Below are 143,607 nucleotides of genomic sequence, written 5' to 3' on the forward strand. Positions count from 1 at the left end.
TCAAAGCAGTAAATCTTTTTAACACTCCCCCAGGAAAAAAAAAATCCCTTTGCCATAAGGAATGCAGCAAACAGAAAATGATGATATGATAATGATATAGTGAGAATTACCAAGGAGGCAAAGCAACCTGCAGACTGGGTTAATACTTTGTCTCTAATTGAAAAACTAAAGAATAAGAGATGGTCCCAAAGCCCTGCAATTTAAAGCAAGCTGCACTTTGTGAATGCTTTCTGATAGCAATAGTTGACAAAGGGGCAGCAGAGGTTCACAGAAGCAAAAACTTTCTATGCATTCAATGCCTTTCAGCATGGAAAATTAGGTGAGTCGATATATAATTTGGTATTTAATATACCATTTGAACATTGTAAATGTAAGGCAATGTTGGCATTTGGGGGATGATAGTGGCTAATGAAAGCAAAAATTACTCATAATAGAATGAAGCTAATTTGCACATCATTAATCTTCCTGCCCCATAATTTAAATGAATAATAACACTAGTTTCTCCCCATGTCTCAGCAGCAGCTGAATAACGGTGCTGTTCTGTAATCTCACATTATGTATTCAATTGTTTTGGAGGCAGGGCTGATAATATCAACAATTATTGAAATTGCTCAGTATTGCCTGCACAGAGCCCTGCTTGTGTTTGCTTTCAGAACCATGCCTCACTTTAGCTATCTGGATGGATGTTAGATGTCTTCCTTACGGGAGATTATGTTTTTCCAGATTAAAACCTTCAGACAGGATAATTTACTTGCTTCAGAAAATATGGGCTTGTGAATAGGAATGTGTTTTTCTCTACTAAACATTTTGAAAAGCTGCTACTTTCCATGTGAGGGTGGCAGCTTGAAGAGGGCAGTAGGTGCTTTTCATGATCCCATATTGTTTTTGCCATCAGCAGAGGAGTTACAACATGAGAACTGAAAAATCACCAAAGCCTCAGCCTCATTTTGTCTGGCAGAGTTGCCAGGGCTGAACTGCCAACAAACTCACCATCTGCTTGGTGCCACCAAGTGTGTTCCCACCTCGGGAAGGTTTCACACCTCTTGGCAGAGGACAGCCAGGCTGTACATCCCAAATCTCAAGTCTGGGATCTGGAGACTGGGTTGGGCTAGATAAGAATGAGACAGTCAGTGGGAAGGGGATTGTCCCACTCTGCTCTGCACTAGGGCACCCTCACCTCGAGTTTTGGGGCAGCTTTGGGCACCACGATGTAAAAGAGACATTAAACTGTTAGCATCCAAAAGAGGCCTCGGGCATGCTGAAAGGTCTGGAGAGGAGGCCATGTGAGGAGCAGCTGAGGGCACTTGGTCTGTTCAGCTGGAGAAGAGGAGACTGAGGCCAGAGCTCACAGCAGTTCTGCAGCTTCCTTACAGGGGAAGAGGAGGGGCAGCTCTGATCTCTGCTCTGTGTGACCAGGGACAGGACCCAGAGAATGGCTGGAGCTGTGTCAGGGGAGGGTTAGATTGGATATCAGGGAAAGGTTCTTCCCCCACAGGGTCATGGGGCACTGCCCAGGCTCTCCAGGAATGGTCACGGCCCCAAGGCTGCCAGAGCTCCAGGAGCATTTGGACAATGCTCTCAGGCACAAGGTGGGATTGTTGGGGGTTCCTGGGCAGTGCCAGGAGTACTCAATGATCCTTGTGGGTCCCTTCCTTCTCAGCATATTCTGTGATTCTACAGTTTGATTTTCTTTCTCTCAGCTTCAGGTAACACACACAAACATACTGAAAGAGCATATCAAAGGCAGAGCAGCAGGCAGCCAGCAGCTGGGATGTGTAAAATTGAAGGCATGGAGAGGGATCTGCATTAATTTCCCTTACATACATACATGAAGACACACTTTTTAAACATCTGATCACAGTCAGGTTTTCCACAGGGTGCCTCGGAAGGCCTCTGCACACCCCTCATAGACAGCCCTCCTCCTGCTTCCTCTGTTCCCATCTTTCTTTACTGCCTGCTGCTCACATTTCTTCTGAAACCAGAGCAATTAGCTTTTCACAATTTTCACAATGTCACCTTTATGACATTATTGCTAATGGTATTGCACCTATTTTTAAATAAATAGCCTCCACCCTGAGAACAAAACCAAAAATGAATGCACACAGAGCCTAGCTTGATTCCAGTTGTGCTCAGTGTGTCAGTGTTCTGACAGTTCTGTCACATGCAAGTCCAGATACCAAAACCTCAGGTGAGGATGTAATTAGTGATCACCACTGAAAAGCTGGTTTTACAGGACCAGGGATCAGATGGGAACACATGTGAGCAAGGAAAGCTGTTTCTGTATTGTTGTTAATATTACTATTATTGCAACTTAGTGATTAGAGCTATGTTTTCTATACACAGGTTTAAACAAAAAGAAAAGAGCTGTATAAAATTTTTAACAATAAAAAATGAATTTCCAGTCAACCTTCACTGTTTCTTTCACAAAGGAAAAAAAATGTTTAATTTTAAAACAGAATGACTAATTTAGAGATCTTTTAAATGTCTTTAAGACTAACTCAATTTTTAAATAAAAATATAATTTTGCACTAAGAAGTCATCAAGTTTAATTTCAAAACTCATGAAATCCATGGTCTTTCAGAGTTTTGCTATGGAAAAGGCCAGAATCCACACATATTACAAAAAGTGGAAAAATGCTGATGTGATGGTTATGACTTTCTGTAGTTTGCATGCAGAAGCCAGTGTGTTAGTTGAGCAAACTTTCTAAACAATAGCACTCCCTGACCTTGAAGATTTAGGAGGTTTTGGTTTAAAACCTACTTAGGTGTATACATTGTTCTCTCCAATTAGTTGCAGCTTCATGATGAACTCTGCTATTTCTAATAAAGGGTCTTGGCTAGTTTGATTTTGAAGCAATTGGTAATTTTTATGGGGAAAAGTTAAATGAGAAATTCTCAGGATGTTAAAAAAAATTATCAATTTTCAACAAAATTGCAAAAGAAGAAGGCATTATCTCTTGATTTCTCCATCAAAGCATCCTCCTCATCCTGCAGCACAGGTTTTTTGATACTCAGACTTTCTTCTGTGCCTCAGGCAACCACAGACTCGGTGTGAAGGCAGGCAGGGAAAGAACAGCTAGATACAACTCTAAAAGCTGAAGTTAAAAAACTCTTGCTTTCCTACCAAGTTGAATATCATTGCCTCTCTTTGAACTTCCATAGCTCAACATGCTTCATCTGTTCCAAAATTTCACTGCTTTCACAATTATTATTCAGGGGAAAAAACTGACCTTGATTTTAGATATAAAATATCAATCTGAAGTATTTGTACACACATATGTATGTGTTTGGCAAAGCACAAGCATAAATAAATAAATTATAAAGATCTATGTTTAGTCACACACAAATTGCATAAAGGGCATGCCATGGATTCAGGGTCCTGTTTACCCCAATTTCTAGATTAGGAATGGGGTCATCTGGATGGCTGTCAGGATTCACAGAGTGACTGCCACACTGACCACAAGTGCCTGAGATTTCTACCAGTCATTACAGCCCTGAGGAGATCCTGAGAATTTAGTGGGAAAAAGGCCTGGGGCTCACAGGTTGGAGCTTCTTGGATTGTAATGGTATTTGTCAGCATGCAAACATTTCATTCCTCCTTCCCAGCCATTTCAAAGCAGACATGAGTCAGAAAAGAGAGCCAAATTGAGATATTATTTCTGTGGCAAGTTTAGAAATACTAAGTTCCATAAGACAGCAGATTCACAGAGCATTCCAAAGGACTGTCCTTGTTAAGGCATAAGGCATCATCATGGAAATATGCCTTTGGCTGTTGAAGAGATTTCCCTGGATTACAACTGAGCAAACGCCAACAAGCTGGAAGGGTTCCATAGCATGGGAGTGAAGTGTTTAAGGCATCCAAAGCTGTGCTTTAGCACATATTCCTGCCTAAATCTACTCAGAAGGGAGTCCTTTTGGAGATGAATTGTCCTGCAGTGAGAGGAAGCAATCATATGTTGAACACCAACAATGCTCCTCAGTGTTATTCAAGTTACGTGGAAATTGGAAACCTACAAACCAACAAAAAGTGAACTGAATGTAAACCGTTTCTGATGTTACCTGGAAAATCTCAAAAAATTCAGAAGTAGCAACTCCAATTGCTAACACCTTTTGGAAGGCCTCTAAATTCATCTGTTTACAAGCTAAGGAAACAGATGTACTTGGATTTTTTTTTTTCACTATTTTATTGAAAATTAGGAAAGGAACTGGTGAGAACTCAGTGTCTAAGACCTTGAGAGTGAATAGGTTTTGAAAAAGACCTTTTCTTATACCTTTTTCCTTTCAGAGGCTGAGCACCAGAGAAAATAAGATCAAACAGGCAGAATTGGCTTTGGTTATGTCTGTGTCCCTTTTACCTTGGCCTCTGCTAATGCTGTGGTCAGTCACCACAGAAGCTTGTTTCAAACAGATATTGGAGAAAAAATTTATTTGCATGGGAAATTTGATAAAGTACCACTATTAGCTCAGCTACAGTAAGGGATTGTTATTCCAGGCACATTTCAGCCTTACTGTCAGGGTGATTTCTCTCTACAGAAGAGATTTAGCTTTCTGTTGCACTAACAAAAATAAAGAAATCCAGAATAGAAATTAGTAAAAGATTAATCCACTATAAAGCATTGTCTTATAGCAATTCATTTCAAAATCCCATTTCCAGATAAATTAGTTTTAATTTCTTAATTAGTCAATCACAAAATTTCATTAAAGAGAAACATGCCCTAGAATATTTTTTTCATTTGTTTTTAATACTCCCAGTGAGTCCACCTCCATTGGCTGGAAGGAGACAGTAACACAATAAGGATTTGAACTTCTTGGCCACATCTGTGTGCAGATCCCAGCCTCCCCACCAGCTCACTTCCCAAGTTGTGGGCAAACAACAACACATGTACCCCTCCCATGGGTGCACAAATACTCAGCATGGTGTTCCCTGGGGTCTGTGCTGCAACATGTCATTAATGAAAGTTCGGAGACATGTTCAGAGCAATTCTTGCCACCGTGGTGTAATTTAATATTTCCTCTTTGGTGAGCAGAGGTGTTATAGTTTCCCAGTTCTTAGACGACTCAACTGAGGTACAAAGTTGCCTGTGAAGTATCCAGGAAATCACAGAAACAAAGTTTTGAGGAAAGGGGCAGGTTGATGAAGAAAATTTAGGCTAGCCAAATGTGGTGGGCTTGGCCCAAGAAAAACTAAAGAGTATGTAAAAGTAAAGATAAACTGGAGAACTGCAAAGCAGGAACATTGGATGGAAGCGAGCAGAAGAAAATGCTGATAAAATATCCAATAAAAACATAGCACTGGTGCCGTTTGTCCCTTGGAATGGCTCTGCCCCCTCTGCTGCAAACCTCTAGCACAGAGCAACTCAGGAAACAATTCTGCCAGCGTAGGGTATAATACACAGAAAGATATGGTTGGGGAATGTGTGTTGTATCATTTTATTCTGTGGTGAAATCCTCTAAGCAGGCCCTGTTCAGAGGTGAAAAGCCCAGGAACAAGCTCAGTGAGAAGGAGGCAGGGCTCCTCATTGGGCTAGCTCAGAAATTCAGTGTAACTTGGATGAAAGGAAAAGGGGGAAGAGGGTACAACAAACCTTCTTCTTCAATTGGTTACCAAAACCTAAGATGGACATAACTTGCATGAGCTACTGTGAAGAAAACTACCTCAGCCCAAACGAGTGCGCACCTCCCTTAGAAAAAACTGTGCAGATCAGCTCACTGGCATCTCTGAAGCACTTCAGGGGACTCAGAAAAAAAATAAAATAAATGAAATGGATTTGTTCTGTAAAGTGCTTGTTCTTGGGAATCACCAAACAAATATAAATGACAATGGGGAGCTTGGCAGTGGTTAAACACTCCCGGGGAGTCCTCCATCCTTGCCATTTGCATCCTGAAAATAAAGCTTGTAGATAGGAGAATGAATGAACACACTTGCAACAGAAGAGGGGAGCAGTGATGTGAGGCTGGGTGGCTGCCACAGCATGGCTGGACAATTGGCCTCATGCTCTGCCAGGAGCTGCTGCGTGCCCCAGGAAAAGGAAAATATTGCTCAGTAATGAAGAGGTGGCTCTCATTCCACATGTAGGATTATTTTCCCTGTGTCCAACAAGGTGGGGAGCCCCATTCTACACCTTTTGTCATGCAAAAACCATGTGTTTACTGAGATCAACTCAGTTGTGCATTTGCTGCCTCTCTGCATCAGTCCTTCCATGAGCAGCAGCCTCTCAGCCCCTTCTCCAGACACCACTGATGTTTCTGCTCCTCCTCAATAGCTGTCATCTGCAAACCCATCCAGAGATGCTGAGAAATCCGATGTGTCCCCTCCAAATTGCCCTTTCACCACTGAAATTGGCCCAAAAATTCCTGTTTGCCCCTCAAAAATTCCCCTTGGGAAAGATTTTTGACCAGGCATTTAACTGCCTCTAAAAAAATAAAGATTTTAGTCTCCTCAGTCCTCCTTTCATGAAGGAGAGGGGGCTGAAAATGAAAACCTTCATTTCCCTGTACTAAACACCTTGCCCATGAAGGAAACAGGTAAGTAGAGGGTTTTTCTTCAGGGAAAGGAAGTGGAGAAGAAGAAAAAAAAGCAGAGGAAGTAGACAAATGTGCAAAGAGAAAGCTAAAGCTATTTTGCATGATTTTACATTAATTTTCCTTTAATAGGCAAACACAGCATTTTAAAATAAGTTTTCCTTTAGAATGTTTTAATGAAGAACAGTTCCATTTCTGCTTCTAATAGATTACATGTAAATAGAGGTTTGATCTTTTCCAGTGGTTTATGGGTAGTTTATTTATTTTTGATATAGCAGTTTAGTTTGCTATGCTTGATTAAACTGGCTTATGGCTTCATTCTTTTGTGCATTATAGCTCTGGCATTAACTGATCTAAAAAGCAAATTGCAACAGGAGAGCCAAAGAAGTAAGTTAACCTAGAAAGAATCTGAATAAACCATTTGATATGCATCCATAAATACAAGAATATCCTTCCACCCTTTCTCTAAAATGGCAGTATTGCCTACTACTGCCTATAAAAGGTGCACTTTGTTTTTCAGGCTTGCTGCTTTTCTGAAGGATGAGCATGAAAGTATCTTCTTGCTTTCCCACAACCACTGGCATACCAGGCCACTGGAACAGTGCTCATTTTTTTTCTGCTCCAGAAAGAGTTTCCCAGCACAATTACAAGATGTTCTGCATTAGAAAGATGTATTTTGTGTGACCAGTTCCAGATAGATTGGTCTGTCTTTCTGTGCATAAACAGGCACAGCTACACAGACTGCAGTGATGAACTGCCGTCTCAAAAGTCACAGGCGGTGTTGTTGGACTTCCCCCTGATTCCTACCCAAAAATGCTCAACCCCATCAGCACCATCATTAAGCTCTAGACAGTTGGAACCCCCCTACATAGATGGCAACCACAGCGCCTCTCCTTCCCTGCTTGTCCCTTCGGCAGGGTTATAAATACATAAATCAGAGGGAGCATATTGGAGGGGTATTGTGGTGGCCAATAGTTGGCCTGAAGGCCCCATAGTTTTATTTAATCCTAATTTAACAACTGAAACATAAGTAATTCTGTAAGTACTTTAATATATAACTTAACCAGAGTGGACTGTTGGGGAGCAAGCCTGGACCGTTGGGGACACGAGCAGCTATTGGCCTTTTGACCGAGTGGTGACTGGTTCAACCAATATGGATTGACCAGGAAGACCTTCAGATCTACATAAGAAAGAGAGCACTCAATAAAAGTTGGTTGTTGTACATGAACCTTGGTTGTGTATTGTCCCATTCCTACCTCCACAATCAAAGTGACAGAAGGATTACACAGTGTAGGCAATTTGGGAAGTCTGTCCCTTCAGAGTACCTCAGGCAGTGGGGGAAGGAAGAGGGTGATACATCTGGGAATTAGGATAAAAAAGGAGGCTGCACCCTTCTTCTGGGTTTCAACAATTTAGACACCCCATGGGAAATGTCCCTTGGCATCTCCCTTTATTCTAAGAACATTACAGGACTCATCTGTGTCTTTTCCAGACATAACCTCTGGTGTTGTGAAGTTTTTTTCCCCACAGGGAGACACCCTCATCCTTCAGTGCCCATTCTCCAGCTCTTCTCTGGTTTCTAACACATCAAGAACCCCGTGTCCCTGCTGCCGCTCGGATCTCCCACAGCTCTCTGCCAGCCCCATTCCAGAGCTCCCAGCTCCAGCTGGCAGGGCCTCAGCACCCACCCTGTGCCCTCCCACCCCGCTGGCCACAGCAGGCCCTGCTTGCTGCCCTCATGGTGGCACTCCTGGCCCCAGTGCTCTCCAAGGCCTTCTCCGCAGGCACCTTCCTGCGGCCTTTCAGTCCCTGCACGAGGCCCAGCAGAGACCTGAGAGGGGCTGTGGACGAGGGCCTGCAGGGACAGCACCAGGCCCAGTGGCTTCCCTCTGACAGCGGGTGGGCTTGGGCTGGAGATGTGCAAGAAATTCTTGCCTCTCAGGCTGCTGAGGCCCTGGCCCACACTGCCCACAGCCGCTGTGGCTGCCCCATTCCTGGCAGTGTTCCAGGCCAGGCTGGACTGGGCTTGGAGCAACCAGGCCTATGGAAGGTGTCCCTGCCCTTGGCAGCAGGCTTGCAACAAGACCATTTTTAAGCACTCTTCCAAGCCAAGCTCTTCTGTGATTCTGTGGTCACAAGGGCCAGGGGCAGCTGGGCTTAATTTCTGATTGGAACTAATGTAGCACTGCAAGTTTGGCTGAGTTCAAGGAGACTCTTCACAAGTCAAGATTCACGACTTGCGACATTTACCTATACTCTAGGTCGGGTTGAGAGCAATAATGTCTTGCACAATCCAGATTCTGGAATATTGTGGTTAGCTTGTCACTCATAACAGCACTATCTCATTCTTCCCTCTTTTCCCATCTACTGAGAGCTGGTTCTCTGCCACCAGGTGTGAGCCTCACAAGCACAGCTCTGTGCAGGAGAACTTCTCTCACTGTTCGTTGCTAAGGATCCGTTTCAACCACCGGTGCAGATCCACATACTGGCTCATCATCTGGGGGTGGGCAACCGGATCCATCACCAGGTCATGGAACAGATTGCATGACCTGGGCATTAGGACCTCTGGGGGCACACTGATCCCCTCAGGAAGCCTCTGGTTGCCCACAGTGAAGTGGTTGAGGTATCTCACTTCCACACACCTGCACAGGGTCTCGCTGATATCCATCAGCCGCCTCACAAAATGTCTCCCGCGCCACTGTGACATAGGTAAGATGCTCAGGTGGTGCATGACAATGGTCTTAATGGTATAGGTAGAAAAGCCTAAGCCCAGCTGAAGACGGGTAAAGAACTGCAGGCATTTCAGGTGCAAGCTGTCACGGGGAGCCCGCTTGGCAATGTACTTGAAGAACTTCATCTCGGCCACAGCGTAGCTCTCTGGCCAGATGGTGCCTGGGGTGTGGGCTTGCCTAGGCTGGCTGCTTACAAAGACGTCTGAGTTGCCTTGATGCACCCCAAACAGCATCTCAATCCGGTAGCTTTCACTGCCATTGGTCACCTTGAACTGGCAGGAGCGTCTGGAGGGCAGCAGCACTAAATGCCAATTGTGTGACTGAAGCAAAGCTGGACAGATTGCTCTCACTAGTTGGTAGAATCAGCGGCCAGTTTTCTCCACATCCAGGTAGCAGCCCGTCACAGGGTATGAAGGAGGCTGGGATCCTGATACGTCTTCAGCTGCTCCTTGGGATGGTGCAGGAAGCACAGCATGTTCTTAACCTGCTGCTCCCTTGTACAGGTGCACTCCAGCTGCATGTGGATGCGGAAGTTCCTCAAGTGCCTCTGCTCTGCAGTGCCTGGCTCTAAGTGGAAGCTGTGCCCTTGGGGAGGAGTCATGGGTATGAGCACCTGGTACACAACATCCTGCTCACACAGACTCCAACCTTCATAGGCACTGCCCACCCCGATGGCTTCTTGCAGCACTGGGTAGAAACTGTTGGACAAGACCTGTCGAAAGTAAATTGCAAGATGCTCCATCAGGGTCTTTGTCCACCTGCATCCTTTCTGCAGGTCCTGCACAGGCCACTGTATGCGCTCCATTATGATTCTTCCAAAGTTATCGGCATGCTCATGGTATTCTTCCACTTAATTTCCAACATGATTGGTGTTTGCTGCATTTGCAGCTTCATTGCCAACTTCATTTTCAACATCACCTTCTTCATTCGCAGCAGCATTGTCACCTTCCTGTGCATTGCCATTGTCATTGTTGTTTTCCTCCCCATCCACATCATTGTCTCCTTCTTCTTCATTTGCAACATCTTCCTCATTTGCATCCACATTTCCAACTTCCTCTTCATTTACACCATCATTTCCTTCTTCATGCTGCTCTCTCCTCCGGCTCCTTTTGTACCACAGGGCTAAGAGAAGGAGCAGGAGCCCAGCAAGAGCCCAGACCTGCCAGTGATGCCTGGCAGAGCTGAGGAGGTCTCCGCAGGCCCACACACCCTGCTTCAGGGCCAGCTGCTCCACCTCCCACTCCAGACGAATCTTCTCCTCCTTCTGGAGCTTGGCATGCGCCTCCATTCGCAGACGTGTCACCTAATCCCAGCCATCACCCACGGGCTGTGGGTACTGGACTACATTTTGCAAGAGCAAGAACCGCAATACCCAGGTATCCATGGTCTGCAGGAGCATGGAAAGAAGGCCTTGAGTGGTGCTGGGAGGGAGGCAGCTGGCAGTGGCGGCAGCAGGGATGGGAATCCCAAGGATCTGGGAGCAGGAAGGACAGGGCCCCCAACAGCTGGCAAGCAGCCAGGTCTGTCCCTTTGCCCGAGCAGCAGCAGCAGCACAGTGCTCTGCCTAAGGCTCTGCCATAAGGGGCTGTCCCTGCATGCAGGAGGAGAAGCCAGCCCCGGGTGCAGCGTTTCTGCCCCGCCCTTGTCCCCAGCCCAACCTCCCCGCTTGCCCAAGCAATACAGGGCCAGTGTTACCTGCTGGGGCCTTTTAGAGCTGCCCCCATTATGACATGGCCCCCATGATGTCACGGGTGTCACAGTACACCACAGCAAGCCCAGACTCGCCCTTTGTCCCCACCCCAGCTCAGCCTGTCAGAGTGGCCGTGGGGTACTGTCTAAGGCAGCCTTTGAGTGAATCTTCTTCAAAGAACTTCTCTTGGTCTTTCTCTTGTCTTTCTTATCAGCTGCCCTCCATTGGCAATCTCATAGATACTCATCTTGGAAGGCACCCTTGAGTCTAAGCCTTGACTCCACACTCAGGTACAGTTAAATCTCTGCATCGTCAAAGTTGGAAAAGACCCTGAAGATCACACAGTCCAACAGCAAATTTAACACTGCCTACTCCACCAATCAGCTTGGTTCCCAAATGCCACATCCACATGACTTTGAAATCTCTCTGAGGGTGGTGACTCAGCCATTTCCCTGGGCAGCCTGTTACCAAGCTTGATATCCAGTTGTTGAAAGAATCCAATCTAAAGTTCCCATGGTGCAACTTGAGGTAATTTCCTCTGGTCATATTGTTTGTTCCCTGGGTTAGTATAATGACCCCATCCTGGCTACAACCTCCCTTCAGGGACCTGTAGACAACTATATGGAGTCCCCGAGGCACTTTCTCTCTCTACTGGACACTTCCACTTCCCTCAGGCCTTCTTCATCAGACTTGTGCTCCAGACTGTTCCCCAGCTCAATTTTTCTTCTGTGCACACACTCAAGCACATCCATGCCTTTCTTGTCATGAGGGGACCAAAAGTGAATGCAGGATTTAAGGTACAGCCTCACCGGCACCCTGTGAGGGAGAACAATCACTGCTCTGCTCCTGCTGGCCACACTGGTTCTGACAGAACCTGGGATGCCATTGGCTTCTTACCAATTTCACAGACACTTGCCCTATGACTAGAGACAGGTCTAAAAAAAAGCCAGTTCTTGTCAAACCACCTTTTGCTGACCCAAAGCAGAAATTGATGGCAAAATCTTAGGGCAGGTAAAAGCATTTTAGGAGTTTTTCAGATTTGGAATGAACACGCAACCAGCCACTGTGGTACAGCCCTGTCCTACACTTGTGGTGACATACCCATCTGAAGCCGTGGGCTGTCCCCTCCCTCATGCCATGTCAGCAGTGGCACAGGCCAGGGTTCACCCACCAGGAGGATGAAGACCAGACAGGGACAGCTTGGGTTTCTGTGGTCTCACCAAGACCCTTCCATGTACAGCTGCAGGGTTTAATTCCAGCACCTGAGGTTCACCCTATGACCAATAAGGAGAACAACACAACTGAGTCCTTCCATCAAATTATTTTATGTAGCATTACACAAGGATTGTCACTTAAAATAAAGGCATAAACTCTTCTTTCATGTCCTTTCATGTCTTCTCATTGTGTTCTAGCACCTATATTGGCATGTTATCATCAGCCAGGATGAGAGCAGAGGGACAGAACCCCTCATTCCACTCACACCACAGCACTTGGGGTTAGAACACTTGGAGGGAGGGATAATTCCTCCTTAAAAATACTAACAGAGGCATGAAGAAGGCACCTGCCTCTCTTCAGACCCACAAAAGCTCCAGGAGAAGTTCACAAGAGCAGCAGTGTCAGAGATGCCTCTTACACATTTCTGTCTTCCCCTGCTTCAGCCTTCCCAGAGCACCAGAGTGGGAAGGAGAAGGCAAAGCCAGACAAAATATAAAGATCTGCAGCCAGATTCTGCATCTTAGTGTATTTATTGACATGGTGTAGGATTAAGTGCAAAGCTTAATTGGGGTGGGGGGAACAAAACCCAGAAGAAAGGAGAAAAATGGCATAAAAATAACTGATAATGGCATTAGAATCTGAGTGGAAAAGAAAGGTTGGCAGCTCCACACCACTTTTTTTTTTGCTGTTTCTTTGTTTAAATAGCAAGCCAGTGGAGTACCCTTTTGAAATCAGATAAGCCTCGATATTTCTGTTAGGATTTATACAGAGCATGCCCTTAATAGTATTATTTTTCTAGACCCATTATCTGAGATTTGCTCTCATGTACTTGAGGCAATCATTGAAGAATTAAAAAATACAACTCAGCTTTAAAGGCTGGTTTTTAGCTATGTTTTTTCCCCAAGGGAATACAAAGGTACCAGTATCACAATGGCTCTTCCCATGGTAATTATCAGGAATATACTTCAGACACTGGAATCTGGGAAACAGAAAAAAAGGCTGTAAGTGTGACCACTGTGCCTTAAAAAAAAATAACGTTCATAAAGTGTTCTCATGTCCTAGTGCACAGCCACTCCATCAGATCCAGGCAGGAGATTCTACCCAAGCAGAGCCATCCTCCAAGGTTCTAGCACAGAGCAGCTCTGTTAGAGGTGCTGGTTTACATCAGTGTTTTTTTCTTTCCCTTTGCAAATTAAAGGATATCTCTGCCTTGATTTGTAATCACAGAGAAATGCAGATTTGCATCTAACTATAGTCTTTCTGGCAAACCCCCCCCCCCCCCATGGAAAGTTATTTAATTTAGCATGTGTTTGTTCAGATTTTCAACTTCTCATATCATAAAATGATTCCTGAAATGTCTCATTTACTAGATTATTCACCATTTAGTTATTATATTCATTTGGGCACCTTGAAAGGGAATTTTATACAGATTTTCTAATGCAGGAAGGCAGATGAGTACACATACACACCCTTCATACACAGTCAGAAACTACAGAGAGCTGAGAAACAGCATTGTAGAATTGTTCAATTGCATTGAAAAGTAACCGGGCCTAAAAAAACCTGGAAAACAGGTTGTGCAGCAGCAGCATCTCCCCAGAGTCCCTTTCCCTTTGCAGGAGCATTGCCTGCCCCTGCCATTGTTAGGTAGTGGGATGTTTTCCTGTGGAGACCACCCTTGGCCGCCCCTGCTTCCAGCACATGATATGAGGAGCACCTCACCCTGGCTTTCCTATCAATCTAGTTTGCAAAGCACCCTCCTTATATCTTTTTAAAATAAATAATCTTCATTAGAAGGCAGCAAGCTAAAACAAGCATTAAAACACATCCTCACAGAAAGATAAATATGAAATTAAACTCACAGCAATTGGATTACTAGAGCCGTCAAATCACAGAAAGAATAATTTCAGAGAGGAGCATACCTCCAGCTATTAGTTAATTTTCCAGTACACTAATTCAGGCTATTTGCTGATGGATTTTGCCATGCCTGATTACCAATCAGTTAAAAAACAAACCCCTTGCTTGGAAACTACTGGTTATCTACAGCCATTTCTCCAAAGATAATGCAAGCAGGATTTCCATACACTTGCTTCAGCTCCCTGATAGACAATTAATTCTTAAACCACTCATGCTGGATTTGCTTCAGTGCTTGGATGAGAGCAAATCAGAGATTTTGGAAAGTAATAAGAAAATATCCTCATTTGTGGTCCAATACTCTTTGCTACATGCAAATATGGCTAAGTATGTAGAGAGGCTGCCACTGAACAGTCAGCACAATTATCTACAGCTAATCCAAAATAGTTTATGAGCGAAACCAGAGTGAGCATTTCATACTGCTACTAGGATTGCAAAGGAGGCTTTCTTGATTGCACTGGCTCCAAGCCAGCACCAAACGGATTTTCTGGAGCCGCCAAGTTTGTGCTAGATTTTGTTCCAGAGGAAAGTTGTGAGGAGGAGGAGGAGGAGGTGGGATCACCTCCCAGACGTGTGTCCATAGTTCTCCCCGTTACGGGTCAGCACCCAGGTGCCCACACTCCTCCCACCCTACCTTCCATTTGTGACCCATGGGTGGAGTCTGTCACTCTCACAAGCACTCTGTGACGATCCTGCTTGGTCTAGGAGCTGCTCTGGAAGGCATCCATGCAGCATCCCCACGACGGCAGACTATGTATTTTGAAAAGGATTTTCCAACATGCTCTAATTTGGTTTAACTCCCACTGAATTCACAGCTAAGTCAGTGGTGGGAGTCTTCAAAAAGGAACACCCACGGGCCAGAGAAAGCGCCATTTTTGGACAGTATCAATGCCTACTCTGGGTAGAGGAGGTAGGAGGGAAGGCACTACCTGCCTGGCACACATTCCACATCTCCTCACACACAGTCACCTCTGAGAGACCTTTATTCTTCTGCCCTCAGAGCTGTGTGGTCACTTCCACCTGAGTATTACCACCAGTGCTGGCAGCATTTCATACCCAGTTTTGTAGGAATAACCTCACAGGAACAAGGCAGTGAGAAGTCAGAGAGCAGAGAATTTTCCAGCATGCTCAGTGAGGTTGTTTGCTGATGGATTTTGATATACTTGATTACTGAGCCGTTAAACAATCTCTTTGGAAGTACTGTCTGCCCACCAGCATTTCCCCAGTGGGTACTGTCCTGAGCATTTATGTGACAGCTTACATGCAGCTGGGTTCCAGCAGAGACTCAGGCCACCTGTCTCAGGCTCTGCACTAGCAAAAGCAGCACAAGCTGGGACCTCAGAGCTGGCATTAAAGCACACCACGCTCAGCCTGCTGGTCACTGAGCCCTTTCGTCTAAGGGACACAGACCTGAAGGTCCCCAGGCATCCATCAGGATTGTGTTTTCTCACCTGTGTTACTCTGTCCTTCTGCTGTCAGCATCTTCTTGGAGGGTAAGACAAGGAGAACTGTGAGGCTGTTGGGAAAATATAAACCTTCCCTGTACACCCTCCAGCTGTCCCCCCAGTACTAGCCAAGTTTCTTCCTCCTCCAGGCTACCTGTGCTTACTTGCTCTCCTCCTCCAGGTAAAACTCAAATCCACTTCCTTCCTTGCCCTACCATGACTCACAACTGTCATGGGGTAGACAGCTGGTTGAACATGAGCCAGCAGTGTGCCCGGTGGCCAAGAAAGCCAACGGCATCCTGGCCTGTATCAGGAATGGTGTGGCCAGCAGGAGCAGGGAGGTCATTCTCTCCCTGTACTCGGCACTGGTGAGGCCACACCTGGAGTGCTGTGTCCAGTTCTGGGCCCTCAGTTTGGGAAGGACATCGAGACGCTTGAGCGTGTCCAGAGGAGGCAACGAGGCTGGTGAGGGGCTGGGAACACAAACCCTGTGAAGAACGGCTGAGGGAGCTGGGGGTGCTCAGCCTGGAGAAAAGGAGACTCAGGGGTGACCTTATCACTCTCTACAGCTCCCTGAAAGGTGGCTGTAGTCGGGTGGGGGTAGGTCTCTTTCTCCAGGCAGCAACTGACAGAACCAGAGAACAGTCTTAGGCTGTGCCAAGGGAAATATAGGCTGGATATTAGGAAAAAGTTTTTTACAGAAAAAGTGATAAAATACTGGAATTGTCTGCCTGGGGAGTTGGTTGAGTCACCATCCCTGGATGTGTTTAAAAAAGACTGGATGTGGCACCCGGTGTCATGGTTTACTTGAGGTGTTAGGGCATGGGTTGGACTTGATGATCTTGAAGGTCTCTTCCAACCTTGTGATTCTGTGAATTCTGTGAATTTGCTGCCACTCCTCACAGGTCACTTCCTCAGAGATACTGCCACATCCCCTCACCCATGGCACTGGAGGCTCTGGGCAGGATTTGCTCTCTCCAGGAGATAGCAAATGACTGTGGAAAAGAGCTACAGAAAATGATAGTCCCCTCACCCCACTGGGGGCTCTGGCAGCTCCACTGCTGAGAACGAGACAGGCTGAGCAGTAGAAAACTGACAAACCCTGATTAATAATAAAGTCATAATGAAACTGTGCCAGCTGGCAACAGTGTGGTCTGTCAGCAGGGCTGGATTTGTGCAGAGGGAGCCTGCTGTTGTCTGGGTCTGGAAAAATGCACAGGAATTGTGGAGAGTGAGGGCGTCCCCCCAACCCTCGTCCTGGTCAACGAAAGTCCCATGCTGTGCCTACAGACCAGTCACAGCACCTGACGCACTGCTGGACATGCTGGCCACCCATTTGGAGGCAGTCACTGGAGTATTGGTCTGCAGAAGGGAAAAGACTGGGTTTTCAGACTCACACTGAAGAACTCACTGATCTTACTGACTCCCAGCCTAAGCTGAGCACAGATGGGTTCACAGAAGATACACCTTGGCAAAGGGATTTCACCTGCAAGATGTGCCATGAGGCACTGACATGTAAAACACGGACAGTGATTCACTGCTACAGATATGATATTTATTAGAGAAAAAGGCCACTTTGAAGACATGGCCATCCCTTGGGATCACATACAAGCACAGTCTGCAGGACTTTATGCTCCTCAGGTATCACCTGTAAACACTGTCTCAGGCCAGGTCTTTGGGGTGCTCAATGTACTAGCTCAGCTAAATAGCAAGGAGGTAACTGGACAGTAGTTTCACACTTTCACACATCTGATAAAGCTAAAAGAGAATTGCCATAGAAAATCACTTGGGCATAAAGCCTTGCCCTGCCTGCTGAGCATGACAGACAAGTCCAGGTGAGACAGTTCAACAGGGTACTTTTGCCTGGATTACACTATAATGTTTTCAATAAACTGCTTCAAAGAAGAGAAAAATATGACTGTTACTTAAAGGGACCTGAACAATCCAGTTCTTCCATGGAACTTTTCACAAGATGATCATCCTTAATATGATCTAGCTGGTAGCTTTATCAGTACTTTTACATTCATGTTTGTGTATGCTTACTTCTCATTAAACACTACTTGGATTTATTGAACCTGGTGATAGCTGGTACTACACTTAATAGCCTACTCTGTGTAGATGTTAAAAGTTTGCACAATCTATTTTTGGATTTTTTGCAATAAAGCCTGAGACTTTTATATTTTCCTGATTCTAAAACAAAGGGAGGAATTATTTCAAAGGGCATATTAAAAGAGAATAAGAGAATAAAAAAAAATAATGTTGTACCAGCTGGAAGGAGATTGTGGCTTTGGAATATGAATCAGTTTTCTGGATTTCATTTTCTACTCACACACTGGAGCTGCCTTTTCCCACCTCCACTCAAGAGAACAAGTAGGGACACAACTTCTACTTTTTTTTTAATTATTTAAAAAAACTTTTGGTATAGCAGATGACACAAAATGTGTTAGCTGCCCACTTCTGCAGAGATGCACAGTGAACTTCAGTAACACGCTATGAGCCGAATTAAATTGTCTGCCAAACGCAAGCAAACTTTTCTAGACAATCTGTTATTTGACACACTCTAACCAGTAAGGCCTGTTGCACCATCTGCTCTGCATAAAGTCCAGGGTACATGTTTTATATGGTTCTAAACTTAGCAGTGAGCCAGAGTCAACATTTCCACAGTGGGGATCCCCTACAAGAAATTCTATCAACAGCTCTTGCCCTCTTGGCTTGGTGTCCAAGATCCAGAAAAATCCCTTTCCCCAGCCTATTTCCACCTGTTCACTGCCAACCTGACACACCCAGGAAAAGCTACACTGCTGCACACAAAATTCCTACCCATGGGCAGCCAGAAATCCCCTATACAACCACAAAAAACCCCCAGGATACAACAACTGCACCAGAGGAGGCTGACCTGTTGGAGTCCTCAAACACTCCTAAAATTTCAAACCCTCCCTATTCAACATTTTCCTGCCAAAAAAGGGAACACAGCCAGGAGAACTACACACAGACACACATATCCCAGCTGCCTTCCATCAAAAGGTAAAAGGGGGAAGGAAAATTAGCTCATTACTGGATCTGGCTGTACTTCTGCATCCCTAACAGAGTGGCTCAGTCAAAATGTTATCTGCTATCTTTGATATTTTTTTAATGTTGGAGGAAGGATATAGAAATTCTTCTTGCACCACTGCAAAACATTTTAAATTCTTATACACAGCAGCCAGCTGGTGTTTCCAGAGTTTTTATACAGCTTTTTTGCATTTCAAATACAGCTTCTCTACCAGATACCTTCCCGTGACATCCTGGCAGCTCAGAGTATGGAGAGGGGAAGGAGCTGTTGGACCACCTGTGTCAGCAGCACAAGGGGGGGCAAAAAAGGGAGGGAAATTGGGGTGGACAAGGAGTCAGAATGCCAAAATACTGAAATATGTAGGGGGAAGCACACAGAAAAATAGGATGCTAGAATGAAGCTGTAAATTGAAGTTTATTCATTTCTTTCATAATTTTAGTTGGTGTGTCTGCAGAATAGCTGACAAAATAGAAATGCCTGACTCCACTAGGAATCTTTATTTTACTATGACGCTAGTATAACTTAATGTGGCCCAAACTATCCAGACTTTTTCCTATTTTATAATAGAATTGTGCTTTTCAGTTGTGTTTAGGGTCAGACCACACGCTTGCAGTAGTATTTCTAGGAAAAAAAAATCCATGACAAGAACTACTTTGGTACTTGTGGCTTTTTTACATTGTGAATTTTGTTTTTCCTGGCTTTTGATCCTTGAAAGCCTGACTAGTGCTGTGTTTACAGACTTTAAAATATTTGTTATGTTCTCTTGGGGCTGGCAAATGGATTATGTGACAGGTGTTCTTGAAAGACATCTAACCCCAGAGATAAACCAAACCTCATCACCCCCAGGAAAAAATGAAAAAAAAAAAAAAAAACAAAAAAAAGAACATATTTTCATTACACCACTGTCATTTCAGATCATATATTTATATAATTCAGCTTCCCCAAAGGAAGCTGAAGCACCCCACTGCCACAGGGTGTGTGCTCCCTGCAGCCCTAGGATAAGCTTGGTGCAGGCTGCAGCTCCCTGGAGCAGGTAAATCAAAATGGCACCTGCAATAGAGTGCAGAGAACAGCATGAAGCACCCCAACTGCAATTTCCCAGCATTTCATGACAGCAGATTTGGGGAGCTCCCATTTGAGCATCCAGTTAGAGTTCTACAGATAAAACTAATCAATTTATGACTAAGCTACTCCATTCTCCTCTAATATTTAGCTGCTATTCTGTATTATTTTATTGGTTCCTTGCTGAGGGGTGTGAAATGAGTTACATGTAGGCTCAGAGAGGGTATCAATGGAAAAAATCCATAGTAACTTTAATTTTAGACAGTGGCTAGAGCAGAATGACTTAGAGGACTCTGGTTGTAAAGGAATGACACAGGGGAAAAGGCTTAGAAAACTAAGGGGTAAAGGGAATGGCAAAGGTACCCTGATGCACTTTGTTGAAAACAAAATGCAAAAAACCCAGAGGTGCTTTTTTGTGTTTGGGGGTTTGTTCCCTCATTTTTAAGTTCTAGAAAGTACAGTTGCTTGATGGAGAAGATGGAACAGCAGAGATGTGCAAATCCACAGTACTGCTGTCCTGATTTCATTATCACTTATTTCAAAACTCATCTCTCCATACCTTAGTCTTTACATCCTGTTCACAGTCTCACCATCCTAGAAAATTTTGAATGGCAGAGGAAACCCATCCATCTCCACAGTGAGCAGAAAGGCTCATATACACTAATTTGTTTCCTCCAATGCAACACTTTCGTCTAGTCTTCATTAAAATATTAATTGACTAGAAAAAAAAAAAAAAAAAAAAACACTTGTGAAAAGCTGACAATGGCTTTTACTCTTCGGGAAATTTTAGCAGCCTGTAAGAGAAAGAACAGCAAGATCTCTTCATACAGACACAAACACAGCTCATGGAGAGAAAGAATTTGAATGAGCTGCTTTCATGGTTTGCAAGCCTAATTGCCAAAGAGACTTACAGCAGCCACTGTGAGGATGGCTCCCTGCAAGAAACAACACAATAGAAACTACTGGAAAAGAATAAAGGAAGGGGGAAAAGGAAAGGACAGACACTAAGAATTAGCACTCCCACCCATCAAGCAGGTGGAGGCTGCCAGCATTTTCCATCTGGAATTCCCCTACCCCATTGCAAGGCAGCAAGGGCCTGGTGCCAGGGCTGCAGCCACATGAAGGGGGTGAAAAAAAAGTCTGTGTAATCCTGACAGGACCAGTTCCCAAGGAGGAGGAGGAGGTTTGACAGCAGGGACAGCTCTCCAATTCCCTGTCTCAGGCTTTACAGGTAGTACCAATCTCAGTCAGTGGCTTGATCCTGTTAATGAAAACAACTGTGTATCTGCATTCCCTTAAAGTCACCCTGGTAACTCTGCCTCTTCCACTTGCACTTCTCTCCACACTGCCACTGCCTGCCACTCCGCCTCCAGAAATGCATATTTTTATGGATGAACCTGGGTATTTTGGAAAGAGTGGATGATGGAAAGATGACAGCAAGCAGGAGTTGGGAACCCTTCAGATCTGTCCCACTTCCCAGCTCCTGCCATGACCCAAAGCCACCCCACCACTGGCCTGTGGGACAGGGAAAGCGACAGAAGCTCCTGTAGGGCTTTGGAAGGGACCTTAAAGACCATGCAGTTCCCACACCCCTTATGTGGGCAGGGACACCTTCCACTAAACCAGGTGTTGGAATATTCTTTTCAGCTCTGTCACTTTATATTTATTATGAAAACAGCGCCAAGGCTGTGGCTACATCTCAAATGTAAATAGTGCATTTGTATACTATACCAATTAATGGAGAGGTGTCTGTATGATGGATTAGTAAAATTCCACAGCATGTTTTAGGAATCAAACACAGTCTCTTTATCAAAGAGATCAGGCACATCAAGTGTATTATAAATTTGCTCTCTGCATAAAAAGCAGATTAAAACATTAATTTTTGGTCTCAGCATGTTTTTGATTCAAGCACATTTACCATCTTTTTTCCCCTGTATGTTTTCAAAAGAATGACTTGATTATAACAGGTTTAGGTAACCTGGTGTTGGAAAGGAAATATGATCCTTCCTTTTATTAAATATCAAGATCTAGACTTCCCCTGTTGGAAGTACAAGAACTAGATTTATTTATGTCAGAGGAGTGGAATAGAAAACTCAGAGCACACAGAGAAAAATCCAGCTGTTTCTTTGAGCAGTAATAACCATCTAACCAGGGCAGCACCAGCTAATCCTCCCAGCACTGGTGACTTTTTCCTAGCCCAGGTCATATATTGGAGTCACACACTGGAACTGAATTCTGATCACCAGCACAAGGCAAGAGGTTCAGAACAGCTTCCCAGGAGGAAAAGGCCACACACCAAATCACTGCCCAGGCCCTCCTGCCCCTTCACCCCTGCTCTCCACAAGCAGGAGACACAGATCCTGTAATAACGCACATCCTGGCGTTATCTGCTCAATAGAAATTCATTCTACAATGAATGCATGTTCTATGTGCAGTGTTACAGCAACCTAAAATTCTGCAAAGCAAGAATGAACTTCTCAGGTCTCCCAGTTGATTCTTGGAAGCCCATTAAGGAATCAAGCAAGGTGCCTATGGGCACTTGCAAATGAAAGAACCAAGTATTCTTTACTTAAGTCGCCCAGAGCAGCACACACAACTAACATTTGCTGGGGAATCAAGTGATCTTGGTAGCTCATTGGCACCAAAGATTGTATTTATCTCTGTAAAAATGTCACAAGCTAATTCTTGGTGCAGAAGGAATTGGTCTCAGGGCAGTTTGCACAGCTCTGTACCCCAGCAGCTGTGCAGTGTTATCATTTGCAAAAGCCTTATCAGCATTGCTATCTAAGGATCTTCCCTGGGCTGCATGATCCAGAGGTAGACACAACAAATTCTCATCTGTAAATGTCAGCAGTCACACCCGGTGAGCTCTGGTTTCCTCTTAACACACAGATGGAGAATCAGACTGGAGATCAAATGTCAGAGTTACCCATGGCAGGAAATGTATTCCATTTACATGGAAGCGAAAAAAAATACTGAAGCTTTTTTTTTTCTAATTATATTTCTAGTTTTATGCAACATGACATAATTTAAGGTCAAGAGAGGAGATGGAGTTTTTGAAAGGAGTTCTTATTTAAATCCTCCAAGGAAGACCAAGGGTGATCATTAAAAAATCATGGCTACCTTGATGCACCCAGAGGAAGCTGCTGGGAGGCTGGGAATGGAGGCTGGACAAATTCACCTAGGAGAGCCTGAGGAATTTGAGATGACTCAGCTGTCAGAGGTGGGAAGCTGAATTCACTGCTCCCACCCATAGTGGCCTCTACCTCCACCAGCTGCAGAGCTCAGCCAGCATCTGCCCACCTTTTACTGAAGACAAAATGCAGATGTGTGACTCCCTCTCACAACATGCTGGACAAGGATTGGCATCCCTACTAGCCAGAGTTGGTGTCAGGGCTTCAACTGGAGCTGGACATGGTTTGGCACTAGCTTGGCAAGGAAATAAGGGTATCCTTCTACAGCTGTGCAGGAGAACCCCCTGTTCCTGCACAGTCTCACACCAGCATATTGTGCTGAGTGCCTTTTCCATATTCAAGCAAATGAGCACTGAAACATTTATAAAACACTTGGTAAGTTCACAGTTCATTTTTGCTACCTATTCATTTGGCATCCAATTCATATCCTCTTGTCCGACAGCACTGGCCTCCTCTCTAAAGCAGGTTTTGAACTTCAGGTGTGTCTCAGCCCTCCCACTCTCGTGGGTCTTTCTCCTGTCTAGTTTCCCAAATGATTTCCCAAAGCAGGAAAATGAGGAGGATGCAACAACTTTCAAATTCACCTTCAGGAGCAAAGAATGCAGGGCCCAGAATAAACACACATTTAATTTCTTTGCAGCACTGAGGGGGGGCTCAGAGAATACAGAAGGCAGGATCTGGAACAAGAGCTGCAGCCCTAGAATTACTCCAGCTGTGGACACACATTTACAGTTGCTCAGGCTATGTATGTGAAACCTTGCATGAACAATATATTTGCTATACAGTGTTAACATAGCAAGTGTCAAACACCAGTGAATGCCCAGAAGCAGTGGCAAACAGAGCTGGGAATTCAAAAACCACACCATGGTCTGCTAGGGACAAAAAAAAAAAAAAAAAAAAAAAAAGGCATCTCAAGTCTTGGCCTTGCTCTTCATGCTTCTTTGGTTCTATATTTGGAATACAAGCAATACAGAACTCGCATTATAGCCTTCGTATCTCCGTTCACAATATCTGTGGATACACAAACCAGAGACAACAAAACCAGATGGGAAGTATTAGCAGTCCCTGGAACAGGATGAGTCTGCACCTGCCAAAGACAGTCTCCCACATTTCCCCAGTTATAATGTGAACTTGGACAATGGAATTGCAAGAGGAAGTGAAATAGGAACTACAGAGGTAGAAACTAATAATTTGTTAAATTAACATGAAGAAAAGGGACTTCTGCTGCACTCTGTTGCTGGAAGACAAATAAAGGCAAATAATGCAGAGTAAGAAATTCACTAGCAAAGTAGATAATTTAATAGGGCTTTATATCTTATGGTTTTTATGATTATTCTGTGTCAGGAATTATTGTTTTTTGTTGTACACTTTTTTCATTGACACTTTATTTTTTTATTGTGATATTTCCATCATGTTTTGCTGCCATTTGATGCTCTGGTTTTTGCTGGTTTTTTGGTTTTGTTTTGTTTTCATTTTAATTTATTTTGAGCTTTTTTCTTCTTCTCTAGATAAACTGCTCTTTTATTTAAAAATTGCAGTGGAAGAGAGTAATGGATTCAGAGGGGTTTCTGTTCTTCTTATGGTGTTGTAAATCACTGGGAGAAAGACTAACAAAGAAACACTAGTAAAATGAATTCCTTGAAGAGTCTAAATAGTGTCATTCTAGCAAGGACTCATAAATAATATTCACTCAATAGCTGAGGATTTCCCCAGTGAAGGTAAAGGACTTGAGGATGTTGGCACCAGTATTTCTTATACTGATCAGCTCTGTGTTTGAGGCAGTGCAGAGCAGCCAGAGGGGAGGAAGGAAAGCACAGATTTATTTCTTTTCACACAAAAGGTGGATCTCAGTATGGAGACCTGAGCCCACACCCATTACTCTGTTAATGTTAACATAAATAAAAGGATCTTTAGCTTTCCAGGCTCCTAGCTCTGTGCAGCACAGCAAAAAGCCCACAGTTCGTGAATGTCCAGCATGCAAACTGCTGACATCATCAAAGCACTAGTGGGAAAAGGGAACAACAGGAAAAACAAAGGAAGCCCTAAATCCTCTCTTTCCCTTTCCATGATACCATGTGTTATGTCCCCAACACATGCACCCACTTTCAAATAACTAACAGGGAGCTAGAACTGGAATAATACTTTTTATTTTTAATAAAGATTTGACTTCCTTTTTCAGTCACAAGCTTGTAGAGGAATGCAAGGATTATGTGCCCTGTAAGAGGTCAGACTGCGACCACAGCACCACCCATTAATTAACCACATCCCTCCTCCCATCAAGAGCTGTCACCAAATTTTTCTGTGGAGAATTTTAATTGGAAGACTGGACTCATCCAAATGAAGCATGTTTGTTTGTTTTTGTGGTGGAGAAAGAAAGAGGAGCATGCATGTACATTGATTCAGTGATTCACTTGAATGAAGGAGATCAAAATTCAACTCCCAAGTCTGAACCAAGCATAACAGCAACTAAAAACCTGTGACTTTCATATTCAGGAGACTGACCCACCACTCTTCTGAGTTTGAATAGAGTGATCAGTGTTTCTGATTTTCCAGAGAAATTCTTCAAGGTATCTTCCCACAGAAACAAGCTTGCTTTTAATGCACTGAAAGTTTTTATGACACAGGAAAATAGCTTTGCCTCCAGCTCAGCTGCTGTAATTTCCCTAGGAGCTGTGACTGGTTTAAATTTTAACAAATACTGAATTACTAAACAGTTTAATTTTAGTGTAAAGTTACTAAACTTATAACAAACCAACTTTTTTAGTATAGAAATAATGATTTTTCAAAAAGAAGGTCTTATACCTCTACAGTTCATTTTGCATGAGTAGCTGTAGAGCAGCCATATAATGAAATGTGCCAGTGTAATTTCCAGAACCTGCTTCCTGCAATTACCCAAACTTTTGCTAAGCTAGGATATTAGCAATTCTATTCCAGGTAAGTTTGCATGTCATGACTCACCTTCAGAGTTCACAGGAAAATTCAGAAGGCCTCCATCTGCTAGCAACTCCAGTGCCAGGTTAACATTGTGGAGCTGTTAGAGAGATATTAATATAGTTGACAATATTTTCTAAACAACAGAAGATTTTAAAAAGTATTTCTCTAGTAGCTGAAGATGATTCAAAGGAATATTCATAAATATGTACTCATATTCCTCTCCTTAGTTTTGATGAAGTGCTCTTCAGAATTTTTACCAATTATCATATAAAATTAGATGCAAAATCCATCTCCAGCAAAACACATCCCATGAGGTGGGCAGAAGAATCCATTTATTTAAAAATAGACCTTGCATGTGAAAGACTTGTGTTAATGAGAGAAACAGTCTAGATTCCTAACTGGATCTAATGGATGCATGGAGTTTATTTCTGGGTATTTTTAAACAATGCCCACATGCTTTCCACACTTGGAACAAATGAAAAGGGGAAAGTTCTCTATATTTCCTTCAGAATTGCAAAGATCAGGTATGCTTGTTAGCTAGAAGGTTCTGCTGTACTTCTAAAATGTCTATTCACATTAATAGTAGTGATGATATCCTTAATAACACTCATCAGAAATTAAGCCCACATCTGTGAATCAAGACTGAGGGGTTTTTTTCTCATTTTTCCTCATTGCTTTTTATCTCCCTTCCCCATATAAAAGCAGCATCACACAAATAAACAGGAGTTGTAATCTATTTTTTAAAAGTAATATCCCCTTCTAACAGCTTAAGGGTAGTTGTTTAATTGGCTGGTAATTAGCAAATTCCCTTCCTCTAAAGGAGTAACAAGACCTGAATGAACTTCAGATTGTCTCTTCCTGCCTTCCCTGAGCTACTGGGCAATTTATCCTTTTGGAAGCTGCTGTTCCCTGTTATGTTATGACAATAAGCACAGAAGTCCCCCCTGCATAAGCCAAGCAAAACCCCTGTGCTCTGAAGTGAAGCAACATATTTATGTTTCACCTGGTTCTCTGGTTTACAAGTAACTGAGGCTGCCTGTTTGGATTCAGGTTTGTTTCCTTCCTCTGATGGTCAGCAGACAGGAGAGCTTAAGAACATGCAGTTCTACACAATTTGCTGATCGGAATTAATAAATCAAGTGTTTCCTTAGTGAACCAGCACAGGCTAAAAGGGCACATTTCTCTCCCTGTAATGCGTTGGGGATTTTCAAGGAATGGCAACGTGCGCATTTCAAAAAGCATCTTCAGACAGAAATACCAATAATTACCCAAGAAAGGGAAGCCTTGAAAATAAGATGCTTTGTCCAACTGTGCTTCCTGACTCAAAAGAGCTGGACAGTTTTCTAGAACTTACAACTGGACAGCAGCCAGGACATCTGAGGTGTTTCAGCTCTGGGCCTGTTTTGGCAAAAGAACCAAAATCACACAGTTTTGACAAGCACACGAGCCCTCTATCATCATCTTCTTCATCTCCTGACTGCACAGATATCACCCTAGTTTCAGCCTGAACTACTTTGTGATCGTATTCTTTGTCTCAGAAAACACACACCTTTCTACACTCACGAGCACCCAGAGGTGCACTTCTTTACAGTTACTTCTAAGTGATTTTTTTTGCAATAAACTCCCCAAAAAACCCTGCAGCAAACCTGCCCACATGCAGTGTTATATTTTTGCACCTCAAAATTGATCACCTCCTAAGTTTCTGTCATGAAATGGTTTTGGTTAGAAGGAACTGTAAGGTGGATGCACCACACCGATCCCAATAGTGCGTGTGGTTGTCACCATTCCAACAACAAATGAGATCTTTTAAATCCCAGCAGAGGCTACGTCTTTGTACTTTACTGCACCAATTAATGTCTAAAATGACAGGGAGTTAGAAAGCACAGGGGAATTGAAAGACACACTTTGTGTACAAATGACAGCTGAACTATGGCCGATCGATATTTTTAGTTGTCATCCCGCTTTTCATTTTGTAATGAGCATCAGAGGAGAAACAAATAGGAAATACCATTTTGGCAAAGTGTTCAACAGCAAGTCCAGTCCTTGGGAGTAACTTTGCTGAAATGAAATTACTACATTTTGTAATTGTACTGAAGCAGTACCCAACCTCATTCTATTCTTCTCTGATGCAAGTGACAGGCAGGGTAAGAAGTGGGAAGTCTGAGCTTTGATTTGTACCAGAATTTTAGGGCTATCTCATTTCCAGAAAGACATCTGTGAGGCTAGAATAGGGCTGAACCAAAAAGAAAATGGTTGTTTATGAAATTTAAATAAGAAAATAGTCAGTTTATTCCTCTGAATAAAGCTAATAGAAATGTTAAAAATTTCTGTCCAACTCAATGGGAACAGAACAAACAATTTTGAAAACTGAGTGGAAGAGAAAGGGAAGAAAAACACCTCTAAGGAAATGCTTTGATTATGTCTGATTTGACCCTTCAAAATATATTTTCCCTGTTTTTAGATTTAAAAAAAAAAAAAAACAGCACATTTTTTCCCTAATACTTGAAACAGTTATCAACTGACAGCAATGAAATTTTGACAACATTTGAACCTAGGTGTGAAACAATTGTGCTTTTAAACTTTCTGATGAAAAGCTCCATGGGAATATTTATTTGTTAATATAGGACCTCTGAGAATTTTTGTTACAAATAAATATTGCCCAGGGGCATTAACTCTGCCAAGGTTGGGAAAAAGATGAAAGCTTCATCTGCACGGGGAAGCCGTAATGCAAACCATGCCAGAGGAAAGATTTTCTTCTCTGGCAGCTCTCAAGCAAAAAGGATCTGACACATTTCACTTCCAGAGATTTGAGCACAAACCAGGAAAAATAGCTACAGTTTCAAGATTTTCAGAGCTACTCAGAGACCCAAATGAATAAAAGCCTACCCACACCAGAGACAATCTGAAAATACCTCAAATATCTCAAAATATATCAACATTCCAGACCTGTGTAGGAGGCAGCCCAGCACACACTTCCTTCTGGCTGGTGACAGCTTTTACTTTTAAAGCACAGATGAAATCTGCCTGGTAGTGGTGGAAAAAGGTGCCAAGCAGGTCTGGCTGAGTATGTTACAGCCCCCAGCCTCGGGGGAGGAAAGGATGTAAACTCTCAAGAGCTACCCAAACACAGAAAGGGCCTTCAAAATGTTCTGGCCATGTCTTGATTAAGGTTTATTTTTAGGGCAGCATAAAGAAACTCACAGGAATCCAGTTCTGCTATGCAAGATGTGTCATCCTCTTCAAACCCTGTTTGCAGGACAGACTGGTAGAAGAGAACACACCCATTCCCCAGCACACAGAGCCCTGGATTTCACCAGAAGGCTGCAGAAGCACGGCCATGCCAAACAAGTGCAAGTAACAGGTGTTTGCCTCCCATGAGATGCTAATTTTGAAGAGGACACCGACCTGTTCTGAGATATTTTGACAGCACCGAGCGCCTGTGTTGGCACTGCCCCAAACCCCTCTCCTGCAAACACTGTGGGCATGGGACTTCACACACAGCAGCAGCAGTGGAAGCAAGAGGCAGAACACACAGTTTGATGGCTCAAGCTCTAAATAATTACAGAAAAACCTACCATCTCCATGGTGCTGGTTGGAGTCAGGAAGAAATTCCTTAAATTCAGAAAGTAACCCTCTAGTTGTCCAATTAGGAGAAGTAAGATAACCCCATCTGAAAACTAGATAAGAATTACCTGAAAATTATTTGGCTTTAGTAAACTATTTCAGTAAATGCCATTCTAGCAATAAAGGAATTTAAATGTTACTCAGGTAAGCAGACAGTCTAATGACTCAGCTCCCTCAACCTCTTCCACAGTGAACTTCATATTTAGTTAGATAAGGCTCCCAAATTCATATTTGTGAAAATACAACCTTGTAAAAGGACAGCTATTGAAACAAACTATTCCAAATAGGAAAACACTTCAGATGAGCACATATAAGTAACTATAAACAATGGAAAATTGTGCCTAGTTATGTATGACAAAACACTTGAAAACCTTCTTTTCTTACAGTTGCCCAGTGGAAAAATCCAGGAGAGCACCTTGTTCAACAGAGCCAGGGTGCTCAGCCAAAATTCTCTGGCAATTTTATATTCTAAGGAAGCTCTACATTCAGAGGATGAGACTTTGAAATGTGATGAAAATAAGGCCTTCATACCATGAAGCAAATGCAGCATCAACAATCACTAAATACAGCAATCAACTTGGCTTTCCTTTTAATGTTCAGGACACCTTTATTTCCATCCTGACAAAGAAAGCACCCTTAGGACTTGGGCAAACTCTGAAAATTACTCCCTGTAGCATTACAAGGGCAGCATTCAATACAAAGGCTATATTTTTGCATTAATTATTAGCTTCAGAAACTTCAGAGACCAAAGCTTGATATCTTAACTTAAAACTGGAAATCATCATGTTGCCAAATTTCAAATTACTGTAATAAAAAGGAGAATTCCTAATGGTGAGAAGAAATACCCCAATGGCTGACAAAACATGGGTAACATGAAGCCTGGAGCATGCTACCTGAGATTCGATGTCTTTCACATTTAATCCTAATTTTCCAACATGCTGGTCAACAAATTGCAAAAGTGCCTAAAGAAAAAAAGAAAGGGAAGAAAAGGGAGAAAGGAAAAAAATAACTTTTTCAGTATTTAAGCTCAGCCTAACAGATTTTGATGTCTACTAAAAAAGTAAATTACCTTTTTTACAGCACCCAGTTTATCTGGAGCACAGCTAAATAATTCATCAAAGGCATCATCTTCTGTATCAAAACAACATTAATTGGTTTCATTTTTAATAACTGAGAGATCAGAGCTTTAATGTGGCTACAGAAGGAGAAAGGTATTTGCAACTTACAGTCCAAGGAGGAAAAAAGTAACAGGGATGCAGAGAAAGATGCTGCTTTTATATTTATCAGAGGACAGGATGACAGGCTTCCCTTCAGCCTGACCACATCAGAGAAAATTATTTACTTCATTCAGCTCTGTAATTTTCACCTGCAGAGCTTCTCAGTTTGTGCTGCCACCAGTCTGAACACTGGCTACGTTTCACATCACCACAGTTTATCACTTTTCATTTAGGTTTTTTTTAACCCTGAACCTCTGGGATAAAATGCAGGGAGCAGAAGAGCTGTATGTTTTACTGTTCTCCTCAAACAGAAATGTCAGTTACACCAAATTTGGAGCAAAAAACCCAGCCTCCTTCCTTCAAAAAACCACAAGCAAGATATGGAGAAGCTGCCCTTCCTCTGAAAACTCAGAGACCTTCAAACCAGCCAGTTCTGCCACCCAGTTTAAAGTGGACAAGGAGCTGGTGCCAGCAGAGCTGTGCCCAAGAACTAGCAGAAGTCTAAAATTTCCAAGGAAATGAGATCCATTCTAGCAATAAAGAGAAAATAAATGAGTCCCACCCTCACCTCCCTTTTCTACCCAGATGCAGCAAAGGCAGGATCCATCTCCTCACCCAGCCACAACCCAGCCCTGGTTCAAGCATGAGCAAAATATTTGAAACACCCCAAGCAACGACAGGCACTCTGGCAGCTCAATTCAATGGAGAACCAGCTTCTACAGCACAGGAAAGCAAAGGCAGCCTTGCTTAAGGGAAATTCCTCCCAAAAGACAGTGACAGAGAAGGCTCCTTTGTGAAAGGGATTCCTCGGGTTTCTCTGTTCTGCCTGTTTGAGGGTTGCTGCGGGAGCAGTGTCAGGGAATAGGAGAATCCATCAAACAAATCAGAGAGAGCCCTCTTCTGGAGCCACGCTTTGGGATTTCTCTCTTTGCTAAGAAAGCTGTGTCAAAAATAGAGCATCTTGAAGAGTGAATTGCAGATTTCTCTTCCCAGCAGAATCAGCCCACTACAAGAAACACCTGATTATGGGTTGGGTTTTTTTTTTTTTTTTCTTCCTTTTTTTTTTCCTAATTTTTTTTCTTTTTTTTCTTTTTTTTTTTTTTTTTTTTTTAGTTTGGGGCAGAGGGTGAGAGTTGAAGTTTTTTCACAATCTCAGCCCACACTATAGAACACTCAGTGGAATAAGTGATAAATAGATATTAAACTATATAGTTTGCACCTCTGCAAAGGATGAAGATACCAAAATAAAGGACACAGCAGAGAATTCAAACGGTTGCCTTGGTTCTCTGTGTGCTCCTTTGCAGCAGGGAAGAGCAGGTCACACTGAACCCAGACCTTCTGCAGGCTTTTCACATGGGGACATTTTTCACCTCAAGTGTTTCCCAGCCCTCAAAAGCCCTAAGGGTAAAAGCTCTGGGGATTTTGTTTGACTGAGCTGCCATTCACGACCCAGTACCAGTGGATTTCAAAATCTCATTTGCAAACTGTGGGAAGAAGACTACAAAAACCGGCAGCAACGAGAAGCACAGCTCTGAAGCCTTTATAAATAGTTCCAATGGTGAACACGGTCCGTGCACAAATCCAAGCTGGCATTTTGCCCCCCGCCAGATTTCTTTTTTGGGTCATCAACCCAAAAAATTCATGCTCTGTCTCCCCTCCCATCTGTTGCCTGTAGCCCACAGGCAAAGTGACCACCCATTTTCCAAGCTGTATTCTGTTGGTATGATCAGGCATTAACAGAAGACTTTTGGAGTAAAACACTAGGAAAAAATCCATTCGTCTCCATTAACTTTAGTGGGAGCGTACTGATTTTATCATGGGGTAAAAATGGATCAGGACATGGTGTATAAAAGCACATAATGAAACACTGAACTTGGCAATGCCAGCACTTACTTGACTGCGCTTCTATATTCTCTCTGGAAGTGCAATAAGAAGCAAGAATTAGAAAAATGATTCAGCAGAGCTGATCTTATTCATAAGCTTTGCTTATCTGCTATCCTGTAAAGCAGGAGATGGAGCCCAAAGTGGCATTACCTTTATGTCAGAGTGACTTTCCAACAGACATTTTTAAGTAGATTGTATATCTGTGTAGGGTCTTGGAAGCATATGAGATTTTAACTGGCCCACACACCAGTGAACATTTATTTTTACAAGCACAATCCTCAATATCCTCTTCCAATAAGCTGCTCATGATATTAGAGCTTGAATATGTTTTGGTATATAAAAAATGATAGTAGGAAAATCTGTTTCTAGTTCTTAGAATGGCGTGCATTTTTTTTGGTATATAAATTGTATCCAACTAAACTCCTTTAAGAATGACAGTACCTCACACACTCAGCTAAAACATTTCTTTCACAGTAAAGTAAGAAAAGAACTGCCTCCTTTCTCTTTATTTAAAAACAAAACAGCAGCAAATTTAAAGTAGATTTAAACCTTTGTGGATTTAGAAAATTTCCAGTTTAGTCTGGCACAGGTAAATTTACAGTACTGGAATTTTGTTACTATATTTGCTATGAAATTCCATGGCAATAACAGATGCTACACTTAAGGAATAATCATGCATATTGTTTTATATATAGAATAAATAAAGGTATTGCACCATAAAGCCAAAGAGGAAGAGAGGAATTAAAAAAAAAAAAAAAAGGGAAGAAATCAGAGAAACAACTCACATGCATATGTATGCCTGGGCTTACACCTTTTTCATCATCATGATCCCAGCTACTTTTTGTAAAGGGGAACACACCCACAACGTTTCTTTTCTGATTGACAGTGTAAAAACCAGATATACCCCCTCTTACTTGTTTTCTGTGATATATTCCACCGCATTTGATGTTTTTAATCCTCTGGAGGTGGTCTGTTGAAAGGACAATAAACAATGTTGGGTTTGACACACCAAAAAAAAATTCCATAAACAAGCTTTCATGACCTGTTTGCTGCCTTAAATAATTATCAGAGGGCATTTATTCAAAAACTCCAGTACAATTAGTACAGGTACTTTGAGAGATTTCTGCTTCCTTCTGCTCTCTTCAGTCTCCAACAGGAAATCTCTTACTTCACCATCAGAGGAAGTCCTTGGTGTTTGCTGCTCTTCCCTTTCAGGCAGTGAAAAACATTCTGTGTTTACATACATTGGTGGTGCTAATTTTTGCAATTATATCCCAAATTGTAGGATATTCAATATTCTCCTACAGTCTCAGAATTGACTTTAAGAAACAAAATAGAGGAAGAAAGCATGTAGATATCTGCTTGTAGAGAAAAATACCAAAATGTAACCCCAATGGAAGGGGAGTAAAAACTCCCATCACCTAAAAAAAGAAATATTCAGCATTAAAAACCTTCATGATTTATGAATACAATCTTCTATTTTAAAATATTTAGGAGACAGTAACACTAGAATTTCTTCTTTACAGAGATCAACATCTGCTTTCAGTTTGGACCATTCCCTTGTTTGGCTGAGGAAGAAAAACAGCATTGTGCTTTGCCCCTTTTAAAGACAGAGTATCCAAACTGAAAACTCAATCTAACCCAACAAACTCAGAAACTGAAAGGTGTGGTTCACAGGAAATACGAGTGTCTCTTTCACAGCTGCACACACATTGCTCCTAATTCTAAGCAGGTTAGCCTTGTGAAAGGACTCTAGAATCTACTGTAACAAATTCTGGAACTACAGATACCTCGATGGTGATTGTCTCCACTTGAACATTTGGAGGCAGAGCCAGGGTGGGTTCAAAGTGCTTTGCTATTGCAACCAGAAGATGCAGTGTGCTCAGTAAGTCCTTTGCCAAGATAGCTGTTGAGTGTAAAGGAAGAAAACAATGCTCAGTGTGCAAAACATGTGAACTTCCCTCCAACATCATGAATTCTCCCTGTGCAGAGAACCCCAACGTCACAGAGGGCCATAACACAGGTGGGACACCAGACTGGGATTTATATAATATCAAAATTTAGCAATAGCACAGCTTAAAAGTGAGACATACAGGGATGCTGAGGGCTCTTAAGTGATTTACAAGCCACACACTTACAGGAGGCAGACCCAGGCGGGGTCAGATATTTCTGTCTCACTTTTGATTCAACTAGTAGTTGAAAACAGGTTTTAATTTAATTACTGTTCTGGCAGCACACTGCCTCACAGCAGCCTTATAGCACAGGAAGGCTGTGATGGAAAATTTTCCCCAATTTCACTTCTGCACCTACATTCCACACTCCATTTCAGCTGACTTTCTTCCAGTTGCAAACACTTGGCCACAACTTCCAGAATCACAGAGAGTTTCTGTCGCTGTTTCTTTTCTGTCAGTGCAATCTTCTCAACATCCAGCTTGAGAGATCCTAAGTTTTCTTTTACAGAGGGTTAATAGGAAGAAGGATGTATTTTAACATCATTGTAGGGGGAAAAAAACAATTAGAAACATAAAATGACAGCAAAGCACACAAAGTCCTGTTTTAAATGTACAATATCATTTAAGAGCTCTGCAAAAGGGAGAGGACTCAAGTCACTCCTTGTAGCATCATCCCCCAGCCCTAGCTCTTCCCATTTCTTCTACAGAAATCCAAAGAGTGAATTTTCCTGTAGATAATGTACAAAGTTGATATCAACTCATATATAGAAGAAATCTATGCTCATTGCTCAGGCAAGTAAACTATGAAAATCAGCCAGTCCTGCTCATGCTGCTGCTCTCAGCCTAGGTGGAAAGGAGATAGATTTAAAAGACATCCCCAAAGAGAGTGAAAAGGGAAAGAAAAATGTAGTAGGGACAGGAGAGATGGAGAAATAGAAATAGATAACTGGCTGCTCCAGGAGGTCACATCTTTATACAAGCACCACATAGTGCCAAAAGCCTCTTAGATTTTTACCAGTTCCAAACAAGAACAGTTCTTTGGATGTAGAGCTTCTAAATTTTTCTTCTTTTTTTTTTTTTTTAAGGCAGGAAGACATATGCAGTATTAAGCACAGACAGTGCTGATTCCATCCAGTATTTCTGGTAGCACCACAAGCCACCTTTGTGTTCCTGGTTTATGAAACTCTCCTTCATTTCAGAAGCACTGAATTTCACACTTCATAGTTAACATTTTCATTACGTCAATTGCAGGTATTAAGAATTTCTTAGAAGTAAAATAACCATGTGAAAAAATAGTGGGAATTTGTTCAGAATTGTGATTATCACAGCTGGCCCCCAGTGCAGTGAGAAGTGATGACAGGTCCCTGCTACCATGATTCCTGAGGTTTATTCTCTGATTGGAAAGTTCCTCCATGAGATGTCTGCAATAACTAAACTCAAAGGAGCAGCTCACCGAGGAGATGATGAAGTACCAGCCCATCATACAGGTCTTCCTCCAGACTTTTAACTACTATATGTTCTTCTCTCAGAGTTCTGTTGATCCACTCAGTCAGGAACTGCAGGGGGAAACAAAGCAATTATAATCCTGTTGTTCACACAGCACAGCACTCAGGGCTATATTCTGTTTCACCTCTCTCTTCAGCCCCTTATCTCAGATCTTGGTTTGCTTTCAATCTCCACTTCCTTTGTGGTTTTTGGTTGGTTGTTTTTTTTTTTTTTTTTTTTTTGAAGGGTTAGTTTTCCCTAATTTTCAGGTGAGACAGACATCTTGCTACTTATATTCCAAGGAATTATGTTATACAGCTGGGAAAAGAGACCCTCTTCCCACTTCCACCAGGGAAAAGCCTGCACAGTACACTTCCCATCCCCTGCCTTCATCCCACATCACAGAATTCACACAAATTCAACTGCCAGGCAGTTGGTAAGAAAAGAGGCTTGGCTCATTCTGTGGGTAGTTTCTTGTACTCATCCACACTACTAGCACTCCTCCCTCTCATCTCCTGGTTTTGTGTTCTTTTTCTTTCTACAGTATTGTACCACTCAATCCCCAAATACCTCCTTGGAACTTTCTTACGTGGCAGTCCTCCCACTGGCCTTCTAATATCCTTCCTGCCTTTGCAAAGGGGAAGCTGCTCAGGAAGCCAAGGTCTGGCTACAGAAGGAGAGGAACCACATGTGCTCCTAGATGGGAGAACAAAGCAGTTCCTCAGTGCTTCTCCAAGCATGTGTTTTATCCACATGTGTTGAGGGAAAGGGAAGATGACCTGGTGAAGCAGAACAGAAAAGCAGTAGCCCCAGCTGGCTGCTAACATGAACATCCCTCTTGTAAGAGGGAAGGGTATTGCTTTTATTGCTGTGATTGTTATGAGTGAGTGTCTGGAGTGGATTATATCCTTCTCACTTGCTGTAAACAGAGGAGAAAATTCATACCAGATTCCTGTAAGCTCGCCAACATTAACAAAAATGTAAGAAGGGTTTGAAAAGAAAAGTCTCTGAGAAGTTTGAAACGGCACAAGAAATAAAAAAGCCTGAACTGGGAAGCTGTCAAACTGTAAAATGCATCCTCAGCTAAGAAGTAACAAGAGCAGAAAGCTGTGCTCTTCAGCTGATGCTTGGTGACACTTTGGATGTGCGAGGGGTGCAGAGCAGAACCCCAAACACAAGAGTCCAGCCAGAGGGAAGTCAGAAAAGCAGCAAGCACTGCTGAGCATTGACCCATGGCATCCCTCCTGTGCTCTCCCAGCTCGACACAGCCACATCACAGCCTGCAGCTCACGCAGTTCTGCTTTCTGCCCAGTTGTGGGGGCCCCACTCAGCTGCAGAGCAAAGTCTCATGTCTAAAAATGAGCAAACATGGAAAGTAGAAAAGAAATACTTTGTGAAGTTTGCTGCTGGCTTCTGAATGTAACCAGCTCCTATTTTACATGCAGATGGATATTTATAGCAACTACAGGGAGCCATTTCATATTTCTCAGTTCTCCAAAGCCACCTCAAAATGGAAATGCAGTGAAAGTCTCTCTCCCCAGTGAGTTTCTTTGCTTCCCTTGTTCTTCCCTTGAAGATTCCTCTCTGTCCCTGTCTCCATCCCAAATGTTTCTCTAGAGAAGCCATCAAATCTTTAGATTAAGAAGGCAATCAAGGGGCATTGATGGGAGCCCAGAGGACTTGGTCTCCCTCAGGACACAATTTCCATCTCTTCATCACCCAAAGAAAAGACATTAGACAGTGAGGAACATCATTTCAGGAATCTCTAACAGGAAATGGATTAAGCACTGAAGCTCACAGAAATTTTCATAACTGAGGAAAACACTTCATTTTTGGCAATCTCAAAATAACAAATCCAGTCTTTCTGTAGACAACATAATTGCATTTTGCAACACTCCTTTTCAGACTTTCCCTTTTCTATAAAAACATAATGAAAACCTGACATAAAATATTTTTGATCAAATGTGTATGAATACCTAATATAGAAACATGCCTACCTATATGTTTATAAATGCTACAAAATACAAGCAACAGCACATATCTTAAGCTGCTTCTCAAAATATTTAAAACAATTTCAGCACCTCTATAATGCAAGGAGTGCTGGTCTCATGAGACACATGCAACTTTTCTTCCAGGAAGTTTCATTACGTGATCTGTGCCATTAGAGAAATTGAAACACTGATTGAACGCACTGGGGAGACTTTCAAAATTAGATGGAAATAAAGTACTTGCCTGTGGAACAGGACTCATCCTTCACAGTTACCTCAAGAAGGCCATGTACCGTACAACAGTAGAAAGCTTTCATCCCGAATTCCTGGTGACTTGCACTCTCTTCTTCCCATCCCCCTCTGCTCTCTGCTAACCTTGCCAGCTGAGCCAGCTGCTGGTGAAGGCTGCTGCAAATCAGTAGAGCAATCCTAAAAGCTACCACAGGATCAGTGCAGCAAACCTGCACCGTATCTCTCCTTAGTCACAGCAAATGCTGACATGGGTCTCCTTGTGGTCCCAGCCTGGGGTTTTGGCTGGATTCTCGTAGCTGTTTTGTTACCATCACAATGAAAGAGCAACTGGGTGCTTCTGATGTGGCTTGCCCACACAGCCCAGGTTAGGAGAGGTGTCACATCAGAAGCCACTCAGGCTTAAATCTGCACTCCGCACCCAGCAGTGCTCATTGCATTGGAATCTTGATCCTGTATGGCCCCAGCCTCCCTGACGCTGTGCTGGAGCAAAAACTTGTTTGGCTTCACTTGTCTGGAGCCCAAACACCAAAAGAAGAGCTCATTCCCATCTGTAGAGAGTGCGGGACTGGGGTCAGAGAGCTGGGCAATTTATAGGGCCAAAAGAAGTTAAAGAACCAGGTTTCTTGTTTCCTTTAGCACAGCTCGAGGTGAGGGTTAAACTATGCAATAGAAAGTGGTACCAGTTTCAACTCTTCCAGTTTGGGGTTGTTGCTTGAGGTTGGTTTTATGCGTTTCCTCTTCTCGCCTGTGATAGGAAGCAAACAAGATCCATCACAGTTACCAGATATGACTAAAGCAAGTGTGCAGCTAAATCTGCTATTGGTTTGATATTCCCAATATGGCTAACTGCCCAATGTAGAAATATTTATTTTTCATTTTAACCAATTCCTTATGAGCAAGAAACTGGTGTAGCAGACTACTAAGTCTGCTGTTGGAAATTATGCTTCAGTGTACTTCAAATGAGTAAGATCTAGATGGACAATTTTAGAAAGAGGAAAACACACTTTGTCAGATCCACATGTATGAAACTTAAATTTCAGTTAAAGAACCAGCTGGACTTTTTGTTGCTTCTTCATGATCTGCCCCCAAAGAGTCAGCAGCCAAATTGCACGCACTCATTTCTAATGCAGCCATGGGATCACTGCTGAAAAATATAGAAATCATTTGTACAGCACATTTTCTGTTTGATCCTTTAGGTGGTTATTTGGCCTTTTTTCTGTCCTGGTTCATAAAGCACATACCGTTAGCGATGACATCCTCAGTTAGGAATCGATCAAGTGTAAAAGGCTGTGTAAATGCATTTAAAAAGTCTGGATCCATTGTCTTTAACCACTCCTGGTAAACTGGTAAAAAACATTGGGGGGAGGGGAACATGAGTAAAGGCATCTAAAGATCAAAATTAGTGCTAAGAAAACAAAAACTGAAGGGGTTTGCTTATCATCTACTATTTCATCACTAGCTGCTTTTAAAAAATATGAAAATATATTTAAATGTGTGCAAAGAAAAAAAAAAGTTTAAAACCATTTTCATTTTTTTGTGTTAATCATCAAAATGTAGGAAAAAAATTACCTGAAGACCTGAACTAAAACTTGCTTTAATTACATCTAATTTTATTTTCCCTGTATTAGATAAGTAAAACCCTATTTCAATTGAAGTGAAAAAGAAGGTTTCAGTCTCTAGGTATTAATGGATATGTGCTAGAAAATATAAAAATTACTGATATTTAAGGAGTATTAAATCAAGAACCCAGTAGCTAAATTACTGAGACAAGTTACTAAATATAAGCGGCTTCCTTTATTGGTCCAACTGGTACAGATATGGAGAGACAAGGACAGCTATTGGCATCTGAATAGTCTCTTTAACAAATTCTAGTATGGAGTCATAGAGTCAGTCAGATTGGAAAAAACCTCTGAGATCATTGAGTCCCATCTGCTCACCCACAACTAATGCTCCCAAGTGCCACATCTGCATTGCTTTTGCATCTCTCCAGGGATGGTAACTCCAACACTTCCTTCTCTGGGCAGCCCCTTCCAATGCCTGAGCACCCTTTCCATGAAGAAATTCCTCCTGATGTACAACCTGAACTCCCCTGGTGCAGCTGGAGGCCGTTTCCTCTTGTCCTGCCCCTGTTCCCTGGGAGCAGAGCCCGATCCCCCCGGCTGTCCCCTCTTGTCAGGAGTTGTGCAGAGCCAGAAGGTCCCCCCTGAGCCTCCTTTTCTCCAGGCTGAGCCCCCTCAGCTCCCTCAGCCCCTCCTGGTGCTTCAGCCCCTTCCCCAGCTCCGTTCCCTTCTCTGGACACGCTCCAGCCCCTCCATGTCTTTCTTGTCCTGAGGTTCCCAGCAGTGCCCCAGGATCTGAGGTGTGGCCCCAGCAGTGCCAGCACAGGGGACAGTCACGGCCCTGGCCCTGCTGCCACCCCATGGCTGGCACAGCCCAGGTGACATTGGCCTCCTGCCCCCCTGGGCACACCTGGCTCCTGTCCAGCCGCTGTCCCCAGCACCCCCAGGGCCTTTCCCAGCTTCCCAGCCCCTCTGCCCAGCCTGGAGCTGCAGGGGCTTGGTGTGAGCCAAGGCAGGACCGGGCCCTTGGCCGTGTTGAGCCTCAGAGCACTGGCCTGGGCCCATGGATCCAGCCTGTCCAGATCCCTCTGCAGAGCCTTCCTGCCCCCCAGCAGATCCACACTGCCACCCCGCTGGCTGCTGTCCATGAACTGACTGGGTGTGCCCTCGATCCCCTTGTCCAGATCATCAATAAAGACATGAAACAGGACTGGCCCCAGTGCTGAGCCCTGAGTCCTTGGGACTGTTCACCATCTGGATTTGACTCCATTCCCCACCGCCCCCTGGGCCCAGCCGTCCAGACATGCAAGAACCAAAATGGTTCTTCATAAACTAAATGCACATTGATTTAAGTGCCAGAAATCAGAATTACAAACTGCAACTGTACTGTGGCCTGCAGAGGTGGAAGAAATTATAGGAGGATGAGGGCTATAGACACTTAGAGCAAACTATGGTCCTAGCATGAGTAAGAGAACTCATCCTTCCCAACAGTCTCTGGAAGTCAGAGCAGAACAGATGTGATGACCAGGAAGACTTTTACTGCTGGGCCACTGTAGAAGAGGGGGTGCTGACTGTTTTTGTGCTGTTTTTTTAACAGAAAATGAAATGCTGCATATTAGAGGTTCCCTCAGGAGAGTTCTCCCACTCTCTACCAAGGGTGCCCACACTGGGAGCCCTAAGGCTTCCTGTGAAATGAGTGGGAATGGCACTTTTAAAAAAACAATCCAGAGCTTTTAAATGAGTGGCTAATCCTAGTTTTAGGAATGGAGTCCCCTCCAATTCTGATACCAGAGACAGCCTTGGCTGGTGCTGCAGGTGCCTGAAGTGAGATGCTCCCACCACCCAGAAAGGCACCTGCTGAAAATGCTGTGGCACAGAACATCTCCAAAGTGACATTTCTCTCCTTAATAGCTTTATACACCAAACAACACAGTGCTGCTATGAAGACTTTTACATATTTCTTACAGACTCCAGTCAGTGTGTTATGAACATGTATTTTAACACATATTTTGCCAAAGCTGAGCAAAACAGCAATTGGATGCTTTTGCACATCAATCTGGTAAAACAAATTGATACAAAATTGTCAGCAAGGCACTAGGAGAAAGGGTCACAAGAGAATTCATTTCATTATGGTGGTGGTAAAACTGAATGCTATCTGTAAAAAGGTGCTTGATAAAAAAAGATAGGAGAAATTGACTGATGTAGTGCCTGAGGAACAACTGAACTGTGTGAGATAAGACTGCCCAGATGAAATTAACTGAGAGAAGTTAATTAACATGGAGCAACCCCAAGGACAATTTACTTTTAAATTAGGTTTCTGACAGCTGTGATGCCTTGGGGAAGTCCAGCTTGTAACAGAAATGGTCTGTGTAAACCACAACTTACTCTCACTCAGCTTTGCAGTATTCAACTTGTGTATCTCTCACTTCCTTCAACTATCAAAGTGGTGTGTGCTGCCTGCCAAACCCCCCGTCTCTTTTTGGTCAAGGAACTTGAACATCAGAAGCCACTCTAAAATTTGGAAACCTGTAAGGAAAGGCTTGAAGTTCAGAATTTGCAATAAGGTAGCATAATACCCTCAGTTCTGTATGTCAGTCAGAGTTAAAATTGCTACCCAGGGTAAGATTAACTTGCCTGGTATCCAGTCCCCCACTTTCAGCACCTTAGGGAAAAAAAAACAGAACCCCAAAGTCTATAAGCAGTGCAAGGATATATAGACACTTCCCCAAAACACTTTAAGTCTGCAGTTCAGCCTTGCTAAAGCAAAGCTGGGGGCCTGGTCACTGGGAGCTATCAACACATTTACACCCCATGGACTCCTCACTCACCCCTTGAACGTGTGTCTCTCTCACCCCTCAGCAGTGAGGAGGTGCAGTTTACATCACCTGAAGCTCCATCTCCTGTTTCTTGCTCTGACCCACCAGCTTCCCCTGAAGGCACCAGGCAAAGGCCAACTGATCCACATTTTTCACACCAATGTGTTAATGCTCAGTGTCAATCCTGCCCTACTGCCCCAAAGCCTCCATGTCCATCTCTTCCCAAAACTGAGAAAAAACAGCCTACAGTTACTCTTCCCTGGAAAATCAGCTGCTCATCCTCAGTGCTGTTTTCTGAGCTTCCCCCAGCACGATCACAGCCTTTTGGAAGTGCAGGAACCAGACCTGCCCAGATTTAGAAAGGTGCACTGCAGCATTCACAGTGGTCTCTGCTCCTCTCCTCCTAAGTCCTGATTGTTTTTTTCTTCACTGCTGACCCTTTATTGGGAATTATCTATTAGATCTCCAAGATCTTATTCCTACATAGCAACACACCATTGAGAGCCCATAATTTATTGTATTTCAGCTCATATTTATCAGTATTGATTTCCCACAGGCATTTCAGAGTCTGAGAACGGCAGTTCTCCAGCATTTAATAGACTCATTGCTTATTACTCATAATTAGCATTCACAAGCTGTCCTTCATGTGGCTGTGCAGCGTATTGGTGAGGCTTGGTCCCAGGCAACAGCCTTTCAGAGAATAACATACTGCAGAAACAACATAAAATGGAACATGCCAGGGTTGGGACTCCTCCTTGGGTGAGCTCTTTAATGAGAAACAGGAAAGGTCAGAAGAGTTGGTTCTCACATACAAATTTCCATATTTGCTGCAAGCAGCCCCTGGCACCCATCAGTTAAAATTTGCTGCTCAGAGCTGTGACTGACATCCTGGTTTTCCAGCCCCTATTCTCCTGCACGAGTTTTTTTTATCAGTACTTGGAATACATTGTAAGAGACAACTGCTTGAATACTGACTGTACAGGCATTTCATTATGGCATCTTTAAATGAAATAGATTCTTAATTATGGGCAATTCAAAGAAAATGCCATTCTCTGAACAAAATGCTCATTCTCTGAGAATGCTATGGATGTACAGGCTTTGCTTTAAACCCAAGGGATGTTTGATTTCTTGTGTGCCACCTGCAGTGGCTGCCAAGAAAGTTCTTAGATCAGGAGCTAGGCTACTGCACAAACTCACAATGTCACAGCTCCTGATAAACAACTAATTCTCAGGGTCACTTTTCCTCCATGAGTCTTCACAGGGTCTGGCTCCCAGATATCCCCAAGGCACCACAAAAAGCACTAATGGGGGATCTCTGGCTTACAAATCAGCTGTAGAATATTCACAAGGCACTTTCCAATGCTACCAAGCTATTTCACCTGTTTCATTTCCCATTTGAAAAGGAAAAAAGCCCTACTCTGCCTAGCTCAAACACATTTCCTAAGTAGATCACACAAAGGAGGAGAAAAAACCCAAATGGGAATGCTAATAACATTATTTCCACCTTTGGGAAACTAGAATTAGAAAATAAGTAAGAAAAAAAAAAAAAGAATGCACATTTTGCACCCAGTTTAAAACTTACTTTCACTTCCCTGTGTAGTGCCACTTTCCAGGAGCCATCTTTGCTCATAAGCATCAGAAGAGATGTTATCTTAGTATGAACAATCCACACAGACCCAGAAAATCTTCCAGTTAAGAACACTAATTATGAAAAAAGCACCCAAAGGAGTCCCATTTTCCAAACTTACTATTCTCTCCTTCAGTAACTCTCCAGAAGCTCTTCCAAGACCTTGTCCCAACAGTCAGGATGCAATTTCAGGGAGAGGGCTGAGCCCAGGCTCACAGGTCTCCCATGCAGGGCAGCACAAAGCACACAAAGGGGAAGTCTCGCCGCAGTGCTCCGCTCTTAAAAACGAAACCATGGTCCCATCCGGAACTGAATTGTCTGTGTGCTGGTCCCTGCTGCAGAGACTGAAATAAACAGGAACACAAGTGCAGGAAACATGCAGCCCTGCAACTCCTGAAGCACCAGAAAATATTCAAAAGGTATGATATTTCTTGGATGGCATTGCCCAGCGTGAGTGGGCTGCTCTGCCTCTGGGCTGACTCACAGAGCACTTTTGCTTTGTATGTAATAAAAAACTAGCCAAGAGTAGACAACATCATGTTCCAATACATCTTTTCCTCACGCTCCTTCAAGTATTTTATAAAGCCAATCAGGACCACTCTACCTACCTGGCAGAAGGAGAAACCGAGAAAATTAATTCCTTTGTCCTTAGAGAGGAAGTTAGCCACAGCAGGGCCCAAAACCCTGATGTGAGACAAGAGTTATCTCCAGCAGGCAGTGCTGCTACTCTTCCTCCCCTTTCACATCACTGATTAAAGAGGAAGAGCTCCCTACAGAAACCACCTTCCCTGGACATTTTTTCCAGGTGTGAGTTGCATTTATTAACACATTTATTTTCCTCCAAAACCTGATGCAGTGATCAGTGCATGGAGTATCCAGACTTCTGTAGAACAGCAGTAGTCAATCCTGTATGACCTGCATTTGATTTCATGCCTATGATGCCAAAAGATTTTTGGTTTTTATACATTTTTCATGTATTTTTAGCTTTGCAGACTGTTAATACATGGTTATATAGTTCGTAGAATTTCCCTACCCTTTCTCTTAGATTTTAGAGAAATAAGCAAACTCTTAACATTCCTGAAATTCTGTTGGGTCTCATTCTCAAGAAGAGAGCCTCTAACAAGGACATTTTGTTTTGCAACCAGAATCTGAGGAGACATCACAAGAAAATAGGGCAAAGTCCCTGGACCAGCTCCAAGGGGCTGACCCATGGTGGGTGTTCCCGTACGTTCTCAAAGCACATCTCATGCACACACCCCCACCACAAACACCTGGCCCCCAAATGAAAATAGCCACTGAAGAACAATTCAAGGATTCAACAGCAATAACAAGTTCTGATAACGCATTTTCCTGCTTCTCCACATGGCCCTGCTGTATTGGTGAGCCACTCTACACTCTCTGCACACCAGAGCAAAGGGAAGCTCACCATTCATAAGTCCTTCCCACAGGTTTTTCCATGGAGAAAAAAAAAAAAAAAGTAGAAAACATAGTGATCATTATTTGTTTATTTGAATAAATAGTACAACTGTCCAAAACCATGCATAAACACTCCTGCTGTGAATTTTAGCAAACATAGCATTGCATTGTAACTTGCTTACAGTACACAACTCTTATCACTAAGATGGATGTCTCCAACATATGACAAGTCCAGAATTTTATCTGCAAGGCTGGTTTTTAGTAGTTAGAAATCCAGAGTAAACACTGTTAAAAAAACAGTAGAAAAGACTCTTAAAAAACACATTAATACTGAAAGCACTGGGGTGTGGGGAAGAGGAGTAAGAAATCCTATAAGGTTTAAATTGATTTTAAAAAAAATCTGCCACTGTCCGTTTTTCATCTTGAAAAACAGAATGCAGCTGAGCACTATCTGAGCTTTTTCAGTGGTAATACAGCTCACTGTAACTGACTGTGTCAAGTAAACGCACCTAAAAGTCAAGTTGTATGGACTGGAAAAGACAGACATTCATTAAGTACTTACAAATGTGGGAGCTTTAATGCTGCAGAGCATTCCAGATGAACTCAACAGGATTCAGACTGGTACCCATATGTAGAACCCCAGTAACACAAAGATATCATGAATAACATTTTTAACACTGCCTCAACTTCCTGAGAAGCAAAGAATTAATGGTGCACGTGTCACAGAAAGGCATGGCAAAGGCAGGCTTTCAGAGAAGCTTTACCTAATGGCTCCTCCTGGAAACTGGGCTGAGGGATAAAGCCACACTTCAGTTTAATCTGCCCTGCTCACAGATCTGGTTAACAATAAATACAGTGTTTACAGAACAGTGAGCTGGCCAGACAGCCAGGAGCCAAGGAATGAAAAAGTATTTTCCCTGTGCAACATCTACCAAGAAAGAGGACCACAACAGAACAGGCTGTGACACCTGATCCAGGGAGCAGTCCTGGCTGACAGGGACATTAACAGAAGGAATGCTAAAGGAGACCCATGGTTGTAGCAAGGGAACCAGAAACACAGAATTCAATAAAACAGACACTCTTTAATAACTTGTCATAACCTCTGCTTATGGGCCCTGAAGATGCCAGCTCTATGATCCCAGCTCAGAAACAGCCATTCCCCTTTCCAAAGCCACATCACCCTCACCCATCTCTTCTTTTTATCTTCTGTTTGCTTTTGATATTAATACTGCTTACAATTTCAAAAACTATACTGTCTGGAGGTCTTTCCCAGCAGCTCAGAGAATATAAACAGAGCTGGCACCTCCACATCACCTGAAGGAAAGGGGGTGGAATAAAAACTCTTTAACAGACTTGCTTCCTGCAAATAATCCTGCATTAAACTAAAAGTTTGAGAGACCTTTCAGCTCAGTGACCTTCCAGCCTCACGATACCTTTATTTCCCAGCACAAAAGTTAGACCAATTTCCCTCACCTGCCAGGAGAGCTGCCCACCAGGCCTCAGCACCTGTGCAAGTCTCCTCTGTTGGTGCTGTGGTGGAGTTTAGTGGCCCCATCTGAACTGCACAACCTTGTTCCAGGCTCAGTATAAACAGCGAGAGGTCAGCTCCTTCCTAAAGTACAGGCATGCAAAGATTCCCCAGAGAGCCTTGCAGAGCAGAGGAGATCTGAATTTTTCATGCAAAGAAAGGGCAACTTCCTCCTTTTTCAAATTTCCTATTTTTTTAGAGGTGTGAGGGGAGGCAATCCAAATACTAGAACTCGGAACCCAAAAATAAAAATCAAAGAAGCAGAAGCTCATTTCTTTCCCTCTGAGATGAAAAACTGTTTGAGAAGGGAAGGAGAAAATCCCAGTTGTAAAATTACACCATTCAAATAGCGTGTTTCCTCTTGAATCTGAGCTCAAAGGCAAATAATGTTTGGTGTAAAAAAATTGATTTTTAGGGAAAGAAGATGATGACTTCCAACAGGACTCAAGTGAGCCCAAGGAGCAGAGCAATTCTACCTGCTCTCCTTCAGGGCACTCAGCCTAGTGTTTCAACTAAAGGAATGGCTGCCCATAAAACAAAAGTTGCTGCTGTGATACATAAAAGCAGCAATCAAATCTCTCCTCTATGTGCTCAAAGGAAAAGGGGGATACTGAACACATATTCCACATATCATTTACTCTGGAAATGCCAATCCCCTTTCCTCCACAAAGCTCTCCTCAAAAATCAACTCAGATGGCTCCTGTTCCAACACATTCCCTCTGTTAGTTTCAGGAAGGACAAGGGGAAATGCACTAATCCAGCCTGTGCCTGTGTGACCAGCTCTGGACCAACCTGACTGAAGCTGCCTAACAACTGACAGTGGCCCTAGCAACCAAATTGCTCCTAGAAAAGAGATTAAATAAAAACTAGACATCAAAAGATTAGCTGGTCATCCCATTGCAAGACTTATTCTGTGTAAACACTGAATGGAAGTAACACTGAGTAGAAAGAGGTGAACACAAAAAATGAAGCTTTTGCCATTAACTTCAGACAGTGCTTGTAATTCCCCTCAGCCCAACCCACCCAACAGAACACACAAACCCTTATTTAATAGAAAATGCTCAGCTTCTAAATAAATTCCAATGGTGATTTTCTATTGTTAACACTCTAAGCCTGGAAAATCATCAAATGCCAGTTGCAACCAAAGAGCAGGCAAAAGAAAGTCTCCTGCAAAAGCAAAGAATCTCGAGCCATGAGGAAAGTCTCATGTTTTCCCTGCTTTTTAAAGTAGTTAGTGGTATATTTCCTTTCTCAAAAGAACATTTGTGGATTATAGCAAACAACAGATCCTTTTGGCAAAAGTGTGAAATACCTACACATTTTCAAGTGACCTAGAGAATACACATGCATCATTTTTAGTGGGATTGTCCTACAAACAGCTACAGGGAGAACACATCAGCTGTAGGAAAAATGCATGAAGGACATAGCATAAGGCACAATGGGAGCATGCAGAGGGCGTGTTTATTGTAACTTCTGCCTGAGGAGGTTGAAGGATGAAGAGACCTCAGCAGCTTCCAGGATCACTCAACGTTCTTGTACTTTGTGAAAAGGTTGTACAGAACCCTGAGCGTAGACTTCAGGTCCAAGTTGACAACATCTGTGGAAGAAAAGAAGAAATCCTTGATTTCCATTGTGTTTGCCCTCATTTGTCCTGGCAGGAACAGAAGTCCCCACATCTCTGAGCTGATGGAATTGTGAATAAAAAAAAAAATAAATCCACAGAGTTCAGATCTCCCCAAGCCTTTTAAATGCCCCACACGATGTGCTTCAAAACAGCTTTACAATCATACAGTCACAGCTAACTTCTCTCTGGGAAACAGAAGGTAATTCCCTTCTCCAGCTAAAACTGGCTACAGAGAAAGTCTGCTTCTGTCAGAGACCTGGGATAAAGGCTTTGGGAAACACTCCTGGTCACAGAAGCAGCAAACAAGCAGTCATACACATCCTGAGGTACTGAACCACATCCACAGCTCTGCAATGATATGGTCCATGAATTAACAAAGCCTGAATCCTTAACAGACTCCAACCTTTTTATTATTTCATAACTCTTCTTATCATGCTAGGCCAGGGACCAAGTCTGGAACAGCTCTCAAGAAGAAGCTTTCCTGTTAGCACCTCTCCACCTATACTACAATAAAATGCCAAGAATGCAGAGATTCTAGGGGGAGGCACAGCACAGAGAAGGCTGAAGAGGTAGAAAGAAAGTTTGGATATAACACATCAGAAATTAGTAGGAAGAAGCAAAAAATATACAGTGAACACCATATATGGAAGCAAAAGTGAGGAAGAACAGATAATTAAAAAATCATCAGAAGTCCTAGGAAGACAGCAAACTGTTAAAAGACCAAGCACAATTAACGTGAGGTCCAAGGGAAACCCCTACTGTCTGCTTTGAAGACTCATTGCCAGAACCTCTCCACCCTTCCCTCCCACACTAGACACCACTCTAACCCCCACACTTCATTTGGTATTTTTACTAATCTCTCAGACATTCTTTCTACCCTTTTTGCCTGTATTATTTTACATATTTCATTTATGATTTTCAGTTTGCATTTGCAAGAGAATCTTCTCCTGCCCCAAAGAAAGATCCTAATTGCTGTGAAGTCATGCATCCTGAAAAAAGAAATGTCCTATTGGAATAACTGAAATACAAAACTTCTGATTTTTTCAGGTATCATAGAAAGCTGATGCCTAAATTAAAACAAGACAACAAATTAAAACATAAGCTTAACATTGAATGCTTTCTTAATTTTTTTTTCTTTTTTTCCATCTTCCAGTGCTGGAAATTCCATCTCCATTCCTTGACAATGCAGACCAATGGTTAATGACCACTGTTGCAAAAGATACTATAATTCCAGTTTGCCATTTTCCTAACTTTCAGACCTTGTTATGTCTTTGCCTGCTGCAATAAAGACTACAGAATGTGCAGTGCATCCTCCCTGTGTGGGCAACTGCAGTGTTTCTTATTGAGCAATGTCTAACAGGTATTTCCAAGAATAAGCATATTCTCAGCCTCCTGCTTCTTATAATAGGACAAAACATGCTCAGCCATAACATTACCAACAACAACTGTTAAAATGTTAACTGAAAGTGGCCATATACACTAAAAGTAGTTTAAAATATCCCATTAATTTAGAACTTTTACGGTCCATAACAACCTCATTAGAGGATACTAAATTAATCCACCACAACATAGCTCTGCTGCAATAACTCAGCACCAAGTTCTGCTGCTGGCCCAATCCACTGAATGTGGCTGGAGGAACAGAGAAGAGGAGATGACCTGTATGGTCCTATCTTTGTTTACACCTGTACACAGACACACTACAAGATCTAACAAGACCTATTTCTTGCAAGCACTGCAGAAAGCATGAGCTGTAGGGATAAAAATTATGTTCTGCTCTAGACAACATTTTTCCTTAAATCCTACAACTAATTAAACTGGTTGGACAGCCAGGCCCACCACTTCAAATCCTGAGGGCAGTTTTGGAAATCTCACATCAGAAAACACATGGAGGGGCTGGAGCGTGTCCAGAGAAGGGAACGGAGCTGGGGAAGGGGCTGGAGCACCAGGAGGGACTGAGGGAGCTGGAGGGACTCAGCCTGAAGAAAAGGAAGCTCAGGGGGGACCTTCTGGCTCTGCACAACTCCCTGACAGGAGGGGACAGCCAGGGAGGGGTCAGGCTCTGCTCCCAGGGAACAAGGGACAGGATGAGAGGAAACGGCCTCAAGTTGTATCAGGGCAGGTTTTCCCAACTGGGTATTGGGAACATTTCTTCAGCAAAAGGGTTGGCAAGCATCAAAACAGGCTGCCCAGGGAAGTGGTGCAGTCCCCATCCCTGGAGGAATTTAGAAGCTGTGTAGATGTGGCACTTGGGGATGTGGCTTAGAGGTGAACACGATGGTGCTGGGTTAATGCTTGAACTCAATGGTCTTAGAGGTCTTTTCCAACCTTAACATTTTTATGATTCTAATCCAAGAGGCATTTACTACCCAATTCATGCTAAAGAACATGGATTCACCTGACAGCTTTCTCAGCCTATTGATGAACAAACAATGGATCAGAGTATGGCATTAACAGAACAGAACTGCACACAGAATTCTTTTGCAGAGCTTCAGAATCCCTGTCAAAATGAATTACTGTTCTGTGAAACACATATTGCAATACATGACTGGCAAGATCTTACAAATGACACTACGGTGACAAGCCACTCCCAAGATGTGACTGTCCTCTCCAAGAGAGCTATTTTTCAGGAGCCACAGTCAGTGTCACAGATACCCCATGGGCACACACACTCCAACAGCTGGGAACTGCTGGGAATGGCCACACACAGAGAAGAGGAAGGAAAATACACAAGAGATGGCATATCTCGCAGCAGCAAAAAGCAAAAAAAGAATGTTGTACAAGCTAATTTGGCTCTCCAACTTATATTAATTACATTTTCAATCAATAAAACACTTAAAAGCATATTTTGCTCCTTATTGAATCTCCACAAGCAAGATCTGCTATAGTGTTTTACGATTCATGATCGTGTAAGGATGTAAGAGCCTTATGAAAAGGTAACCTCTTCTGGTTTTCATCATTCTTTTCAGAATTCTTCAAGAGCACTTTTCATCCCCCAGTTCACAACAACGTACTGACAGCATATATAAGCCATTTAATACTATCTTTTGCCTTTTTCCCTGTCTATAACCATCTCCTCTGTTAATCTATTTACTATCACCACTTTTTCTCATTTTAAGTCAGATCAAGTGTTTCTGGGAGGGTCCTCATTTTCCTTTGTTCTGCAGAAGCTTGTGACACATACACAGTGTGTAACACCAGGAATAAAAATTGCTCATTTAGCAGTCAAACTTTTAATTCCTCTTTTTATCCCAGTGCAAAGAACAATGCAGACCTCATCAATAATTAATTTTAAAGTTCTGAGACTTAAAGGGAAAACTTGGGTTTTACACGTCTGAGTTCTGACTTCCACATCCACATGTGGAAGATCAAGATTGTTTGCTACTGGTTCTCCTTAAAAAAAACCCTAAAAGCTTCCAGTTATCTGTCACTGAAATCCAATCACAGGAGTCCAGACTAGTACCAGCTGTAAGAAATTCAAGAATTGGACCATGAAAAGCTTTCTGCTTGGATTGTTATTGAAAACACCAGCTGAATTTATCATGTAGCAGAGAACAGCTCTTGAATGACTCACTAAAGCTCCACTTGGACACCTCAGTGAATCTGCTCCAGACAAGAAGCATGGGCAGGATATACCCTAGGCACAGACAGTGAATCCTTTGGAAAACCCTCAAGGGGCCCATTCACAGCTCCAGATGGTGGTACTATTGCTACTTTGAATGGAATGCACTTGAAATACACCTGCTCTGAAGACTTTATGCACAGTTTAAAGTCACGTCCATACCTTCAGGGCGAGCTTTTGGCTTCTTCAGGCCTCCATCTTGCATCAGCTCAAAAGCAAAAGAAACATTGTGCACCTGCAAGAGGTAAAGGGTTTAGAATCTCAGAGTTCCATAGGCATCAAAAGCCTTTAATCAATTTTTTTAAAGATGCTTTATTCTCTCTGGACTTGATAATTCTATTTAAATCAATATTAAACATTTACATGGTTAAGCATAGCAGAACCATGCAGTGCTTGGTGACAGCAGTTCCTGGGCAGGCTGTGCAGAGAACCTGCAAAATAAGCTAAGCACAACTGTACACAAAGAGCTTCTGAACAAGCCCCCAGAGATCACACAGGAGCATAAATTCAGAGGAAAGAAATTGGCAAAAAGAGAAAGCAAAAGAAGGTAGGTGTCGTCATTCAATCTCGCCTTTGAGGAACAACAATTGCAATATAAAGAGATCTGCACAGCAGATTTCTTGTCCACGCTTACTGAAATTTAGGCAAGGTAATTAACATTATGAATTCTGTGCAGTTTTCTCATTGCACATGACAGTTCTGGAGATACATAGCTTATTACTCAGAACTTTATTAATAATCTCTTTTACCTGCTGCAGTTCCTCTTCAGTCATTGTGACAAAACCAATCACTTTCAACGTGGCATTTTTTTCCCCCCAAAACACAGAGCCTACCTTTCCTTCTTCAATTTACAAATCCTTATTCCTCAAGGCTGAGTCTCCATACAAAACCACACTGTGACTTCAGCAATACTGGGTAATCTTTATGAATTCCAACCATTAATAATAAAACTGTAACCAAACAGATGCTTCCTGCAACTCAGCACCCTGCATTTCTACAGGAGCAAAAATTGAAGATAATGGAACAAAGAAGCAAGAGAAAGCTCTAATGGATGTGTGAGATGCAACAGAGAACCATCCCTCCCAGAGATGTATCTCTGCTGAGGGGCTGACAGCAACAACCTGTGTGGGAGCTGTTATGAAAACCCCGTTTTAAACAGCACTCACAAAGCATTCCATCTTTTAACTTCAGCCAATGTTTCCACTGCTGACCTAGCCCCTCCTGCTGCAGCTCAGCCAACACAAAACCTGTCCTCTGCCCTGCAGAACCTGGCAGAATGAAAAGCAGGGGGCACCTGCAGGACTGCAGCAGGACCAGGCTCAGGGAATTCTGATAATACCATCACCATATATACACAGATGCATGTGCAGGTCTGGGAACAGCTGCAGACAGAGGCAACTTTTGGTTGTGACAAAACACAGCCTAAACACTTTTCTCATTGTGAGCATAAGGAGGGACCCAGGACAGTGGAGCAAGTGTGAGGCTGAGAGCAAGAGACCTACACACAAGAATGCTTCAGGCAGTACTACAATCTAAAAAATTACTTTGGTTATGCAAAGTACTATACAGTACAGAGCACTCATTATTGTATTTATTCATCCTGGATATTTGTGAGCTTTATGTGTTGTCTAATGCCAGGAACAGAATATCTTTCTTCCTCACTATGAGGAATTTACCCACTCATTTCACAATTTTTACTGGTTTTAACCATCAAGTGCCACAGCCTCTTTGCTAGATTCTCCTGAAGAAAATACACCAGCTTCTGTTTCACCTGGCACAAGGAAAAAAGATAAAACAATTGGAAAAAAAACCCATGTGATAATAATGCAGAAAGAATATAACCTGGAGTTTCTACCCACCTTTTGATCAAAACTTTCAGGTGTTAAGTAGAAGTTGTGAAGTGGAACAAAATAGTCCTCAAGGAGACCCATGAGCAAAACCAAGTAAACACCATCTGCAAACTAAAGAGGAATATGAGGAGAAAGCATCTGTTTGTAAATCAGCATTCATAAACAAGAATAAAAAATGCTTGGCCCAAATTATGTATTCGGATTTTTTTTTTATTTGCTAGCACAGAAGTGTGAGATGGCTCAGGAGTCTGTTCTTGCTTTCCTCATATTCGTTTAATTAGCTTGAGGAATCCTGCTAACTTCACAGCAGTAGTTAAAAAAAACCCCAAACTTCCTGGGGCATATTATATACCCCCAGACCTACTGCTACAGTATCTGGTCATTTCAATCACAATCCCTCTTAAGTTGTGTGTGTTAGACATTTGAATCTTTGCCCTTAATCAAAACTTGAAAATAACTCTGCCCTGTCACAGATACAAAGTTGAATTTCATAAAAGAATTTCTCCACCCAAGTCAAAATAGACTGTTTATGGTTTCAGCAAATACAAAACAAAATCCTACATATTTTCAGCCACTCTAATCAGTGCTCCTACCAGACCAGATGGCTACTGACTGGGTAAGGGGGATAATGTTATGCAGTTCTAAGACTTCCCACTCGTGATCCTGATATGGCACATGTGACATCCTCTAAAAAATAAATTCTTGGGTATCTCTAAGGAATGAAGCAACAATTTCTTGTGACAGATCAGATCCAGTCGCCCATTTATTTCAGCAAAGCTGTAAAATAGAAGTTAATTAATGACTGGTATTACACCAAGCCAGGCTCAAATGGATTACCCATACTCCTGGTATAATTCTCTGGATGCTGTGCTTATCATTTTGCTGAGACAAGATAACCATCTCTCACAGCTCAGTAAACTCTGGAAAGAGGATCTGCTTCTGTTTAGCCAAGCCCATGCTGGAAAATTTGCAATTTACACAGATTACATCCAAGAAGACAAAGCCTCCTACCTGGGTTTCCAACTCCGTTACTTCCAAATTCAGTTTATTCAAGTGTTTGTTCACAAAGGTGATCAGAGACTATTAAAAAAAAACAGCAGAAACAGCAATGTCAGACACTATACTCAGTGCTGATGTGAAAGGGTTAACCTAACCTTTAAAGACATTTTTAGAAACACAGTAGGCATGTTTGCTGCCTGCTTTTGCACCAATAAGTACACAGGACCGCCGGGTTTGTTGCACCAGATGCCAGAACTCAGCAGATGGTGCTGTTCCATGCAGCTTTGCCAGCACATCAAGCAAACTTCAGTGGCCTGGGAAAACGCTACAATGATATCGGTGCCTGAAGATGAAGTGAGCAGTAGGTGCATTTAATGTCCTCACTAATTTTTGTCAGGTTCTTGAAGGTGCCAACAGCACAGTGGTGTGCACACAACTCTGTTCCTGGAGGGATATGTGCAGTCAGCGCACAGATTACAGCCAGGATCTAGCCCAGGTCTGGGATTTCCATTCCAGATGCAAATCCTGCCATTACAAACCAGACCTGTGCTAATGGATTGAAGCACAGAGATCTGTCAGCCCACTTACACCACTTACAGAAGGGACACAGAGCAGAGTGTTACCACCTTTATTGTGTGGAAAGAGTTAAGTTAGTTCTTTATCCACTTAAAAGGACTTTACTAAAAGACATTTCAGGCTGGAAAGATCAAAAACTTCCTGAGACTTCAAAGCATTATTTTAAAAGCACACATCCTTTATTTCACACAAGGGGAAGGGACAATTTACAACACTGATCTTCACATATTGCTCTCCTAATAAGCAGCTTAACAGCCAGGCTGGAACTATCTGATGGAACTACATGGAGTCGCTTATATTTTCCCCCAAAGCAGCAAGAGCTGGCAGAGAGAGATAAACAGCTACATTATCCCTCTGCTCTAACACAAAACCATGTCAAGAATATATCAGGATGGACATGTCATGCAGTGATGCTCAGCCTTAAAGGACAAACCAAGGGACCATAGGAATAAGTGCTTAGCACCTGGGCAAAAGCAGCTTTTTTGTAAAAGCTTTGTATTCAGCAAAATTCTTTATGGGTGAATCACATTTTAATGTTTGGAAATCACCTGGCTTTGACACAGTGATCCTTGGGGATAAACACCCTTTTCACTACTTAAAATTCCTCTTCTATTATTTGCTGGATGCTTCTGAAATTCTTTCCAAAAGCACAAAAAAAAAATGCAGTGTGAAAAATAAAGCTAGGATTTTACTTTTTACCTTTTTGACTACGCTGAGCTTGTCTGGTGCGTGATCAAAAAGCGTGTCAAAGGCATCACGCTCTGGTTTGGGGGGAAAAAAATTAAAATCAGAACACCTCCAACAGCACAAGTGTGGAAAGCAGGTTTCCTGTCCATAACCTCAAGGTTTTTCTCCTCAGAAAGTCATGTAACAGAGACCCAAGCTAAAAGTCAGCAGCCTATTTTGGTGTCTGGCTATATGCAAGAGCAAACTACCCTGGGAATTTTAGAGGTAACTGAAAGCAAACATATTCACTGATTTCCCTTTTCTGCCATTCAAAATTGGTACACAAAATATGTGGGTGAAGGAAAAATTAAAATGAAACACAAATTCTGACTATACCCCAATCCTAACTTAAACACCTATGGTTGCATCCACATGCAGTGTCAAATTCAGACATTAATTTGGTTAATTACAAATTAGTGGTAGTACCCCTGACGTCAGTAAAGCTTAGAACTGAACTCAAGTGAATTCTGATTCAGCAGTGTATGAAGAGCAAAGCCCACAGACACCATAAACATTTAAATTATGTTTCTACCTTCAAAGCACTGTCTATCAATAGCTAATCAAATCTGTTTTCAACATAGTTTTTAACAGCTTTTCCATAATCAAATACTTTTTATTTATAGAACACATTTTAATAGTCTTCTACTGTCAAATAAACAAACATTTATTATGTAAATTCCTTTGGTATCTGAAGATACATTATTTAGCCCCTATAGCTCCCTGACATTACTTATTTTCCAGTGCCTTATTAATATTTAATGTAGATATGCTGCAAGAGAAGAAATGATAGTTTTAACATATTATAATGGGCAAATAAAGAAAATAAATTACTTCTTTTCATCCTTTACAGGAGTACACATCTTAAAATGAGAAATGACTTAATGCCACTAAAAAAAATAAATGCAAAAAGGGAAATATCTTGGGAGCAACACAAAAAGAAATGGGTTTTGTTTAGAAGACCAGACATAAAGTTAGTAAGGCCAAAACTTCAAAGTCTAGAAAATACAAAGGAGATAAGATTCTCCATGCAAAGGAATTAGATCTGGTCCTATCCATTATGCTCCACATCTGCATGGAGTAACAAAACCTGCCCCCACAACACATTCCAACCCTCATGGAATTGCTCAACCCATCGTCTTGGTCTGCTGAAAGGAAAAATGACCAGATTTCTGTGCCTGACACAAATCAAACAAACAAAAAAAAAAAAAAAAATCAGTGTTAAGTTTGTTACTTACCAAATCTTCCCATCATCATCCTGCAAGTCAGAGAAATCAAAACCATGAAGTTAGCTCATGAATAACCAGTTTGGGAAGACAAGAGAATGGCCCTAAAAGGAGTTGTCCTTCAATATGCAGAGGGCAAACAACTTGTGCAAACTCAAGGGTCTGAGCACATCACAGACCAGACCCAACAGGCACCAGTGGTGTCAGGGAAATCCATTTGAAATGAATGGAAATGCTTAATTACATTTTGCACACAATTATGACTTCTTAGCCGTACTTTTTGTGATGAAGGATGAATGACTAAAAGTGCTTGTGTGTGTATTTCTGCAAATATAATCTAAACCACACACCAAGAAGCAAAGCCATTTATCTCACTTTAACCTGTTTTCTTTGAAGAAAACACATTCAATGTGAATATTATGTAAATAAAACTGCCACATATGAAATACATACATAGCCAGTGACATCATCAGACATATGCAGATGTTTATCAGCTGAGAATCAGGCCCTGATTTGCACAGAGGAATTGGAAAGTATTCACTGAATGTTGGATTCTGTTGATTGTTGCATTTTCCATAGGTGTACTTATGTCCGGATATGCAACACATAAAGCAGTAACCTCTTAATACTGTGTAATATTAATTAGCTCCATAAAATACATGTATCTGCAAATACAGATACATGCAAATCTGCAAACATCTTTCTTGCTAAAAAATGTCCAAGCCCCAGCCTGCAGATCACATCTTGCAAGCCACATCTGGAGGAGAGCACAAGCTCACTTCATTGTTCAAGGAGAGAGGGGAGGAATTTTGGCCTACAAACCCGAGCCAGAGCTCTGATCCTACAAAAACCACTATGAGATCTTTAATGTCCATACAGAGACATTATGATCTCATTTCTGAGCGCTTCCATCTGAAAGATCTTCCCCACTAAGCACCACATGGTGCTTCATTTATCTTCAAAGCCCTGGGAAGCTGAGCCAACTCCACAGGGAGCCAATACACTGATAAACTGAGGGAGGGCTCATGTAAGCCCCTCTTAGAAAAGCTGCCTGCAGGCCATGTGAAGCAAAACCTCAGCTTTCAGTTGAAGTCAAAATGCATGTCTAGCCTACTCCTTATAAAAAGGACTGTAAAAACATACAGCAAAGTAAGCTGGTACAAAAACTGGAGAGGGAAGAGGTTTATTTATTTATTTTTGCTGAGCTCTTCTCTCTTTACAGCTTTAACTGCATCACTTCAGTTTGGAGAGCTATGTCAAAGAATTGCCCTTTTTTAAACTAATTCTCCCCCAAAATATCTATATTAGCCCTTCACTTAATAGAGAAAACAGCACTAAGCAGAAAGCAGATATATATAGCTACATCCAGTAGGCAGGGGGAAAAAAAAGGCTCACAAAAGTCACTTTCAGTTAAAAGCTTCTAAGACACGAGAATTTCCAGAGGACACTTCTCCCTTGTAGCATATTGTCAGAGACCAAGTCATATCCATGTAGTTAAAAAAGCACCACATGAAAGGACTTCATTAATTTAGCAAGGATAAGGGATGAATAAAGTTCTCTCTCATGCTTAGAGATGGTCTCACATCCTGCACAGAAGCATTTTGTGCTTACTCTGTCGTGGTGGTCAGCTCCTCTGAAACATGAGTGGTCTGAAGGAGGCCTTCACGTTTCTGGAAAGGAAGATGGAATTAGCAAAGGAGAAGCTCACCAGAGGCTCATTCAGCATCTTTCAGAGTGCCAGAGGACAGAATTGGATGAATTCACTAAGTGTCACAGAGGCAGAGGCGAAACAGCCGACACAGGAGGATCCACCCCCAGAACAGTGGCATTGATCAGGCTGACAGCCAAAGGGATGTTTGGGACGTGTATTTACACCTATATTTGCAGCTAACTGCCTCACTGACAATCCTCCTCCTCAGACCACAGTCAGTACCATGCCTGGAACACAATTTAGAGTTTGTCAGCCCCACCTTAGATCCCCACAGGGCAGCTGGCCATGTCAGCAGCTTGGCACATCTGGCAGCCTGACTCTCCCGGGACAGAAATGACACGGAGGGCTGTTCCCAGGCCAGGGCTCCAGCGTGCTGCCACAGCTCTCCAGGAGCAGGCATGGCACTGGGGCCACTGCCACACACCTGACAGGGACACACACATCCTCCAAGGAAACACAGGGAGCACAAAAAGCTCAGCTAGTGATTTCACAATGAACAGTACCTCCCTGATACCAGGTTATCTCTCCTTGGCATAATTTTCTGCCTGAATAAGGAGTCTCTGCCCAAGAGAAATAGCATGTGTTGAGACAGTTTCAAAATACCTCAGAGGGTGGAAGTGCATTCACCTGAGTGAAAATCTTGCTTAGCATCTCCCTGGGTTCCTTTCAAAACTATGCCTGAATGGGGGCATTTCTTTCCTCCCTTCTCTGTGCTCAAAAAGCTGACAGAAAGAGCTCAAATCTCAGCAGCCATCTAGGAACCAGGTCTGTCAGAATGACTTAGGGGAGGGTTAAGGGAAACAACCTCCCAGGCATAAGCTCTGTACATCTTTACCATCTCAATCGTTTTCACCAGATGAACTTTAAGCAAGAACTTACTAGGGAGAACAGTTCTGAGGAGAAACACATCCTTCCCCAGAAGCAGTTTGAGAAATGAGAACTGAAATCTAAAAACCTGTAAGAAAAACTCCTGCCCTTCCACTCCCTGGTGAATAAAAGAAGGCAGGCAGAGCTGCTGGAAGGGAGGGAGCCTGGCTGGAGGCATGGGGGGAGCTGTTACAGCTCCATGCCTGCTGGGGCCCTGGGCTTTGTGCTGCCAGCTGGCCACGTCTTCACAGCCCTCACTTCCCTATCTCACCCCTATCTCATCCTGCTCCCCCGAGGGAGCCATGGGGAAAAAGCCAGCATGACAGCATGGATGGAAAAATGAGGAGGCATCTGACAGGGCAGTGTTTTCCTGCATACTAAACAATGCTGTCTTTATTCCATCCCACCACGTCTCTGCTTTATTAACACAGGGCTCGGGACCTTCCAGGACCCTGAACCCCAGGGAGAAGACGGCGTAACCTGTGAACAAAACCTCAGTAAGTGATGACTCGTGAGTAATGCCTCCAAGTGCCTGATAGGAAAGAGGAATGGATTCCAGCACTGGCCCCCCAGCTGGTGGAAAAGGAAGCACTGCTCTCCCTTCCCAGGCAGCTGAGCGTGCTGCTCGCACAGCAAGCCTAGGTCTCCTGACCTCGCAATCCAAAAGCAAATGTCATTCCTCGATAAAATGTTGATTCCTTCCACCACTGGCACCAGACACATTTATTCTTCTTCCTGCCTTGACTCTGACCTTTCAGTCTGCAACTCAGACTAAAAGGGAATTACTGTCAAAATACCCCAGATCTCCCAGCAGCACCAAGGTGGGACATGCTGCAATTTCAAGAATGAGGCTGAGGCAAGCTAAGCATGAAAGGTGACAATTCCTGAGCCTTGCAAAAATAACCAATACAGTGAGCCTTAAGGACAAGTTTTCCACTTCATTCTGAGAACTTTTTTTTTGTTTTCCTGAATTAGGGTATTTCTTCACCATGCAAGCCTACATTTAGAATAGCAAGCAGTCAAGTCAGCTGGAAAATCTCAGTATTTTCAGTCCTCACTGGAAGCACCACCAAAACCAACAGAGTTTCTCTCCTCCCTGCCCTCACTGAGGAGGGCTGGAATGACAGGGATGTGTTAAGTGATACCAGCATTAAATCATGTATCACCATAGACTCTTAACTCAGCACTTAGAGTAGCTGCTCACAGGATTTTAACTTGAAAGCCCACCTAAACCCTTGCTCTGCCAGGACCCTTCTTGAATAACTTGGGCATACATTGCCATGGTTCCCCAGTTTCCTATTTCACACAAAGAAACCAGCAAAAAAATTAATTCTAGAGGCTGATTCCAAAAAGGCTTTCAAGTTACTTCCAAGTAACTGTTTCAGGAACTCTGCTCTTGAGAGGGGCTAAGTCATGGAGGCCATTATGAAATAATAACAAGATGAGTGGTTTTCTGCTGAGTTGGTCTTGTAGTTGTTCCACATAATATGGAAAGACAGATACTAAATGTTCTTCCTGCCAAGGAAGGAAAAACAGAAAGTCATCTCTAAAATGCTTGTGGGTTTCTGAGCAAACTAAGGACCAAAAAAGGATAGTACATTGTATGACAGACCCAGATTGAGCTACAGCTATTTCTCAATCTCTAAATCAATTTTTTTTAATTAAAAAAAAAAAAAAAACCAACATATGCAACACCTTAAAGTCTCAATCTGTCACTTCAAGATGCTAAAGAAAGAGAAGAATTTAATGGAAGGGTAGAATCACCATGGAACTGTGGAGATCTGGTAAACACCTTCCATGTAGCACAGTGCTGTCATAATATTATCTCACTTTATGGATCAGGACAGTGAAAGCAAGAGAAAAAAAGAACCCACAGCACTTACACAAGCTCATAAAATGTTCTGCATTGCTCTGGATGGGCTGTGGAAATGCGCACACCTGGGCTGAGCAGTCACTTGCTAAACCACTTTATTTTCACAGAGTAAGCACAGTCCTTTTGGGGAAGAAGCACCTCAGGGATCTGCACAGTGTGAGGACAGCTCAACAAGTGGATAAAGATAATCAAAGTCACCCATGAAAATGAGACTTAGCTAGTTTTGCAAATTTCAGTGTGGGTATGTTCCTGCACCATACTCCCACTGCATCTTGCATGGTTTTCTTGCTGCAGGGTCAGTTCTGAAAGACTTGCACTGAAGTCACTTAAAACTGTTTATTTACCCCCTCAAATGTATATCCAAGCAAAAAGAGGCATTTAAATGGAAACCTCTCCATTAACACCTTATGTTAACTGTGATCTAGTTTGACAGAACCCTGTGCATTACTGGGGTATGTAACAAGAGATCACTTAAAAACAAATTGGTAATAGTGGAAATCATCTTCTTAATAGTAGTTATTTTATCTGGATTAGGAACAATATTCTCCTCATCACTAGTCTGTCTGTCATTAGTATAACAGAGACTAAACAAAGTCCATTTAAAGAGATCTGTGTTACTGAACCAGCATGTATTTTTAGACTAGATTATGGATGCTGAACTACAAAAATTCAGTTTACCAAACTAGAAGGCAGAAGTTCTTTTTCCAGAACAAACATGCTCTGATTCATACCACCCCTTACTTGCCATTTAAATAAACAAAACTGAAGAGTTGCAAACTTTTCCTAGCATTGGATTAGGGGCTGAGAGAAGCCTCCTCTTGCACAGGGCCAGCTGTTGCCATGCCCATCTCCAGATCTCCAGGCTCTAGATCCAAGAGCAAGAGCCTCTAGGATTTGACTTCACTCCCACTATACCTGACTCCTTGGGGACACAGGTGTTGCTTTCTCTCCTGCCTAGTTTCTTGTCACCCTTTATGTCATCATGTCATCCTAGTCTCAAGATCCAGGGACTCTGGTGAACCAGATGGAGACTCCTCTATATCCCTCCAACAGGAAAAGAAGTGAAAACCTTCTCCACAGCCTTCTCTCTGCTGTAGAGGTGGATGGTTCTGAAGCTTGAGCTAAGGACAAAGAAAGGGAGGCTTTACCTCTCTACCTAATATTTTTTCTGCCTTAGCAGTTATAGAAGACACTTCACTGTACTGGGCAGAAGGAGGTTTTTCACATGAGGGTGTAAGAGAGCTGCTGACCACCTTCTATTTACATATACCTCCTTATCTTTCCAAGACAGACAAAAGAAATTTAAAAATAAATCAGTCTCCTATTTACTTTCATGTTACTTTATAACTAACTCACTGTTCTTAAATTCTGACTTTACTTCTGAAAGAACCAAAGCAGTTCAAAATCACCTCCTATAGATAATACACACATTTATTGTGAACCAGGGAGCATCCATCAATTTCTCATTTACATCATACCCTGCATGTCTAGAGCACCCAGGCAGGCAACCTGGAAAACACCATTACTTAAATATAAAGCAAAATGAAGCTCATCTAATCAACCACCCTGCCTCTAGAAAGGGGATACAGGTTTGCAAAACAGGGTGTGGGATCACTTTATCTTCTTCATTCTTGAAAGGAAACTCAGCTGGAACAGTAAATGGCACTTGCAAACAGGCACTTGCAGAGCAGAGTAACAGCTGGAACACATCTGCCTGGGGTTCAGCAGCTGGGAGAAAAACTGAGTTCCCATGGGAAACTTTCACTGGGATAGAAGGCAAGGAAAAAGAAGAGGTAAAGATGCTTGAAAGTAGAGCCTTTGTAGAAGGAAAGGTTGACACAAAGCAGAGAAAGGAATAACCAGAGCAGTATCTAGGGCAAGGGGAAAGCAGTCAGGGTTCCTTAGGTCAGGTCTCTTCTCCATATCTAAGGAAAGCTAACAAAAGCACAGGACTGTGAAAGAAATGATGAAAGTCTATCAGGCCCGCCAAGGAAAACAACGTGTCTAAGTCTGCACATGAAGTCATTGGGGAAAAACAACACTGCTAACAGGCATTCCAGACTGGGGAGATTTTATGTGCTGAAACTCCTTCCTGTGCTGTTTAGGTTTCAATGGCTTCTCTGCAAAAAATGCGTGGCTAAAAAAACCTGTACCAGGGTGACAGAAATTACAAGCCCAATGCTCCCTTATACAAAATCCCATGGCATGCTTTGAGCATGCTATTGCAATAGCAAAGGGGGCAAACCTACTAAAGATGTGCTGTCCTTGGGGTCTCATTTAAGCACATGCAACCCAAAACTGCATCCCCAGGCATGGGACTTGCCAAACAAGTGGGACACACATTTTCTGAACGACAAGAGCTGGGAGGCAATGGGTGGGAGCAGCCCAGCCCTGCAGAATGCCCTGTGCTCCTCCCAGGAGCTGGTACTCACCCGCACAACCACCACCTGCACAGACACGTGCTCAGGCAGCCGGATGGGAGCTCGGAAATGCATGGCCAAAGCCACCAGAAGGTGCAGGATGGAAATCAAATTCTTGCCATGGATGGCTGCAGGGAACAAGGGAAATGAAGCAAGTGAAAGGACACTGAGGTGTTATTTTAAACCAACAGCTCTGGGGGGAAAAGGCAGTGAAAAATGCTTTTAGTCAACACAGTCTTTTTATCCTTCTTCCTCTTTTTCCTGAATTACTAATCATTACATTCGTAATGTAACTTCACAGGTAGCAAAGCCTAGATTCAGCCCTTCCTTTAACCATAACTTGCAAGTCCCAACTCTCTCTGATTACAGACTGGCACACCTAACCACTTGCTTTTCACTGCATTGGAGGATACTGGGGGAAAAATGCTCTTATCAGACTTCCTAGGCGATAACACACATACTAAGACAGAAAATATAATAAGGGTCCTTACAGTCAACATTCCACTTGATCGTCCAGCCATGGGGTCGGAGTAAATCATGGACTGCTTCCAAGACCGTCTGCAACTTCTGCTTCTGGCCAATTTCAGATTGTGTCACCTCTGCCACATTCAGTTTACGGTCAGCCAATTTTTCTGCATTTGAAAAACAAACAGAATAAATAAATAAAAAGGGCAGACAAAACCAAATTAAACTACGTGGGGATAACAAGCACAGCTCACTTGAGTCCACTAGAACTTTTCCAAGAGAATTCTTTTCCTTGGAAGGAAAAATAGCTGAAAGTAAAACTTTCACCAAAGTGTGTCAGTTCCAATAAAAATGTGACAAAACCGGTAAAGTCTGACTGAAAATGCTCATCAATCAGGTGTCAAAATATGTAACAACTTTCAGCTAGACATCAAGCTAACAGCAATATTAATTACACCTCTCAATTTCTTTCACTGCAGAAAAGCATTTGGCACAACACAGCCTTCACTGCAAAGGAATCTGCACAGTTGTAATGGACTTTTTTAGGACAATAAATGGGACATAATTTGTGTGACTACTTCAACTTGACAAGCCTTATTTCAAGTTAGCTGAAGGCATGAATTTAAGCTAAAGCACATTTTGTATCCTCAAATCCTCAAGACTCACATGACCCAGGATTAGCTCAGTGGAACTAATTTAAAAAGTACAATCTTGTCATGTTGTTGACATTGTCACATCATAGTTGATTACTTCCAAAATGAAATAATGCAGGAAAATGTGTAAAATTCCATTACTAAAATTTCAGTTCTGTTTATGTAATGTAATTATTTGTGGCCAAAGTCATAGACAACTCATTCTTCTCTTCCTCTGTGTTGTGGCCCTTGCAAAAAAGACAGGAGCTAAAATTCTCTGAAAAAAGAAAAAGCAGGGAGCTGAGGAAGGTGGGGTAGAGTCCTCCAGCCATGAGAGCAATGGGAACAGCTGATCTCTGTTCTCCCTCCACACCCATAAATAATGTGGCCAAACTCACTGTGCTGATCTGTCCAGGAGGCCAGGACTGGTTGACCATATTCCAATTATATACTATTCCACTCTCTAAAACAAAAAACATACTTCACCAAAACTGTTTACACAAAATGAGGTTCTAAAGAATCTGAAGACTCATTCAGAGATGTTTCAGAGTTGTCAAAATTCCTTTTTCCAACAATGGATAGATGTATTTCTGCTCTCAAATTCAAGAGTATGTTTCTTCTGGATGTTTTATCTAGCTGAAGATATATATTTTTTTTTAAGTGGGAGCAGTACAAAAGTACTCTAGTAACCCAAAGAGAAAAGACTTGCAGGTTATCAACTAACAAATACTTTGAACATCTTGACTATTTCTAGCAATCTAAAGTAGGGAATTTTTAAATCAATATTATTTTATCAAGATTATCAAAACAAGCTAAATAATTTTTCAGTCACAGGTTAGGGCTCCTGCCTATTCTCAGCCCAGGTTACCTATCAGTCAGCAAACAAATTTATTTCACAAATTTTCACACCAACATCATGTGTACCAGGCCATTGCAGCTTCTCTGAACGGCACTGCTTGCACCTTGACAAAATTAACCAAACAAGGAGATCTACCTCCATCAGTCATTCACTAAAATCTTACTTCAAACCACTTCAGCCTAAGCCCAGTGACAAGCTGTTGTCTTTCATCCTTTTATTTTTTTGGGGTGGGCCTGTCTATCAAGACAAAACACCTCTCTCTCACAAAGAATGGTTAACTTGAAGTTTAATGACCACACCTTGTTAGTTTTTCCAGGAAGGGCAAGGAAGGTACAAAGACATTACTGAAGAACAGCACAACACTGGGGCTGAGCTGTGGTAGCTCCAGGTCAGGGGAGATGCATCTGCTCTCCAGTCAGGGGCTCAAAATGAAGGAAATTAGTAAAAGATGGTGCAGTAAAAGATCTCAGGTTGCAAAATGTCCAGGTCCATCTTTCCTCCTGTCAGACATGCTAAGTCTGACTGATCTACACAGAGAGCCATAGAGCCATTTGGAAGGCTGGAAAAAACCTTTAAGATCACCGAGTCCCAGCACTAACGCAGCACTGCCACGTTTACCACTAAACCACATCCCCAAGTGCAAGACCTGCATGATTTCTGAACACCTCCAGGGATGGTGACTCCAACACCATCCTTGGTAGCCTGTGCCAAGGCATCACCACCCTTTCAGCGCAAAAAAATTTCCCAGTATCCAACCTGAACCTCCCCTGGCACAGCTTAAGGCTGTCTCATCCTGTTCCCTGGGAGCAGAGCCCAACCCTCCCCGGCTGTCCCCTCCTGTCAGGAGTTGTGCAGAGCCAGAAGGTCCCCCCGAGCCTCTTTTTCTCCAGGCTGAGCCCCTTCCCAACTTCCTCAGCCCCTCCTGGTGCTTCAGACCTTTCCCCAGCTCCGCAGAGTTAAGAAGAACAACTGGATTCAAGCAAATACTCCCCAGTTAAAATTACCTGTACAATGCTGATCCATACCACATTTGGAGGCTCTTGGCTGCAGGCTAACCCAGAAGTGCTAAAAGTACTCTTGCTTCATTCCTCAAGTTATTATTTTTGAGGAGTTTCAACTGCACACAAAGCTAATTGTCATTAACTAATATTAAAAGCTTGTGGAAGTTCATCAAAACACCTCTCATTTAAGGGAACTGTGCAGAAAATCCAGCAACCAGTGGAACCAGCAGCACTAGGTCCTCCTGCCCACTGTGGCATACACACACATCCCCCACAGCCCAGCCCACTCCTGAAAACACATCAGAAGTGAGCTGAGAGCAGTCTGGCTAAGAAAAAGTGTGGATTTACACGGTACTGGAAGCCTCAAGCCTCTTTGTTTGCTAAAATCATCCCCGTAAATCACTGGATTATCCTGAGTCTTCTCCACTGTGCTTCCTGCACCAACACATACATTGTAAAGATGGAAGGGGGCTGCAAAATCCCAAATTCTCAGAGTGTAACCGCTCATGTGTCATTCACACAGGAGTGCATATTTTGAGCACATGCCTGCTGCCATGCATTCTCTTTTTCCCCCCAGAACTAATACTATCAGGACCTCAAAACAGCTCTCAGCCCAAAAGCTTTAAAAAAGCAAAATACACTGTCAAAATTTTGGACCACATGGCTTCTGCTTGGCACCACAAACTCAAACCTCTTCACTCCTTTTCTACCCCATACTTCAGCTGCCTGGACCACAGTTAGTCCACAAAACAGATACCTAGGAATCATCTGGATTTCCTCTCCTCTAAGCAGACAGCCTGAGGAGAACAGATGGAGAAGCTGAGACAGCTTTCAGTGACATCAACCATCTCCCTGGCACGCTGAGTTACTGCACAGTCTGCAGTTTTGGGAGAGGTTAATTTTGGGCCCTCCCAGTCTTTGGGGTCACCTTCTCACTCACCCAGCAGCTTTTGCAGCACCTGCCCATCATAAAGGTCCTCTTCAAGCTGTTTGACAATGATTCTCTCCTCCACCAGCACATCGTTAATCCAGTCAATTAGAACCTGCAAGCACAGAAAAAGGAGGCAAATGTCTAAAACCAACCAAAATACGTTCCTTTCATTCAAGGCAGCAATCAGGACTATAAAACAGGTGAACTGCAAGTATATTTATGTATTTCCAATTTGCAGAGATAAAAAAAAAAAAAAAAAAAGAATAAAAGCATCTGATTGTCCCCTATTGCTTTTAATCTGATTGTCCCAACAACAGGACAAGGCATTTTATCCTCAGCTATTGCAGAATACAAAAGTCCAGAATTAAAATCTTGGTCAAATGGGTCTGATAACCATTTTACAATTTTAACAGTTCCCATATGCTGACTTCCATAACGATGAAAATCAGTCAGTCACCTGTAAAACAGGAATGAGCATTAAGAGTCTTTAAAAAGAAAAGGAGCTGAGCTAAGTTTCCCAGGTTCCAAAGACAATTATGTCTGAACAGTTACAGGAAAACAAGCCTTGACTATTTGAAGCTGGTAGTAACATTCTCCTCCAATTTATTACTTGAAAATTTAAATTATTTTCACAAAAATAACAGTTCTGTAGGAAGAGACACTATGTTAAATCCTGCTGCTTCTAGGTTCCATAAGATACAAATATTGCCAATCACAAACATGAAAAATCCATTGACTAGAGCCACCTGAAACAATAAGCTTCCTTTAAAGATTCTGTAATCTTTAATTTGCATCATATAAAGTTGCAAATTCTTTAAATTCACTTTCTGCTTAGACCCCATATTTCTGCCTCTTCTTGGCAGTAGTGATGGCTCAGAAGGTTCTGGGGTTTTATTATAGAAGAGGTCGTGAAACAAAAGCAAATAAACAAAACAAATGCAGGCTTGCAGTGGAAAACACCCACCCTGGGAATCCTAGGGAACAAGAGAATTTGAATATGTTGGTAACAAGGACATTCAGCCTGGCTACTGATGTTCATTCAACCCAAGAACCTCAAATAAACCTGGCTAGGCTTAGTGACCATGAAAAGGTTTACAACACAAACATGAAATATTAATGCTTCATGCACCTCTAATCCATGTCTTTAGTATTTCCAAAGCATGCTGAAAATACACAGGGCTGAAAGTCAGCTCTAAAAATAGGGACAGTATGTAAGTGGCAAGTTTTAGCTGAGTGATTTGGCAAGTGCTCAATCCATGGAAAGCAAGGATCAGCATCAATGCTCACCTAGGTAAATCACCTTTGCCTTCTGTCCAGAAGGATTAAAACCTCAATAATAAAAATTACTCTTCCAAAGACCTGCCTTTGAAAATAAAGGCTCTCTGATAAGTTATTCACTATTCAATATCAGCAGCTTGTGTCAGAAGTGATCATCTCTCACACAGGTACAAGAAGAGGGGAGGTGACTGAGGACATATGGATACACAAGGATGAGCTCTGCAGCAGCATCACCCCCCCATTGCTCCCCTGGGACAAGCCAGCAAAGGATCACCACAGCTGGAAGCCAATGAGAAGCACAATACTGTTTTTCACCTCAAAAATTTCACCAGTTATACAGAAAAATCAGTCCTAGATAACAAGGCATCATCCAGAAAGAGACTTTTTTAAAGGTGACAGCCTAATTCCAAAATTATACAACCTTGAAACACAGACATCCATGAAAAAATCAACTGAAGCAATCAAAATCACAAAAGGTTTAAGCCTTCTGTGAGATTTACAGAACAGACTTTCAAAAATTATCTGAAACTCAGCAGAAAATATTTCATAATCAAATCCCATTACAGTCCCTATTAGAAGAGGTTGGATTTCAAGAAGTCCTCAAAAGCTTTGTTAAAGGAAGACTCAGGATGCTAAACTATTTGAAACCATTAATAAACATTTCATTTTGTTTGTCCTGTGCTGAATGGTATTGAAGTCAGAATCTAAAAACTGCCAAGGAATTAAAAATAAAAGAATAAAATGTAAGATCCAACATCCCATTTCCAACAGTGCATTTACACAGGAATCACAGTACAGAGCCTTAAAAAAGGAAAATACTTACAATATATGCTAATTAAATATTTCACAAAAATTTAGCACTGAAAAACTTTAGGTAAAAAAACACAAAAAAGACAAATTAAACCGGTCTAGCCACAATTATTTTATTATTTTAACAGTTTAGTATCCAAATCAAGGAAAAATATCCCAAAGAACATTCTAACTTCTCTACTATTCAGACTACAACTTCAGCTCCACTAGAAAAAATGAGCTTGCAAAGTGGGTTTTTTCAACAGCTGTTGAAGACTGGAAAGTACTCTTATTAAAAATACCCCTAGCCTTTCTTGATTTCTTGATTACGTCTTAATGAGAAACCTGGAAAAAATTTTCAGCACAGAGTTTTTGGGTTTTTTTAGCATTTACAGAGGAAACACTGCACTGCTTATTGGAACAATGAAGGTGCAGAAAAGTTTCTGACTTTGCTCATGGAATGTCAGCTCTCTCCAGCTCTTTGTGATTTCTCCTTCATAAAAACGCAGAGGCAGGAAATATTCAATAACCTGAATGTCTCAAAATTTTAACAGACTGACACAGGCACGTTGGTGCTTGGTGGGAAGCAGACAAGAGCTTTTCTTATGCGTGAAAAGATGGTTAACCTCGATTTTTCTGGTCTCACACTCCTCTACCCATTCCTTCCTTCCTGTGCTTGCACTTCATACAGCTGTAGCTCAATATTACATTTTGGGCTCATAAAAAGCTGATTTTCTACAGCCTTCTGTAGTATTTGGGGCTAGTACTGTGGTTTTAAAAATTTAATATGATATTCTGATGTGCTCACAACCAAGCCTGACATTTCCTGCATATCTGCACTCATCTAAGGCACTTTTGAACTGGGCCAAATGCTCAGACACATGCACTTGGTAGCTCTAAAAATTTAGAGTTCAAGGGCATAAGGAACCCACAGTCACTTCTGTACAGTAGTGGAAAAAATGCAAAACAACACAAAATACATGAACACATCTGGCACAATGGGAAAATGGGAAGTCCAGCCACCAAAAACAGCCCAGAAGGAAAACCCTGGCTTCAATGACCCACTTCTCCTCAGCTTCTGGGGAAATTAGGAAGCAGAGATCAAAGGTATGAAACTGGCTTAAGGGCTGAGCATGAAAATTAATAGCAAAAATTCACATTCAGGCCTCGTAGCTAAGCACAAAGCACTGGCATCCTGTAACCAAGGGGAAGGCTTCTTGTTGCCAAAAGCAGATCACAGAGCATTTAGGGAGCTCAGTTTCATCTGAGCACATGTGACAAACCACATGTCAAAGGGCAGTGGCCTCATTTTGGTTTTCTCTTCACTTCAGTAAATCTAAAAAAAAAACATAAAACCAGACATGGGAAAAGTCAGTGTCTTCCAGGACAGTGAGTGTTTTACTACAAATGAGAATGTTTACTCTTTTCAGGCTGTGTCCAGTGCAGCAGTGTTTGGATCTCTATAAAGTTTAGATGAGTCTTTTAAAGCCTGGAAGTTGTTGCTGTTATAAGCCAATCTTATAGAAAGCTTTGCAGGGAAGAAAACCACCTTACAACTGTGGCTTGCTGCCTGGGGTCAAGGCACTTTCAGACAGGACCCAATTCTAGCAAGCAGATGTTTTAAAATTTTGCATTCAATTAGCAGAAGCTCTTTTTCATATTTTTCCTACTGAAATACAGAAAATGAGCAAATATTGGACAAGTAAAAGAAGCTCACATATTTCAGACAATAAAAAGAGAGCATTTTGTGAATGCAATATTTACACACACATATAAAACCAGTAACTCATCTCTCTTTCCCTGATCTGAATTTTCAGCTTTAGGTCTGTTCAGCCATGTATCAAATTTTCATCACACACAGGATAAATGTAGTGAGTTTAAAAAAGCTGCTGGCCAGAGAGGGAACTTTGCTGAACACTTCATACTGACAAATTGTGACTATTTTTAGAAAACTGTCCGTGGTGATAGCAAACAACACTTACAGGCATAGTTTTTCATATGTGCAAGAAGACTTAAAGCAGGTATTTTCACATCCCAAACTAAGCAGCCTTCAACAAGAAGATTCTCTATATAATTGCTTTACTATGAGAGAGGAATGAGGTTGTTGTTGTGTTTTTCATCTGCTGGTCTCTGTATCACCACAATGCTCTACAGTTTGTCCCTCTAGAGTTACAAAGGCTCTGTCAAAACCACTTCCAAATGCCCAATGCACAATGCATATAATTCCTATGGCATGAGGCTAGCAGAAATTAAACCAACATTTGGTGGAGACAAAGAGGTACTAAAGCAGTGTCAGCAGCAGATATCTCTGCTGCTTCTTTGCATTGAGATCCATTTACCCCACTGCATGCAACTGGTGGGACAGAAACACTCAGCATCAGTCATGGCAAGCTGTTGGCACGTCTGACTCTGGTGCTGAAAGAGATCTGGGCTGGCCCCAATGAAACTGAGTCTCACTGCCAGCTTTGAAAAGGCACCAGGATCTGCTGCTGCTATTGGCACATTCCTGTCTGAGGGGAAAGAGAGAGAAGGAACCACTTGGAACTATAAAAAACTCCATCTATTCAAGTTCCCACTCCTCACTAGCTCGTGGAAAGTTTTCCTTTCAGGCTTTGTGGGGCAGACACTTTTCTGCTGGCTGGGTTTCTAGAGCACAGCAATTCTCATCCAGCACTGGGGCTCTGGGAAATGCCATGAACCACCAAAGAACAGAAAACAAGGAATAAATTACTTTTTTTTTTTTTTTTTTTTCATTATACAAACTCTGCAGTATAAAGTAAGTTTTACCAGCATAATTCAAACCTCTCCCTGGCTTACAGACTGACAGCAACACTGTGTGAATTCACATGGATGCTGCTGAATCTCTGTAAAAACTCTAACTGCTGAGAGGTATGCAAGTTATTAGCAATTACCTAAATGACACAGGCACTCTACAGAACACATCTCTCCTCTGGGGATGATCCCAAGGAAACAGTCTCCAGTTCTATGCTGCTCCCTGCACCAGGTGATCCCATTCCATTGGAACCTCTCTCCTGGTGCAAGTGTGAACTGGCCTAGTCACCCTGAACCTGATTCTGCAATGCACTCAATCATCCTCAAGCAGTGTTCTGGCCCTAGTTTTCATTCCTCCTGGAGGTTTTCAGGTTTTTAATCTGGAAAAAAAAAAAAAAAAAAAAAAAAAAAAAAAAACAAAAAAAAAAACCACACAAACCTTGCTGGACTACAGCATCTGGGGAAGACTCAAACTTGTATTAAACTCAGCAGGAAAATTCACAATTTAAAAGCAATTGCGGTCTCCCTATCAAGTCTCCGGAATCACAGAGTACCTCTGGTTCCTCCACTGCAATGGCTTTTGTTCAGCTGATAATATCTCTGCTCCACTAGCAGAGAAACCACATTACATTCTGAGAGGGTGATGCAAGACAACTGCACCTTTGAGAGAATTCATGGATTTAAGTTAGATTTTAGGATCCTTTCTTAAAGAATGTGCAGTCACTTAATTTAAAACCACAACGTACTCCCGGTGAATTAGAATAACAGAAATTTGAGCACAGCTCCTTGCTAAGCTCCGTCTGATGTGGTTTTGTGATGCTAAACACATTATTGCAGTGGCAATAACAGATCACTGGGCTTGTTTAAAGATGTACCAGGTGAGCAGTTTGCTGAGGCATTTGCTGAAGCAGTTGACTCTGGGGAAGCAACCAGGCTGTGTGCAGCCAGGGTGCATCAGGTTTCCAGCAGGGAATATGCCCAAGCTCAGCCCCCTCTCAGGAAACGGTATACACTATCCAAAGTTTTCATAGCCACACAGACATAGCTGGATTGTCATTTCCAACAAAATGATTTTTAGAATGATTTTAAAGAAATGAAGGGAAAGTGCAGTGGGAGCTATAACACCAGCACAAATACCTTTTTTGAAAGGGATCACACTTGTTCAGGTTCACCATCCCTTCTCTTCATGCTCAAGCTTGCACTATGTTAACTCCAATAACTTTCTGCACAGAAAAGGTTCTCCTAAACATGAGTCCTTCAGAAGCAAGTCCTCTGTCATGCCAGGCAGGAACTATGGGCACTGCTGAGCCAGGAAGTCTCATTTAACATCAGCACATCTGAGCACACCTCATCAACACCTTGGGCAGCTGTGTCCAGTGACGAGACAGACTCAGAACCACCTGTCCCTGACCCAGCACACAGGTAAACTGAGGGCAGAACACAGGGCAAGAAGAACCTCAGTTCCAGCTTTCCCAGGACACAAGAGATCCCTTCCTTGTCCCCTAACATTTCAGTCCTACTCTTTCTTCTCCTGTAACATCACTAATGCCTTGCAAAGCTCCTTCCCAGCTTCCAGAAACAGAAGGCACCTACATTTTATGTGTAGGGACTGCAGATAGACTCAAGCCAAGCACTGATGCTGTGCTCATGACAAGCATAGAAATGGACAATGGAGCTCCGTAACTCCATGAGAAACCTGACATTCAGCCTTTCCTTGTTCCTCTCCCTGTCGCTTTTAGCCTTACCTTGTTGTTGACCTTCCTCTCAGTTTCCACAGCTACATTCCAGTAACAAGTTGCCATTCTTCAATTGTCTTCTTGGATGACCAGCTTGCAAATTAGTCCAGCTCACTAGTTAAAGGTTTGAAGAAGGACAAAACATTGATTTCCTACCTTGATCAGCTCCTTGAACTTGGGGTCTTCTTTTGAGTTAGGATCGATCATAGTGCGTTCCTCATTCTCCTCTGTTCAAGTAAGAGGGGAAACCTTAGTGAGATCCACTTCAAATGTGCTCTTCTGAAACTGCAACAACTCCACACGATGAAGGGGTTCATCAGCTGACCGAGAAATGGCAGTGCCTACTCATCCTCTTAGCCAGGGGATGTCCATGACCCCAGTGTCAGGCAGAGAAGAGACACACAGAAAGACAGCACAGCCCCACTTCCCTAAACCAGGACTGCCTCGCCTGACCTTCCCCTGCTCTAGCCCTGCCCTATGCAGAATGCTCCGGGAAAATCCCTGTCCTCATGTGGGGCACACATCACAAACCACAGTGAACTACTTTCATCCTTCCCCTCAGCTTGAATTTAATTTCTAATTGAAAACACCTGTCCCAAATTGCAGAACCTAGAAGAACAGAGAGAGCTTAATGCACTACACTCAGTGCAGCTGCTGAGATTTGGCCTGAGAGTTTGTGCCTCCACCCTCTGGTTGCCCAAAACTTGGTCACACATGTGCTCCTGAGTGCAGGAACTCCTCAACCTTTGATTAAGCTTATGAAATAAAATTACCCCACTTTGTGTCAGCTGTGCTGATACAAGGGGGAAGAACATAAAATAGATTTCACAGGTGTAAAGTCCTCTATTTCTTCTGCTGATGAGATGTGTGAGAAGTGCTCTCTAATGGCCAGAAGGCAGGCCATATGCAATCCAATTTTCCTATTGATTTTTCAATTCTTTCTTTCTATCAGGACAACAAAGTTTTGGTATCACCGTTAGTCAGGCCATTGTCACACTGCTCAGTGAACCCCTAGAAACTACAGTTTAGGGGTTCAGTGACCCAGCAGTGACCAGCCTACAGGAACTTCCCACTGCAGAGCCAGACCTCACTGCTGTCAGATGGGAAACATGACACATCCTGGACACGAGACTGATCATACAGTATTTAGTAACCAGTATCTAACTGGTTACCTTAGACCCCACCCACACATTTTGGGGTCAGTATTTTCCAGGGCTCTTATTTTTATTAAAAAAATAAGGCTGTGCTACATAAACACACTTGAAAAATTTTCAAAAATGAGTAAAACATTAATTCTTTTGCTGCCTTTTTCTCCACCCCGTTCCTTTACTTCCTCTTTACTGCCTAGGGTGAGCCAGGCACTCCATCACAAGGAAGTGACACCCACTACACACCCAAAACACTAACCCTGAACAGGACTTGACCCATAACAGAACATGATTTACCACAGAACTCATGGTCATGTCTTTGCAGGACAGGCCTTCAACAGCAGTCCTGCATCTTCTAAAGACATATCCAGCTTTAGTGGTATCCAGAAGAAATCACTGCAGACACTCCTGGTCCAGACATATCAACACAGAGCAACCAACACTTCACCCACATCTTAGGAAAAAAGTACTTTGCATTTCCTACTACTCTCCTAATCAGAAAATCCAAATTAATAATACTTTCTGGGTTTAATTTACTATTTTATTATTTGTCCTGATGTTTGATTAGCTTGCTTCAACTAATTGCATAGATTGAGAGACATGTGGCCAGGAAAGACAAAAGTGGTTCATTTCAACAAGTTTTAACATTTTTTGCTATTAAATTTTGCTGTTTCTCTTGTAGGGACTCAGAGTGAGGGAATGGGGATGGACATGGGAGAGAGTGCATAAACTACCTCGCTTGGCACTGCTCTTCAAACTCCATTTAGCATCTTTAATTTCTAGTCTACAAGTAACGTGCCACCTTTTTCAATTGTCACTTCCAATCCTCTCAGCTCCAACTGGGCAATCTACACTCAGCAGTGAAGCAATGCTGTGTGGGCCACAGTGGCCCCCTTCACAAACCATCCCTGCAGCACAAAACTTTACCTAATAGTGTGTCTTCTGGATGGATGTCCACAGTGCTTGGGTTCATTGGTACATTGATGGCATTTTTACCTTCTTCTTGGAGGTCACTCACTGTATAGAAGAAAAAAAAAAAAAACAATAGAAAGAGTGTAATAAATGCAAATTTGGTGTATGTGAAGGGGTTGGGGATGGTGTTCATAATAGCAGACAACATCTGATAGATCCATTTCAGAACAGGACCACTGTTTATGGCATGAAGAACTGCGGCCACAGTGGAAAATAAAATCCAAGTAACATCCTTTTATAGCTTCCTATTAAACAGAGCCACCACAGAAGTGGCTGGAAACTTTTAGCAAGAAACCCAATTCTGTGGTAAGAACAAGCTCAGAGTGCTTGTTTCTCCAGGAGGAAGGGGTGTGAGCTTTGCCTGTAGGATGGCCCCAGCCTAGAGCAGACAAACTGTAAAAACAAACCTCTTTTCTTACAGCACGACCACCACTCATCACCACCCTTTCTAGCTGCAGAACACTTGCTACTGGCCTTGTTAAATCCTCAGAGAATCCCAGGCAGACCCACCAAATAAAGATGAAAATGTATTTAATTCCAGTGTTGCCACTTGATAAAACAGATGTGCCATGATCTGGTGAACACAAATCGGAATTTTTTTACTTCAAGCTGTCCTAAACTCACAACTCTCATTGGGAAGCTCAGTAAAGCAATCTTCATAAATAAAATGGATGTTAAAATACTTCCCTGCACCCTGCCATCAGGAAGGAACCAAACTTGAGGACAAACACTGAATAGTTCTTCAGTATTTTCCCAGAGCTTGCCAGTAAGAAAAGCACCAGCATTGCTGTAACACTTCCACATTCTCCAAGGCACATATCCCCTTAAACTCAGATGACATTGATTACAAGGCATGAAACCACAACAGCCCTAAATTTTCAGTGACAGTTCTGTGTAAGCATGAACTAAAATGACTTGTGGCAGCATTTGTGGTAGTGCAGTCTCCTTTGGGAGGGGTCCCACACTCTTTTCAGGGAAAAGCAAGGACTTTGAAATAAATAAGGTTTGCTAGGCAAACTTTTCTCAGGAAAGAAAAGGAGGAACAGTTAAATAATGGTCACAGTATCCCTGCAAGCTCTCCCCTTCAAGAGCAGCCATTATTCCCCTTTCCCACTGGACAAACATTCCACAGGCTTGACATTAGCATGCAGTCTGTGAAGGTTACAAAACCCTGCATCAGGACTTGCTGTTTTCCTGCCCCGTAGAAGTGGAAAAGACAGAGATCCTACTGCCACAGAGGAGAACAGGGAAGAAGAATACTCTGCAATCCCCGCTCCTTCCCTCACAGAAAACTGAAACCGGTGCTTAAAACAAGTTCTTACATTTCTTAATTGCAGTCTCAAGAGGTTACTTAATTCTGGTTCACAGCATGGTACTGATCACCAAGAAAATCCTCATTATGGAGAGCAAACAACAAACCCCAGTCTTGTATTTTGAGACCTGATGGTTTATGCCCCATGGTTCCCCACTGCAAACAGAACGCAACATCCTCAGGCTGAGATTTAACCTCCTGAATAAAGACGCTGGTACAGAAATTCTTAAGTTCCCCTTTTCAGCATTCCTTCTCATTTTCTTGAAAGTCAGGCAACAAGGAGGCCCCATACAACAGATCAAACCAGCTTTAACAATGTGCCTTACCCAGCCCTGTCTGCATTATTCCCAAGTAGAACTTTCTTACCCCAACAACTCTTACATTGTGATGCTACCAGGAGGCACAAGACAATTCATGTGGAAACTGAAGTTTGATCTTTAAAACCCGGCTAGGACTATAAATGCCCAAACTTCAATTAAGTCAGACTTCTTTAGGAACTACCAGCCTTATTTCTAGATGTAGCAGTCTTCATTATCACAGCAGTGCTGTCATTCTGGGAATGCCAAGTGTTCAGTGAGTTCAGGGCATCACTGCTTCCAGTGCTCTGCAAATGCAGAGGAGAGCTGCTAAGTTCCTCTGGGCAATGAATGCATGGCACAGAGTAGGTACATGAAAAAAAAATGATGCATACATTTCAAGCCAGAACACTTCTAAATGCAGCTAAACTAGATTTATTCCCAAAAGTTCAAATAAGGTGACACTCTTAATTTAATATAAAAATTATCTCTAGTCTTCCTAACAAAAATACCTAGTTTCTGAGCAATTTACGAACGTGGAAGAAAACATTACTGCAAATTTGTGTATTAAGCCCCCATCCCTCATGACATGAAGAGCCACACAAAACCTTCGTACTTGTCTTCGGACTGTGTGCAGCTGTGCCAGATCCCATTGGACCTAAACATCCTCTCCTCCCTCTGCCAGCGAAGCAAGGCTCTGCCAGCACAAAGCTTCCCAAAGCTGCCTCCCAGGGAGAGCCCAGCACACCGGGTCCTCACAAAGAGATTCCTGCCACGGAGGAAGTGTTTCCTACCTCCTTTTTTGCGCCTCCTGCACAGCAGTCCGGCCATCCCGGCCCCAGCAGCAAGGACAGGTCACAGACAGAGCCCATGGGGTGTCTGAATGCTGACGCAGTGGCAGCAACTGGATAAGGCACTGCCACCTCCAGACTGCCAAATCCCCCTAATTTGGGCACGGTGACACGGGAGCAGGCACTAAGATCAGCTCCCAGCTGCTGGGGACGGGGCCCAGGAGGGAGGACACGGCACTTGGCCGTGGTCCCAGCCAGGAATCCTTCCCTCCTAACGCCCGCCTTGGCCCACCCTGGCTGCCTAAGGGCAGGCACTCCGCGATGCTGTTTGCTGTGCATGGAGCTTCCCAAGAAAGTCACCCGCACCTGCTGGTGAAGGCACAGCTGGCTTTCCACAGCTTGCCCCAAGGGACACACAGGCTCCCAGAGGCAGCATGCAGACAGGCACCTGCACTCAGGAACACCAGCTTTCCAGGGCCTTCCCCACACCTGCAGCACTCCAGAAGCCTTTCACTCTGTGCTAGAACAATGCTGAGGATTTTTTCCCCTGCTCACTGCCCTGAGCATTCACTTATCACTGCTGAGCAAAGAAACAGAAGCAGGAAAGGAAAAGGAACCACAATGCTGGAAAAAAAAAAAAAAAAAAAAAAAAAAAAAAGAGAGAACCCACAAATGAGCAAGCAGAGGTAGTTAATAATCAGGATGGAGCAACAGGTACATTTCTGAGAACCCAAAAGGTATTTTAATGCAAATTTACAACAAAGAATGGCTTTCAGCCCATGCCTTCACAAACCCAAAGGTACTGTAGAAGATTATGGATATTAAAAGATTGGCAAGTACCAGCAGCAGTGGCTTTGCTGTAAGGTTTATACCAGAGCTGTCCATGCAAGAGGCATTGACTGGCAGAGCAGAGCTGTGCTTGCACAAGTTATAGTCATGATAGGTTCCGCATGAGGTATTACTGCTCCTTGTCTGCCCAGACACAGGGCTCCTTTTCCCCTTCCCTTGCCCACAGGGAACAGCTTCTCCTGTGGTGATGGCACAGGTCTTTTGCTGGTGTAAAACCAATGCACACACTGGCACACCCAATGCTGGTGTAAAACACCTTTTTGTAAAGCCTGATCATTCAATTTCAGAGCCCAGTCACAGCAAACCTGCAGCAGAGGAAAGCAGGAAGGGGTAGGACATTGAGAACAGACCGAAGGAGCATGGCTTAGTCCAGGCTGGCTTTCAGCAAAAACCCTATATTTCCCCCTAAACTAGAAATTTAAATTCGCATGAATAGGTCACTGCTCTACCAGTCCTCTGAAAGCAGCAAGGGTTCCTGGCAGCCCCGCAATATTTTGACAATCTCCTGGCAGTGTCAGCAGTCAACATGATTGAGTCACATTGGAAGCTGTGCTGGCCTTTCAAACAAATTAATAGTGATCAGATCACACACACACGGACCAGAGCACTAGATCTGTAAGCCAGGCAGGCTGTCTCAGACATGGGATTACAGGCAAGCTGCACACAGCACAAGCAATTAGCCACAGGAAGTTAGAAGTGCCAGCAGAGCTGTCAAGGATTTCTCAAAAGCCAGAAGATGCCCTTTAAAGTTAGTAGGAGCACTTTAAAAAGATGTCCCAGCTTTCTCCTTTTTAAAAGAAAGAGTCAACTGATATCAACAGCTTTCTACCTTCACTCTTAATTTTAGTGTAATTTTAAAAGCTATCAGCAACAGCACAGGTCACTTCAGTCTTTGCCATTCACAGCTTTGTTAATAAACTGACCATGAGTCTCTACATTTTACAAAGACAGATGGAAAATGCTACTTAATTTTAGCTCTGTTTATTTCTGACTGCAAGGCTGAATCCCAGCCCACAGAAAGCAGCAGCTGCTGTGACACTGATCCCAGGGTTCCTGTGCTTTCCTTTGCATTCAGCTAGTGTCCAGCTGGCTCAGCTGACCACAACTTTTACATGATGCACTTCCACCTCGTGATTCAATCCTAACTTTGGAAGCTATCAGGCCGCTTTGATGTCCTTGGCTCCGGTGCGGATGATCCATTCAGGTAACTCTGTCCTCCTCTCTGGTGGGAGCAGCACACGGACAGCAAACTTGAGATGCCCAGGTAACTCAAACTGCACAGGAAGCTCCCTTCCTGCCAAGTTCTTACTGCTTCCCAGAAGTTTCCTTCTTCTCACCTGAGACAAAAGTGTGATCAGCTGCACTTTTTCAGACAGCAACTCACCTGCCTGCATTCATATGCCTGCATTCATATCCTTATAGGCCAGATCACCACGTGCAAAATGGAAAGTCAATATTCATCACCATTCTTAGCCCTTTCAGAGCAGTGACATGACCCTCATTCACTCACATCTCAGAGAAGAACATGGATACAGGGCAAATCCCCCCGGTTAAGCAGCAAACCCTTGCATAAAAGATCAGGTTATCAGCTGGAGCTCCTGCTTTCCATGGGGGAAGTCAGACCAGAAGGCAACAAGTCCCTGAAGACTCTGCAGTGCCGACCTCTTAACTTTAACTTGCTCCTCTGCCTATCACAGACTGACACAGCCAGCCATGCCCACAACTACATTTCCAGCTGACAGCTTAAACATTTACAAAAAGTTGTCTTCAAACCTGCAAGCTTTCTAGGCCCATTTAACAAAAGGCAGTTTTGCTAAGTCTCACATTTTCTAAGAAAAACTGATAAACTGAAAGGTTTCAGAGCCAGGCCCAAACATGCTGCTACACTGCACTCTTTTCTAGAAACAAACCACACACAGCTCAGACTACTGATCACTGCACATATACAAAAGGCCCTGAGATCTTTTCATAGGGAGAAAAGATCTCTCTGTGTCTTTCTCTCTCTGTGGGAGAAAGACAAAGCAGCCATTAACTATAACAGACAATTAATAATCCCAGGCAGATCAAAGGCAAAAGACTTGACTAAATCCACATAAAGGCACTGTATCAAGGGACTGCATTCAAAGCAGAACTGTGGTAATAAAGCAAATTATTTATATGCCTCAGCAGGCAAGGCAGTCACAATGACCAGACCCTGGTACATAAAGAAATTGAAAGGTGTAAAAGATAAGGGAAAAGCAAAGCCTTTTAGGAAAGGGCTGCAATAATGCTTTTGGTTTAGTTGCAAAGATCAGGCCACACTTGATTAAACACATGTGTTAAAATTTACACAGGTAAGTGGTCTATTCTGTGACTGCCAAAAGAAAGATCTCCCCTTTATTTTTGCCAAAGGTAAAACATGTATCTAGCATGGTAACAGCATATTCAACACTTGAGCCAGCTGGAAACGTTTATAAGAAATTTGGACTTTGTTTTGTTTGTGAGGGTGAAATACTGCTTTCATATTTTCACAAATAAGAACGTTCCTTTCTTTCTAGGGAGTTGTCTGGGGGATGTCTGCGGAAAGAGGATTTCTATTTTTTGGTGGTGTTATGTTGCTGTCTTCATCAGGCAGGGATCCCTTACAGCAAAGAGGCATTCAGACTTCATCTTGAGCCCTACCTGCCACTCACCCCTTCCTTTTGCAGACATTACTGGCTCCAAAAAGCCACATTATGTCACAGAGTGAGGAAACTGTGTGTTTGAAAACTAGCCAGATAAGGAAGGGGGAAAAAAACAAAAAGTTAATTTTCACTGTGTAGACACACAAACATTAATGCTGGGCAAAAATATTCAAAAGAGCAAACCAAAAAAAACCAAACCAACCAAACAAAAAATAACCAAAACCAACCAAAAACCAAACAAACGCACTCCACCCCCAGACAGCAGAAATACCAGTGTGGACAAGAATGGTGTTTTAAAATATTTGTAAAGTTAAACTTAAAAAGAAAATAGATGGATACCCTCAAGGATACAGAGCGGATAGCTTCTACACTCCAGGACATGCACTAGCTTTGTCCCAAATAGATTGCTTCAATCCCAAAGTTTTTTGACTGGGAAAAGCCAGGCAAGAACTGAAGCTAAAGAGAACCCTAAAAGCAGCCAGGGAAAGCTACACTCCTCCCCCTGCACCCAAGTTCTACTTGAAAATGGGGAAAATGTACTCTTTCAGCCTCCCCCAGGTATAATTCCCTCCCAGCACAGAAAGGGTCATTTCACCCCACGAAGTAATGGTGGAGGGTTATGTTCTCCCAAGGACACTACATGACCACCAGAACAACTTCCAGCAGAAGGGAGGATGTGGAGTCAAATCTGACATTTGAGAGCAGAGGGAAAAGACAAAGTCCGGTAAGAAAAGGAAAGGACTGAAGGAGATTTTGGTCTTGTGTCCACTCCCAGTAGAAAACCATCAAGGCATTTTCAATTTGTTGCCATCCGTTCTCCGTGAAATGCTTGCTCTCCAGGGAAGTCCTTAGCACTCTCTCAGGCTTTGGTGTACTGCTACAACCAAAGCTGGTGGGCACAAGCAGCTAAAAGAACACCACTTTCATGTCTAGGAACTCAGTCCAAGATCCCAGATGAAGCAGGTTGATTTCCACAAGATATCAAGCACCAACAAGGCTCCTTTAGCCAAAAGCCACTTCAGAAAACAGAATCAACTCACTGCTTAAGGTATCCACATGTAATGGGTCCAGTGAAAGCAAACCACCAAGAGACAGCAGAAGCTGTCAGAAGCAGAGCTAACAGCACTATTCTGGAATAGAGGCACCCAACCCATTCATTCAGCCCTTGTCTTCTGCACCGTGAAGAAATCTGGGAGAAAACAGCACTTCAGTTTTCAGCCTCCTCCAAGCTCTACCTCTGGATCCCACATCCACATCTAACCCTGCAAACTTTATCAAGCAGAACACTCAGCTTCGAGAAAAGTCACTACTGCAGCTCAGGCTAACACATTTTACAAGTGACCAGCTTTCCATTCCTCCAACTTTCTTCTACCTCCTCCACATGGTTTGGCACTTCACTTGTGGGTAGGTACGTGAATGAACCTCCCTTAGTTATCTGCCAAGCCAGTTTCACCTTCCTGCTCTCCCCATATCCTTTGCACAGAGAGATTAAAAGGTCACCACCACCACAAGTAATCTACTGTGCAAATATGAGAACATTTTATGCTGTTTTTTCTTCTGGACATGCCAAGAGAAGTACAGAGTAACAGACTCACTTCCAAAGGCACTGATAGCAGGTGAGCAGCAGCAGCAGGAAGGCTCCGTTTTCCACAGCTGACGGGACAGAGCTCGACAGCCAAACTCCAGGGGAATGGAAAGGAGGCTACAGATATGACTTGCACTTCAAAAAAAGCAACAATTTTGCTCGTGCAACATGATTCTACAGGAAGAACAAGCCAAGATAAATGGTTCTGTAGACCACAAAAAGCGCACATGCCTCATTGCTGCAGTTGCCCAAATGTCACCCAGAAAGACAAGGAAAAACCTGAAAAACACTTGCCTGCAGCAACTCTACTTGCAACACACACATTGAGAGTTTGCTAGTGAACACCAGAGGACCAGTGGAGGGACAGGCCATGCTCCAAACTAGAAGCTTTACCCTACATACTCAACACAGAGCTTTCAGTGTACCATATCCCAAGGCTGCTCTACCTTTCCTGTGTCCTACCTGCACTCAGGGCAGTAAAGCAGTGCATCAGAACTGACATGAAAGACCTGTGTAAGCAAATGCTACAAAATATAAGGGAGTTTTCTCAGTGGTTTCCAGGCATGTCACATGGGGGAAATTATTTTACTTGTTGCTTTGAGCACCAGAGGAGCCTGTCAAGACCAGAACTTCAGTGATAAGCACTACAGACCTCACAGTAAAAGCCTGGAACTCACAGCCCACAGCTAGATAAAAGCCAGTCCATGAAGGGAAGGTACAGTGGACATAGTGGCTGCCATAAAAGCATTTAGATGTTTAACTCTGCCAGGTTTAAGTAAGAAATAGCCCCAGCATTTCCTTATGGAGCTGCTGAAGATTACATAGAAAGAGTGGAGCCCTTCAACTGACTTTGCAGTCCAGTCTCCTAAGCACAGCCCTCAAGAGATATCAAAATGCAATCATGAAACAAGAGCCAGCCAAGGAATCCAATCAAAACAAGTCCAAAGCACAAGAAAACATCACATTTCATAAAGTATCAAAAAGACCTGCTGCTGTTTTTTATTCATGTACTTAGTCAGCACACCCAAGTTTTACAGGATTTGCAATTCTAGCTTTCTGTGGTGCCTTTCAAAGCCTTTGCACTGATAACACCAGGCCCTGTGAGCTAGAAAGGTGGTGCTTCAGTGGTGCTGGACATCTTAAAGGCCTTCAAGCTCAGTTACTGGTCAGTCCCAAACCAGGGAACAGGACACATCCCAAAACGTGAGACAAAGAGCTCACACAACACAGGTATAGCCAGGAGAATCTTTTCCCTCTGCTTCTTGCATTCTTACTGTGTCCATGATTGCAGTGGATATAGAATCTTTCACATTCCCCAGACAGAATCACCTGGCCAGCTATGCTGCAACATGCTAAACCACCCAACCCCCCTGAAACAACAGTGCCCATCTCCTGTACATTCAGCACAAGAGTGAAATTCCCCAGCTCAGGCAGTTTCAAATTGTGTCTGCAGTCTTGGAGAAACCTCTTACCAACCACTGAATCAACAGCAAATGAAGCACTCCACTGAGGATGCCTTCCACCAGGATTCTGGGTGGTATGGCACCTACACCTTATGCCATTCATGGGAAGAAAAGTCCCTCACTAAATGCTACAATTTGTTTTACCAGATGGAAACATGGAAACAAATATATAACTTTCTCCCTCAACCATACAGCAGAGAGTGGACACTGAGGCCAGTCCCTTTCAACTTCCCATTACCATCTGTCTCTTTCCCTGACAAGAGACCCTAAAAAATCTCAGAAACAGAGTGAAACTCAGAAACTAAGAGAACATAATCAGAGAAACCTTCCTTGGAAGGACCTAAAAAGTTCAGGTTGAAGCTGGACTGTTGCGGTGCTAGGTTAGGTGAGGCACGACAGCTTCCTCCCTTCCACATGCAAAAATAAAACCCAGCCACAGTTTGTGTGGTAGACAGCATCAGCTCTGCTTTACAAGCAGCACATCTGGTTTGCTCCTGGCACAGCAGGGCCATTTTGCAGCATGACATCCTGGATGCAATTAAAATCCAGTTTCCCAATGATAGTGCTCCATTACACAGGCTTATTTAATTACCTAATTTCATTACCTATCCTTCCAGTTGCAGAGAACAGTGAGGGAAGTAGCAGGAAGAGCCAGCAGATCAATACCTGGCTCCAAGTCTGGTTAGGGTCTCGAATTTTGAATTTTTTTGATCCTGGATCGGCTTGCATGACACAAAGCCTGGTGGTGACAGATGGGATACATCTGTCTCAAAGGGGGATAGAGTCTCTTGGGAGGCAGCTCTGAAGGGCAAAGGGGTCCAGGAAGGCTGGAAGTTCTTCAGGAAAAGAGTTTATCACCTTGGAAGGGGGGCAGGCAACTCAAGAGGACTACAAGGATGGCATGAGGCTCTATGCAGGAAGAAAATTAAGGGGTCAAAGCCCAGCCAGAACTTCATCTGGTTACTGCTGTAAAGGACAATAAAACATGTTCCTACAAATGCATCTGCAGCAAAAGGAGCACTAAGGAAAATCCCCACCTTTTATTGCATGCAATGGGGACACATAATGAAAAAGGCTGAGGAAAAGGCAGAGGTACTAATGTCTTATCTGCCTCACTCTTTAACAGTCACACTGGCTGTTCTCCTTGTACCCAGCCCCTGAGCTGGAAGACAGGGACAGGGAGTAGATCAAATCCTGGAATCAGTTTTGGGCCCCTCATGGCAGAAAAGACACTGAATGTGTCCAGAGAAGGGAAAGGAGCTGGGAAAGGGTCAGCACCAGGAGCAGCTGAGGGAGGCTCAGCCTGGAGAAAAGGAGGCTCAGGGGGGACCTTCTGGCTCTGCACAACTCCCTGACAGGAGGGTGCAGCCAGGTGGGGTCAGGTTCTGCTCCCAGGGAACAAATGATGAAACAAAGAGGAAATGGCCTCGGATTGTGCCAGAGGAGGTTCAGGTTGGATATGAGGAAAAATGTCTTCACTGAAAGGGCTGTCAAGTACTGGAACAGGCTCCCCAGGGAAGTGTTGGAGTCACCATTGCTGGAGGTACCTACAAGATTTGTATATGTGGCACCTGGGGACATGATTTAGGAATGGACTTAGCAGTGCTGGGGGAACAATTGGACTTTATGATTTTTTGCAACTTAACTCCAGAATTCTAAGTAGAGCATCAAAATTCCTGTCAGACCAAATTCTGTAGAGTTACCATGCCTAAATTTCCACTGGAATCAATTCACTGTAACAATACTGGGGGCCATACATGGGGAGGAGGGCAAACAGTAATACTGAGGCACAATTTCATAACCCTGCTCCTGTGGGAGAATGTTAAGTGAGAAGTGCAAGCAATTACTTTTTCTTATCGTTTTTGAAGAAAATCCTGTTAATTTTGCAAAGCCTCCAGATGCATCTGCTGGACTAGGCAAGCCAGAGAGCAAACAACACTATTCTATTTTAAAATGACAGAAGTGTCTGCATCTGTTTAATGGCACAAATGCATGCATCTGCCAAACAGACCTAGTGGAACAACACTTTCTGAAGATTACACATTCTTCTATTTAAAGACACTAAAAGAGACACGACAGCATGCCTCATACAGACATCTCCTCATCCAGCTCTCAGTCTCTTTCCTTACTCCAAATAAACTGTGTGTGCAACCATCCCACAGCTAGTTAAAAATTAGCAGTAAGGCCATATGGCAGCTATAATGGAAAATGGAAAATACACTATTTGTTTTTTCAGTGGATTTCATTATGATTCAACTACACAATAAAAGAAGTACTAAAGAAGGAACTGGGATTCCAGGAGTCAGCACAGTTTGCTTGTTTTATAACCAATACGCAGCATACATTGAAAAGAGTTTTCATAAAAGTCTGTATCTGATTGCCAGACAGGTCTTGGGGATTATAAAGAAAACTTTTTTGACCTGGAGAAACAATCACTGAGAGGCAGAACCAAATTCCCAGTTTGCTCACCACCAGAAAAGCCAAAACCAGAATCTCATCCCATGGCCAACCCTCTCAGCCTAAGGCCTCTGGAGAGAGAGAGGTCTGCAGAGAGTACAAGGAAACAAATCAGTGTACAGGATTTATAATTAGGAGCCTCATTGTTCCTCCAGGAGGAAGTGACAGTGATTTAAGGGCCCGGAGCATACAGACCCACTGCTCCCAGTACGTGCTGCCAGGTGTGCATGTTCTCTCCACATCTGGTTTTCAGAGCAAGACTTCACTGGATTCAAATTACAAAAGGCTGACACCACGTGTTTTCCATCATCCTGTTCCAGACAAACTAGACATACACAACAAAAGTCACGAATTTCAGGTTGCAGCTTTCTACTTGGCCATCAGAAGAGTACAAATTAGGGAATCTACACCTGAGCACAATATGTTTCACCCTGGAGAGATCATTGGCCACTGGCCTATTAGCTGTGCAACACGGAGGTTTCTGTTCCCCCTTCCCATCAGCGCTGTGCCCACTCCCAAAGGCAAAGAGGGTTTGCTTACACACAGCTGCTGGTTTAGACCCCCTGCCCACAGCCACCGAGCAGCCATCCTGAGCAGAGCTCCAGCATCCAGGCTCAGGAACTCCTCCTGAAGGCAGCCTGGCAGAACCCCTGGATAAGCGGTGCTGTCCTACTGGTCACACTCCCCATCATTCCCTTCCACCTCCATCCTCCTCACAACAATTCACACCTCCCTCAGCAGGGCAGAAGTGCTGATGCAGCCTATGACACCAACCAGAGACAGGAATGCTGCAGCCACCGCAGAATCACAGAATATCCTGAGACTTTGATGCTTTGTGGGTCCCTTCCATCTAACTCTGGCCCTGCACAGGCACCCCAACAATCCCACCCTGTGCTGCAGAGCACTGTCCAAGTGCTCCAGGAGCTCTGGCAGCCTTGGGGCTGTGACCATTCCCTGGGGAGCCTGTTCAGTGCCCCAGCACCCTCTGGGGGAAAAATCTTTCCTAAACTCCAACCTAACCCTCCCCTGCCACAGCTCCTGCTGTTCCCTGGCTCCTGTCCCTGGTCACACAGAGCAGAGATCAGGGCCTGCCCCTCTGCTGCCCCTAAGGAGGAGCTGCAGCTCCTGGTGAGGTCTGACCTCAGTCTCCTCCACCTGAACAGACCCAGTGCCCTCAGCTGCTCCTCACAATGCTTCCTCAAGGCCCTGCACCATCTTAGTAGCCTCCTCTGGACACTTGTAGCCCTCCTCTGGACACAAGGCCTCCACCAGGCAAAGCAAGGGCCACTCCACACTATCCCTCGTGAGAGTGAACAACTCAGTTGGTTGAGCTGTGCCCTGAGAAGAAAAGCTGAGCCTCATCAGTGACAGTACACATCCACAGCACATCTCACAGAGCAGGCAGAGGGTGTACGAGGGTGGTGATAAGCAGCTACCAAGGTCACCATGCAGAAGAGCTCAAGGCTGGGGAGAGGAAGGCATGTGGATATTGTGAGAGCTGAGCAGAACAGAGCCTGTGCCATCAGCCTCATCCTGACAGATCATTCTCTGGAATGATCTCATCTGGTCACATCATTCTCTGGAACCACCTCCATGACCTTCAGGTAGTTGTCTTCTCTAACAAAATACCTGATCCTGTTAATTCAAAGCACCTGGGGGTGTGCTGAAGTTATGTTTGCTCTAATGATCAGAGGTCAGTAGAAGGAGGAGCCTTTGGGAAATATGGTCGATTTCCTTTCCTTCTTCCTTGCCAACCTCCAGGTCTCCTGAAAGGGCTGAGAGGAGCTGGAGGGCTGAAAAGAGAACAAGAATCCAGGGCTGGGAAGGCACACACAGCCCCTCCCACACTGCAGGAGTGACAAGGACCACAAACCGATGATGGTGCAGGTGAGGCAGAAAACTCCTTCTCCTTGTGATACACACCAGTGTCTCTGTGTGGTCACATTCCCTTTTGAGACATCATATCCCAGGAACCCTGACAGAGAAAACCTTGGGAATCTTGCAGGCTGAGATTTCTAGTGATGCCCGAGAGATCTGTACACTTGACTGGCTGCATTTGAAAGCTGACAGCAATTTGGCATCCAAATCCCACATGGGCAGCTCTAAAGTAGAAGCTCTGCTGGACTTGCACAGCTATACACCTGAATCAGCTGTGACTGTGAAACTTGTGTGCACAAGGCACACACACCAAAGCTCCTTCCAGCTGAACGGCAAAGCTGTGGCTGCTGAGACACCAGTTCCTGCAACCAGCAGACCCTGCCTTGCCCTGAGTTTGCCTCAGACCACATAAGCCCTGGATCCCTTAGCAGCAAGTTGTTCTAACACGCTTTTGCAATGAAAAAAAGCTTGCCAGCTAATCTCCCAAATCTCCCTAACATCAAAGGACAATCCAAAGTTCAGAGCAGTGCATTGGAAGACTCCAGCAGCTCTGTCTGTTCTCAGATCCGCTGGCCTGAAACAGTCCTTGCAGTACATAAAAAGGCATTTAGCACTGCTATGGATAACTATATTCTCTCTTCTGGACTGCCCTGTTGCCAACGTGCACATCACTAGGATGCATGTATATTAATGAAGTGATCTAAATATCCCAACTCTTACAAACACGAGCACACAATCAGTAGGATTAATGTGTTTATGATCATGCACTGCAGAAGACAGCCTGATGTCCCTGCACAGAATCACCAGTGAGATCAGGAGTCCCTCCTTCCCACAGACTTTCCATGAGCTGTGGCATGTCCCCCCATTCCCATCAAACCCATGTGCAGCTCTCCAATACATCAGAGTCTCACAAGGCTCACCCACACACAGCCAGATGCCCCCTTCTAAAAGTCTCTCTCTCTCCAGCTGTCATAATTAATAAATCCTTTAGAAGAAATTAAAACAGGTATCATTGAACAACTGCTCTGAAATAAGGGTAGACTTTAGGGAGAAAAGGATTGGAATTCTGGTTTTGGAAAACTGGAAGTGTTGATTACCACTCTGCTAAGGTTTTACAATGAAGTTTAACAGAATCCTTACGATTAATCTTATTTTAAAGATTGCAACTCTGAAAATAAAATTACTTTTAAATGTCTGTTTTCCTTAAAGGAAGACAAGACAGTCCTTCAAAACTACTGAAGAGCTACAGAGCTATTTTGTGTGTCTTTCTGAATCGTGTCTGGAAGAAAACTTGGAGCTGTAGCTCCAAACTCTCTTGTCTCATCAGGAGACTGTGCCTAAAGCTGCACTGGGTGAACCACCCTAGCCTAAGTGCAGCTACAGGAGGAAAATGTGGGGGTTATGATACCATTAAAAGCACTAGTCTTGTGCATGCAAAGTTCATTTCATTTGAGACATTGACACAAAATATATTCCCAGTACAGCTTTTGCCAGAATAGAACACAGAACCCAAACCAGCAGTGCTCTACCAAGACTGCAATCAGACCTGGTCAGGCCTGAGCCCTACAGGAGAAACAATTAGGCTACACAGGCTCCAACTGGAAATTTAGGTCTGTTTAAATCAGTGGTAGAAAGGATAATAAATCGAGGTTGAAATACGAATCTACATGTGTTTGCACAGGCTTTCTATATATACACACATATCTGGAACAGTATGTAGCTTCAATGTAACTACTACTACTGCAGAAAGGAACAGCAAATTCCTTTCTTAAAGAGCAAGTAATTCTACTTAACCAGCACTCATCCCATCTTCTGTGGGGGCATTTCAGCAGCAGTAGCACATCACAATGCACAGACACACTTCTCCAGCCAAGCATCCTCTCAGTCTGCAGCTAATGTAGTCATGTGAAGCAGGACAACAGAATTAGGCCCCACACATTTTCTATTTGTCCCTCCATCTGCCTAAAAATTCACTGCCACATCCTGTGAGTATGGAAAGTAAATGAAGAAGGGGGCGTGACACTATCAGGACATCTCACTGTAACACCAAAACATGGATCCCAAGAACAACACTTCGCCTCCCTTGATCTGCACAAGACTTTCCCCTTATTCAGCTCCTGTTGCAATAATCCTGCCCTCTGCAGTGCTATCCTCTCTCTCACTCGCCTCTCCTACTGATTTCATCAGGCACAAATGAATGGCACTTTTCCAGAGCAGTTTCCTCACCCCTGTTCCCCACCTCAATCATGTCACTGGGACACAGCGCTAAGCAATGGACTCTGTTTTATTTCTCTCACCGACTCCCCCATATCGGCCATACACACACACACAGATACAACAACAGAAAGCTTATTTAGCCAAACACCTGCTGCCCAGATCTTCCATATAGTGTGTCATGAAGAAAAGAAAACCAAGCTTTGCAACGAGGCTGGGAGTGAAGCTTGCAGCAAAATCCCCTCCTTTATTTCAGTACAGCAACATCCCTCTGACAAACAGGAAAGGGCAGATTTTTAAAATTTCCTTTTGCAGATGAAGTTGAAATACAGCACTACCTGAAACAGTATCTTTTACAAAATCTGAAAAGAAGCTAAGGAATCATCTGGCTTTAAAATCATATCCTCTATGGGCCCTGCCAGCACCCCAACAGTTTTCTAAAGTATTTAAAGGAGATTTTGGAGCTCTTGAACAGGTGACACATTTTGAAAGACCAAAACCACAGAATCATGGAATTCTCTGGTTTGCAAGGGACCTTAAAGCCCATCTCATTCCACTCCTCTGCCAGGGGACAGGGACACCTTCCACTATTCCAGGTTACTCAGAGCCTCATCCAGCCTGGCCTTGGACACTGCAAGGGATGGGGCAGCCGCAGCTGCTCTGGGAAACCTGGGCCAGGGCCTCATGGTGAAAATTGTCATCACCCTCATGGTGAAAAATTTCTTCCTAATATCTAATGTAAACCTCAGATACGCCAAGACACAGCCATGGAACAGTAAACATCAGACAAACTTAGGCATTTACAGATTTCCACATGGCCCAAACAGGGGACAGGGAGAGAAGTAGAACCCAAAGTGGTCACAGAGCACTGGAACTGACACATCCCACTTTTCTAAGGATGTGCATCTTGACTGATTGTAAGATGAGGAACATGCATCTCCCTCCATACTATCCCATAGCCTTTCCCGTCCTTTCTCTGGCCAGGTGCCTTCCCTGTAGGCTCTCTAGTACTATCATGGTAGGGTTGAGCTCATTGCTGGTTTTCCTGCTGCAGAGCTCCACTAAAGTGTTCCTATACTCAGTGGTGACACATTTTGACATAGCCTGCAGGCATTAATAATCAGCAAGACTTTACTCCCTAGGGCATTTTTACCCAAACTAAGGGTTAAAAATATTCCTGGGAAGGAAGAGGAAGGGAGGAGCCAAACAGACACTGAGATCACTCACCCGCCTTCCATAGGAAGCCAGGGTAAAAACAGCTTCCCCACAAGCTGCTCTTTCTCTGAGTCAAAGCTGCCTAAAAACCCTCTCCAAAAATACATTGCAGCAAGTTATGAAGTAATTAGCAAAAAAAAAAAAAAAAAAAAAAATTAAATTTAGATGCTCATGGTTAGTAGCTGCACATCATGGTTATTTATGATCTGTGATTAAAAAAATGAAAACCACAAATGAGAATTTTTTCAGTATCATTACAAGAAGCTTTGAGCTGCATGGCTCAGAAGTTGTGCACAAAAAGGAAAAGGATTGATATAAGTGGATTTTAGCTCTCACACAGACCCCCTTAAAGGTCACTGTATGAGCACAGCTGGGACAGTGACAGCTGCAATACAAAGGCAGTGAAAGCAAGCAGAAGGTATAAAGAGCCCTCAGGCTGGAGCTTTTGGAGCTGATGGAGGCAAGGATGATTTCAGGCTGTGGCAGCCTCAGCATTCTGATTTGCCGTGAAGAGGACAGGATTTACTTTGGGAAGATCGTTCTGACCTCTGCTGGTCCCCTCAGGCAAACCCAGCAGAAGCCTGGAGGCAGGCCAGGAATTCCCAAGGGCTGAGCACATGGGGGAACGCTGACCACATCTGCTCCTACCAACTCATTCAAGGAACGCCACTCAGACGACCTTCCCATTTACTTCTGCTCCACACTCACATAAAAAAAAATTGGTTTCTAGCCATGAAATTTGCTCCTGGGGCTGCCCAGATCCTTCCAACAAGCCACATTCCAGCCTCTCTCCCCCTGGTGCTCATCAGACCCCCCAGCTCATCACTCTTGCCCCTTGGTCCGCTCCCGTTGCACAGGCATGGCTGGGACAGCCTCTGCTGGAGAGCTGTTCCACAAAGGGGAAAAAAACATTTCCCTTCACAACAAAGGGGCTGTGCCCCTGCAGCACCAGGGAATGTCACACCCACCAGTGGCTCCTCAGGCTCGAAGACAGTGGCATTTCAGACTGGAAGGAATACTCTCACCAAAAGCTGCAAGATGACGTGCAGCTCATCCCCATCACAGCAACAGAAGTGGGGCTGGGAGGCTTTGGTGTGGTTCCCCACTAAGTACCAGGCACAGCGACCAGAAGAGGCCCTTCCATTGCCACGAGGAGCTGTGGCCACACAAGTAGGAAAAACCACAGGCAAACTTAGCAAAACCAGCGGGTGGCCCCTGCTGGAAGTGGTCACCTCAAGAACACGACCAAGTGATGTTGAAATGCCTAAGAAGGGAAGCTGCCAACCTGTTTCAGCTTTGAAGTCACCTTTGACATGCACTTTTTTGGAGCACATGCTTGGCTTCCTTGCCAGAGATGAGTTTTTTCCACCATCTTCCTTCAGAAGCAAATGAGATCATCTCAGGAAGGCACAACTGCTTATGCTGCTCCTCAGTAGAGCCATATCAGGGAAACTTGATTAAAAATAGATAACAAAGGAAACGCCAGTAAGCTGCACCAAAACAGGCAGCAGAAGGAAAGGGAAGCAATTTCCTTGAACCAGGTTTCAAGGCCAAATATTGTGTTTTTAAAAATGAAAAAGCTGTCTTCTGAATGTTGCTGGCAATTCATAAACTCGCTATGGGCAAAACGTGCTCAACAGCCAGCTGAAAGGAGGCTGAAACTTGAATTACATTTCTACCCTACACACAGCAGACACTAGAACAAAACCAAGGCCAGTTTTAACCAGCCATCAAGTTACCCTTGTGTTAAGCCACAGGGCAAGGACACATACATTTCCTGCTGGCAGATTCCAGGAGTCTGGGGATAACACAGACGCAGCTTCTCCACAGAAGCCAGCGCGGGTGAGTTGGGGAAGCTGAGGAGAACAGCACACACCATTCCTGGAGGACACTGCACTCCGAAGGGCACACTTGGAGCATTCAGGACTGGGCCAGCTTTATCAAGTCCAGCAATGAGACGCCTCCCATTTTCAACAGCAACAACGCTGCTATCTGCACAGCCCTGGCGAGGGCCGGCGGCTCCAGGGACGCCTCACAGATGTGCCTACGCCCCAGGTCGAGGTGTGCAGCAGGGGCTGAGCCCCTCAGCATGGATGCTGGTCCATTGGGCTTGGGAGCTTCTCCAGGCTCTCTGCAGCGAAGGGAAGGCTCTTGCCTCCCTGCGCAGGTAGCACCAGCAGTGACATCCCACACGGACACACTCGTACAGCCTGGGGTACGTGTGCCCGTGCGGAATTCCTCAGAGCCAGGTGGGTGGGATGGGTGTGTCTGGTCTCTGGGCACAGTGCCTACAGCAACATAAATCCCACGGAAGAAGTGGACCTGGAATGAAACACGGGGGAACTTAACCATTCCCTCTGGCATCCTCAGCTCTCAGACCACAAGAAAACGACAGCCAGAGTCTCGTTGGTCACCAGGAATTTATTTTATAGCACAAAACGGGTTCTGGGCTTACCTTCCCGTACATGCGACATGGGCTGATGTCCCGCCCTCCATCACTTCATTCTGCCCCGTCGCTGCCAGCCTCCCCCCACTGCCATCATCCGCGCCCCATCGCTGCCATCCATGTCCCATGGTTCCAGTCCCCCCATCCCTGCCAGCCGCTCCCCATCGCTCCAGCCGCTCCCCACGCCCATCCCCAGCCGCGTTGCGGCTCTCGGGGGCGCAGGGCGGGCACGGCCCCTCCGCGGGGCCGCCGAACAAAGCGCGGCTCGAGGGCTCCGCCGCTGCTCCCGCGGAGGAACGGGACGGGATGGGGCGGGACGGGACGGCGGAGCGGCCGCAAGTCACGCCGGCCCCGAGCACGTTCCTTCCTTCCCCCCGCGCCGGCGAACTCACCCTCCTTGGCTTTCTTCTTCCTGGCCAGGGTCCCGCCGAGCTTGCCCAGGAACGACTCCTCTTTCTTCATCCTGTGCGGCCGCAGCGTCGGGGACCGGACGGGCGCGGCGGACATCGGCTCTGCCGGGGGCTCGCCGGGGCAACCCGCCCGGCCCTGCCCGATCCCGCCCGGCGGCTGCGGGGCCCGCGGAGCCGAACCGAGTCCGGCAGCGGCGAATCACCGGCCCGAGCGAGCGGGGCGAGCCCGCGGTGTGCGCTCGCAGCACTGAGGGCTGGGAGCCGCCGCGGCCACAGCACACAGCGCCCTGCCACGGCCGGGAAGTCCGCGGGAGGCGGGGGCGGGACGAGCCTCGGACACCCCCGGGGGCCGGGGGCGGGCGCCGAGCCCGGCCGAGCATCACCTGCGGCCAGGCGGGCGAGCCCCTCCCCCGGAGCACCTGGTGCGCCGGACCCACCGGGTGCCAGGAAAAGTGGGTAAAAAGCATTGCGGCAAAACGACAGCCCCGGTCCCACCCAACCGGACCAGAGTGGTGTTAGGCTTGAAAGTACACAAAGATCAAACTCGAAATGACATCCTTTCTTAAGAACAGTTTTATATATTCCACATTTTGCAGCAATTGGACGCAACTGGGGGCAAACGCTCAGCATGTGCCATTTGTCAGGGCACCGCAATTCCTTGCTGGCTTCATTCAGGTGTGCCTCCTGATTTTGCAGCCATGGGCCCCTTCTATCAGACCAGCCTGCCTTGCTCCTCCTGGCATGTTGCCGGTCAGGTCTGACATCTCCTTTGTGGGAAGATCGAGGAGAAGGGGCCGAAGGCTCTGTGTTTGCTAAGCCACCACTTCCCAGGTGTCCCCGCACCGCTGCTGCCATCAGCACAGCGTGTGTGCACATAAACGCCCCAAACCAGACACTCGGTTGTGATCCCACAGGGAGAATTTCTTATTCCTTATCATGTCACAGCAGCCAGGAGCATGATAAGGGGGTTGTGGAATACATGTAAAAAACAGGTCCTGAGGAGTTTATAGTGTTAGGGTCTGATCCTGTTTAAGCCCCCGAAGTGGTCCCACTGGTTTTAACGGGACCGTTGGGTCCCCAAAGTCACACACAAGCTTTGTCTGTGCCCCTGCAAGCAGTGTCCCTGCCGGCAGCCCTTGCCCCAACAAAGGACCGCAGTCAAACCAACCCAACTTGGCTCAGGAGCTGCACACCCAGCTTATATGGGACAGATTTGCAGGCTTGACCTGACACAGAAGCAACACTGCAGGACACATCCAGAGCAGAATGTAGCAGAGATAATTTTCTGAGTGGGTTTCACTCGAGATTTAACCCGAGCTAATCCCCTCTGTCACCCAGACCCACTCTTGTCCCTCACCTCCAGTTGCTTTTTTACAGTCACTTTGGCAACTAAAAGAAAAACCCAGCAAACAAAACCAGAAATTATCCAGCCCAAGCTTTCCAGTATGACTGAGCACCAAGTCACACAAGGGCAAGTGCTAGCAGAAGGGAAGTGGAGGGCACACATGACCAGGCTGGAAAAGCTCTTTTGAATGGCAGTGCACACTCTGTGAACTTTATTGAAACTGCTTCTTTGGAACAACAAATAAATTTCATTTCTTGTGACAACAGTGTGTTGCCTGTAGCAGAGGTTTTAGGACTGCAAATAAGAATTTACCAGGGGTGGGATCAATACCAGTTACAAAACCACTTTGCAAAATTAAATAATTAGCAAGGATGTCAACTGCATTCTCCTGGCATAAGCCACATGAGACCTTTTACAAGTGCAAGTTCCATTTTCAGTTCATCAATAGCCTGAATTCATACAAAACCCACACATTAATGTTGATCTCTAGCAGAACTGGTAGAGTAGGTATTTTCATTTCATAAAATGCATACTAAAGTCTTAGATTACATTTAGCTTTCAGGCAGTGTGGGAAAAGCATTTTATCCAACCTCTGGGGGAAGAAAAGCCCCATAAAAATCGATCAGTTCTCATACCAGATTTTTTAAAATAAAATTGCAACCAGAAAATGTGTGAATACAAACTTTGAGCAAGAAAGCAAACAAAATGGTTCATTTACACACACAGAACAAATGGTAAATAAAACTTCACTGACTCCAGTACAGCACTCAAGATATAACCACTTAAAAGAAAGTGTCTTTTAATAATTGAAATGAAACCACACAGATAGAGCCATTCAGCTCTGACTTTGATGTCCAATCTAGTTATAAAATGCTTCAATGTGTAGTTAAGTAGAGAAAGCATTCAGCCTATTGCAAAGAAAAAGGAGGCAGAGTTGTTTGAGAAAAGAGAGAACCCATGGCAACAGAAAGTCAAATTACACTTCAGAAACATCAAAACAGAACCTGGAGCCTTTTTAGGACTCATCAAACAAATAGGGTTCTTCTAAACAGGAAACGAAGAGCTTCCACGGCTGCTTTGATCAGTGTTAGTGTGCAGTGATTTAACTGGCTAATGGCCACTAACAGGGACACAGCTGCTGCTGCACCAGGTCAGTGGCCTGCAGCACAGAGCAAGCCCAGCTACATGGTTTCAACTCTCCACTATGAATGAGATACCAGCCCTCTGCAGCCAGAAAATTCTCTATGGTACCCTTCTCTCATTAGGGATGAGATTCTTATGTTTTTCTATAAGAATATATTCAATATTCCAATAGTGAGTATATGCTCATTTAAAAAACTGCCAGAGCACAAACATGTCACTTCAGAGAATTACACTAAAAAACTAAGCCTTGTTTAAAATCTGTTTTTATCTCCAGGACTGAACTGCTACTTTAATATTTAGCAGAACATTTAAAAGTCTGAATCCACATCTGCTCATTTTGACATTGCTCACCTTCTTGATAGAGGTGTTGCTTCCTTTATTTTAACCTCATAGCACTTTATACTGCTTTCAAAATTTTAGACCACCTGAAGTTACTGTAATTAGATCTCACAAAGTAACAGTGACATTGAATATATGGTCTCTCTTCATCAGATACTGAAGTAAGGCAAACCCAGCCACTTCTTAAACCAGCAAATCATTGTAGTCTTGCTCTATTATAACACCACCTGTACTGACTTTAGCTATAAACTTTAAAGACACAAGACACAGTTAATTTTTCTTCTTGGTCTGCCAGATAAATGAAAATGTGTTTGTGTTTGCTGGTGTTTGAGTTTGAGTTGCTGTTTGGGGTTTTTTGGGGAGGGGGGCAGGGTTAATAATGTTACTTATTAAATCCTGAAGCAGCAATGTACCACCTAACTGACACCACTGATTTGCTTCAGAGTGCCTCCTATTATGTATTCTATTTAACTGAAAAGCTTGTACAAAGACCATTTATCCCATGCAGACGTTGGCTCTGGGTTGCATTTTTTGCTTAACAAGAGAAGAAAGCACAGGATACACTCAGCAAAGTGTCTCATCCCAATTACAGTAAAATCATCCAACAGCATTGCCATTGCTAACAGTGATTTAGCACCGCTCTCACAAAACATACATCCACTATCTCAACACGTTTGCCATGGTTGAGAAGCTGTGCAAAAATTCTCCCGGAAAAGATTCCTACTGAAGCTGTGTCTGCAAGCTCCAGGCCTCTTGAAAACAAGAGCAGAATAGCAGAACAAACTGTAGTGTACACTCAAATTCTGTAATTTTGGGATTATTTTCTTATGCTCTCCCATACAAAGTTTAGGATAATCATCGAGATATCTGACCAACTCCTTGATAGTCCCACAAAGGACTCATGGTGTTTTCTTTCCCCATAATATCACAGTAAAAACTCACACTTGTTCATGTGAGTGCTCACCCAGCCCAGAGAAGAGAGAGCCAACCTGACCTCACCTCACCTCATTTTTCTGTGTTTGATCACACATGGGAAAGTCTTGGGACACTTCCCTCAAAGAGGAAAACAGGGACAGTTGTTTCTACACAAATGCCTGACAAAACCAGCAGGTATTTTGCAAAGGTAGGAAGTACTGAACTTTAGTTGCTACACTTCTGCAAAGACTGGCAGCCAGATCTGTGTGAAAAAAGGCACAGAGTGACAGCAAAGGTACTTATGTTGAAGCACGCTTCTGTATTACTGAGGTCGGCATTGGAATTTATTTTTAAATCTTATATTTTCAAATCAAATAGTTATGCCCTTAATGTGGCAGCAAACATTCTCACAACCTCCCAGTTTCCTCTTCCACCTTCACCTAAGCCCCCCAGCAACTTACTCATTAACAACACCTGAGAACACCAGATCTTCCAAATTTAAAGAGCAATTTCAACTTTTTTATATAAGCAGAAGAGCTGGAAACCACCCACAGTCTTAGACGTGGTGATGGAAATATTTGCCATACTTCTGACATGCTACTGCCACCTTCTCGCAGGCTCGTGGGTGGCCTGGCACATCACGGAGACCCTTCAAACCTTGTCCCAAAACAATACTCACCACCCCAGGCCTCCCTCAGCCCCCAGATAGGGCTGCAAGCAGTGAATTAAGACCACAGCTGAAGGGACTCTGCCAGCCTGGTGGGACCTACAGCCTCAGCACTGCTCACATGAAATCAGGAGGCCACAAGCACATTCCAGGTGTGCTGTTTGGGGACACTCCTTGCCACCTTGCTGTCCCTAGAAGTGGCATGCCTGAAAAGCAAGAGCATCTTCACTACTCCACAGGTAAACTAATATCCAAAACTGCCCATTTAAACAAACACCAAGCTTCTGAATCACAGTTCTGACTGCAGGCCTTACTCCTTTTATCCTTTCAACTCTGGCCAGAAACACAACCACAAAGAACATGGATTCAGATCTGCCCAAAGCTGCTCTCCCACTGAACACTATGGCAGCTTTTACTGGAATTCTCATTTCTACCTTATCCATTTTAAGTATTTGGGCCTCAGCAGCAAAATTTAAATGGAAATATATTAATCATACAATATTCCATAGAAGCAAGCACATAATCCAGATGCTTCTTCCAGAGAAATTTAGACATACTTTCTGTACTGGATAGCTCTTGTGCACTTGTGGTTTGCCATAAGAAAATGTTACTTTTCAACCTAGTGCAATGCCAGTAGGAAAACAGTGATGCAGGTGGAGTCTCATGGAACGTGATTTTGCTGTCGTTATCCGACTGGACAATTCTCTGGCGAGTGGCACAGCGAGGTCTATCAGAAGATGTGCTCAAAAGATCTCTTCAGCCTTCAGCAGTTTCTTCCATTCCTCCCTTGATGCTTACAGAGTTCTCTCAAAGCTTCACTGTGGCCTGGCTGGTGTGTGGTGTGCAGAGAGTTCGGGGCTCTCCCTAGGCCTGCCCAACTCAGAACACTGCTGAGCCCTCTCAAACAGCCAGCTGAGCTCGGGGTCTTGGGTCAAAGTGTGGCACTTGAGCAGCCTTGAGTAAAACACAGTGTGCACAAAATAGAACTCTTAAGGCAGCAGAATGCAGCTAACTTTGAACTCCTAGGAGAAAACCCTAACAGTATTTTAGTATCTAAACATTCACGTTAAAAATATTTTTGTATGTCAAAATGTTGGTAGTGCTGGGAAAAAACTAATAACATTTGTTGACATTCTTAACATACTTTCATATTTTATCCCATAACAACAAAAGAATCATCAAAAATGTTAGGTTAAATATGTACTTGCTACAGTATCTCTTAGATAAACACACTGAAAAAGTTTTTTAATATCGAATTTTGCTATTTGAAACAGCTGACTTCTGTCATTCACACCATTTTGAACATCTGTAAGCCTAGTGCTGCTACTTTGTAAGGGGGGAAGGATGTTTAAACAAGCAGAGCTCTGCAAATCCAGACAGTCCAGCTTCATATTTTAGAGAATTATCAAATAAACCAGATAATTACTGTGTTACACCAACAGCAATGCATACCAATGCTAAAGCAATGTATAAAACTGCGTTCTCTTTAAAAAGGGTGGAGTTTGAGTGCTGACTTGATTGGGAATGAGCTTTCATGGCAGTCCTGACACATTCAGCAAAGTCAAGCAGAGCACCAGCATGTCCAAAGCTGTCTTTAGCTCAGCAGAAAAAAAATCAGGAGTTTACCAGCTCATGTATTTCTGTTCTACTCTCCCAGAATCTTCTTTGTATTGTGATTTTAAACCTGCCAACACTTAACAACAAAAAAGAGTGAATGCAGATACAGGGAAAGTCCAAGTTCATATTCTCTCAGCATGACCACACAGGGCTGATACACACAAAAATAATCAGTATGCAACTACCTCCAAAGATGTTAGGACCAAAGTAGTGAATCAGTCTATCCTTATAAAATGGATTATACCCCAAGTGATAAAGTCAGAGGTGACTTGGAGATGAAATTAGCATCTCAGCAAGTCAGGAGGAAGACACAAAGAGAAACCAGGTAGTTTCACACATTTGTATGTCTGGAGACACTTTTTGCAACTGCTACAAAAAGCTGCTTTTGCAAGACATAAATCAACAGCTTTGCTGAGAGCATTAAAACACTCAAAGTTCAGAGCCCTGAACCTTTTAAAATTATAATTTTAGTATTTACTATGCTAGACAGATGACTTGAATTTTTACAGTATGCAATTCAGATTTTAGGCATTTAAACAGGTGATTTATAACAGTGAAACATATTCAAATCAGAACATTTTGATTAATTTAGAACCATTAAAATGGTATAATTTTTGACTTGTAACAATTTTTTCAAGGACTTGTGGTTGGAGGAGGGAAGGCTATGCAGACCAATAAAACTCCAATGATATGAACCATATCCAAGAACCAGTATCTGGCAGAACTCTAATACTTCAAGTAAAAACCAACAACTAAAAGCTATAAGACAGACTCCTACAAAGACTCTCCCATCTTTGATAAGAATCAGAGGTACAATGAACCTTTAGAGCATAATTATTTAATGTAATTTCTTGTGGAGTCCAAGAGGTAAATCACTCAGCTGTGTATCTGCATTTCAAGGAAAAAGGACCATTCTGAATTATGTTATAGTCTTGATTTCATCTCCAAAGCACAATTTCATTCTGTGATGAAAAATACTTCTGTATTATAGAAATCTTATTCCTGCTCCAAACTGAACACCATCACATATCCTGAAAAGAAACAAACAATAAACAATGTAAGTGATATATAAATTACTAATAAAATGAAAATCAATTCTCCCATCCCCAAATTCCCCAAATTAGCTGGTAAAGGTTTTTTAAAATAAATGTTTTGACAATCTGTCATCTGTATGGAGCATTTACATTTCCAAATAAAGCCCATAATTTTGAAATTGCTATTATACATTCACATTGCCCACAAAACCAATCCTGCTCCTGTATGAAAGACTGGATATCTCACACAATACTCACAGACAAGAACAGGCCTCCTGAAGCTTTTTATTGCATACTATAATATTTACTTGATGCAGCATAATTGGTTGCTAACAAATGAATTTGTTCTTCTTTTCTCTTTATCTATAAACTTGTTTTCATTTTTCAAGCAAAGCCATTAAACTAGGTATTTATCAAAGACAGCAAATGAGGCATTCATCCAATCATTTGGGTTTAGAAGGCTTAAGAACACCCCACAAGCTGTTTGAGTGATCACTTCTTCACAAGAAATGAAGCTGCTGCACAGCTATTTGCATATTTCAACAGCTGCTCTCAAGGTAAAGGAACTGTGGCACTTGGGAAGCAAAGTCTTAACCCAACTGTGAAAGCCAGGTGAATAAAGCGGGCTGGGAAAGCAGCACCGAGATGTTTCTGTTGGTATGGACTAAACAAAACCACAAAGCACAATGCTCTCTGAGAAAGCAGACAGCAGTGCAGGAACCTCTGCAGAAGCTGGTGTAGCAAACCAACCTGTCTCCAGCCTGTACTCCCATGGGGAAGCAGTAGTTGAGCTCCAGCCTGGCGATGTTTCCCAGGCGCAGCACTACTCCCGCGCCGTAGGACCAGCGGATGCACTCTGCCAGCCTCTGCAGGTGCGCCCTGGGACCGTCACCTGCAGTCAAACACCAAGGCATGAGCAGCACAGCAAGAGAGCAGAACTAGAACACAAATACTGCGATTTCACTTGGATTGTTGGTTGGTCCCTATGTCCCACTACAGGGCACCTACTAGCAAGAAAAAGGAAATGAGCATTAAAGACTTCAATGTCTTTACTGCTCTCTTCCAGTACCTGAAGGGAGCCCACAGGAAAGACGGAGAGAGACTACTGACAAGAGCCTGGAGTGACAGAACAAGGGGGAATGGCTTCACACTGACAGAGAGCAGGTTTAGACTGGATATGAGACAGAAATTCTCCCCTGTGAGGGTGCTGAGGCCCTGGCACAAGAGAAGCTGTGGCTGCCCCATCCCTGAAACTGTCCAAAGCCAGGTTGGATGTGGCTTGCAGGAAGCTGGGATAGTGGAAGGTGTCCCTGCCCATGGCAGGCAGGAGAACAACATATGCTTTAAGGTCCCTTCAACCCAAACCATTCTGGGACCCTATTCTATGATTTAGTGGGTCTCTACTATTTTTAAGTTGATTGAAATATCTCCCACCCATATGGATGTCACCTTTCTTACATCAAGTGAGGCAGACATCAAATATCACTATATTCTAAAACTGACTGAAATCATACTGAAAAGTCATACATTAATACACTGACATGTATCCTGAGTAGAGTTAGGGATGGGAGGAAAAGGAGTCCCATCAGCTACCACACCCTCATCTAATGCCACCACTTTTTCTTTCGTTCATCCCAGTAAACACCAGAACCCCACTAAAACATCACCTTTCATCCTCCCTTCAGAATGGTGTAAGATAGCAAGTGTTAGTTACACACTGGTCTGCAAACATCACCTGTTCACAGACACTACCATTACCCTCCTGGCTCTCTTTCCTGCAAGTTGCGCTGGATATTATGGAGAGCTAAACAAACTACTGGGAATCTGTCAAATATATAAGCTAAAAGCAGCAGGTTTTTGACAGGCACTAAAATATATGCAGTAAACAAAGTGCTTCTGAGTGAACACACAGAGAACAACTCTCCTTTTTGCTTTTATATGAAGAGAAGAGGGTTTTTTTATTCTGTTGAGTCTTACCATAGTTGAGATTGCAGAGATTTCCAGCATTAAGGAAGAAATGTGTTCGGAAAAGGTCTCCAAACCCTCCGCGGCCAGGCCGGAAAGGGAGAGGGGTGTAGAGATGCACCCCTCCAGCCCAGTAGGCTTCTCCTCCCAAATAATCACCTGTTTGGGCAGAATGTTGGAATAAAGGCATTTACAGTGGAACATATTAAAGGAATCACTTGTTAAAGGTACAAAAACATCCATAAGTTGTTTTACTTTCCATAAGTTTATATTCCACTTGTACCATTTACAACTCTTCCCATTTGCTTCCAACTTGCTCCAAAACTCACCACTATTAGTTTGAAAAATTAGAACTTCCACATTTCTTTAAACCTTCCAAGGGAAGTGCATTTTTCTTCCTTCCCTCATCAGAACAGCCTGAGGCATGGCAGTTCATCAGAATTACCTCCTGACCACCTCTGCAATACTTCCCTTGGTAATAAAAATGGGCAACTGATACAATTGAACTATTAACTTCAAAACAGGCTGGATATTGATTCCACTGATAACAGCAGAGTAAGGAATAGAACTGAGGAAGCTACTGGCACTCCAAACATCTCTGCTGAGCAGATTATCTTTCCCCTAAGCTACCTGAACATAGGCTGTATCAAACAAACTGCTGCTATAACCATGTTTTGGGAACTTTTCCAGCATGAAGGTTGCTTACTAATTAAAATGACATACTGGAAGTGTGCAAGTTTGAACACAGACATGGTTTATATAATGAGTAATTAATCACAGCTTAACTAAGAACTATCTGGCTTTATCCCATTGTGAACTGATCTGTAACAGCATATCAAAGGCGTAACGCTTCTCAAAAGTAGAGAATGAGTGTAATTATTTTCAGGTTATACAAAGTTTAAGGATTCTCTGTGATGCACAAACATTTACAGAGGAGGGGGATTTAAAAGTGTCAGACCTTCACTCTGGGGTCCAATGCTGTACATACTGAATCCACGCACACTTGTTGGTCCACCAAGGTAAAACCTAGTGAATACAGATAAATTTAATGTAATGCTTCACTTAAAGGTGACTTTGTAACAGGTTTAGTAATGTGATCTTTAAACACCAGCATTAGTGAACAGAGTCACAATACGGCTTTGTGTCTGAATAAACCTATGCCCGTTACAGAATTTTGCAGGTGGTAAGTACCATTTTGCAACCATAAATATGGGCAGGCAGAGATAGTACACAGCAAATTATACATTTTTACTAGCCCAATATGAAAATGGCTTGAGAATGAACATGCACTTACAGCTAACTACAAACATTTTATTCTCCTTAGACCTACTAGTCTTCCGCTCTTGTACAGTTTTCTATGTACAATACCTCTGTTGACTGGAAAAAAACCCCAAACATTTAAAAAGCTTGCCTGTCAGCTATACTGGATGGCTTGTCTCCAATAGGTACCAGCATTCCGCCCCAGAATGATGCTGAAACAACCTTTGGAGAGAAAAACAAGTTGTTTATTAGTACTTATTCCTCAGGCAGAGCTCCCATCAGTCTCCCAGAGTTACAGCTGCTCACATCCTGTGGATATCACACCCCGTATGTCAGATTTGCAAGAGGATTTTCAGGAAACTCTTGATGGCTGCTGCCCTCTTTCTTTTATGCAGTGCTGTGCCTTGAAAATGTCAATATAGCACATTTGAACCAAATGCTACTTCAACAACAGCTTAACGGAGCACTCAACTTCATCCAGCACCTCTTGTCCTGAGAATTTTCATGTCTTGAATTAAGACAACACTGCTGCCAGCAATTATTCCTGGCAATTTGAACCCCACAGGAGACTGAGTCCAACAAGCAGCTGCCAAAAATGTACAATTATAAATTAACCTTATAATTACATGAAATCACCTTCTGCAACTCACTATACTGACATCAAATAAACATACAGAGTTACTCTTTATCTATAAAAAGTAATTCTTGCAATTTAAGTCACTGAAATAAACAGATTTAATCATTTGCTTGCTGCCTATGTGCCAGGTAGAAATATTACTAACACACAGTAACATCTATTGTCAATACCTTTGGGATAGAAATTATTGTAGCCCCTGACTTTTAAATTTCATGATGCAAGTTGCTGTTTAATTCCCCATTCAGCTCTGAGAAGAATTTATTGCACTATGTCCATGTGATAAAAAACTTATTTCTAAAACCAGCCTTCCCTTTTTTTCCCAATAATCTTATACACAAGAAACAATTACACGCTACGATACCAAGATGAATAGTTATTTATTCAACATTTCAATTAAAAAGGAAATTAAACCCAGATTATACAGAATATTCATGAAGGTTTAAAACTTTTTTAAAAGTTTTTCAAAAATTTCCAAGGTTTTTGAAAAATCCCTCCTAAGGAAGACCACAAAGAACAGATATGACCAACATCAGATCTGGAAGGAAAATCATTCTTATGGTTAACTGTGAAACAAGTTCTCTCCCAAGTTCCCACTTTTCAAGTGATTGTGCACAGCAGGAACATAAAAATACAAATAGTCCCATTTTCCAGAAAACAGAATCAGGTGATCTAATCCAGCCATTTTTCAGAATCTTTTTCCTAATCCATAGTGGAAAATAATCATAAAACATAGGTTTAATAGCCCCAGAAAAACCTCATGTCAATTACTAAAATATCTTTAAAAAGTTTACCGAATCCCAGAGAAGTTGCTTATTCAACTGAAATTCAAAATCCTCTTTCAGAAAGCTCACATCTCCACCTGCATAGCCAGCCAACTCCTGCAAAGACAAAAATTTATGGAAGTTGCAACAGATATTATATGTTTCTTTCCCCTAGAAGTTCAGCATGTCTGCATCAGACAGGTAGTGTTTTTCTTTACAAGACTGTATTTTCCTAGATCTGAGAAGATTTCATGTGGTGAAGAAGGGCATGACACAATTTGTTATTTTCAGCTCTCATGAAGTGACTAAACTTAGTGTTAGAGGCAGGATCTAACAAATGACACAGTACCTAAATCCTGACTTACAACCACTTTTCTCACTCACAACAGTACACTGCTGCTTACTTTTAGTTCCAGTGACATTTCAAATCTGCCTCTAAAGCATTAAAGAAATTAATTACCCATTAGTATTACCCATGCAGCAGAAAAGCCAACTTTTAGAAAGGCTCTAACTGTAACAAGAGGGAAAAGCATTTTCTCAACCAAAATGATACACGCATATGCCTTGAAGAGTTATTTTTTACCCAGTCTTTCATTTTTAACTCTCAGAAATTATTTAAGTAGCAACAGGACTACAGCCTGGCAATCTGTGCATGACAGTGTTAAAAAAAAAGAAGGGCTAATTAATACCCACTGAAAGTGTAGTGCAAATACTGTCAGGGAGAGTGTCTCTCAGCTAATAAATAATTTAATGCTGATGCAGAGGCTGTGGTCTTTTACTAATTGCATACAAATGAAAATTTTCCACCATAAAAAAAGTTTCATGACTTTAAAAGGCACACTGGATAAACAGAAAAGGTAATTACCAGTCTGCATTGCCTCCTAGTCAATTTTAGATTAATTCCTAACTTTAGAGGTTTTCAACATGAACATCAATTAGATAAATTAAGACTTATTTGAACACACAGATAAAGCCCAATAATAGCACAAATGATTTAAAGCTACCTGATTAATTTTCAGCAAAGCACCTCGTTTTGGCAAGATTGAGGAGTTGCGGGAATCAATTACCATGGCATGCTGAAAAGAATAAAAAAAAAAAAATTTGGGTTAGGTTCTCATACTTGTTGAATGCCTTGGAGCGACATCATTATCTTCCTTCCAAAAGTGTGCAAACAGTGGAAGACAAGCACAGCTCCAGCTAAGATTAGTCTAGCTATGTGGATTTGGGAACAATATCCCTACACACTGACTCTGTTTGACATTTACAGGCCACATGAAATGTGTATTTTCTGCCCATGGCACACACCAGAAACAGAGCAGCAGCCCAACTGCAACCCACCAATCTGCAAAGAGTTTATCTCCTACAGTTTGTAAGTGAAAGATGGCAAGTGACCAGAAGTTGGCATAGGGGAGAATGTTTATAAAAGGCTTAGGATGAGGAAATTTACTCTTCCTGTCTGCTACAAAACAAAGCAATTCTGCAAAAAGAGATGGCAGGTGAGACAGAGGGACAACAAGCCCAAGCCTAACAGTCAACTATGATTCCCTGTTCTCCCTTTGGGCTTCCTGGATTACTCCATGGCAATGACCAGACACAGCAAAAGATGTCTGAAGGAATGCACATTCCCTCCAAAGACAAAAAGCTCCTTTGGTATCACTCCTAAGTACGAGATGGCTCAAAGTCACTTTGTTTTTAAAATGTTATAATGAAAAAGCCTTACAGAGAGAGAAGATTTTAGAGAGTGTCCACTTTCCTCTCGAACAGAAAAGGATGCTGTTCTAGCAAGGCAGCCAAGCTCTCTCCACACACCTTCCCACTTCAGTGTGTGATTGGTCTTCCAGATGGGAAACTACAATAAAGAATGGAGAAAGTAATGAAAAGAATTGTTACAAAATTAAAATAAATATTTTTTATATTTGAGTCTATGGCTTTCTTCCCAAACTTCTTGAAATACAGAGAAACCTTTTTCCATTTCAGAGTTATGCTAATTCTGCTCCAGCCAAGAGAGTTAGATGCATACTAATTAATCCATTCCAAATGAAAAATATCTTGAATTGGGCTGATACAATAAGCTAGGCAGTCATCTGCCTCTCTGAAATGATAATTTAAAAAAAAAATTGAAGAAACACATATTGGCATTTTTATACAGCCAAAATGAGACTGAACTGTAACAAAAAAAATCTATGATGCATGACCTCTTGTCATTTTCAAATCACTGACCTCTTTCAAATAAAGACAAGTCAGCCCTGTGCACGAGTGATTCAATTATTCAAAAAGTAAACCAAATATTTTCAAAAGCCCAAGTGAAATGTAAATGAAGCATGTGTTATACTCGTGCTACACTCACATTAAATTCTGTTGATATTCCTCTGTCTGTTTCTCGAAGAGAGCTCCAGGGGAACTGTCCAGTCACTTTGTATACATTAACTGAAAAACTGAAACACAACATTACTGGCAGGTTTGAAAGGGAAACTATTTAAGGTACAGCTCTGAATAACTACAAAAATTTAAGAAACTATCTCTGCTCCATCATTACCAGACCCTCAGGAAAGAATAAATGTAATTTTTACTCAATGAAAGATCTTATTAATTGTTTTATATTCCTTCACTAAAAACAAAGCAGTGAAAAACGCATCCCCTACTTTCTTTCAAAGTTTCCAGGCCGTGGCTTGAAGAAGGACAGGCCATATGAAGTTTCCTTTGTTCCATAGGAGAACTGGAAGGTCACCTTTTCTGCACGTCCAAGGAGATTTGGGAACTTGAGCCCAAGCACCTACAGAAAATAAATTAAAAAAAACCCCAAACACTAGAGCAACAAACAAAAACCTCCCCACATCATAACATTTTATATTGTTTTGCTGTCTTGCATCTTAATCACATCCTGATGACAGAGACGACATGAGAATTAGAAATTAAGGCATTTAAAAATACTTGTAACTGAATGTGGGTTTTTTCTCAGTCAGTTTTCTCTCTGCGCTGGCAGCAAAAGCCAACAGTGCAAGTTACAACCAAAACATCCAACTTTTATTGCTGTTTAGTAGCTGCTGACTTCATCTGCACTCTCACTGAGCCATCAGTACTGATGTTACTTCCAGCAAAATCTCCAAGCCTGCCTCAAAGCCCTGGAGAACAAATCTTTGGTACAACAAGTAGCTGCTCTGCAACTGCAGACCCTCCCACTGATCCTCAGGAAAAACTCCTGTCAGGGAGAGTTAATCAGAACCAAAGCAAAGGAAAATTATCACTATGGAGCCACTTCCCTGTAGTTTTGTTTTGAGCAACCAGACCTGATGGTGGCACAACACAATTCTACAATTCTCCAGAAACTACTGAAACAGTTTTGCCTATCCTAACACAAATTCTTTGCATCCTTCAGACAGCTCTTGGGCCTCTGGCAGAAAAGATGGAGCGAGTTTCCTCCCAACACAGACACTACCACCGTACTATTGTTGTGTGTTTTATTGGAAAAGAATATAAAAAAAAATCCAGAATCATGACTGCCTTTGTCTGACAGCTGTTGGAAGCAAACCAGCAACTTGAGCTTTGTAATGATGGTTATTATGCCATAAAGAGAAAAGGCTTTTAATATGAAGTACTATATGTATAAGCTTCAGCTGAATTTAAGGTATTAGAATAAATAAATCTATTCAACTCTTAAGGAAACATAATCTGGGTTGCCCATATCAGTGTATACAAGTCATGCTTTTAGAGCCTTCACAAGTTTTACTTCTCTGTGATAAATTAAAATCAAATAGAAGAGGAAGCTGAGCACAAAAAGAAAAACACAAGCAGCTTTCAGTCAGCTCTGAGCAGCACTGGTAGCAACAGGTAGGATTCCCTGCTGGTTTCCTTCAGGTCACAACACCCTGGACCTGGCAGTGAAGCTGCATAAACAGCCCTTAACTCACCCAGTTCCAACTCTCCTTGCACATGCAAAACACCATCACCTGAGTCATGCGGGATCTTATCCAGGTTAAAAATACCCCTAAGAGGAAAAGGATGAGCCCTTTGATCTGGCTTATCCACCAGCCCCAGGCACAGCTGCCCTGTGCAAGTGAGAAGGCAAAAAGGATGCAGGATGAGCACCTGAAAGCACAACCTGCTCACAGCAGCACTTCTTGTGAAAGCACATTCACACAGCAGCAGTACAGCTGGTACTTCCCGGGGCAATTGGTAAATATTGTTCACACAAGATTTTAATCTGATGCATCCTTAATTGAGTCATATGAAAACAAGTTCCAAAGTTTGTAGAATTCATGAAAACCTACAGCCCAGAATAATTGATACCAGGCTAAAAGAGGAAAAACAAGAAACATTTATAAGTCAAATATAAAGCATTTTGACTGAGAAGAAAAATACTTCACGTATATCTCATAGAAACACAATGCCAAATTCCTTATTAATCTCTCCAGTAGATGAAACATCTTAAATAGAAGCAAGAAATAATTCAAGAAGTTTCAACAATTAAAAAACTAACATGCTGAGCTGGAAGATACAGCATTGTCCCCCAGCTCAAAATAGGCTTTTGCTGAATGAAAGCCTGGCACAAAGGCCTGACAAAGTCTTAGTAAGGCTGGATTAAGACTGGATCACCAAATTCCTTGTTAGGCATGAAACTGAAAGTAAGAGGAATATCAAAAGGCCTTACTAATAATTTGAAATAATCCATACCATGCTGCCTTCATTGTTGCCAACCATGGTGTTATAGCTCCCAGTTAACCTTCTCAATTCTGTTACCTCAAAGGTCACATCTAAACCATTTGGAAGGGCATCATCTCCTAAAGAAATAAATGAAGTGCATGTTATCTCTAAAGAGGTATTTTAAAAATTGCACACAGGTTACTTGAATTATTTGAAAACTGAGTTAAGGCATAATAAAAGTTCATGCTACAAAGGGAAATGGCTTGAGAAAAGCATGTTTGGATGTGAGAGCAGAATTTGACTCAATCATAGGATTACTGGCTTTAATCATTTCATGTCAATGTGATGTACAATACAAGTAGAGGACACATTTTCAAGCTTTCCCTCACATGGTCCTTGAAACTGTGGATTAAGGAAAGCTTACTGTAATTATTATAAGTGCTGAAAATTCACTCATGGACATACACATATATGCAAACACATGCAAATAGACTTCCTTCATAGGGATAACTGATGTAGATACATCTGTATCCACAGCACACCCACCTGTTCGTCTAAATTATATATAAAGGTATACAAGACTAAGTTGCACACACAAAAGATGTCCAACCTATTACACAGGGAATTATATATTACAGGTATGAATATATGAAAATAAAGGTGAGGAAATGCAGGAATACACACCTTGGCAGGTATCAATCAGAACATCCACCTGTCTAAAGATTCCGAGACGAAGCAACTTCTCACGAGCTTCATGTGATTTTCTCATCACCTACAGCATGAGAAAAATAGCTCAGTCATAGAATCAGACAATATTTAGGATGGAAGGGGCTTTCAAGATAATCTAGTCCCTTTGAGTCTTTCAGGTTAACAAAAAATAATGAGGATAAATTAGTTAAAATGCAGCTAAGTTGTAAGATGTTCACAGATTCTGTATCTAAAGACACACATGTGCACCTTCAAAACAGAACACAACCTCTTTAACACTTGCATCTGCAGAAATAATTTAAATCCAGAGTATCTGGCTCAATACCTTCATATCTTTCGTTAGTTTGCTTCCTAATTACTTTAACAGTTAAAACAGTTATTCAAATAGGTTCCAGTAGTTACAACTTATTTAGGGCCCCCTGCTCCTGACAGAGTTGCCCCACATCTGAAGGGAGTAGCCCAAAGCAGGAAAAAGAGAGAAAAAAATTTAATTAACAGCAAGTCTCTTATTCACTGCAACACTTACATCAATGAGATTTTTTGCCTTGAAAACATCAGAGATTTCATACATGATGATGTCATCTTTGGTCCTTCCAAGTCCATCAAAGTGCACATGCTGAACCACCACCTAAACACACCAAATCTTTACACACAAGTACTGGATTTGCATTTAATAATGAGGATCAAGGTCACCAATGCACAAAAAATATTGTGAGAAACCCTGATGATTCCTAGGGCTAATTCCTGCTAACCTACATCATCAGAAATGACTGCTTTCTAAGATTCTGGGACGTTGTTCCCATAACACAAGAATGAAAGAAAAGAGATCTCTTAACACCAACGCTAACACCGGTTGTAGCAGAAGAAATACTGAAAAACTGCAGCTGCTGGGGTTTTAGTTATAAATGTTGTATGGACAAAGAAGCAACTGCAGAAATCACACAAGTAATAAGTACATAAGATAGAATTATGCAGTTATTCATAGTTATTTGCTACTTCTTTTATCAGCTATACATAAGCAAAGAATTAAAAGAAGAAACTCAAACAAGTGTACAAGCCACAAATATTTAAACTCCATTAAAATCATCACTACCACAGAAGCAGTGCAGTTTGAAATGCAACTAAAAATCACTCCCATTATGAGGTTTTATACTTTCATTTTGATACATAATCACCTGAGACAATTTCATTGTAAAAATCACAGCACCTTCCACTCCAGTACAAATGGAGTACAGCAACTACATTTCCCTTATTTTTCCAATATTTTCAGTGAATTTTAGGGGTAAATGTAAAAAAAAAAAACTGCTTCAAATACTTATCAAGGATTGGAACAGACTGCCCAGGGCAGTCACCAACCCTGGGGGGATTAAAAACCACATGGATGTGGCATTTGGTTTAGTGCTGGACTTGACAGTGCTGGGTTAACACTTAGGACTCTGTGATCTTAGAGATCTTTTCCAACCTAAACAATTCCACAATTCTATACCAGAGTTTGTAAAAGAGACTATGCAGATTATAATCTGCATCAGATTATAATCTGCATCAGAAGTATCTGTAGACTATCAGAAGTATCTGTATGACTCTGTGCATTCATGTATAACACAACAGCAAAATAAGAGCAACCTTCTATTACTGCCAATTGCTGAAAAAACCTGCCAAGGCATTTATTTCTGTCCACAAAATTCAGGATGTTACTCAGGCACTTACATCTTTGTTTTCAAGAATTTCCTGTTTGCTCTCAGGTTCAACTTCAACCAGTTCAGCTTCCTCTCCCAAGGCACCAAAGTCTGGCCCAGCCATTGGAAGAGGCTCCAAACTCTGAAAGCATAAAAGAAAACTGCATTTAGTAGGGCACACGGATTTGTGATTGGTGCCTTTTGTAAATGAGAAAAACCCGTGGTTCTCAACATCAAATCCTAAGGGGAAATAGCAAAAGAGAACTAAAATGAAATGAATTACCAGAACACTTGACACCTACCTGCTTGCTGAAATTTTTCATGAAAGCTAAATAGCCTCCACATTGAATGATTTCTGAAAAATACTCTGCATTCTTCCAAAAAATAGCCTTAAATTTTAAGACAAGCTTTTTATGCAAAAAGATGAATTCCACCTTCTTAAAAAAAAAAAAAAAATCAGGCTGTCACTTCTCTAGTTTGGGTTTTAGGAAGCAGAAGACTATGAATGTCAAACAATTTCAAAAATGTTAGTTTGCTTTGCATGTATTTGCTTGCCTTTATATTTCAGTATTTCTTTTAGAGGTAACCTTTCAAATACGGCTCGAGAACCTCATGTTCTGACCATCAGAGCCAAACACTTCAATGAAACACTGCATGGCTTTATTTATTACACCTGAAAGAGTCCTAAAAGAAGACTTATCAGAATAGCTGCTTTCCTGAAGAGTAAATTGCTGTTGCATATCAAAATCCAGTTAGACAGAAGCTTCTACCACTGCCACAAGTTTCAGACAAGTGTGAAACACTGTGTATCCACACAATATTGTCTAGCAGTTCACACCACAAATGGACACAAAACAGAGAATACAAGAAAAAATCTTGAAACAGAAATTACATTAGTCATGGTATTTACACACTCTAGAGCCTTAACTGGAGGCAGCTCCCTGCTGCTGTTCTTCAGCCTTAAAACTGAACAATTTGGCCTCTATGATTCTTCTTTAAGCACTGGTAGATGGATTTGGAGATTTGTGCATCTATTCACAATGATTTCAGGCATGTGAGGCCCCTCAGCCCTCTCCAAGCAATGCAAGGTTCCAGCCTCCGATTCTCTTCTCTTTGCACTGTCTTTTTCAGCTGCTTGGCTTTGGGTTTTGTTCGGTTTGGGTCGTTTTCATTTCCCCAGCCTTGTTCTTGCCAGCCCACCTGCCTGGGGTGGTCAGCTCTGGGGAAGCCTCAGGAAAGACCCGAAAAAGACCCAGCTTTTCTACAGGAAGAAATTTTGAACTTAGTAAGACATTTTTCTCCTTTGTGAGGGTGCTGAGGCCCTGGCACAGGTTGCCCAGATCAGCTGCGGCTGCCCCATCCCTGGAAGCGTCCAAGGCCAGGCTGGACGGGGCTTGGAGCAACGTGGGCTAGTGAAAAGTGTCCCTTGGCAGCGGGGACGTGTGACCGCATAACCATAAAGGTCACTTCCACGCCGCCAGGATCAACGATTCTATAAAACCGCCCGGAATGAGCTGGGAAGGGAAGGCGCCTCCGAGCACCGGCACGGGCTCCGACCCCTTCTCCCTGCCCGGCCCGACTGTGCCAGAAGCGGCGGGCTGGGAGCGGCTGAGGCGGGACAGGCCCCCGCTGGCAGCCCCAGCCCCGCTCCCGGCCGCGCCGTGCCCGGCCCGAAGGTCGCGGCGGGGACCTTTGGGCGGCCCCGGGGCGGGTGCCCGGGCCCTATCCCCGGCGGGTCCCGCCCCGGCCGATCCCCAGGGCCCCGGCCGATCCCCAGGGCCCCGGCGCTCACCCGGGCGTGCACGGTGCCCATGGCGGCGGCGGCGCGGGCACGGCCTCGGCGGCTCCGGGGGCTCGGGGCGCTCAGGGCCGCAGCGCGGGGGCGGCCATGACAGCGGCCCCGCCCGGCGCCCATTGGCCGGGACGGCGGAAGGGGCGGGGCCGGGGAGCGCTTCCCGCGGCCGGGGGGCACCCGAGCCCGGGGGTTCGGCCCAAACCGGGGGCACCCGAGCCCGGGGGGCACCCGAGCCCGGGGGTTCGGCCCAAACCGGGGTCACCCGAGCCCGGGGGTTCGGCCCAAACCGGGGTCACCCGAGCCCGGGGGGTTCACCCCGAACCCGGGGGTTCGGCCCAAACCCGGGGGGTCACTCGAGCCCGGGGGGTCACCCGAGCCCGGGGGTTCGGCCCAAACCCGGGGGGCACCCGAGCCTGGGGGGTTCACCCCGAACCCGGGGGAATTCATCCCGCACCGGGGGAGTCAGCCCAAACCAGGGAAATTCACCCCGAACCCAGGGGAATTCATCCCTAACCCGGGGGGTTCGGCCCAAACCTGGGGGTCACCCGAACCCGGGGGGTTCAGCCTAAACCGGGGGAATTCACCCTGAACCCGGGGGTCACCCGAACCCGGGGGATTCAGCCCGAACCCGCGGGGTTCATCCTAAACCCGGGGAATTCACCCCGAACCCGGGGGACTCACCCCGAACCCACGTGTTTGTTTCACCCCGAGCCCACTTGTGTCAGCCAAAAACAAGGGAATTCACCCCAAACTGACGTGATTCACCCAAAACACGGGGAAATTCTCCCCAAACCTGCAGGATTCACCCCAAACACACGTTTCAATCCCAAACCCAGGGGATTCGCCCCAAATTAGATTGGGCACTTGAAACTGAAAGCTTGTCTTGTAAATTACTTTAAATTGTTGGTATTGTGATTATTATTATTACTACTATTATTTTACATTTAATTGTCATCACTGGGTATTTCTGTATTTCATTTTCATATCTGTATTATGTATTTATAGAGAATATAGTAATTATATAATAGTTATATGTTACTGATACATTTTTATTGGTTTTTAAATATCTATTAAATATAAATATTTTAGCGCATCTATTATAATTAGAACCAATTATTTAATAGGTTATTATTATTATATTATTTATATTTAGTTATCTGCTAAGTCAATTTTAGCTCAGAAACAACACACCCTTTGTTATCTCCCTGCACACACAACTTTATCTGTTTTTTAATTATTTCTGTTTAAATGCAAAAAGGCATTTGTAAAATAACTGATTGCAGAAAACTAACAAAAATCCCATTGAGACCAAAAAAGGACAAAAAGCCCACAAAACTTTAAACGAGGTGACATTCAGGTCCAGCTGCAGTGTGCACAAGCATCTCTCAAACTTCAGAGTAGTACTCTTAAAAAAAAAACATCTCAGAACCATCAATGACATCAACACATTCTGATTTAACTTGCACAGGTGTGAATTACACTCAAGAAAGCTCAGAGACCATGGTAACAGAAGAGATTGTGGTTTTATTTTAGAAAAAGGAGACAAAATGGGAGCTGTGCCCAACAGAAAAAGTGGTTAAGGTTGATTTAAATGCAGTTGATTAGAAGTATTCCAACAAAGACCAGATGCAAAATTTGGCATTCCTGATTTAATTCTAAAGGAAAGTGGTAAATTAATGAATGAAGACAATTTAAAACAGATCTTGTATATTTTAATTGTAGTTAGAGTAACAATTCCAATATTTTTTTGCAAGTCTGATGATATATACACCCAAGAAATGAACAGAAGAGTTGAAGTAAAGTAGCACCAGCCTCGTTGAATATGGAAATAGAGAGCTCAGCACTTCCTCCTCAATCTAAAATCCATTTGAATATTGTAAAATGCAGCACTCCAAGCTTAGGGAAATCACAACTGAGAGACTGTTTGAAAGGCAGGCCCAATTCAAACGCTACATTTTTCCCAAAGCTCACATTCCCATATCCCAGCTCTTGAGCATCACAATCCAACTCCTCTCCCTGGACAAGAGGCCTCAAGCAGCTCTTCTCTGGGTTGCACAGAATTCCCTCTCTTGAATGAGAAGCTTCCCAAGGTCACATGCTCGCCCCAAACACATGTGCAAATCAACTTTAAAGCCATTCTTTTTTCCTTCTACTTAAAAATTGTACAAGACCTGATAAGCCATGAGAACAATAATTAATCCTAACATCACTTTCCTTCCCAGATGCCCTCATCCACTAATGCACTGCCTTTGTTAAAATCATGCAGAACCCTTTGTAGTGGAAATGGTTTAAACTGCCAACTCTCAACAGAGGTATGATTTGACTAAATTTTCTACCTGTTATTTGAGGCCTCTGCAGAGCTCCCTGAATATTGATACTTCCACCAAGCCTTACACTTTTGCTGTACCTGACAATCTTGGGAAACTTCCTTTGGGTTATGCTACCTCACTGAGACAGGAGGGACACCTTTCTTTTTCTTCCTTTAGCAGCAGGGAAGTGAAAGAAGGAAAGAAAAGTCTCTGAAACTGGAGGGAAAAAAAAAAAACAATCAGGCAACAATTAGACAACCTAAACATCATTCACCACTTGCTATACATTGATTTTTGTTAACATCTTGTGTAAAGTTTAACACCTTCTCCACACACTGCTTGCTACTAAATTGTCACAATCACTATTTTACCTACTTTTCAATACTCGATCAAGTATTAAGCCTTTATGTTAAGTTCCAAAAAAAAAAAAAAAAGTCATCTGAAGCCACTGAAACTGTACTTGTTTACACTTCAGGGGAAGGTGCCCCATTTCTCATGTCATTTTCACCTGAAGTATTTCAGGAGGGAAAGAGACACAGAAGAAAGGTAACAGGAACTGCAGAGTACATACAACAACCTAGAATAATACTGTTCCTACAGTATCTTGTGCAGACAACTTTCCATAAACACAACAGTATGTTTAAATATAAGGCAAATGGACACTGGAGGCTACTAACAAACTCACTTGTGTATTCCTCTTAAGGGAGTAAAAATCCAATTTCATTTAAGTGCTATAAAAGTAATCCTAACACACAATATTGTTAAGACTTAAATTTAAAAAAATGTTCTGTTATCTATGCTCGTTTGTCTAACAATCTGTTTACAGAATTTACATTTTCATTCTGCAAGTAATTTTTAAAAAGACTTATTTCCATAGAGAGACTGTTTAACCACAAGTCTTACTACAGCTGATTGAGCTGGTGCTTCGACAGAGCCATAATCTGTTATTCAGGATAGCAGCCACTGTTTTTATAATCCTTAAAACAGTAAAAGTCCCAAGGCAGATTTGTCAGGAAGCTGTAAACAAGTAATTTCCCAAGACTTATTGGCAACAAACAAAGTGATCCCTAGTCTAGGTTTTAATTTTCTCTGCCAAATTTCAATTTTGGAAACTGTGTAATCTACTTCCCTATTAATACTCTGGAGCAGTTTGGAAACTTGTCTCTGAGGAAGAGTCAACATCTATTTCCAACGCAGACTCATCAGGATTTGGGAGGAAATTAGGACAGGACTTTAAGTCAGACTGCTCCTGGATATCAGCAGGAGCATTTTTCAGAGCTGAGTGCATGAAGCATGAAGATTCCCAGAGCCAGCTCTCAATGTGTGCAGCAGAGTGAGGCATTTTAAGGTGGCAGTATGAAGAACGAAATTCCACAGTAGATGGGACAGTTTGACATTTTCTGAGTGACCCATAGTTGTCCTTCCTGTTAAAAAAAAGAAGGAAGGAAAAGGAGATTATCAGTGTTTCAATGACATTTTTATCATGTTTACAAGTAGCAAATACAGTTGTTCATCTTCCCAAAGGTCATCTCTGCATTCCACTTGACATTCAGCTTGTTATCACCAACCTGACCAACTGGAACTGAACTTGTCTACGCTCTAAACCAGCACCTGAATCTCCAGGTTAGCCTCTTACAATTTAAGAAACAGGAAACTGAAGTTTTATACAAGAACACCCTATTTTTTTTAAAGTTTTCTCTTCTCTCTTGCAGTGCTTTTGGGAAAAAAAAATCCAAACAACAAAAACCCAACAAAACAACATACCACAACCCACCTCACAAACAAAAATACCTCAACTTGACATACACAGACACTTCAACACTGCTTGAGCTGCTTTCCCACAAGGAAAACCGTGTTTGTGTTTAATCATGATGCAATGAGCAAAGAATCCCTCTTAGAAGTTAATTCTGGGACAAACTTGTGATTCTGTATCTTCCCAAAGCCTGTCTCAGATAAAGAGACTCTGGATTGGTAAGACTGGAATAGGAGAGACTGTTAAATAAGGGTAAAAGCAGGAAGGTCACAATCCCCAAATTTATAATGGAAAGGAATCAGAAATATCATTAAGAAGGAAGAAGAGACACTGGATTACATGTGCTATCAAGTAACTGAGAAGAGGACAGTAGGATGAATAGCAAATATCTAGCAAGAGATACATTTTTGCTCAGAGAGATGCCTCAAAAGCCAACTAGTGTAATTCAAAAAAAGGCTTTAAGTGATTTCAAAAAGAGAGAATTTCTAAAACTGCATCAATTGCATGCAGCAGCTCTGCATTTTACCTGGCTGTGCAGAACAGCTTGCTTTTAGCCTGGGCATAAACTGTGGCAGCAATCTGAAAAAGCTGCTCCTGCATCCATCGAACATCAGCAGGCATGTCAGGAAACCAGTTCACCAACCTGCAGGCAAACCAAAACACAGCTTTTGTAAGCAGGAGATTTAATCTGAGTTACATTTTTACACACCCTGTCCCACATCCAAAGCAGCTTTTTTCTCCCCAGACCACGGTGTCCATTTCTTCCCAACCTCCCTGAATTCCCATCTAGCCCTCTCATCTCTCTTCTAAAAGCTAAGAAAAGGAGCACCACAAGTCACCACATCTCTGAGTGGCTGACCAGTGTGTGCATTCCACACCCTGTGACCAGCACAGGAATCCTCCAAAATACTCCTGTCTCCAAGACCTTTGTGGTAGGAACTTTCTGCTCATTTTAAAGCAAGGTGGAAGAGGAAGCAAGAACAAAAGAAAAGCACAATGGAAGAACAAAAAGAAGGCAAAACAAGAACAATGTACCAAATGTACTTTCTTCCTTAGGATACCCCTTAGCAGGAGTCAGCTACGTCAGAATGAGACAAAGAGGAAAACCCCATAGAGACATCTGGAGAAACTTGAGGCCTCCCCATCCACCAAAAATGGCACACAGAAACAAAATACTTCACTGGAGTTCTATATGATTTGATTTCCAGAACTGATTTTTCAAGATTTTCTAAAAATAGTCATGACATCTGCTGTTCAAGGACTGGAATTCCCTTAAGCAAGCACAAATCTTAGGATTCATGGTGCATTCATTGAGCATAACTTCTCCTTGACAAGAACGGAAACTTATCAAATTAAGCCCTGCTTCAAGAGCACAACTTTCAGTCAACCTAAACAAAACTGGTAAGAGAATTGATATGGTGAGTAAACAGTGGATTTCACTCCAGAAAGAAGCACAAGAATTATGTGGAGGGAGTTCAGATACCCCTGCACAATATAGTAATGAAGAATGTACTCCTGGAAAGCACAACTAAGGGTGCTTCGTTTGAGCAATTACAAGGTAGCTATTAGTAATATGACTGTGTTATTTAAGAATCTTCTTAATATGATTATTTATCTAGCCTTGGATTATATAGGCTTTAGGATGCATCACATAGGTAGAAATAATGGGCCTTTTGACAGTTACCACTTGAATTACAGAGTCCCAGAAGGTGTCCAACACTGAATAAGCTCTCAATGAGTACATTTCCAAAATTATGATAATTCTAGAAGAGTTCTTTACAAGCTCCTTACCGTAAAGCAACCGAGTAAGCAGACTCCACTGGGAGTGTGTATGGCAGCATCAGGTAGGATATCACCCGCATGGGGAAGAGTTTAGAGAACTGAGCACAGAATCCATTCTGTTCTTTGCAAGCTTCCTGCAGTGCTTAAGAATAATTATTAGGGAAAAGATGTTACACTATCTGAAAGCAGTTTCAATAATTTTCTCAGAGTTTTGTAATATCCAATCAACATTATCCAGTGTTACTGAATAAAGCTTAGTTAGAAAATGAAAGAATTCGTCTCAGAGCACTCTTGCCATGAATTTTCTCTATGATATTTTAAAATATAGGAACACAGACTCATGCCACAGGGACGAAACACATTATCCAGAACTTCTAAGCAATAGATCTAAGAACTAATGTAAAAAAGATTAACAAAAAGTCAAAGTTTGCCACTCAGAGTTACAGGAAACAGCCTGAAGCACGCACCTTTACGAAGTCTGGGAGGTAGACTCTCAAATATGCTCTTCTCCAATGGCCATGGATTTTGCTTTATCTGGTCATTTAAGCTGCTCATTTTCAAAGTTTCTACTCTGTTGTTTTCTGTTAATTTTTTTCTCTTCCCATGGTCAAGGTGTTGTTGTGCAGCCTCATGAGGGTTTCTTTTTGTGAAGGACAAGTGGATGTAAATTGAGTCATTCAGAATACCTGAAAGAGTCAAGAGCTTTCACTTAGGTTTGATCCACAGGTCTCCTGAGTACCTGTACAGCACCTGAGGTGTGTGTGTCAGGACAAAGATCTGTCCTGAGGGAACACCATCATCTACCCCATATCAAATGCACCTGGCTCTTAGGATCCCACAAATGTTTAATCACAGTGATGGCTCTTCTGAAGGTTTAGGTCTTACTTTAAAAACAGGTTCTAAAGAAAAGGAAAAAGTGAACAAGTAAATCAAACTGCCCTGGAAACATACAGTCATTTACCAAAGTTATTTTCCTTCAAGAAAACAAAGGATTAAAGGAGAGAAGGAAAGCTAATTTAATATGTATTTGAAAGAAAACACATAAAACACATCAGATATTTGGGAAATTTGACATGGCCGGTATCACGTTCATACTTTCAGGCATTGCTACAACAGGGTTGAAAAGGAAAGCAACTAGGTTACAATTTTTTTTAGTTGTATCCAAAGTACAGATCTAAATCAATGTGGGTTGCATTGCAAAACTGGTGCCAATTAAGAAATAGCACTGATAACTACCTTAGAAACAAGCACTAGATCATGAGTACAAAGAGAAAAACACAAGAATTGTATTTACACTTGGTTTCCAGAAAATTGTTATAAAATTACATATGAAAAGACTACCAAATTTGACTAGTATCTATAACTGCATACAACAGAACCTATATCCTACTTGCAAGTACTAGTAAAAGACAAATGTCAAAAGAATATACAGTGAATTTAGCAAAGGAAAATATTTGAAGTGTCACAGATGGGGGGGGTGAATTAATTCCTACAGCTGAAATAATAAGAAAGGTGATGCATATTGAATGACCTTGGAAGGATTATAATTATCATTATCATTAATTAAGCTTGATGCAAAACAACCCTGTGACAGAATAAAAACAAAGTTGATCACAGGATTAGCAGTGTGAAAAGGAGGACAATAGTGCAGTAGAGAGAGGACATGGGGCAGAGAGACTGAGGAGGAACTGCAAGGAATGTCAGATATTAGTGTCAGATGGGAACTTGCACACAGGGAACCTGTGGGTGCAGGACAGCAACAGAACCCAGCTCAGCACAGACAACCACAAACCAGAGGCTCTTTGTAGAGTTTGTGCTTTTAATCACATGGTAAAAGCTATAAAGCAAGACTTTCTCATTAAATAATAACAATATATAATAATAACAATATAGAAAATCAAGCTCTTAAGCAGAACTGTGAGGTTCTTCAGTGAAGAGAATGGTTTCAGGACAACTTGAATATTCAGTAACCAGGCATCAGCAGAGTACATCAAAGACTGCTCACATCCTGCAGCTGGTACTTTCTGTAATGGTGCAAAAGTCCCATTTCCATTCCCATTCCTGTGATCTGACCCAGCACCAATGTGCTTCTGAATCCAAAAACTACAGGGCCCAGGCACATTTAACACATGGTTCACTTCATCCTAATATCAAGTTACTGTTTTCAACTTGTTTGTCTCAAAGCTTGCAGAGCAATAACATTTGTCAATATAAAACATGTTATTAGAATTCTAGGAGTAGAGTAGCACAATTCGTAATTCTTCTTCCTAAACTTATCTGGGTGTCAACAACTGCTCCATTATAAGCTGTCATCTTCTAAAGTCTTTTCTCACACAGAGGCTTTATCTGTGACTGAGTTTTTATTGCTGTCAGCCAGCTCCCACTTCTGGACTACCAGAAAATCACTTGGATGACAGCAGAGAGGAGGTAATAGAAGATGCAGGTTTCAGAAGATTGGGAAGCAGTAGCTTACGCCCATCCTGCACAACTAAGACAAAGCCAAGTAATAACATGATTTGCCTAGAACTGGAATTCTTCAGAAATTTCACTTAAGATTTACTTCACACACATTTGACAAAACTCCAAAAGTTCAATTTTTGTGTTGCACAGCTCACCTCAGTTGAACTGTAACTGTGGCATTTCTACAAGAATGAAACTATCATGATCCTTCCAAAATTCTCAAAGACCAACCCCCTTCTTAGCTGCACACAACCCCCTCACCCTTTCTGTTTGTTTTGATCTGGGTTTTTTTGTTTGTTTTTTTAAACTTAGGTTAAGACCATATAATCAATAATTATCTGAAAGTTTAACATACCATTCTCCTTTAAGAATTTAAGAGCATCCAAATATCCCTGCTCACAGATCTCTCCAAGTACCTGCAAATATAGAATAAATGAGTCAGACAAATTAAAAAGGAGTTTCAACTTCAGATCAATAGTTTGCAGAATGAAAAGCCACTTTCATCCACCTTCCACTATTGTAAAAAAAAGCCACCTTAGCAATTGCTGGAATACAGCAGATTCAGGTTAATATGGCTACTGTGATGATGCATACGTGATCATGTACATTAACTTATCTTTCAGCTGTTAAAGATGCACGGAATGATGGCATTCAAATAGTTTGGAAGATTTCCCTCTCTCCTCTTGTTTCCTTAATTAGCTCTTCAGAAGCTGCTAGCAGCAATGAAGCAGGGTGTTTGGAGTGTGCTAATTCCCCTCGTTCCCTCCCAGAGCTTCTCACTTCCCAAGGCTTTGAAAAATCAACTGTGCAATTCTGATGCTCAGCTAGAGGCTCAGACTTATCTTGGCTATGAAAAGATCTTTTACCAGATGCAATACCAGCTCACCTATACAAGGGTACTAGTAAAAAAAAACCAACAAAACAAAACCTGAATAAGTAGAATTTAGACTTTGTCTTGAAATGGTCAAAAAGCCCTCAGTTAAAATATATCTGCAGCAGTCAGAAAAATTGCTTCTTTGCTGTACTATATCCCAAGCCAGTTGAAAAGGTCTGGTTTTATTTTTTTATTTTTCCAATTTTCACAGCAGTTCAAAAGCATTTCCCTCTTCAGATCCGCAGTTAACAGCATTAAGCAAAGTTTAAAGGCAACTTGCCTGTGCCAAATATTAATTAAGACCTGTACAAAACAATGAAACTTTAGAACTTCCTCTTATTTCTTAGCAGGCAAACATGAAAGGACTACAAACTGACAGTTGTCGGTTTTCCAGTGTTGATTTTATGATAGAATCCTGTGACAATTCCTAAATAAATACTGAAAGCCAGAAGCAGGATATGCATTTTTAGCCCAAGAGAGACTAAAACCAAGGAGAACATAGACAAAACATGAAAAAATAGAAACAAGACACATCACCAGAGAAGTTTGTGTGACTGGATGAAATGCTAAGACACTGCAACTTTCTGCAGAAGCTTTCATGAGGAGAGATGAAGCAAAGGAAGGCAGGGGCTGACCTTGGGTTCAGGTGGAAAGAGCGCCTGTGTTAAGCGATAAAGGTTGCCCAGGCTGAACTGAATGCTGGTGTTGGTCACGTTCATCTCATGGAAGTTGGCTGACTTGCCCTTGGGACAGATGTCACATTCCCCAGCAAAAGGGGACACTGTGATGGTGTTCTTACACTCATAGTGAGGCAAGTTGTCACTGATTCCTCCGTCCACATAGCGCTACAAAAAGGAACAGAAACAGCACATCTCAAGGGCTGACAGTGCCTGACCAGAGTCCCCCACACAAGAATGAAACTGCACTTAAGGCTGTAGCTCAAGCCTGGTGCTCCCAAGCTAAACATTTTGAGTGGCATGATCTGTTCTCTAAAGCCAGTAAACATTCATACCTTTAGCTCCATAGGCAGCACAAGCATATTCCGTTTGGGATCTTTCTGTATGCTTTTTAAAGATGATAATCCTACACCATGTGCAGAGAAAAGCAGCTCTGTGCTTCAAAGTTCAAGTTCCAAGACACTAAACCATTCTAACTTAAAAGTACTCTCCACAATTAGAATTTGATAGAAAAGCATCAAAAAAGATTTGGACGTAAAGAAAGCGTGAGTAAAAATGGACAGTGCTTCAGAAACTTTGCCGAGTCACAGACATCTACTGTGCTTTCTGTGCAAGTTCCAGGTTATGCTTTTGTCTCCTTCACACTGAATCACCCATTTCTGGAGTTTTAGTGCATCACCACCTCAGACACTTTAAGATCCAAGCCCCAAAGTGCTCAGTGTTTTGGGGTAACTACTGTCTAGTGCAGCAGCTGCAGTGGCTACAGACAGCCCCTCCACTCACTCACAGCAGCCAGCTCTCCAGTGGGCCACAGGGAACTGGTTTGTTCCCACACCACCAGCATTGCTGGTTCAGAGGCTGCATTTTGCTCCTTCCTTAAAGGGCAGCAAGCCTAAACTGTAGGTCCTTGTCAAACATAAATGTAACAGAGCAGTGATTTGAGGAGGAGCAACCTGGATTATCAATTTCAGCTGCCCTGATACTCAGGCCCTGACTATTCTGAGAAACACATTAGGAATTAGGAAGAGGGGAGCTCATGGCCTGTCAGCTTCCCAGAATACCCTCTGGACCCAGCAGCATGCAGCTCCTGCCAAACTTAAGGTGTGTAATGCAATCACTAAAGTACAAGTGAAATCCCCAAGTCCTTTGTGTCGGAACCCAGAATGTCCCTTGGACACTCTTGGATGTTCCAGGCCCAGGTCAAAAGCATTTGAGACTCTGGAATGCAGCCACAGACCCCTGTGGCTTTGAACCTGATCCATGGAACAATTTACCAACCTTGCAGGAAGAACAAGAAATCACAAAAGTTTAGATATTATAGTAGAAGTAGTCACAAAGTGAAAGGAAGAACTTTTGAGTGCTGTACAGGGGGGTTTTAGGCCTTGTGCAGAGGGGTCTGAGTTTTGTACATGGGGGTCAGAGGTTCTAAGATGGAGGGATTTGAGTGTGCCCTGTCCTCTTTCCTTCTTCTTCCTAACCTCCATGTTCATGGTGATGTTGGCACTCACAGATTGGTTTAGAGTAGAAAGTCACTGTTCAATATCGGTGATGGGCATTGGGGGGAAACCATAAACATTTAACACGTAAAGTATGATATAAAAGAGGGCACCAGTCCCCTGGGCGTCGGAGTGTGCCCTTGCCTGACTGCTGAACGGACCGCAGCAGCTCAGGAAGAAAATCTTTTAGATAATACACAATAAACTACCTTGAGACCGGATGGCTGAAGACTACTGAGTGGAGACACGGGTTAGAAAAAAAGACTTTTCTACCTTTCTAGGCGACCCCAATCAGGGAGTGAGACCCCACACTTTGTGACATAAAAAATAACAGGTCTGGCAAATGAGGACCCTTCTCATGAAATTATTAAAAGGTGGAAGTACATATCTGAGTCATAGTTCTACTGATCTAGATGATTTTCATGATTTGGAGTATCTGCTCAGCTGTTCCTCCAAGTCATTTTTTAAATCTAAAACCACTGCTCTGTTTGAAAGAAGTAAAAAAAAAAAAAACAAACTAAATCCACCATATCCAAAAGCTTTTGAATTGGCAGTTAAATACACCTCTTAAATGTTATCCTTAAGTTTTTGTTTTACAGTATATTGGCAGGTATGCCAAGCAGCAAACAGCAAGATGCCCCAAAGTTTACATTTTTGACATTCTGTTGTGCTTAAGCCTGTAGGAGTCATGCCAAGCATATGGAGCTGTGGTATTCTTACCAAGTCATATCCAAAAATGCCTCCTAAGCATTAAAATCATCTGAAAATAATTGCAAAGATTAAAAGAATAGAATTATGCCTTCCTTTCCTCAAAATATGGCCAAATAAAGCATTACTTGTATGTTTTTGTACTCTGAACTAAGCCTTTTAAAATAACATTGTTGTCTGGTGACAAGAACTGAACAGCCAGATTAGCCTGGATCCACCTAAACCTTGGATTCAGTCCAACGTCCTGTTTTCATAACACCTTTAATCTGGAAGAGTTTTAGGAGACATACAAGCTTTAGAAGTACAGATAAGAAAATCCCTATACAGTTCTAATCACTTTTGCTTAAATTTCAGCAAGAATAAGAAAACCAGCCAAAACATTTCACATCTATTCTTGACCTTTTAATACTTGCAAATTGCCTTGAGAACAGCTTGTAATCAAAGGCATTTAAAGTTTTCTTTCTTCCCTTCTCCTTGTGCAAGGAGCACCAGAGTTGGAGGGAAAGCAGATGCAACTGAATAGAACAGGGTAACAAAAAGCCGCCGATGTCACTGCCTTAATTTGAACTGCAGATCTGCTCCTAGACCTGTTGTTATAACACCTACAACAAACCATGCCAACTTTCCAGCAGTTTTTGTCTCATAAACAGGGGATTTTAGAGAGCTCAGTACAGCCATGAATTATTAAGAGGCTTTGTAACCAGCAGTTCCTGGGAAGAAGCAGAGCATACCAATATACGGATGCTTTACCTCTAAAAAGTAAGCTTTCTCACATTGAATACAAATGCCAGAAGGCATTAAAAACCTTTATTTGCACCTAGCTGAATACAGAACTTTAATCCAGTTGTAAGGCAGATCTCCCTACAGGCAGAACATGAAGATATACAATAAACTATATTACAAGGCTTTTTTTAAACAATTTTAGGCAACTCTTCTTGTAATTTGTGCAGGTTAAAGAGCATCACTTCCTTCAATAAGTATTTTTCCATAGGTTACATACTTGTTATCTTATAATATCTTTTTCTTTCGTTAATGAATTTTAGGGGGCAGAGGAGGGACAGAGAGACAATATGTGTGTGTTAAAATACACATCATATCTTCCACACATTCAGTGTTCCTGCCTTTTTTTTTTGGAAAGTTGTTACAGCTACAGTACTAGAAGCTATTATGAAGTTAATCACTTTACAGTAGGATAACCAAAAAAACCCACAAGTATTCTTAATATTTTCAGAATAACTAAAACTGTTTTTAGATCTTAACAATAGATACTTACCACGCCTCTAAATGATGGTGGAATGAGGCCACAATAAATAGGGACAAATGAACTACAGATTAAAGCCTGTAAGAAAATGAGACCATAAAAATTAAATGCTAACTGTTCCATTACTGACATAAACATGTATCGTTATAAAATAAATTCTTATTCACTAAGGCTATAGTTTCATTAGACCTACTGCACTTTTAAGGCATTTATCCTTTTTTATGACTGATCCCTTGCACCTCTGCCTAAAACAGTTCACAGACACATTGACTGGGAAAACCAGTGTGTGAATCTGGTGTAAAAAAGCTTGAATTCCTCTTTAAAAAAACAGTCAGAGTAACAATACCTGAAATGCTTAAAGCAGAAACCCAACAGGCAATGCTAAAGAGACCTAGGATTATAGAAGTTTTAAAAGTTGCCAAAAAGAAACATACCTGTATTACTTCCTCTTTAGAGTTAAAATTAGATATCAAGGTATTCTTGCCGTCTGATACTCTGGTTAGTGAAATGCATAGCCTGCCTGATGACAACTGGTGCGTGTTTTCTGGAAGATTTCTCATCAGCCCATCTCTTATTATCTTTATCACATTAAAGGAAGGATGAAGAGGGCCCAGATTTCGCTTTCTAGCTTCTTTGGCTAATGCCAGGACATCTGCACAAGCCTGAGCTGGAAAGAAAACACATTGCATTTAACAGCAGAAACACAACCCACACTTGGACTAATAAAGCATATCTAGAGCTCCAAATTATCTCTTTTATTCCTAGAATGAAAATACAAGAGCTTTTTTTTTTTTAAGGAACTGTCCAACATGTTTAAGGAGTTCTGGAGTTTTCTGAGAGACAAAAAAATCCCTTTAAAAAAATGAATCAAACTTAAGTTTTCAGGACACCATTTTTCCTCATTGATACATAAACACACTAAAGGGAGCATGAAGTGTGATCTGGTAGGAATGCCAAGTAGGTGCATTTTTACACTAACTGACACATAATAATATTTTCTCCAACTAAATCTATGTTTGGGAACTTCAAACCACTACAGAAGACAGGACTGCTCCTGAAGAGCACTAAAATCCTTTCAACATTTAGTCACAGAAGAAAGAGCAGCTCATCCACCTGCAATGGTTTGTTTGAACTTAGAATGTCACATTTCTCCAGGGCAAACTTTGAGGAAATTGCTTGTCAGTTTGGTAGAGGAGAGGGGGGGGAAGGTCACAGTAACATCTTATCAACCTGAGTGATAGGCTACAAGGTCTTCTAAAAATATTTTCAGAACTTACATACTTGAACTTACTACAACAGATATAATTCAATTTATCAGGTTATATGAGAGCACTGCACTAGCAACAACTCTGCTTAAGCCTTTGAGCTCATATTAGTTTCCAAAAATATTACACTTCTACAATGTTATTCCCACCTATCCAGCAGGTAACCCGAGTCAAAGAGAAAACCCTTCCCTTGAAACAACTGGCTGTAAGAAATGAAATATGCTCTTCAATTCCAGCCACAACACCTGCTCACAGATTTGCACACCCTGTTTTGTGTGCACCAGCACACAGAGCAGCTCAGGGCTGGGTCCTGCCAAGCCCCAAACATCTCCAAGTGTGGAGATCCCACAACGTCTCTGGGAAGCTGCTCTATTATTTTACCACTCTCACAGCAACTGTCTTTTCCTTACACCTCATGTGAATTTACCAGGTTCCAGCTTGTGCCTGCTGCCTCTCATCCTTCCTCTCACCTCTGGGAAGAGCTGGGCTCTGTCTACCCACAGGAAAATGCAGTTGTGATTAAAAACATAGGACTTGCTAACACCTCCAGCTGCAGGAACTACAAATACTGCACATTAAAGTCTATCAGAGTAGGAGAGGCATAGGATACAAACTCACAAAAGGTATCTTATTATCATTGTAAAACAGTGTTTCTTTACAGCTTATTTACCGTCCTCTGCTTTCACACAAGCTCACAAAAATGGCAGCTAGAAACTCAGAGAATTAGCATGGGAATGCCTTATTAGTTCTGCCAATTTACAGCAATTCACAGATTTTAGAATGTGTGTGGTTTTGAACTGTCTTCCAAGTGATGCCTTTGTTTGTTTTTTTTTTTTTTTCCCCAGTAGAAACGCACTTGCCCATGGAATCTGCTACCTTGGACAGTGACCACACACACGTTCTATTAGTTAGAGAAAATCAAAAATCGCAGTCGGCATATGAGATTGGTAATAATTGGGAAAGGTAATAGTTTGGAATCTACAACTCTTAATTATTAAAGTGCTAAACCATTTAAAAGCTGTTATTAACTCATGCTGCCAAAAAAACAATATACATTTTCTGGGCTGAAGAGTGCTTCAAATATTTGACAGCTTCCTTCTCAAATCATTTACAATGACTTAACAGGTCAAGCTGGATATGTTCTAAAAATACTAGCTATTGGAGAAAAATAATATTTGTTTTAAAAGCTGATAGCAGGCTCATAATAATTCAAGTGTGTCATGTTCAGACATTACAGCAAAATTAAGCAGCACAAGTTTACTGCTAAAGCTTTGAAGAAATTAAGCTTATGTGCTAGAGCTCAGTGGCTAAAGCAGCAGGGACAAGCATAGCTGTCCTGCACTTACAGAGAACTTCTGCTTGTTTTTGTCAGTGGATTTTTTCCTTGGAAATTTAATAGCAAAACCCACAAACCTCTCCAAATTCAAAAGAGATACTCATAGTTCTATTCCACTTCTAAGATGAAATCTGAATTTACAAAATCCTCTAGTTCTAAACCAGTCAAGAGTGCTGCTAGCAAAAACAATCAGTGTGGAGTCATGAACTGGACAGATGTTACTCAGTGGATTTCTTTATTTAGTTTTTCAGATATTTCATATAGCTTTTTTAAACTGCAATCCTGCTGCTATCCTAAGCACCTTGATAGTTTGATAGCTTTTATCAAGTTTAATTCATTAGAAAAATGTGTATTCATGAGCCCTAAGTAGGTAAAAATAAGGTGTATTTTTCCTACTGATAGAAAATAACAGTAGGAAAAAAAGTAGGGAAAAAGCACACTACATCCCGTTTCAAACTAACATCTTTAATCCAGCATAAAAACAACACAACTTCACCTCTCTTATTTAAACGACAATTAAAATCAGTGATTTTAATCAATCTACTGTTTTTAACCATACACCTAAGCGACCTTTGCAGCACACACCGTGCCCAGATCAGAGAGGAAAAGCACGTTAAAGCTAACCTAAGCCCTGACCTTAACTCTCTTAGCCTTACCCCAGAAAGGAGCACCTTTGGAGGAAGCAAGATAAAGCGACCCGGCACTTGTCGTGCAGGGAGATGCTCTATTTGCCAGCGAAGCGCAAACACTGTTTACAGCCCATGACAGGGCTGGCCGACTTGCTCTGGAGGGTGTTAGGGCTCGGCTGCCCCCCGCTGTCCCAGGTAAATCCCGGACTTTGGCCAGCGGCGCTGAGAGCAGCCCCGCAGGCGGACACGCACGGGAGGAACCCCGACCTTTCGGCTGCGCAAGTGTGCGATCGGATCGGGCATCGCCAACACCATTCCCTGAGCCACGGACCCCGCTCGGATTTAATTCCACCCGCGGGCACACGTTTTAGGGGTGAAAAGAAGCAGAGACTCGGAGCCGGCCCGGCCCGGCGAAACCCGCGGCCCGAGCGCTCCCCGGGGCCGCGCCCGCCCCCCCGCGCCGCACCGGGCCCTGCCCGCCGCACCTGCACCTGCCCCTTCCCGGCGCCCGCCCCGCTCCCCCCGGCCCCACCGCTGACCCAGAGAGCCGCCCCCGACGAGGACGGCGCCGGCGAGCGCCCCGGCGGAGGCGCCGTAGATGTGCCGCGCGTCGCGGATGACGTGCGGGGCGCGCTCCTGCAGGCAGGTGGCGGCGCCGATGTGGTAGACGCCCAGGAAGCCGCAGCCGGCGAAGGACACGCTCCAGCCGCCCTCGCGGTCCAGCATGGTCGCCGGCGGGACGCGCGCTGGGGCCAGCGGGGACGGGGCGCTGCGGTGGCGGTGGCCGCTGCCCGGCGACTGAGCGCGCTCGGCGCGGCCGCCCCTCGCGTTACACGGCGGCCGCGCCCCCGCCGCCGGCCGCGCCGCAGCCAATCCCGCACCGCCGCACTGTGGCACAAGGAGCCCCCAGCCAACCAGAGGGCGCATGCAAATGAGCCCCGCCCCCTCGCGCCCCCGCCCTTGGCAGGGCGCGCCCCCGAGGGTGAGAGCCGCGCCCCCGGCCCCGCGTCGCTCGCTCCCCTCGGTTCCCGCTGGCCTGTCGGTTTCCTCAGACCCTCCGGATCTCTTGCCTCGGGCAGCCTCCGCCGGTACCCCAGCCCCGCCTGTCTTCCAGTTCCCGCCCCGAGCGAAGCGGTGCAGAGGGGCGCGGCCCGCCCACCGCGCTTCCAAAGCCGCACGGCGCCCGCTGGGCTCCGGGGTCAGTGAGGCACAGTGGGTCCGGCTCGGTGGGACACAGTGGGTCCGGGATCAGTGGGGCAGAGTGTGTCCGGAGTCAGTGCGGCACGGGGGGGTCCAGGGCCATTGCGGCACAGGGGGGTCCGGGATCAGTGGGGCAGAGTGTGACCGGGGCCAGTGCGGCACAGGGGGGTCCGGGATCGGTGGGGCAGAGTGTGTCCGGAGTCAGTGCGGCACGGGGGGATCCAGGGCCATTGCGGCACAGGGGGGTCCGGGATCAGTGGGGCACAGTGGGACCGGGATCACTGGGGCACAGTGGGACCGGGATCACTGGGGCACAGTGGGTCTGAGTCGGTGGAACACGGTGGGCCCGGGTTGGTGAGCTGTGGTCGGCAGGTAGGAAAGGAAGGGATCCGGGATGTGCCAAGCACGGCGGGCAGCGGGAGGCGGCACCGCTCCCCCAGCCCGTGCGGGCCGTGGGAGGTGCGCGCTTAGCAATCACCCCGATCATCCACGGCTCGCAGGAATCCACTGCGCCAGCGTGTGCAAGCATTCATATCGCGTGATCTTCTCTGTTTAATACTCCTGAAACTTAAAGAAAATTGATGGTGATAGTAACACGGCTTATAGCAGGAAGATGATAGAATAATCTGTTTTCAGGTTGCAATTTCAATCTGCAAACAATTCTGTGTTCGTGTTGTACCAGCATTTTACAGAAAGAAGTTCAAGCGAAGCAGCTAAATGCCATCTGAAGTCTAGAACAGCATCACCTGACAGTTTCAGTAGTACCAGCTGACTGATGCATCAAAACTAAGTGTCAGGTACTGGTGGACTTCTGGAGATCTCATAATCTTTAAGACTCTGAAGACCTCATGTTTTCAGTTCTGCAGACTTATTTTCCTAAACAATAGTTCAGATATTTCTGTGTAGTGCTGCATTGCAGGCCAGAGATATGCTCTGAATCATTTTCTGCTCAAGTACTCTTAAATGCAAGTGAACATGTCCAGGTAGGGTTTAGCTCCCTGTAAAAGGGGCAGGTTTCCTCTAAAATTTGTAAGAACTGGCATTTGTATGTGACTGTGTCACCACAAGCTCATGCTGCAATGCTGGTAGAGATTGAGTAGCTCAGAAGGGAATTCACAACAATTACCTTGCCCAGCAGGGAGCTCCCCAGGGCTCAACTATGAAAATTAAACAAGGAACAGCACCTCTGAAATCCTCCAGGATTTAATTGCCTCACTCAGGACTGCAGAAATCCTCTTTAGCTACCTGCATTGCAGCATTGTATCATAACAATGGGATGTTATAACATCTCAGAAGAGTCCAAGAGGAGTTCATGCTTTTCAAGTACACCTTGGAGAGTTTATGTTGTGATACCTTTAATTTAAAGAAAGCACTGCCATGAAGAGAGCAGAATTCAAACTCTTTTTCAGTGGATTTGAAGCCATAATTCTGCCTCTAAGTGAGCACCACAAGCACTGGGCCATATTTCCAGTTTTCCCACTTCTAAGTTAGCTCTCTAGCCATTTCTGTCTTGTTGGGCCATTCACCTTCATCCAGTCACCATTTCAATGAGCAGAGCAGGGAGTGTCCTAATCCAAATCCTGCCTGTCTTTAAGGCGCTTCCCATTATCTAGGAAAAAGAATTGAACCCCTTTCAGTTCACAGGGAAGGAAGAAGCTGAAAAGAGAGATGAAACCACATTTCACACTTCCTAGAAGAGCCTTCTTTCATTAAAAATGTGATTGTGACTCCTGTAACTTTTCCATTCTCTTCTAAAGGAAAGGCCCACCTGTGCTGTATTTTGTATTTGCTTCATGTGTACTCTCATGCTATTTACTCTGACCATAAGTGTGGGAGAGTACCATTTCTTAATCCATATTTTGGAAAATGGACACCAAGGTGTTCAGAGAGGGACGTTTCTGGACATCTACAGAAGTCTGGCAGAGCCAATTAAATGGCAGGCAAGCAGGGGAATTTCAGAACATTATCACATCAACAGGTTTTTCAGGGCTAAGCTCAATTTTGTTGGTAGACATCAGCTCTGTTTGAAAATGTTTTATTAATCCCTAAACTGTCACTAGAAGGCTGTTCTTGAACCACATTTCCCGAATAGTCAGGAGGAATCCTGTTTCTCATGTAAAATGGCCAGTTCCTAACCATCTGCTCCTCTGCTTTGGGTCCTTTGACATTAGTATCTCCTGCATAACACTGACAATGGAAAGGATGTTGAATTTTATTCCCTTTATTCCCCATTCTGTGACAGGCAGGGAGCTGAGCTCGTCTGGCTTCCTCTCATGACACAGGTGCTACAAATGCTCCCCAACCAGTAAAGCAACTGGTCCTTCAGATGGGGCTTCTCTAGAGCTCTGCACAGTCCTTGCTAGGGCAGCTGAATCACAGATTCTGATTACTTGTGCTGTGATGAACTGGTAAATCCAGGTCCTTCCCTATCTCAATTCACATCAGTGTTTTTAAATGTATTGCAATTCCCCCAGTACACAATAACAAATTAGTTTCTAACACTGGTGTCCCACATATGCCCAGCCTTTTTCACTATCTGTGTCTTCCTGGGCTGCTTCTAACAGATAGTGCAATTTCTCCACTACATCATCTCTAGCTTAGCAAATAACATCTCTTGAAAAAAAAAAAGGCAACAAACAAAAAAATTTAAGCTGAGGTGCATAATGACAGGATGGATCCCATCCAAGAAAGGTGACACAACCTTGTCACAAGCACTACCAGCCCTACTGCAATTGTACAAGATGCAGTTTTGAGATTTGTACCAAGTTTTTGATCAAGTTCATAGTTTATATCAAATATTGTTGACAAGTATCAAGTTGTGTTTTTATCAAGTATCACTCCATGTACTATATGCTGCAATCTGTGTTGCATACACATCTTGAATCTTTTACTGAATCAAGGCCATAAAAATTTTCCCATAATCCCAGGAAGATGAAGTAAGGCCTGAAAGGCCTTGTGAGGAAAATCAAATGTATTTCAGTGGGGTTATGATCTACCAGGAAACTTGCATGCAGCTTGCAAACGTCTGTAAGCAGACACTGACCCAACCCAATGTCCAGAACATAAACTCAACAGACACACCTTCTGTTTGTCATTTAACCACCCTTCATCCTTTCCATTTAGCAGCTATGTTAATTATAATACAGGCATGCCATTTTCCTAAGATGTGGACTAAATAAAAGCTTTCATGCAAAAATAGAGAAACTGATAGTGCACTTGTAAGGTGCCTTTAACTCCTTAGAAGAAAAGTACCATTTAAGTACCTGCAGGTAGCTGAAGGCACATAATTTAAGGGAAAAGGAACCACAGAGGATGGAGCACTAGCAGGAAGTGACAAGCAGTACTGGGTAGATGACAAAGTATCAGGTCTGAGATCTTGGCCAGCTGTGTAAATCTGACAACATCTTCTACCATCGGTCAGAGAAAGAGGTTCAAGAAGTTACTGCTAAGCCCTGCTTGGAAACAGCAAATGTTTTCTATTTTTTTTTTTTTAACTTTCAGGGATTTATTATTAAAGCATTTTAAAAGAGATTGATGTATCACAATAGCCTTTTTCATGGGGGAGGTCGGAAGGACCCAGTATCACTCAAGAAGTCTAGTTTAAAAGTTGGAGGGGAAGTCTGACTTACTGAGAGCTAAGCCAGATCTACAGCCTAGAACTTCTCCAGAAGGATAACAATGTACCTGCTAGAATTTCTGGAGCCCAGGACACTTGCCAGTGCAGTCTTTCATGTGTGTGTGTCCTTGTGAAGTGACCTTGTCAAGTGATCATCTGCCTAATCTAAAAATATCCAAGCCTCATCTCTGCCTAACACCTTTCTGGGAATGCTCTGCTGTGAAAATTTTCTGCAGAAACACAAAGCATTTGTTGGCAAAGTTTAGGTGCCTTTGGTGAGTAAAGCAGCCTTGGCTCATGACAGAAAGTCTTGCTTTCCTTTGCCTAAAAGAATCCAAAAAGCAAAACCAAGGGATTGCTTTACACTCCCTTTGAGACCTCTTATGTGGGATGCTGCAAGTCTACTCCTCTTGTTTCAGTGCATGCAGGGGAGGAAGAATATGAGCTCTGCTCTCTTTGTTATTCAGGTAACTGCTGTTTATGTTCCTCTTAAGATGCTAATTTGTCACAGAAATTATAATCAATAACAGATATTAATTCTATTCCTTTTATGGGATCATCCTACCAGGGCTGGATAAAATAAGAGAAATTCTACTGGATAAGTGGCCAGGAGACTGTTAAACAGCTTTTCCTCTTTAAAAAACATGAGGAACCACAGGGCAGGAATGGAGAAGTGTTAAGTTACAGAGGGAGGTAAGCTGAGGACAAATACAGACCATAACCTGGACAAGGAATTCATTGCATCCCTGGTGCCAAGGCCCCACGTGCACACTCACCGCTGGCAGGGCAGTACATTGGGGAGCAGGGACAAAGAAAGGACATTGAAATCATCCTGCCAAGATAAGTTTCAATGGTTTTTAGTCCCTTTGCAACATCAACTGAAATCCCTTCACTACACTCTATTGTAAACCTCACAGAGAAACTACACTTGGCACAAGCATCCTTGCTGTTCCATTACTGGCTTCCAGCTCTGCTCAAACCATATGGACCAGCAAAGACTCAGGCACTTGGTGGGGATTTTTTTCTCTTTGCATGTCTTATGGCCCATTAAGCTTGCAGAGGTCTCAGGTTCACTACTCTTAGATTACTTTGGCCAGAGGTTGTTTTAGTGAAAACTGCTGATCTGTTTTTCCCTTGGGCTTGATCTAACATTTGAGTACGGATTTGGGAGTTCAGGTTAAGGTTCTGGTGACCAAGTCATTAATTTTATGTACAGTGAAGCTGAAGAAACTTGAGAGTATGAGCTCAAAAATGAGCTTGAGTATGAGCTTGTACATGTCTGATACAGTAGATGATGACAGTTTGAGCAGTTTTAGTGCAGATTCCAAACTTCACGGCATAACCTTTGAACTAAGCTAAGATGTCTTTTCTCTCAATTGCATTTGTGACTGTGGACTAACAGACTCCAGTCTGGGCAAAGGGAAATCAACTGTGAAGATCTGCGTTAAAATGGCAATACAAAACCTAAAGCCAGACAGATAAAGCAACCTCTGGTGTTTTCCAGAGGTTTCTGCCATGATCTTTTGCAGAGGAAAAGAAAATCAAAAACCAAGCATCCATTTCACATACCTTTTGCTAGGATCCAACACTAAGTCATTCTGTAGAGACAGAGCCCTGTGCTCTCTGTGGCTGAAGCATGGGGGTTGTAGGTCTTTTGAAAAAATCTCTTCACAGGTCCTGATTCAAGCTGTATGCTTTTAAAAAACAGGGATCTTCATTTTGGAAGCTGTATTGGAAGCACTTTCTCTGGTTGCTTTGTCTTTAGTACTTAGTGTGCTACTACCTGACTTGTAGTTTACTTGTGCAAACCATTTTGTGACTGTTGCTGAACCTTAAAATATAGGGGAGGTTCTCAGACCTAGATGCATCCCATGCTCTAAAAATTCTGGCTGTTGAAATGCAAATTCTGCTGCCAGCCCTTTCTTCCTGTGGATGATGTGGGAGGGAGAAATGTGCTAAATCAAATTTTCAAAAGATAACCCAAAGGATGTGTTAACTAAAAAAACCTCACAGAGCACGATTGCCTTTGGCCAGCTTGTTTGCAAATAGGTGTCTCTCAAAAACAGGCTGTGACAGCAGGCAGAGAAGAGCACCATACAAGGGGCATCACTGGCCAGGGTCTGCTTAATTACAGTGCATGTAACACTCTCACTGATCATCACGAGCTTCCACCTCGTGCTAAAGGAGTGACAACAGTGACTGAGTGCTGGCACCAGAGGCTTGCTTCGTCAATTTATTGGAAAAAGCCTCCAGCACATTTTCATATCTGATGGTGGCTGGAAACCAGTGTAACTGGTTCAGGTAGGAGAAGCAAAGAATTTTCATATCTTGAATTCCTTCGTGTCAGCTGTGTTTTTCCTTCTCAAAGCCAAACAGAAAAGTCCTGAGAGTTAAAATTTGCTTCTCAGGTCTGATATCAAAAGCCATTGCCTTTACTCTTCATAATTTCAAAACTCTTGCATGGAACAAATAGCCTAGAACTATTTCACATGAACATGGTCCAAATACTGTTTCACAGGAACATGGCCCATTTTTAAAAAAATATTTTCGCTTTATTTTTGTTTCATAACTTTGTGGCCTGGTATGCATGTTGCAACAGTTTCTTGCAAAAGATCCCGTGCAGCTTTATACATCCTGCTAATGAGATACAGCAATGACCATGCCCAGTGCTGACTTGCAACCTTGTTTATTATGAATTACTTTTGGCCTTGACCTAAGAAAATACTTCAAACCTGTAATTGCCCTTAAGACTATGTGTTTGTATTCCCAACTCTAACACCAATAATATTTATTTAATATTTGCAGGGGTTCTCATTCTTCAGAGAAACAGCTGGTCCTTCATTCAGTACCCCTCAGAGGTGGAAGCTCATGAGAAAATTATGAACCTACCATTTGTAATAAAAGGAAATGATTGTTTGTGTAAACAGAGACCAGTAAGCCACTGAGCATGCATTAGCACCTTCTTAACATTTGAAAATGCATTAAGAAATTCTAGAGAGGAGATTATGGAGCCCAACATAGGTAAGATGTTGTCAACAGAGTGTGTGGGTGGGATGTAAACATATGGCCTGTGCATAAATATAGGCCTTTGGTAGAGCAGTCCTGGTTCTATTGATTCTTAAATACCAGAGATTTGAAATTCCTAGGTTTTTTTTCCTTCCAGTTGGAGAAGGGAAGGAAGTTGTACGAAGAATGTTGCACCTTGCAGATGGCTAAACCAAACCACAGGCTGGTTGACAGAACCACACAATGCCAGCACAAAAGGGGACAGGGACTTCACAAGTGCCACAGAAAGTTGCCCAAAGCACCTCATGCAGTTTGCTTTGAAAAGCAAAAAAATTCGAGTGAGCTTTTGGGCAACAATAGTGTCCCAGATTGCAAGGCAAGATGTATTCCATTTGCTATCTGTATGGCAGTTGTCTTCTGTTAAGTGGGCAATTTTCCTTATCTCTTTCACAGCCAATCCTCTCTCAGGGGAGACATCTGCTGATAATGGGCTATTGAATGTCCCTACATGACTGATAAGAACTATAACATCCCACTGGGAGATGCTCTGCCCAGAGGGAGGAGCCAAGCATTCCTACCTGGATAGAATCTTGAGTTTCTGGAACACCAGCACAGCTTTTTCTGCGCTGGATTTCCTAGAGGAACAGCTGCCTCTTCCACTGCCTCTTCAGAGGAAGACTGCACCCTTTCCTACAGGATCACTGCTCCAAGAGAACCACACCTGACACTCCAGGAGGACTGCAGCCACAATTCCAATTGGACTGCTGCCAACACCCTGTCCAACAGGGTGTCAGGTTGTATTCTGACTCTGTCAGTGTTGTTTTGGTTCACTGCATTGTTTATTTTATCTTTTTATTTCCTTCCCTAATAAAGAACTGTTATTCCTGCTTCCATATTTTTGCCTGAGAGCCCCCCTTAATTTCAAATTTATAACAATTTGGAGGAAGGGGCTCTACATGTTTTTTTTCCATTTCAGGGGAGGCTCCTGCCTTCCTTAGCAGACACCTGTCTTTCCAAACCAAGACAAATAGCAACTTAGGCAGGCAGTCCCAGCCCTCTGCTGTCCTTGGCTATGCTCATATGAGCATTAGTGCACAGTGACCTGAAGGAACTGCAGTGCCAGGAAATAACTTTTTTCCCCTCTGTTTCTCTCTGTGTTTGCCTCCTTAAAGCTGCTGAACAGCAAACCACGTGTAGCCTCAGCATGGAAAAGCTTCCTTAGGGATTACGTAAGCCAGGTGACCTGGGGAAAGTCATTCCCTGGCATGTAGCAGAGGGGACCTGAGGTAGGAGGGGAGGCAGCCTCAGCAGGGGTGATGTCCCTGCATGCTGCACAGCACTTGGGGACCTTTCTGCTCACTCAGCTGTATGCAGGTTTGAGGGACTTAGTGAAAGGTACCCTTGTGTTGTGAAAGTGTTGGACAATCCACCCCTGCCCATTGTGGCCCCTTACATCAAATTCATTCTGTAGCCACCAGGCTTCCAAAAATTGTGAGGAAAGAAAGAAGAGACAATTTAGGGACCCTGCCTTTTCCCTAAAAGTCTCCAAAGTTTCTGTTTGTGGAGCTGGAGGTTTGGAGCAGCTATTCCAGAATACAGCTTGAGGAGAGTGGCTAAAGTCATTAGAGCTGGCTACAGTTTCACCACTGTGTGCCAGGAGTTGTCCTAAGTGACCTTTATCAGCCTGGACCTGTTTGGAGTGGTTCCCTTTTAATTCAGTGATGTTTTTCAGTGAGAAAAACAGTATAAAATTCGTACCAGAAATTGTACAGGAGTGCTGTCATCTTTCCCAGCTCTGCTCCCTGTTACTTGTTATTTCATCCCTTTTCTCCCTTGTCCTGCTCTCATTGCTCTGCTCCTTCCTCCTCTGCTTCCATGTTTGTATGCTCCCTGTCTTCCCTTCCTTCTTCTGCCACTTCTCTGATTTTAGGCTTAGCCAACACTATCAGCTAACTTCAAAAAGACAAAAGTGAACAGC

General features: G+C 43.0%; 5 protein-coding genes across 10 annotated transcripts; all 5 read right to left on the reverse strand.

The window, feature by feature from the left end:
* Positions 1–8,879: 8,879 nt before the first annotated feature.
* Positions 8,880–9,615, reverse strand: LOC137474907 (inositol 1,4,5-trisphosphate receptor-interacting protein-like 1; the record flags this gene model as incomplete). Its single annotated transcript, XM_068191968.1, has 1 exon — positions 8,880–9,615. A coding segment is annotated over one exon (660 nt), but the record flags the coding sequence as incomplete, so codon positions are not given.
* Positions 9,616–23,351: 13,736 nt separating this feature from the next.
* On the reverse strand, positions 23,352–44,611 carry PARVG (parvin gamma). Its single transcript, XM_068190607.1, has 13 exons — positions 44,282–44,611; positions 39,400–39,501; positions 38,839–38,903; positions 35,887–35,989; positions 34,792–34,932; positions 34,272–34,387; positions 33,396–33,451; positions 32,491–32,513; positions 30,450–30,511; positions 30,274–30,342; positions 29,332–29,433; positions 25,781–25,853; positions 23,352–23,833 (listed from the first exon to the last, which is right to left on the reverse strand). Exons 2-13 carry the CDS (start codon positions 39,476–39,478, stop codon positions 23,754–23,756), a joined length of 969 nt encoding a protein of 322 aa, XP_068046708.1. The 5' UTR covers positions 39,479–39,501; positions 44,282–44,611; the 3' UTR covers positions 23,352–23,753.
* A 1,359-nt stretch (positions 44,612–45,970) lies between these two features.
* Positions 45,971–97,036, reverse strand: PARVB (parvin beta). Of its 6 annotated transcripts, none has more exons than XM_068190601.1 (13): positions 96,737–97,036; positions 77,131–77,220; positions 75,212–75,282; positions 68,490–68,592; positions 65,084–65,224; positions 64,605–64,720; positions 59,333–59,391; positions 57,734–57,753; positions 56,472–56,533; positions 55,209–55,277; positions 54,207–54,308; positions 52,510–52,582; positions 45,971–48,701 (listed from the first exon to the last, which is right to left on the reverse strand). In XM_068190601.1, exons 1-13 carry the CDS (start codon positions 96,849–96,851, stop codon positions 48,625–48,627), a joined length of 1,098 nt encoding a protein of 365 aa, XP_068046702.1. In that variant the 5' UTR covers positions 96,852–97,036; the 3' UTR covers positions 45,971–48,624. The 6 variants fall into 6 exon arrangements, with proteins under 6 accessions (XP_068046702.1, XP_068046704.1, XP_068046706.1 ...); XM_068190603.1 differs by lacking the exon at positions 96,737–97,036 and adding an exon at positions 96,354–96,375; XM_068190605.1 differs by lacking the exon at positions 96,737–97,036 and adding an exon at positions 93,911–93,953.
* Positions 97,037–103,598: 6,562 nt separating this feature from the next.
* On the reverse strand, positions 103,599–117,393 carry SAMM50 (SAMM50 sorting and assembly machinery component). The gene is made up of 15 exons (XM_068190599.1): positions 117,255–117,393; positions 115,494–115,604; positions 114,313–114,414; positions 113,763–113,850; positions 113,109–113,215; positions 111,080–111,210; positions 110,785–110,872; positions 110,158–110,286; positions 109,442–109,513; positions 108,468–108,554; positions 107,191–107,261; positions 106,738–106,805; positions 105,792–105,938; positions 104,565–104,706; positions 103,599–103,811 (listed from the first exon to the last, which is right to left on the reverse strand). Exons 1-15 carry the CDS (start codon positions 117,375–117,377, stop codon positions 103,766–103,768), a joined length of 1,512 nt encoding a protein of 503 aa, XP_068046700.1. The 5' UTR covers positions 117,378–117,393; the 3' UTR covers positions 103,599–103,765.
* A 1,375-nt stretch (positions 117,394–118,768) lies between these two features.
* Positions 118,769–134,633, reverse strand: LOC137474222 (1-acylglycerol-3-phosphate O-acyltransferase Pnpla3-like). Its single transcript, XM_068190593.1, has 9 exons — positions 134,347–134,633; positions 131,012–131,244; positions 130,590–130,655; positions 127,071–127,280; positions 125,917–125,977; positions 123,569–123,787; positions 123,111–123,243; positions 121,846–121,962; positions 118,769–120,990 (listed from the first exon to the last, which is right to left on the reverse strand). Exons 1-9 carry the CDS (start codon positions 134,531–134,533, stop codon positions 120,699–120,701), a joined length of 1,518 nt encoding a protein of 505 aa, XP_068046694.1. The 5' UTR covers positions 134,534–134,633; the 3' UTR covers positions 118,769–120,698.
* Positions 134,634–143,607: the final 8,974 nt, after the last annotated feature.

The sequence above is a fragment of the Anomalospiza imberbis genome, chromosome 5, assembly GCF_031753505.1.
Source record: "Anomalospiza imberbis isolate Cuckoo-Finch-1a 21T00152 chromosome 5, ASM3175350v1, whole genome shotgun sequence".
In the NCBI taxonomy this organism is placed as follows: Eukaryota; Metazoa; Chordata; class Aves; order Passeriformes; family Viduidae; genus Anomalospiza; species Anomalospiza imberbis.

What these genes read in the sequence shown, in the direction of transcription:
- PARVG (XM_068190607.1), bottom strand. Translation starts at nt 39,478, where the DNA reads ATGGATCCAGACTTTTTAAATGCATTTACACAGCCTTTTACACTTGAT. An exon ending in AACTGGAAGAGTTGAAACTG is followed by an intron (nt 35,990 to 38,838) that starts GTACCACTTTCT and finishes TTCCCCCTGCAG; the next exon opens with TTCCTGACTGAGTGGATCAA. An exon ending in AACTGGGTGCTGTAAAAAAG is followed by an intron (nt 30,343 to 30,449) that starts GTAATTTACTTT and finishes TTTTTTCTTTAG; the next exon opens with GCACTTTTGCAATTTGTTGA.
- PARVB (XM_068190601.1), bottom strand. Translation starts at nt 96,851, where the DNA reads ATGTCCGCCGCGCCCGTCCGGTCCCCGACGCTGCGGCCGCACAGGATG. An exon ending in GGTGCTGCAAAAGCTGCTGG is followed by an intron (nt 65,225 to 68,489) that starts GTGAGTGAGAAG and finishes TTTCAAATGCAG; the next exon opens with AAAAATTGGCTGACCGTAAA. An exon ending in CTGAAAGTTTTGATCAAAAG is followed by an intron (nt 52,583 to 54,206) that starts GTGGGTAGAAAC and finishes TACCTCTTGCAG; the next exon opens with GTGCACAATGTTTCTTTTGC.
- SAMM50 (XM_068190599.1), bottom strand. Translation starts at nt 117,377, where the DNA reads ATGGGCGCCGGGCGGGGCCGCTGTCATGGCCGCCCCCGCGCTGCGGCC. An exon ending in GAATATCAACAGAATTTAAT is followed by an intron (nt 110,287 to 110,784) that starts GTGAGTGTAGCA and finishes TCTTTATTGTAG; the next exon opens with TTTCCCATCTGGAAGACCAA. An exon ending in CCATCCAGTATAGCTGACAG is followed by an intron (nt 106,806 to 107,190) that starts GCAAGCTTTTTA and finishes TGTATTCACTAG; the next exon opens with GTTTTACCTTGGTGGACCAA.
- LOC137474222 (XM_068190593.1), bottom strand. Translation starts at nt 134,533, where the DNA reads ATGCTGGACCGCGAGGGCGGCTGGAGCGTGTCCTTCGCCGGCTGCGGC. An exon ending in CGTCGGGGGCGGCTCTCTGG is followed by an intron (nt 131,245 to 134,346) that starts GTCAGCGGTGGG and finishes TTTTCTTTCCAG; the next exon opens with CTCAGGCTTGTGCAGATGTC. An exon ending in GCTTACTCGGTTGCTTTACG is followed by an intron (nt 121,963 to 123,110) that starts GTAAGGAGCTTG and finishes GTTTGCCTGCAG; the next exon opens with GTTGGTGAACTGGTTTCCTG.